Source organism: Girardinichthys multiradiatus, chromosome 6 (genome assembly GCF_021462225.1).
Source record: "Girardinichthys multiradiatus isolate DD_20200921_A chromosome 6, DD_fGirMul_XY1, whole genome shotgun sequence".
In the NCBI taxonomy this organism is placed as follows: Eukaryota; Metazoa; Chordata; class Actinopteri; order Cyprinodontiformes; family Goodeidae; genus Girardinichthys; species Girardinichthys multiradiatus.
The window spans coordinates 38,379,533-38,512,185 of record NC_061799.1 but is presented as its reverse complement, the minus strand read 5'-3'; the positions used below and the strand labels follow the sequence as shown (position 1 = coordinate 38,512,185).

Below are 132,653 nucleotides of genomic sequence, written 5' to 3'. Positions count from 1 at the left end.
TTCTGAATTGGAGTGAGGTTTTTTCACAACCTCCTTCCTTTGTATTTATTTCCAGTACAATAATCTGTCTCCTTCTATGATCAGAGCATTTATTTATAAGGGCAAAGTGAGGTGAAAGTGATCTTTTTTGCACTGGAGCGATCATGTTTTATTCTCAGTGACTGCAAACGAAATTAATCATGTTAAATCCAATAATCAAGACACTGGCTGATGCTCCTTTCAGAGTTCATTTACACTCAAATAAAAACATGATGATGATGTACGAAACAGCTCTTCTTTGTTTTTTGTTGAGTGTTGCTTTTTAAAAGGAGTGCTCCTGAGTTCTGGAGGTCCAGTATGTGGGCAACTGAACCAGTTTTCATGGACTAGAGCCCAGAACGGATCTGAGTCAATGCTCTGACTTCACATTAGAATGGAAAACCCAGTAAACTCACATGAAGTACTATAAACTTTTTACCTGGGTCTGAGAAAGTGTAGAAGAACCAAAACAGCATGAAATATATATTGACATATATCTATATCTATCTTGACATATATTGATAGATATATATACACTGCTCAAAAAAATAAAGGGAACACTTAAACAACACAATATAACTCCCAGTAAATCAAACTTCAGTGAAATCAAACTGTCCACTTAGGAAGCAACACTGATTGACCATCAATTTCACATGATGTTGTGTAAATGAAATAGAAAACAGGGGGAAATCTTTGGTGATTAGCAAGACACACTCAATAAAGGAGTGGTTCTGCAGGTGGGGACCACAGACCACTTCTCAGTACCTATGCTTTCTGGATGATGTTTTGGTCTCTTTTGAATGTTGGTGGTGCTTTCACACTCGTGGTAGCATGAGACGGACTCTACAACCCACACAAGTGGCTCAGGTAATGCAGCTCATCCAGGATGGCACATCAATGTGAGCTGTGGCAAGAAGGTTTGCTGTGTCTGTCAGCGTAGTGTCCAGAGCCTGGAGGCGCTACCAGGAGACAGGCCAGTACACCAGGAGACGTGGAGGAGGCCGTAGGAGGACAACAACCCAGGAGCAGGACCGCTACCTCCGCCTTTGTGCAAGGAGGAACAATACAGGTTCTCTTTATTTTTTTGAGCAGTGTATATCCAGTGTTTAAGCTCTTTCAGAGATCTGGTGGAGGCCATTGGTGTACAATGAACTCATTGTGACGTTCAGGAAACCAGTTTGAAATGATATGAGCTTTGTGACACGTTGCATTATCCTGCTAGAAGCAGCCAACAGAAGATGGGTACACCGTGGTCATGTCCAGCAACAACACTGAGGCTTTGGTGTTTAAATACCCAGGTGTCTCTTTGGGGCAAAACATAATTGTGCGTACTTGACTCCTCTGGTTATGTCTGTGCAAACCTCAGTTTTGGTCCGAAGTGTAAATAACATATCCTCTCACACACCATCGCTTGTTACAAGGCAGGAGGGATCCATTTGTTTACTCCAAATGTTGAGCTAACCATCTTAATGTTGAAGTTGAGATCCAGACTCATCAAACCAGGTATTTCTTTTAGCTGTTCTTGTATGTATTGTAACATAAGTTTGATTCAGAATGATTCTGATTCTGAAGTTTGTAGCTGGCAGGAGTGGCCTTCTGCTGCTGTAGCCCATCTGCTTCAAAGTTTCAGAGATGGTATTCTGCATCTTGAACCAATCTGCCCATTAAACTCCAACCTCTCAATGTCAATAAGGCGTTTTCATCCACACAATTGTCTCTCACTGGATGTGTTCTCTCCAGAACTTTCTCTATAAACCCCAAAGAGGTTTAGGTGAGAAAATCCCAGTACATCAGCAGATTCTGACCAACAACCAAACCACCTTTAAAGTCACTTAGATGCCCTGTTTTCTCCATTCTGATATTTTGGACTTCATCAAGTCATCTTGTCCCCATCCGAGTTTCTGTCATGTGATTGGTTAATTTGCCTAAGGAGTGATTCAAGAGATATAATAAAAAAAGTTTTGATAGTGTATTGGTATAGCCTACTCTACAGGTCCTTCTCAAAATATTAGCATATTGTGATAAAGTTCATTATTTTCCATAATGTCATGATGAAAATTGAACATTCATATATTTTAGATTCATTGTACACTAACTGAAATATTTCAGGTCTTTTATTGTCTTAATACGGATGATTGTGGCATACAGCTCATGAAAACCCAAAATTCCTATCTCACAAAATTAGCATATCATTAAAAGGGTCTCTAAACGAGCTAAGAACCTAATCATCTGAATCAACAAGTTAACTCTAAACACCTGCAAAAGATTCCTGAGGCCTTTAAAACTCCCAGCCTGGTTCATCACTCAAAACCCCAATCATGGGTAAGACTGCCGACCTGACTGCTGTCCAGAAGGCCACTATTGACACCCTCAAGCAAGAGGGTAAGACACAGAAAGAAATTTCTGAACGAATAGGCTGTTCCCAGAGTGCTGTATCAAGGCACCTCAGTGGGAAGTCTGTGGAAAGGAAAAAGTGTGGCAGAAAACGCTGCACAACGAGAAGAGGTGACCGGACCCTGAGGAAGATTGTGGAGAAGGGCCGATTCCAGACCTTGGGGGACCTGCGGAAGCAGTGGACTGAGTCTGGAGTAGAAACATCCAGAGCCACCGTGCACAGGCGTGTGCAGGAAATGGGCTACAGGTGCCGCATTCCCCAGGTCAAGCCACTTTTGAACCAGGAACAGCGGCAGAAGCGCCTGACCTGGGCTACAGAGAAGCAGCACTGGACTGTTGCTCAGTGGTCCAAAGTACTTTTTTCGGATGAAAGCAAATTCTGCATGTCATTCAGAAATAAAGGTGCCAGAGTCTGGAGGAAGACTGGGGAGAAGGAAATGCCAAAATGCCAGAAGTCCAGTGTCAAGTACCCACAGTCAGTGATGGTCTGGGGTGCCGTGTCAGCTGCTGGTGTTGATCCACTGTGTTTTATCAAGGGCAGGGTCAATGCAGCCAGCTATCAGGAGATTTTGGAGCACTTCATGCTTTCATCTGCTGAAAAGCTTTATGGAAATGAAGATTTCATTTTTCAGCACGACCTGGCACCTGCTCACAGTGCCAAAACCACTGGTAAATGGTTTACTGACCATGGTATCACTGTGCTCAATTGGCCTGCCAACTCTCCTGACCTGAACCCCATAGAGAATCTGTGGGATATTGTGAAGAGAACGTTGAGAGACTCAAGACCCAACACTCTGGATGAGCTAAAGGCCGCTATCGAAGCATCCTGGGCCTCCATAAGACCTCAGCAGTGCCACAGGCTGATTGCCTCCATGCCACGCCGCATTGAAGCAGTCATTTCTGCCAAAGGATTCCCGACCAAGTATTGAGTGCATAACTGTACATGATTATTTGAAGGTTGACGTTTTTTGTATTAAAAACACTTTTCTTTTATTGGTCGGATGAAATATGCTAATTTTGTGAGATAGGAATTTTGGGTTTTCATGAGCTGTATGCCACAATCATCCGTATTAAGACAATAAAAGACCTGAAATATTTCAGTTAGTGTGCAATGAATCTAAAATATATGAATGTTAAATTTTCATCATGACATTATGGAAAGTAATGAACTTTATCACAATATGCTAATATTTTGAGAAGGACCTGTACAGCCTCCACATTACCCTCATGTACTCCATAGTTGTTAGATGTCTTGTACACTATCCTGCTTTATTTAAGTTGGAAAAAACACACTGAAGGGTTTTGAAGATCACGTTTCTTACAGAAACCTGAGATTAATTTGTCTTCGTTGTCCTAATTTGGATAATTAAAGCTAATCTGAAAAGCAAAAGTCAGCCTTTTGAGACTCCTATAGTCAGATCTCCTTTTTTAAATCGATCACCATGAAATGTTTCAAAGCAGCTCATCTCCCCCCGACCCACATCACAGGACCGCGCCTCTTGAGTTTCGTGTGGATATATTTTTGCCTGGACACAAAGAGATGGAGGGATTAAGTACGAGGAGGAACCTTTCAGAAACCACAGCTCCCCAGAGATGAGCACAACCAGGCAGGCTAAGAGGCCAGAAAGTGGAATAGCTGAAGATAAAAAAAACCAGAAAGAAACTGATTCAAAAGCCTTCTGGCTTTTAAAGGAAAGGTGGCTTCATCACGCTTTCATTCTGTCACACATGACTCTGCTTTGGGGCCATTTTGTTGTAAATTTATTGACTTAATTTTTCATTCATGAAATTATCCTCTACCTCTGATGAGAGACGAGCCATATCTCCACTCAGCTCTTATTCTCTCCTCTGTATTGATAGCTTTCCCCCCGTGAGATACTCTGCTGACAATTCAGCTGATGTGGCACTCAGAAGTCGCCATAAAGCAGGGAGGAGAAAGGAAATCTCTCATGTAAATCATCTCGCTTGTTCCTAACTCGGATTATTACGGCCAACCCTGCAATGAGATTTCATTATACGGCAAGCAGTTACAGCAGGAGGTGCAATATTTTGTTCTAGCAGCGCTGATTAAGCCTTTTAGAGCACCACTTCACTGCTTAGGGGCACATTTATTCATTATTATACTAACAGCATGATGTGATTCTTTTAAAATATAGTAACAGTCATTTCAATGGAGCTTTTATCGTGCACAATTGAAGGAGCGTCTTTTATTCAGCACATTTGAATCCAAACTTCTGAAAAATTTTAGTATGAGCAGAAATTGTAGCTCTGTAAATGGACTATGTATATACAGGGGTTGGACAATGAAACTGAAACACCTGTCATTTTAGTGTGGGAGGTTTCATGGCTAAATTGGACCAGCCTGGTAGCCAGTCTTCATTGATTGCACATTGCACCAGTAAGAGCAGAGTGTGAAGGTTCAATTAGCAGGGTAAGAGCACAGTTTTGCTCAAAATATTGAAATGCACACAACATTATGGGTGACATACCAGAGTTCAAAAGAGGACAAATTGTTGGTGCACGTCTTGCTGGCGCATCTGTGACCAAGACAGCAAGTCTTTGTGATGTATCAAGACCCACGGTATCCAGGGTAATGTCAGCATACCACCAAGAAGGATGAACCACATCCAACAGGATTAACTGTGGACACAAGAGGAAGCTGTCTGAAAGGGATGTTTGGGTGCTAACCCGGATTGTATCCAAAAAACATAAAACCACGGCTGCCCAAATCACGGCAGAATTAAATGTGCACCTCAACTCTTCTTTTTCCACCAGAACTGTCCGTTGGGAGCTCCACAGGGTCAATATACAGGTCCTTCTCAAAATATTAGCACATTGTGATAAAGTTCATTATTTTCCATAATGTCATGATGAAAATTTAACATTCATATATTTTAGATTCATTGCACACTAACTGAAATATTTCAGGTCTTTTATTGTCTTAATACGGATGATTTTGGCATACAGCTCATGAAAACCCAAAATTCCTATCTCACAAAATTAGCATATTTCATCCGACCAATAAAAGAAAAGTGTTTTTAATACAAAAAACGTCAACCTTCAAATAATCATGTACAGTTATGCACTCAATACTTGGTCGGGAATCCTTTGGCAGAAATGACTGCTTCAGTGCGGCGTGGCATGGAGGCAATCAGCCTGTGGCACTGCTGAGGTCTTATGGAGGCCCAGGATGCTTCGATAGCGGCCTTTAGCTCATCCAGAGTGTTGGGTCTTGAGTCTCTCAACGTTCTCTTCACAATATCCCACAGATTCTCTATGGGGTTCAGGTCAGGAGAGTTGGCAGGCCAATTGAGCACAGTGATACCATGGTCAGTAAACCATTTACCAGTGGTTTTGGCACTGTGAGCAGGTGCCAGGTCGTGCTGAAAAATGAAATCTTCATCTCCTTAAAGCTTTTCAGCAGATGGAAGCATGAAGTGCTCCAAAATCTCCTGATAGCTAGCTGCATTGACCCTGCCCTTGATAAAACACAGTGGACCAAGACCAGCAGCTGACACGGCACCCCAGACCATCACTGACTGTGGGTACTTGACACTGGACTTCTGGCATTTTGGCATTTCCTTCTCCCCAGTCTTCCTCCAGACTCTGGCACCTTGATTTCCGAATGACATGCAGAATTTGCTTTAATCTGAAAAAAGTACTTTGAACCACTGAGCAACAGTCCAGTGCTGCTTCTCTGTAGCCCAGGTCTGGGGAATGCGGCACCTGTAGCCCATTTCCTGCACACGCCTGTGCACGGTGGCTCTGGATGTTTCTACTCCAGACTCAGTCCACTGCTTCCGCAGGTCCCCCAAGGTCTGGAATCGGCCCTTCTCCAAAATCTTCCTCAGGGTCCGGTCACCTCTTCTCGTTGTGCAGCGTTTTCTGCCACACTTTTTCCTTCCCACAGACGTCCCACTGAGGTGCCTTGATACAGCACTCTGGGAACAGCCTATTCGTTCAGAAATTTCTTTCTGTGTCTTACCCTCTTGCTTGAGGGTGTCAATAGTGGCCTTCTGGACAGCAGTCAGGTCGGCAGTCTTACCCATGATTGGGGTTTTGAGTGATGAACCAGGCTGGGAGTTTTAAAGGCCTCAGGAATCTTTTGCAGGTGTTTAGAGTTAACTCTTTGATTCAGATGATTAGGTTCATAGCTCGTTTAGAGACCCTTTTAATGATATGCTAATTTTGTGAGATAGGAATTTTGGGTTTTCATGAGCTGTATGCCAAAATCATCCATATTAAGACAATAAAAGACCTGAAATATTTCAGTTAGTGTGCAATGAATCTAAAATATATGAATGTTAAATTTTCATCATGACATTATGGAAAATAATGAACTTTATCACAATATGCTAATATTTTGAGAAGGACCAGTACACGGCCGGGCTGCTATGGCCAAACCTTTGGTCACTCATGCCAATGCCAATTGTCGGTTTCAATGGTGCAAGGAGCGCAAATCTTGGGCTGTGGACAATGTGAAACATGTATTGTTCTCTAATGAGTCCACCTTTACTGTTTTCCCCACATCCAGGAGAGTTACGGTGTGGAGAAGCCCCAAAGAAGTGTACCACCCAGATTGTTGCATGCCCAGAGTGAAGCATGGGGGTGGATCAGTGATGGTTTGGGCTGCCATATCATGGCATTCCCTTGGCCCAATACTTGTGCTAGATGGGTGCATCACTGCCAAGAACTACCGAACCATTCTTGAGGACCATGTGCATCCAATGGTTCAAACATTGTATCCTGAAGGCGGTGCTGTGTATCAGGATGACAATGCAACAATACACACAGCAAGACTGGTGAAAGATTGGTTTGATGAACATGAAAGTGAAGTTGAACATCTCCCATGGCCTGCACAGTCACCAGATCTAAATATTATTGAGCCATGTTGGGGTGTTTTGGAGGAGCAAGTCAGGAAACGTTTTCCTCCACCAGTATCATGTAGTGACCTGGCCACTATCCTGCAAGAAGAATGGCTTAAAATCCCTCTGACCACTGTGCAGGACTTCTATATGTCATTCCCAAGACGAATTGATGCTGTATTGGCCGCAAAAGGAGACCCTACACCATACTAATAAATTAATGTGGTCTAAAACCAGGTGTTTCAGTTTCATTGTCCAACCCCTGTATATACTCAACAATGTTTTTTATAGATTTTATAAGATCGAATCTAGAGGAAGACGGGTGTGAATAAAGCAGCAGCAATATTCAGGCCCTGGTTTTAACTGATAAGGATAAATGTTGCTATTGTATTAAATCCACACAGCAGAATAGCCTCTGGGTTTTTTACATAAGGCGATCCGAAGAAAGATCAAAAGGAATCTCCACAAAAAAATATGTTTTTATGTCTTTATCCACCAGAAAACTGCATCAGCTATAGTTAAAACTGCCAATGAATCAGATTATATCGAAGAAAACTGATATGCAGCGTGTCACCTTGCACCTGAAGCAAGTAGGAAACTCAAAATACACACCTGAGTTACTTAAAAAAATGTATAGGTGATTTATTTTAAAATGTTTGTAAATGATTTAATGCAGTACCCTGCACAGTTACTTTTGAAACCAGATTTTTACAGACACTCTAAAACGACAGAAAAAAACATCAATTTATCAGTTTGTGGCATTAATTCTGACAAAACCTTTCGTGTTTTAGGTTGGTCAGAGTCACCAAAGTTATTTCTATTTGCAAAAGGCCTGAAAAATGAGCAATAATTAAAAAAAAATTTTCATCTTCAGAGTTGCCTCAAGCTTCACACAAAACATTTTTAACAATCATATTTAGTCTTTTACCATTGTTTTATTATCTTTTGAGATGTCCCCATCTCATTTCTATCAGAAACAAACCTTGAATGTGGTTGAATGAAATTAAATTTAATTCTAAATCTCCCAGGGGGATGAGTATATTTCGGTTTAACTGTAGAGACCCAGTCAAAGAGTTAGAATATTGTTTAAAGTTAATTTATTTCAGTAACTCATTAAATGACACATATTTAGATCAACTGCACACGAACCGATGTTTTCAAGCCTTTCTTTCTGTTAATTATGAAGAACACATTTATGAACACATTTAAGATTAAAATATTACATCAGGCCAATGAAAAATGTTTTTAATACAGAGATGTAGATATGTTTTAAAATTGCTTAAAGGTTGTTGCTTTCAAAAAATCTTCTTAATCTGACAAACAGTCCTCACTGCAACACGTATTCTAATTTTTTTAATATGACTGCAAACTGCAAAAACCTCCTTAAAACAGATCACCCAGTGCCTTAATTTTAGCAAAGCGTCATTAGTGAAAAATTGTTTCTGTAAACGCTTAGTTACAACCTCTATGTTGTCCAAAACATGCAAAACTACAACATATTAAAGATTTTCCCTTCCCTGTTGCGGCTGCTGGGACAGCATTGCGTGGGGCCCTTGCCTTGCTGTAGTGGCGCGCTGTGTGGTGGGGGTGGGACGCGGCGGGGATGCTTGGAGCGGGGCTGTGTGTGGAGCTTGCGCTATGTGGGTGTTAGTTCGTTGGCCTTTTGGGGATGAAGCTCTCCTGTGGGAGTGTGCCCATGTGCTGAGGGGGGTGATTCGGTTCGATGGCATTTAGGTTCGGGGGCATGTGTTTGATATCTGTGTCCTGGTTGGGGGTAGCCCAGTGGGGAAATTCATGTCGGGTTCATTGGGGGTGGAGGGCTCATGGGGTTGGGATCTCATTGGGGGCTGGGACTATTTTATTCTGTGGTGGTTCTGGTTGGGGGGCTTGTTTGGACCACGTGGACCCCTCTTTTGTGCATGGCCGGGCCGGGGTCGCTCAGGTTCAGGCACGAGCCCGGACTAGCCCAGGCCAGGTTGAGGTGCTTGGGCGGTCTGTCTCCACCCCCCGGAGGGAAGGGGACCACCTCCTGTGTCCGGGGGCTGGTTGTCCCTATGGGGTATCGGGCACCTGGACCTGGGAGTATAGAGTATGTATGAGGAGTGTGAGTGAGTGTACGACGTCCACTGTTGTTTGTCTTTACGTTGGGTGCGTGGATGTGAGTGCTTTTATGTGTACGCATGAGGGTGGGAATGTGTGATTGTGATTGTGTGTGCCTGTTTTTTGTGTCAGGCTGAGTCCTGGGCTGCTCCTTCTCCTGGATCAGTTTAGGCCCCCATCGAATGTGGGGCCTATTCCCTCCCCGCCACACTACCTGCCGGTGGTTGGTATCTCTGCCCGTCGGTGAACTTGTGGTTCTTGTCATCCAGGGTTGGGTGCTTTGGTGTGTGCTAGCTCACTCCTGGTGGCTGCTTGCCGGGGCCTGGACCCCTGGGCTTGGTCGGGACTCTGCTTGGGGAGTGATATGTCCCGGGGTCTCGGGTCTCTGGGTCCATGTCTGGATCTGCTTGTGTGTAGACGGCTGCCGGCGGGGCCTTTTCCCAGTCGATGTCAGCAGCCTCCCAACCCCACTGTAAACAGTGTTGGCGAAGCACTGCTTCCCCCTCCTGAGGCGCCGGACGGTTTGCCAGAATTGCTTCAAGGCCAACCGGTAGTCCTTCCCCATGGCCTCACCAAACTCCTCCCAGCCCCGGGTGTTGCCTCTGCCACAACCTGGGCTGCAGCACGCTTGGCCTCATGGTACCCGTCAGCCGCCTCAGGAGTCCCACAAGCCAACCACAGCCAATAGGACTCCTTTTTCAGCTTGACAGCGTCCCTTATTGCCGGTGTCCACCACCGGGTTCGGGGATTGCCGCCGCGACAGGCACCGCAGACCTTATGGCCGCAGCTACGGGAAACAGCATCGACAATAGATGTGGAGAACATGGTCCACTCGGACTCTATGTCTCCAACATCCCCTGGAATCTGGTCAAAGCTCTCCTGGAGGTGGGAGTTGAATACATCCCTGGCCAAGGGCTCCTCCAGACGTTCCCAGACCCTCACTAGGCGCTTGGGCCTGCCAAGTCTGTCCGGCTTTCTCCTCTTCCAGCAGATCCAACTCACCACCAGGTGGTGATCAGTGGACAGCTCAGCCCCTCTCTTCACCCGAGTGTCAAAAACATGCGGCCAAAGGTCTGATGATACGAGAACAAAGTCGATCATTGACCTCCTGCCTAGGGTGTCCTGGTGCCAAGTGCACTGATGGACACCCTTATGTTTGAACATGGTGTTCATTATAGACAATCCGTGACTAGCACAGAAGTCCAATAACAAAACACCACTCGGATTCAGATCGGGGAGGCCATTCCTCCCAATCACGCCTCTCCAGGTGTCACTGTCGTTTCCCACGTGGGCGTTGAAGTCCCCCAGCAGAATAATGGAGTCCCCGGGAGGGGCACTATCGAGCACCCCCGACAGGGACGCCACGAAGGCCGGGTATTCCGCACTACCGCTCGGCCCGTAGGCCAAAACGACCAACAGACAGAAACCTGTCCCCAACCCAAAGGCACAGGGATGCAACACTATCATCCACTGGGGTAAACCCCAACACGAGACGGCTGAACTGGGGGCAACAAGCAAACCCACCCCAGCCCACCACCTCTCCCCGTGGGCCACTCCAGAATAGAAGAGAGTCCAGCCCCTCTCAAGGAGATGGGTTCCAGAGCCCATGCTGTGCATAGAGGCGAACCCAACTATTTCTTGTCAATATCTCTCGACCTCCCCACAAGATCAGGCTCCTTCCTTCCCAGCGAGGTGACATTCCACGTCCCTAGAGCCAGCCTAAGCATCTGGGGATCGGGCGGCCGAGGTCTCCACCTTCATCTGCCGCCCAATCCTCTTTGCACCGGTCCCTCACGGTTCCCCCTGCAGGTGGAGGGCCCACCGGGGGATGGTCTCGCGTCTCTTGTTCGGGCTTGGCCCAGCCAGGTCCCGTGAGGAGCAACCCGGCCACCAGGCGCTCTCCAACGATTCCTGACTCCAGGCCTGGCTCCAGGGTTGGACCCTGGCTCTGCCGTACCAGGCGACGTCACGTGCCTCGATTTAGTAGTCCTGATGAAGGTGTCTTGAACCGTTCTTTGTCTGACCCGTCACCTAGAGCCTGTTTGCCATGGGAGACCCTACCAGGGGCATTTAGGCCCCAGACAACATGGTGCATTTGAGTGCTCATTCGAGCACTCAAATGCCTCCCCCACGTTAAGGTGGCGGTTCAAGGAGGGGCAGTTTCTAATAAAGTTTATTTTTATAACTATCAAGCAGAGCTTTAAAGCATTAGCTGTAATGCTTCACTTGTGAAAGTAGACCTGTTGGGCTTTTTCTTGGCACTCAGACAACAATTCTGAGTGCTACTCTGGCAGACAGGACACGGTGAAAAAAAAATTTTCCTTGAAATATGACACGATGCTTTGTACACATTAAATAAAATGTCTCCCACCCATCGCACCATGTTTAGGTGTAAACATGAATCATGAATTTGCATGGAGGTGGGAGTGTGATGAAATGATGCTGCACAGGAGCAGAAGGGTTAGGGCAGGTGACTTGTGTCAATGTTAATCAGAATCAGAATCAGAAAAGCTTTATTGCCAAGTACGTTTTTGGACATACAAGGAATTTGTTTTGGCGTAGTCGGTGCAATACAATACAAATTAAACAGTATAAACATATCTACAATATAATATAAATATATCTGCGCAGTTTTAAGTGAGTGAGAGTAAATATAGAGCAGTATAAGATGCAAGAGCAATACAACAGTGCAGGTGATCATTGTGCAAGTATGGCAGTGCAAGTAAAGCAGGAGTCCATGCTAAGCGTTAATGTAACGCATAGAGTTACAGGTTACAGGTGTCCTGTCAGCAAAAAAGGGGGGGGTGTGGGGGAAAGGGAGAGTGTCAGGGTGGTTTCCGGGCTTTGTTAACCAGGCTGGTGGCAGATGGGAAAAAACTGTTCTTGTGGCGTGAGGTTTTGGTCCGGATGGACCGCAGCCTCCTGCCAGAGGGGAGAGTCTCAAAGAGTCTGTGACCGGGATGGGAGGGATCAGCCAGAATCTTCCCTGCCCGCTTCAGGGTCCTGGAGGTGTACAGTTCCTGGGGCATGTTAATAAATATACTAAACTGTTTGTTTAAAACTGGTTTCACCAAATTATAGTTTTTGGATGCAAAGGCCACTGAAATGTCCTTTTTTTTTAATGGTGGAATAAATGGAAAGTTAGTAAGTTTAATATCTTGCAGGAACTAAATGAAGTTAGACATTCCCAGTGCCAGAAAGACCAGGGGACTCCACACTTCTAGAGGACCGCCACAATAGCTTCTTAACACACCTGTCAAAACAATGGTGTTTTATCATTGTGACAGTTCTTGGTAGGAGCCGACAAGACCTGAATTTTTTGTTTTTCTCTAGAATCAGTTTATTAATTTTTATTGACAGTATGTGATATGACTTCATCAGAACAGAATATTTTCAGAAAAAAAAAATCTACAACAGAACATCATTGTGGCTACTTCAAAACTGGTTGTGAACCACTTCAGCACAAGTTACAGGTCATAAAGGTGTGAGCTGAAGACCTTCCCAACGGGGGCCTCCAAAAGGCATTCCTAATTCATTCTCACCACTCATTTGGGCCGCTTTTTTAGGTCTTTAAGTTCATTGTTCATCTCATTTGCTAAATTTCTCTTTTTACTTTCCTGCTGTGAGCAGGTTGCTGTGGTTTTTTATGCATAAACGGAAGTCTCTCGGCAATTTTCAACTATTCATGAGACACTCTCACAGAGCATCTCTTGCACACAGTCTGTGGATACTGCAGCAGTCCAAAAAAACAGTCACGCTAAAGCCCTGATCCCTCTTACTTACTACCCTCTAACAGGATTTGACCCTTAAGACTCACAGCATGACCCTCATCTGCTGCAATACCCTCATCCTGTTTAACATACACTCTCGCTATTGTCCTTTTGTCTCACACATCCACTTTTCAAACACACAGGAATATTTTGAGGCCACATATCAAAATAATTAAATCAAGAAACACGTGGACAGATTTAAGAACCTCAAACCATCACTGAACTCTATCCCATCCTCCCACACTCATGCATGCTGAATAATATAATGTAACCCCAGCTTCATTTTCTGCCTAACACCTAACCTTGATGGATCCAGTTAAATGTGAATCCCAAACAAGCGCTACTGGCGCTGCAGATGAAGAGGAAAGAGACGAGAAGATGACAAGGGATGGAGGAGGATAGGATGGTGAACAGAGGATGGAGGAGAGGTTGCAGTGTGTATGTGTGTGTTTATGCGTGTGTGTGGTTTAACTCACAGTGAACGGATGATGGGATTGCGCGGGTAAGAGAGACAGAGTTGAAGGGGAGAGGTATGGAGGATGCAGAGAGATGAAGGAGAAGAGATTGAGCAGGCAGCTAAGCGCCAGATTAAACTCTGGGGTCATCAGCTGTAAAACAAACAGTCCTTTTAGCAGGGATCAAATCTAGACTTAACCCTCCTCCCTCTCACTCTCTCTCACAAAGTCTCATCCTCCTCATCACCACACACAAACACACCGATCGGCACAGAGGAGATAATGCTGATTGCTCAAGTAGAAAAGAAAAGCAGGAGGAGAACAATTTCTGTGGAAATTAAGGCCCTGTTTTTGTGTTCTTTGTTCTAAATGGCCCCTCTGAGAATGGAAAGTCTTTTAATACAAAGACAGAACTCGTTCATTATATTTGTTTCCTCCCTTATGTGCAACTTCTCTAAGAGATGGAGTGGTTATATAGCAGAGAGAATAAAGAGTTTTCCTCATATGTTTCAGTGTTTATATTGCATCTTTACAGTAATATTCCTCTGACATTGCTGTTCATCTCAGCACCCAGCTGCTTAGTTTAAATTTCTCCGTGATTTAGGTCTGAATGCTGCCTGGGTGCCTCCATCAGACCCAAGGCTCAATTTCTAAACTGTCAGCTTTTATCCATGGCGCTTGGCCTCTTCCTTTGTTGTGTCTGCATATTTTCATGTGTGTCCTGATATACAGCCCCCTTAACATCCTTTGGAAACCCTGCTAAGGCATAGTCGGAGAATGTCGAACACAAGAAGATATGATTATTTCCATTTATTATGTATAGATATATATATATATATATATATATATATATATATATATATATATATATATATATATATATATATATATATATATATATATATATATATATATATATATATATATATACACAGTACAGACCAAATGTTTGGACACACCTCATTCAAAGAGTTGTCTTTATTTTCATGACTATGAATATTGTAGCTTCACACTGAAACAACTGAAAATATGTCTTATATTCTAGGTTCTTCAAAGTAGCCACCTTTTGCTTTGATTACTGCTCCGCACACTCTTGGCATTCTGTTGATGAGCTTCAAGAGGTAGTCACCTGAAATGGTTTTCACTTCACAGGTGTGCCCTGTCAGGTTTAATAAGTGGGATTTCAAGCCTTATAAATGGGGTTGGGACCATCAGTTGTGTTGTGCAGGAGGTGGATACAGTACACAGCTGATAGTCCTACTGAATAGACTGTTAGAATTTGTATTATGGCAAGAAAAAAGCAGCTAAGTAAAGAAAAACGAGTGGCCATCATTACTTTAAGAAATGAAGGTCAGTCAGTCCGAACAATTGGGAAAACTTTGAAAGTGTCCCCAAGTGCAGTCGCAAAAACCATCAAGTGCTACAAAGAAATTGGCTCACATGAGGACCGCCCCAGGAAAGGAAGACCAAGAGTCACCTCTGCTGCGGACGATAAGTTCATCCGAGTCACCAGCCTCAGAAATCGCAGGTTAACAGCAGCTCAGATTAGAGAACAGGTCAATGCCACACAGAGTTCTAGCAGCAGACACATCTCTAGAACAACCGTTAAGAGGAGATTGTGTGAATCAGGCCTTCATGGTAAAATAGCTGCTAGGAAACCAATGCTGAGGACAGGCAACAAGCAGAAGAGACTTGTTTGGGCTAAAGAACACAAGGAATGGACGTTAGACCAGTGGAAATCTGTACTTTGGTCTGATGAGTCCAAGTTTGAGATCTTTGGTTCCAACCATCGTGTCTTTGTGCGGCGCAGAAGAGGTGAATGGATGGACTCTACATGCCTGGTTCCCACCGTGAAGCATGGAGGAGGAGGTGTGATGGTGTGGGGGTGCTTTACTGATGACACTGTTGGGGATTTATTCAAAATTGAAGGCATACTGAACCAGCATGGCTACCACAGCATCTTGCAGCGGCATGCTATTCCATCCGGTTTGCGTTTAGTTGGACCAACATTTATTTTTATGAAAATAAAGACAACTCTTTGAATGAGAAGGTGTGTCCAAACATTTGGTCTGTACTATATATATAAATCCTCACTGGCAGCAAAGTGTACCGGAGTCGAATTCCTTGTTTGTGTGCAGAAACTTGGCAATAAAGCCATTTTGTTCTTATGTTCTCTGCTGCTTATTTTGCCTCTATTGCTATCAACCTTGGCGCCGGAGTGCTGCAAGGTAGTGCACTAGGCCCTCTGCTTTATTTTCTTTACCCTTGTGTGACCAAAACTAACTTAAATTACATTGTTAAATTTGCTGACAACACAGTAGTGCTAGGTCTCATCTTCTACAATGATGGAGGAGGTTGAGTATCTAGCTTTGTGGTGTGAGCTCCAACTGATCATGAAGTAAAACAAGAAGCTTTTAGTGGAAGAAGTCAGCAATTTAGATACTTCCCTTTTAACCTTAAGTGGGCATCAGTCGAGAGTGTCAGCAACTTTAAATACCTGGGTGTTCATATCTCCATGGATGTGGCATTGACCGAAAATATTGAGTCTGAAACGGCAAGAAAGAAACTGTACCACCCAAGACAGCTGAGGAAGGTTGCTGTCTCTCTTGAGGTCTTAAAGTCCTTCCACACTGGCAGTGTGGAAAGGTGCTAAACACGGATGCTGAACATATGCAAACGAAAACATTGCAAATACCATTGCTCTTGCACAGAGTCACTATCTCCTTTTCCGTATTAACTGTAGTTTATGGATGCTCTCTTTTTGCATTAATAAGAACATTACGCGCAGTTTAGCATGCTCCACTGTGTCGATAGCCCACTTTTTCCCTTGATGTGTAACGCTCACTGTTGATGACTCATGCTTGGTTCGCTCAACAAAACACCAAAGTCTGCAAGGCACATGAACTGAACCGGTTGAGTAACGAGAATTCCTGAACGCTAAGGGTGGTCTGTGCCACAAACACAGCTGCAGGTCATCACTTCTATCTCTCCATCTGCTAGTGTTTTTGGCAATAGGTCACCTAACAGTTGCCTAGCACCACACGCTGCCAGTTACATAGATATGTTTCTATGAATTTTGGAGACATTCCTAAAAGGTCCATTAGTTTTAAACCTTGAAACTAAAAGTTCCAAACAAAACTTTTTGCCTATGAACTCTCAATGTCTGAGTAAAATTAACAGCCACATTTTTGTGTTTGGTTTACAGCAGATGTGTTAAAGCGCATGGGTCAAGGAACAGTCTAGTTTACCTTTTCCTTCTCTCTTTTTGACCATTACATGAAAAAAAAAAAAAAACAAGTCTAATATCTGTGACTCATGTGAAATGAAAATATGAGACCTGGCTTGCATGAATAAAAAAAATAAATAAATCCTGCCCACACATAAAAAGGTTAGCAATTATCCCGGTAAATGTTATAGAAATATTAAAATGACAGTTTGTAGGTTTGAGTTGTTCACAGTCCAGTCTGAACAAAACCTCTGGTTGCTAAGAAACAGAAATATTGCATGCATTTCAGAATTTCTGTTTTGGTTCATTAGTGAGACATAGAGGTGTCAGAGAGGAGTGTCCCTGAATTTAATTGAACCCTTGTTAGATGCATTTCTATATATATATGTGCAAAATAAAATTCTTTAGAAAGTACACTCTGGCAGCAAAAGGGGTTAATACAAAACTCACCCAGAAATTGTCCTGATAATTCTATGATCATTTAACGTTTTTGCTGTTATTTTTTTATTTTCAGTCCAGATGTAACTATATATTGACATACACTATATTGCCAAAAGTATTTGTCTGTCTACTTTTACATGTACATGGACTTTGATGACAACAAAGTTCATGTACCTTAATCTATAAGGTCCAATTTGTTGATGGACCCACCATTGCCAGTAATAGCAACTTTAACTATTCTGTAAACATCTTCCACAAAGTTTAGGAGTGTGTTCATAGTTAGATGAGAAGTCAAGCTTCTCCACACCTGCAGCTATGGAAGTGATTGAATACCAGTGTTCATTGATTGGTAGTGTGACCCAATAGTTTTGGCAATATAATGCATATGTTTAGTACATCAAAGAAAATGTATTACCATTATCTTGGAGCTTATTATAATATAAGGTCGTTCATTATCTTGGAGGGCCTTATTTTAGTATCACAAGTAATGATAGTGTGAGCTGGGCGTCGATAGATGGTCATTGCATGTTCAGTAATGCAGGCGTGTTGTGGTAAAGAAAGAGCTGAAGCAAAAAGCAAAGCTTTCAATCTATGTTCAAACCTTCAGCTGTTTTCCTCAGCTATGGATCATGACTGAACGAATGAGATGCCGGAGACAATGGCTGAAGTTGGTAAATTGGGGCGACTGTGGCTCAATGGTAAGAGCCACAGTCACTCACAGTCGACCACAACTTTCCACAATTGTGCAGCTGGGTGAATGTTCCTCAAATGTAACAGTTCTTTAAGTGGTCAGTATTTATAGCTCTATAGAATTTCATTCTATTTACAGTTTAAATTGGTTTCCATCTTTAGAAATATTCTGAGGAGCTCCATCATCTGGTGGGAGGCTCAGAGTAAAGCCTCCCAAAGAGTAACAATTCCTTTGGATGACTTCTTCATCGAAAAGGCGTCAGCTCAAGTGGTTCAGACATCTGTTTAAAATGCCTCCTTGAGGTCTCCCTCTGTAGGGCACATCCCACTGGGAGGAGACCTCGAGGTCGATCCAAACTCACTTGGGAACTACATTGCTTCCTCTGGCCTGGGAACTCCTTAGAATCCCCTAGTATGAGCTGACAAGCGCCTTTTGGAAGAAGGATGTCTGTGTTTACTTCCTAAAACTGGTTATTCACTCTCCAAATTAGACTTCTAGATTAACTACCTGGTTCTCTTGAAGATCATGAGATTTTTGACAAATTTCAGTCAGGTTTTCTACAGAAACTGTAGTGTTACTCTAAGTCTCCAATGACATTATTATGCCAGAATAATAATATGAATACACAGTCTTGGTTTTGATAAAGCTTTAATCTATATTTGACACCCCTGATTAATAATTCCCAGTCCACAAAAGTTTATGTTTTGTTAGGGATGTTTGTGTCTTTTTTGAAGTGATTCTCATTTTCTCTGTGTAAATTACAGAACTGTGATGTGGGGTACCTCAGAGCTTAGGCTTCAGATCTATCTTGTTCCTCTTTTACAGTCTCCCTCTGCTTTCCATAATCAGAAAGTTCAGCAATGTATTGTATCATCTATATGCTGATGATATTCAGCTGTACTGTTTATTTATAGCATCAGAGCTACATGTAAAGTGTCAAAATAAGGTGAGATATTTCCATGTAATCCATGCAACATCTAGTAACTGCTCACAGTTAACTCCATAAAAATTACAATAAATACCCTTATGTGTAATCCATGCAATAATTAAAGTAAATACACAATTGAAGCAGTAGGGAGTGAAACAAGCATGTTCTCATATTCTAGAACTGAGCGACTGGAGAGGCCTGTGTGGAGCCACATATTATCTGCCACATATTATCTGTCTTATCTTTTGCAAAAATATAAACAAGTATATCCAAAGAAATGATGCATGATGATTTTACATTCTTTCACATGTATTAAATGAAATTAGTAACCTTTGATTAACAAGTTAAGAGATGTATGATTGAAATATGGTTAAGAACTGAAAATTAGAGTAAAAAAACATTAAGGTTTGACATTCTCAATCAGCTATATATGAAAGAGATAAAACGTTAATCATTTGTGAAGCATGAATAAAATAAATGAAGTGATGGTTTTGTAACTGTGTTTTAAAGTAAATGCTGAAAGCTGAAGAATGGAATGTATAATACTGTGTAAAGTTTAAAACTGAGCAGATTAGGGAAAGAACTGTAGGAAGAATGGGAGTGACGAGAGCCAGCTCCATGCTGACATCGAACCTTTTGAAGGCTAACTGTCAGGATCTGTGCCATGTCTGTCTGTTTGGTGCTGTTACTGTTCTTAGCCTCTAGATGGCGATGGAACCGGAGGAGAGGTGACAGGTGTTCTCTGTCTTCTTGATGATCTGCTGAGGAGTATTTAAGGAGGAGGCTGCCAGCAACTCACTGCCAGAGTGTTGCCCTTTGTGGTACAGCTAAAGCCACATTACCTTTTTTGGATTTGTTGCCTTGCAGGTTACTTGAACCTGACTTTGCCTTCAGCATCGAAACCTGCCTGGATTACCGTCTTCTGGAAAGAAACTATCCAGCTCCATGAACCAAGACTCAAGCCTCCTGTTACCTCATTGGATCCAACCAGCTGGCAGTCTCCTGATTCCTTCGTTCCGTGGATCTCCTTCTGTGAACCCTGTCCACCCTCCTTCTTCCATTGCACCAACTACAGAAACTCTTGGACCATCTATCATCCTGGCACACCAGTTTTCACAGTCTCCAGTCCCATGGGTAAACAACCTCCTGGTCTCTCCACCCCCCTCTGGCAGGTCTCTCCCAGTAAGACAGAATTATCATTTAAGAATATAGGTCCAGAGTTTCCCGTTCTGTTTATTTTACAGTTGGTATCCTGGTTCCAGTTTCCTGCACATTTCAACATACTGTAAATAAACTCCTTACCGTTAAACTCTGTCTCCTGAATTGCTTTCTGCATGTGAGTCAAATCTGTTCGAAACACTATGACACTAACGGGAGGAAGGGAGGATGTGACTACAGCCAACGGTGTGGCTATTATCGGCATCTCCAAGGCCAAGAAACAGCATCAGTAGGTCATGATGACCATGACTAAAGTATTGAGCAATAACCAAGAAGCTGAGCTGAATAGGTTGCGCAATAACTGAGAAGCCTAACAAGGGGCTGACTGGTGAAAGCATCAAGCACCATAAAAGCAATGCTGAAGGAGGGAACGGGGTTGTTTCCTCGCAGAAGACCAGCGAACAAGATCGGACGGAGAAAAGAAGCTTAGATGGAAAAGGAACAGAGACAGCCCAACTGATCGACTGCATTAAAAAGAGGATCAACCCGTGTGCCCAGAAAGGACTGTGCCTCAAGATTAAGAATCTGACTTCATCTAAAGCCTTTTTATCCAGACAACAGAAGTGAACTTGATCGGTGAACAGCTGATTGCTCTAAGTTTCAGGCTTCTGGAAGTCCTGAATCAACCTCATTTATGTCTTTGGGTTTCCTTCAACTCTTCAGCCTCTGGAAACTATTGTCTTCGGAGACATATAACAACAAAGATCCTGTTTAACCATCGAAGCCTGGAGTATCAGTGCCTGCCACTTAAAGGAAGAAAACTGAAGATTAAGTCGTATTCCCTTCAAGGAACCACTCGTTGTTACCAGAAGAAACTTCTCCATCAGGCGCATGGATGAGCCTCCGTCTTCAAATCCTCTCCAAACTCACTAGTTTCAGCATCAGGGAAAGAGAGGTTGAATTGATTGATTCATTTCTATTATTGAAATATTTTGTGTTGCTGAATTTAAGCTGTAACTGACCCCTGCAAAAGCATCACTAATTAAAGAAAGAATATAAAATTCTAGTTAAATCGTGGACATTCAATTATTTGAGTCACTGTATTTTTGGTTTTTCATTGGTGGTAAAAAGTCTTGTTGCCTGGTTCTAAGATATTTTAGGAGGTTTTTATAGGTTGCCTTAACCAAGTTTGTTAAAACAGCGCCCTTGGGACCCGTGCCGAGCTACTAAAATTAACCTAGCCCATATACCAAGAGCCAGTTGTAAAATTAGGGAATGAGCAGCCGTGAACAAAAGTGACTGTTGAAGTGTGAATGACTGCTGTGAGCTACTCAGTCGTCCAGACCTCCAGTTGAAGAAGGGCGAGACTTTTGTATGAAGGCTGTCAGAGGCTAAGCGAGTCATTTCCCGACACTAGCTTAAACAGAACTTTCAGTAAACCTGCTTAGTAAGATCTTTCAGGTTTAGGGAAGTCCGGACCCGTTGGATGGAGAGCTGGATTGAGCAATCCCCTTAGAAATAGGGAAGTAGGAGGGAGGGGTTAGCTCATCGGACAACGAAAAAAGGTACATCATTTCATGAAGTGAAACCCGTATGTTACATAGATGCATTACACATAGAGCAAAATATTTCAAGTCTGCTTGGAATTTTGATGATTATGGCCTACAGATAATGAAATCCCAAAATTCAATGTCTCAGAAAATGTAAATATTACAAATCAATACAAAAGTGAATTTTAAACAGAAATTTAAGTTTTCTGAAAAGTACGTTCATTCCAATGCACTCAATACTTGGTTGGGGCTCCTTTTGCATGAATTACTGCATCAATTCTACATATCGTAGAGGCGATCAGCCTGTGGTCCTGCTGAGTTTTAATGAAAGCCTGGGTTGCTTTAATTGCGGCCTCCAGGTCATCTGCATGATTGGGTCTGGTGTTTCTCATCTTCCTGACAACAGCCCATAGATTCTTTCTGGGGTTCAGGTCAGACCAGTTTGCTGACCTATCAAGCACAGTACCACCATGGTCATTGATCCAGCTTTTAGTACCTTTGGCCGTGTGGGCAAATGCCAAGTCCAGTCAGCATCTCCACAAAGCTTGTCCACAGAAGGACGCATGAAGTGCTCTAAAATTTCCTTGTAGATGGATGTGTTGAATGTGGACCTCAGAAAACACAGTGGACCAATACCAGCAGATGACATGGCATGCCGGATCATCAGTAACTGTGGAAAAATCACACTGGACGTCATACTACGTCAATTCTGTCCCTCTCCACTCTTCATCCAGACTCTGGGACATTGATTTCCAAATGAAATGCAAACTTTTCTTTTATCGGAAAAGAGGATTTTGCACCACTGAGCAACATTCCAGTTCTTTGTCTCCTTAGCCCAGGTAAGACGCCTCTGACGACTGGTACGGGATAGGATTCGTCTGTGCATAGTGGCTCTTGATGTGCTGACTCCAGCCTCAGTCCACTCCTTGTGAAGCAGTTATCCCCGTTGCTGCTAAACACCTTTTCCTGCCACACGTTTCCACTCAACGTTCTATGAATATGCTTGGATACAGCACTCTGAGAACAACCAGCAATGACCTTTTGTGGCTTACGCTCCTTGTAGAGGGTGTCGATGACTGTCTTCTGGACATCTGTCAAGTCACCAGTCTTCGCTATGGTTGTGTAGCCTGCTGACCCAGACTGGGAGACCATTTAGAGGTTCAGGATATTGCAGGCGTTTTGAGTTAATTAGCTGATTAGAGTGTGGGTTTTCAGTATTTAACTGTTTAACAATATTCAACACATTTAATTTTGGGTTGTCCTTATCTTTAAGCCACAGTCATTAAAATTACAAGAAATAAAGGCTTAAATATATCACTCTATGTGTAATGATTTTTTATATTATATGGGTTTCACTTTCTGAAATGACTGACAAATAATATTGAACTTTTTTGCTGTATTTAAATTTTTTGAGATTAACTGTAAAAAGGAGCTTTCAGAAGATTTCAGAATGCTGCTGATCTGCCTTCTAACCAACACATGCAAGAGAAATCACATCACACCAGTTTTAGTATCACTTCACTGGTTATCAGTTTGTTTGAGGTTTCATTTTAAAACCCTGGTCCTTACTTTGAGAGCTCTTCACAGTCAAGCCCCCTCTTAAATCTCTGACCTGCCTCACATCTCTGCCTGAACCCTGAGGAGATGAGGGGACCGAGCCTTTCAGGGTGGAACATGCTGCCTCTGTCTGTGCGCTGCTTCTGTTGACTCTTTTAAAAAGCAGCTTGACTCTTTCATTCAAACATGTTTTTAACTTGACGAGGGCTATTCATGGCTGTGTGTTATGGTGTTTGTATTATGTTTTATGTATTGTGTTTGTATGCATCTTGTGTTCTTCCTTGTTTAAAAGCACTTTGCCATTCTGTGTCTATGAAAAGTGCTATCTAAACAAATTTTACTTATTTACCCACTTACTTAAAAGATATTTATCATCTTGCTGCAAACACCGAATGACCTAAATTTCCTCAAGAAGTAATGTTTATCCAGTCCCCTTTTTCTCCCCTTTATTTAAAAGATATGACATTAGCAAAGGTTCTCCAACATATGTGAGAGCAGTTATTCTCGTAGGTTTGAGTGCATGTGTGTTATTTAAGTACCAGGCTTTTTGCATGTGACCCAGGGTCCCCTGGCAGCTAAAAGCACAACATTCAACTCAATTAGTGGGCATGCATAATTGATAGCTGTCTGGAAGAGTATTTGTATTTACACTGGAATTAAAAGCCTCCGGTGTCAGCTATCATATCTGAGAAGCTGTAAGTGTGAGTGTGTGTGCCTGTGTGTGTATGTATGTGTGCAGATCTGTCCTGGAGAAATAAATGTATAGAGATGCATGTGCATCATAAGAAGCCTCAGAGGATGGCAGATCTTTTCTGCTGCTGGGAACTAATTCACATCTAATCTGGCAGCAGCATGACACATTCTTTTAGATAATGGGTACAAGATGAGTTTGCAACCCTGCTCTTACTGCAGCTGCTTGAAACTTTGATTTAGACTCAGATTGGGTACAAATGTGTAGCATATCTGTAAAGATAACAGTATACTATATTTTAAATCAATGGATGGTGACCAATAAGGTCAATGGGCTAGTTTTTCTCAGAAGATAGATACGACTCATGAAGGAGCAGACAGACTAGAAGTTTGCAGTTGCAAGTGCCTTGTATTTATAGTGAGAAAAATTATATACATATTTACAACATCAATGAAAACATCCGAATGGCCATATAAAATGCGCAAAAGAAAAACAAAATTAATCAATCAATCCCACAGTTCCTTAATTGATAGACCCACACTCTTCAGTTCATCCACCCCAAGCTGGGGTTGGTTAGAGGTCCCACACAAGTTAATTATAAAGGGCTTGGTGTTGTGCAGGTCATGGACTTACATAAGTCAGGTCAGAATGGGGACAAATTGTTCGTTGGCTGCAAGGAGCCTCCTACCAGCCTGGCAGGAGAATCAGAAGTCTTCATGCACCAAAAGTGCAATCGTTCTTAGGCTCTAGGCCTGGATCTTCAGCTCGCCATCAAAACCTGGCCAATTCCTCAGTTTATATCTCACACAACCGGGTATTTTTCATCTCATCTCAGCTCACAGTAGTTGGCTCATACAGCTCTGCTCCTCCCAAGGCGTCCTAATCTTTCATACTTCCCCGCTCCAGCTAATATACCTAGCAGATAGGCTGCAGTGGTACATGTGACCCTGATACTCAACAGCGATTGACTGTGTAGTAGTCTTGCGAGAATTGCTGACATTATATTAAAACTATCGCAAGATTTGAGAGATAAAGGGCCTAAAGAGTGGAAAAATCGGAGAATGAGGAAATGGAAGTTAAAATTTACACCAGGGTTACAAATGCATTTTCTAAAAAATGTTAGAGAACATATAGAAGTAGTTTTATATTTTTGGATTTGAATTTGACAGCTTTAGATTTTAACCCACTTTTATGTCAAGCTACTTGGAAGCTGGGTAAATCTTAATCAACAAACATACATAAGATTGACATTAATCCCAACAATTCAAACTATACCTGGAAAAGTAATCATACCCTTTACATCTGTTCACATTTTGCACCATTATATCCACAAAGTTCAATGTATTATACTGGCATTTGTGTGACTGACCAACACAAAGTAGTGCACAATTTAGGGTTAATGTTGTTTGTTCACTAATGTTCTCTAACAAACCTCTGGGACCCTTACAGAACAATTTTATCTATCCTGAAGATAAATGACACACAGGTAAATTCAATTTACTAATAAGGGATCTTCTGAAGGCAGTAAGTTGTACTGGATTTTATTTAAGGGTATCAGGGTGAAGAAGGGCACACAATTTGTAAAATATGCAGAAACCCAGTTATCCTCTTCCTTCAACTTTTATATTATTTTATGATGGCCTTCAATCAAAGCATATCCATGTGTTAAAATAGGTAAGCCAAAGTCCAGACCTAAATCTAATTGAGAGTCTGTGACAAGATTTGAAAATGATGTTTGCAGATGCTCTCCATCCAACCCGACCGTGTTTGAGCTATTTGTGAAGAAGAATGGGCAAAGATTTAGAATTCCAAAATACTTTATATATCCGAAAGAGAAGTTTCTGCACATCAATCTCTAGATGTGCAAGACTTGTAGATGTGACAAAATGTGAAACAGTTCAGGGTGTGTAAAAAATTTAGCAAGGTGCTGGTAAATAAGCCACAGATGCAACAAAACAAGCAAACTGCCCTCCAGCTGTTAAAGAACTTTCACACAATTTAAGTTTGTCAAAAACTAAAACCTCAAGAATGTCTTTTTTAGCCTTCAATAAACCAAATTTTTTAATATAAATAATGGCAGTAAGAGAAAATGCATTATTCAGTTGGAATAATAATTACAAAATGCATTGCATAAAATAAATTTGAAAAAATTATTTTTGAAACATTTTTAATTTAGGAGACTGTTTACATGTACCCTTAATTAGACCAAACACAGAAAACTACTTGAAACAGAACATTATTCTGAGCAAAAAAGCATTTAGACACCGTGCACCACAACCTCCTGTGCAGCAGAGTACTGAGAAGCCTGATAACCTTGGTCAAAGTCACTGCCGTCGAGCGAAAAAGCAGCAGCAGAGGGGTGACAAATGGCTCCGACACTGAGTTCATCACCTATTTGATTTAGCAAAGAGAAAACCACCAGTCACCTTCGCTCAGAGCTGGGCTGCTGCCCTTGACTCTGTCCCACGATGTGGAGGAGGGAGAGTGCTTTTTCCTATTTCCTCCTGGTTTATTTCCCTCCTGCTCGTACTTCAGTTCTGCTTTGAACCTTTTGCACTCTTGCTTGTAATGATGGTCATCCACTCTTGTTATACTGCTGACCCCATTTCTCCTCTCTGAGAAATAACTGTTGCTTACAACAAATGCTGCCCAAAAGATTCGTTGACTTTTTGATTTTTATATTTAAAGACCAAAATTCTCAAAATCCAAAATGCAATACTTTTCTCTGATGTGTCGTTAGGTTTCCTGCTGTTCATTTAGTACTTTAAATGAGATGAACTAAACCTACATATTTAGTAAAAACTCTGTATTTAATGCTTTAAATAGGAGGATTCTTTGCTTTTGCATATAAAATGTATAAATTGTTAATATCCTGATTTATAGGGGTTTTAACTTCTCTGTGTTGCTCAAATTACTATTTAAGATTTGTTGGTGCATCTAGTTGTAATTACATTAAATTGCAGCTTCTAAGGATTTAGAATTTTTACTTCTTGTTTACTCAGAATACTTCCTGCAGGGTGAAATGGTTTTATAGCGTGTTTTTAATTGTATTTTACAATATATTTATTGTAATAAGATTTAACCCCTCTACTGATTTATTTCCTTCCTTGGTTACCATATTATATGACTGATTTACAAAATAACTATCTTGAAACACAGTCGTTCTTGTCAATATTTTAAAGAAAAAAAGTTATATCAAACCACTTTTCTGATGCCAAAAGAGCTTTTTGGATCGAAGCCCTCAAAAACAGGTGCACCGTATGAGAAGATTAAGTTGCAACTGAAACTGCATCTTCTTCAAGCCTGTCTGTAAATGGAAAACAGTTTGTTTTCTTGACAAATAAAAAAAAACATTTTTATCAGAAATGGAGTGGATGTTGGTCTGTATATAGAAAAGGGATCTAGAGTGCACTTTTGTTTCAAAGATCATCCGTGTAGGAAACACGGCTAAAAGTAAAACAGCTGAAGAAACAGATTTTTCCTCATCCAACCAAAGACATTCCGTCTGTTAGAAACACTTTTTGCCCAAGGCTTATAAAAGAGCTGCAATCTTGGATTTAAAGGATGGAACAACTCAAATCAGATGGAACAGGACACAACAATGTTATGCCACAGTAAAAAGCTTGAGCAGGGAGTCAACAGCCAGACCACTGAAATGATTGCATGTCATCTACCTGACTAATAGTGTTTCTGGATTTCAGCATTGAGGGTGAAATGTTCAAAAATACTTTTGCCATCATTGACACTTCTTATGTAGTGTTTGTCAGTACAAAAACTTTGCTAATGTCTGCAGGTTGTGTTAAATCAATAAGTTCTCTTGCCAAACAATCCTGCTGAATTATATTTCATGATAGTTATCTACAGCAAAGACTAGTTTGTTGACTCAACGGAAGAAAAGAGCACTTGACTGCAACTGCAGTCTGATTGTTTATCAGTATTTTACCTTTGCTTTCATCCACAGGATGTGTATTATTAGTCTGATGGGACTTAAACTACCTGATGTACAGATACTGAGTGCAGACCAATTAATTCAGTTTGTGCTGTGCAGCTGCATCCCTGTGGTGTAGTTAAAGCATGAACTGATTATGTAGAGACTAGTGAGACTTTTGCAATCCCTGCATGGTTTTAATATCGGTTATTCCAGTGATGCAGTTATTGTGAGAAATGGGAGTGCTAATCAGAGTAAAAAAGCTGGTCTGAATTGGAGCAGGAATTACAATATCAACCTAAATGCTGCCAGAATTTTAGAGTTTTGAATGATAGTTTTTGTAGTGAATTACAAGCAGATGGGGCTCACCACAAGGATCTTTTAAATTCCTTGGTGGGGTGTCAGTTTGTTAGGTCTGCTCTCAAACACAACATTTCTCCTAGTTTCTTCCTCCTCATTGGGTAAAGTCCCCATATAATTTTGCTGTTTTTGAAATCAACTTCAAACTGCAAGCATCCAGGTCACTTCTTTCATCTTGGTGACCATTGTGTTGTGCATTGATGCCTGACCGTTGGCATTCCAAACTAAATATCATCATTTGGCAACTTTCAGCGGCATTCACGGTTACTTTGTGCTTTATGCATTTTCTCCGATTTCTCAATTTCATGAATGAAAATAATAAAAAAAAAAAGTTCTGAGCTACAAGTCTGAAAGTTGTACAATTTATGATATATACCCCTTAAAAATCCACCCGCTTGCAGGGGTGTTTGTAATATATGGTAACCAGTGCAGATTGGATTTGTAGGACTTTATGAAGAGGGCCAGAGCTGCCTGAGAAACTATGATGATTGTTGCCATTTAATAGTTAACATTTTAACACAAAGAAGCATCACAGGGTGAACTTTTTATTTAATTGCATGTTTTTACAGTTTCTAGTTTTTTAATCTAGTTTCATAAGTTAATTTTAATAAATTGTAACCATTTTATTAAACTAGTTCTTTCTTGGTTCCCATTTTATTTGCTTTGCCTTGTTTACTAAAAAAAAGAACCTTGAAACAAGAACCTTGTAATCAGTTATAAACTTTTTGTTCTGTTTTTGACCCAGTCTTCATAATTCTGGGATGAGGGAGGCAAGAAAGAGAGCAATAGGAGACAAGGGGGTGCGGTGGGTGTAAGTGGCTGGGGGGTCAGATGAGACAGAGGGTTTAAGATCCAGTCCATCCATCCTTCAGTACTCCCCTGACTCGGAGTGGGCCAGAGGACAAAGTGATCATTGTTTCCCAGCTGACGAAGAGTTTTCCACTTCAGCCGAGGTAACGGGACATCTTGAATTCTTTTTTAACCTGTTCTATACAACAAAGATGATTGCACAGAAGAAATTAGGTAAATTAGATCTAGCATTTATTGGAAATACATTCTTTATTGGAATCATTTTACAATTTGCATTATTTTTTCTTATTTTTACCATAAGTATAATTTTAATCATCATTGAAGTGACTTTTGATGCAATTTGACACTCCTAACCTATAAATGAACTGAAATAATGCTTTAAATGTTGCTTGTTTGGGATCCTTTTTGAGCATAACGGTTTGTAATTTCCTCGGATTGTTTTGTTGGCAGACCATTTCAAAGCTGGCCCTAAACATTGGCCTAAAGGTGTGAAATTTCCCATGACCCCCGAGTGAGGGGAAAAAGGGAAATAAAGTAAGAGCTGAGGTGGAGAGATCGTTTTGTTGTTGCTCCAAGATAAGGGGATATTACAGCTTGTGGAAAGGAGCTTATAGCAGAGGACAGACATGATTCAGTGGGGAAGAAGTGAAGTGCTTCTTTCTGGTAGAGATGAGCTTTTAGCCTTCCAGGGAGAACGTCAGCTGCAAATCGCAGGGGCGGAAGGTCATTGTGGCTGTGAGAGGATGATGTGTGTGTTTACCAGGAGAAATTATACAAAACTAGCAAGAAGAACAGCATCTGCAGGGGGAAAATTATGCTTCTTCATCCTGATGAGTTAAATGTAATCTTATGCACCTCAGAAATATTATGCATGTAATGAATATGATGAACTCAGGCTTGCCAGTAACAGAATAAATATATGAGAATAAATGAAAATTCAGTGATAAAGACTGTGACGTTTTGCATCTGTTTGTCTGTCTTTGTGACAGATGCAGTGCAGCTGTAACTCCTCAGTCGGGCACCTTTCATCGCCCTACTGGAGCCGAGGTACGATTGTGCGTGTTTGTGTTGATTTTTATCTTGGTTATTTGCATTCTTGTGGGTTGACATTTGCGTGGGAGGACTTTTATATGAAAAAAAAGAAGTTATTATGAATCCTGTTTCTGCAGAGCCCATCTTCTTCTTGCATTTTAATGCGATAAAAAATAGATTACCGTTAGATTATAAAAAAAATATACATGATGGCTTTATGGACAAACTGCACCGGTGGGACGTTTAAGTACTCTGGTACTGTGAGCTCACATAAAACTCACAGCTGAAGTTATGAAAAACACAACATTTATGCAGTTATATTGAATGTGCAAAATCTTAAATCTCTGTTATAAGTTTTTATTTTTTTATCATTTGTCATTCATCTTTTTTGCACAGCAGAGTAAAGTTGCATATGTTTTTTTGGACGTTAATGCAAAACTTGTCCTGAAGCTTTTGAAAGCCTTTGTTTTATAATCCTTCCTTTAGCATAAATGCTGGAGATTAGAAATATATAAATACATTTAACTCATACAAGTTTGTAATGATAGTATTTAGAAAAATGCTGTGAGGATGTTTTGATCAAGATTTGTTTTGTCCTTTTTTTAGCATTTAAGCCTTTTGCCCATACTGTGTCTCATTCTAGTGCTTGTACCTCTTTTTAGAAGCACTAATTTCCACACTAAATATTGTATGAAGATTAAAAATTGCCAGACGTATCATTTCTGATACATTTTTAAGTATTTCTGAGACTTCTACAGCTGCCTTACCTACAGTATAGAATAAATACATTGCTAAGTACATTTTACAAGTGCAAATGCATTGGAACAAATGTGTTATTGCTTTTACAAAGGTAAAGTAAAAACAAATGTTTAGATCTGCCACATGTATGCAAGATTGATCTTTTTGTATCTGATAATTTTATGACTTCAAAACATAATGTATGATATCTCACAGGACAAAAAACTTAAAACTAAGCAATGTTTCAGTATTTTCTTGTGTGTTTTGATAAAAGGACCCAGGTGAACCATTTTATCTTCAAACGTCACCATTTTCGATTGAGGTTTTGGGAAGTTAAACCTATACTGGTGATCAATGTTTTTGAGTATTTCTGAGACTTCTACATCTTCAAATGTCAGTATCTGCTTAGTAATAAATATCAAGTTTAAATATGATATTTCATATATTTTAAACATTTACTACAAAAATGCCAAAGGCATAGAAAACATTTATAGTAACATTCCTAAAAGTTTAAAAAATAAAAAGATGCATATAAATAAGGATTCCATGCTTTTTCATATCCAACAGCACAGAATCATCAAATGCATAAAAAATGCATAAAAAATATGGTTTATTAAACCACTCTATAATGCAGATCAGTTTTCAAATAGCAGAATTTTCTGACTAACGGGCTTTAATGGGTTTACATTCATTAAAATGATGCCTGACCCATAAGTAGCTCTGCAGGAAACTCATGTTTCCTCTTCATGGTAATGTCTTCCTGAACTTGTGTTTTTTCTGATCAGGTGGTAAAAGAAATGCTTTTATTCTGTGTTTAAATTATTAATAAGTAATTAAATTGATTGTATCTAACTGGTTGTATAGCTATGTCACTAATGCTTTGGAAAACACACAAATTGCCGAAACTGCACGTGGATGCTGAGCTGCACTGAGTCAGTCCAAGGTTGTAAGAGACCCTATGCAGAATTGAATTCAGGAGCCATCCGGTAGTAAATTGTACCAGCCAAACCTGAAACACCAACATTTCCTTGTTGGCAGTGTGCATTTCTCAGCTTGTTTTGTAAACAGGTACTGAGGCAACAGTGACTTAAACTGACCATATCACAGAACATTATTTAATGCATACAAATCACTTAATAAAGTGCTTGATTAATTTTTTTTGACTTTCAGTTTTAAAAATAAATTTAGTTGTAATTCTGTAAAGTTCAGATAATAATGCTGAACACAGGGTAAAAACAATCAGACGGGACAGTCCTTCATTTTCTCCTTGTAATGCACCCATACATGGGGAGACCATGCAAGCCCCATGCAGAAAAACCCCAAGCTGGAATTTGAATACAGGACCCTCTTGCTGCAAGGCAACATCGCTAACCATTGCTCCGTTGTGTAGTCTGGTTTTAAAAATGTTGTGGAAAAAAAATCTGAAAAGTGTGGTGTGTATTTCTCTTCAACTACCTCAAGTTGATACTTTGAAGAACCGGCTTTTACTGCAATCACAGCTGCAAGCCCTTTGGGGTATGTCTCTACCAGCTTTATACATCTAGCAGCTGATTTTATTTGCCTGTTCTTCCCTTTCAAAACGACCTCAGTAAGATCACCACAGATTTTCGGTTAGATTAAAGTCTGGACTTTGACTGGACTCTTTCAATGCAAACATATCTTTTGATCTAAACCATTTCATTGTAGCTCTGGCTGTATATTTAGGGTTGTTCTCCTGTTGAAGAAAAACTTCAGATGTTGTTTTAATAACCCGATACTGATTGAAACCTCTCCAGAATTTTGCTGCCCACCTTTTTGCTATCCTCACTAATGTTCTCTACAAAACCTCTAAGGTCTTCACAGAACAGCTGTATTTATACTGTGATTAAATTGCACAAAGGTGGAAGCTATTCACTAATTAGGTGAATTCTGAATGCAGTTGGGTAAACAGGATTATATTTATGGGTATCAGAGTAAAAAGAGCTACAACATGCATGTGACTACAAACGTCACATGCAAGTCTCATTTTTAGGACCTTTATTTGTAAAACTTTTGTCAACCTTGTTTTCTTTTCCTTTCTGCACCGTTGGCAGCAAAGCACCCCAACAGCATGATGCCACCACCACCATGCTTGGCGGTTTGTAGAGTGCTCTTTGATCTGGAACCATCACTTTGGATCCTCCAAACATATGTAGACGTTAAATTTGAAGCAGCGTTTTTTTTTTTTCTTGGCCAGCACCCTTTCAGTCATTTTTGCTGGTTAACTGGCTTCACTGTGGACTGTGACACTGGTGTACCAGCAGTTTCCAGTTTGTGAAAGGCTTGAGCCTCGGTGGTTCCTTGGTTTTTACTAAACATCCAAACGCATCTCCTTTCATCTGAAGGTGAAAATTTAGAACAGTTGGTTAAATACTTGACACAGTTGGGTGTTCCGCCAGCACAATGACCCCAAACATACATTAAACTGGATTGGAGGGCATAAAGTGGAACAGCATAAAGCCTCTGCTATGGTGTCCACAAAAACCCGAAATTAGCCCTGCAACAGTCAAAGTGGTCAAAATGCTGTTTGTTAGTGGTACATAAATTCAGACTTGTGCAAAAAAAAAAAAAAAACATTTAATTGCATGTTGTACCATTAATTCAACTGTGGAATAGGAACGGTTTAAATAAATCCTTTAAAGTCCTAAATTAATATGACACCCATATCCAAAATCAGCATTTGTAAACATCTGACCAGAACTGTATTCACATTACTTAAATAACTAAAGCAAATAATAAACATGATTTCAAATTCTCAACGTCTGACAAGAGAAAAGGAAGACAGAACATAGGAGAGTCGTGACAGGACTGCAAGCGAGAACTGGATTGCCACAGATTTCCTAAGTTTGCCTGAAAATGTTAACTAAAGACAGATATAGAAGACTAAGTGTTGTGCAGAGACATTTCAAAAACAATAAACCATAGGAAAATAAAATATCATCACTAACGTTTTATGTATCTAGAAAAAAAAAACGAGTGTAAAAATCCCTTATAGACGTTTTTAGCTCTGAAGCTTCCTTTATAAAAATCACCTTTAATTAGTGACAAAGCATCGCTTTAATATGACAGATGCAGAAAACCTTTACATTACAGAATCTCCATTTCTTAAAATAAATGTAATAATTTGTTGGAATTAAAATGTCAGCATTGTTAAAATGTTGTACAGTGTTCAACAGAACAAAAGGAGATATGTCTCATTTTTATTTCTAACAAATCCGGTAAAATAAACTCCTAATGAGACTTGCAGTGTGTCACAAAAATCAAATTAAATTAAAAATGACAAACAAAGCAAATAATTATAAATATTTTCGGTTTATAGATACATATGAAAACTGTGTAGTTTGGGTGGTGTAGTTTACCCTTTGTTTGACCACTGATTTCATCTCCGTCACTATTTTTATACTGACTTTTGTGAAGGTATATTATGCAAAATGCCAGTGAGAGTAATAAAACTTCTAATCTCTGATCCTAATTTTTAATGCAATTATTTTACAGCTCAGTCACAGTAAAGAGCTTACAAAGTGCGTCCGGATTCAAATTCTTTTTTAATGAGACAGAAGCTTAATATTTGCAGGTAAAAACACCTGATTTGTTTAATCAACCTGAACCAAAGCAATATAGGTACAGCAGGTATTTGTAACTTGGTTTTTAATGAGGAGTTTAGCTCCTGAACTGAAACACCTTGAAGGAGATAAACGTAAAACGAGAAAAGCTCAGATTAGTTTGAATATGTTGGGTTTTTTTTTTTTTTTTGGTGAAGGGCCATGTAAAAAGAGCTCACAAGAAAGCAGACCTTTCTGAATACAAAAATGTATTATTTATTTATTGTACCGACCAACCTAACAAAAATCCCATAATCCATAAGTAGAAAAACAGAAGTGAGGAAAAATGTGTTGAACACAGATTTAGGGATGTGGGACGATGATAAATGGAGCTCATGGGTATTACCTCAGCTTTTTAATAAGAATCAGATAGGACATTTAAAAGAGAACAAACACTACTTATCGTTTTTCCTATCTGGATGGAAACTGGTTTATGCCAGATCAGTTTACACAGTGTTAGTATGAAACAGCTTTATATCCAGGTAAAGCTTCAATTTTTCATTAAAGCAATGGAAATGATGGATACCTAAGGTGTTAAAGGCCTTTATTATTAACCCTGTTGTCCCTGCTTTGATTCTGCTGGTTTTCAGGTTCAGTAAAACACTACCCAAGGTTTTCTAGGAAAGATCTCAGTATCTGTAAAACACATTTGAATGAAAAGGATTTCTTTTGATATGCCAGCTGTATATTAGAAGATCAGGTTGTTGCTTGTGTCTTTGCCATGACATGAACTGTGGTGTGAAATGAAGAAATCTGGATTGGCAGAGAAGAATGTGAAGGTGATGCAGTGAGACAGTGGTGAGGTGTGGGGTAGGAATGACAGGGGGCTTCAAACTGTAGAGGGGGATGGGGGGGTGGATCACAACACAGATTAGTTCTTAACTCCATCATATTTGGATTGTTTGAAAGATGAGGTTGGAAGCACTTTCCATGGTCTATCAAATATGCAGTTGAAAAAGGACCCTATTATGCTAACTATTTTCCAGACATCAATTTCTGTTCACACATGCAGACAGAACACACATATGAAACTCAATGATTTTAATTTTCAACACTACCTTCAGAAAAATGCAGCTACACTTACAGGTCCTTCTCAAAATATTAGCATATTGTGATAAAGTTCATTATTTTCCATAATGTAATGATGAAAATTTAACATTCATATATTTTAGATTCATTGCACACTAACTGAAATAATTCAGGTCTTTTATTGTCTTAATACGGATGATTTTGGCATACAGCTCATGAAAACCCAAAATTCCTATCTCACAAAATTAGCATATTTCATCCGACCAATAAAAGAAACGTGTTTTTAATACAAAAAACGTCAACCTTCAAATAATCATGTACAGTTATGCACTCAATACTTGGTCGGGAATCCTTTGGCAGAAATGACTGCTTCAATGCGGCGTGGCATGGAGGCAATCAGCCTGTGGCACTGCTGAGGTCTTATGGAGGCCCAGGATGCTTCAATAGCGGCCTTTAGCTCATCCAGAGTGTTGGGTCTTGAGTCTCTCAACGTTCTCTTCACAATATCCCACAGATTCTCTATGGGGTTCAGGTCAGGAGAGTTGGCAGGCCAATTGAGCACAGTGATACCATGGTCAGTAAACCATTTACCAGTAGTTTTGGCACTGTGAGCAGGTGCCAGGTCATGCTGAAAAATTAAATCTTCATCTCCATAAAGCTTTTCAGCAGATGGAAGCATGAAGTGCTCCAAAATCTCCTGATAGCTAGCTGCATCGACCCTGCCCTTGATAAAACACAGTGGACCAACACCAGCAGCTGATACGGCAACCAGACCATCACTGACTGTGGGTACTTGACACTGGACTTCTGGCATTTTGTCATTTCCTTCTCCCTAGTCTTCCTCCAGATTCTGGCACCTTGATTTCCGAATGACATGCAGAATTTGCTTTCATCCGAAAAAAGTACTTTGGACCACTGAGCAACAGTCCAGTGCTGCTTCTCTGTAGCCCAGGTCAGGCGCTTCTGCCGCTGTTTCTGGTTCAAAAGTGGCTTGACCTGGGGAATGCGGCACCTGTAGACCATTTCCTGCACACGCCTGTGCACGGTGGCTCTGGATGTTTCTACTCCAGACTCAGTCCACTGCTTCCGCAGGTCCCCCAAGGTGTGGAATCGGCCCTTCTCCACAATCTTCCTCAGGGTCCGGTCACCTCTTCTCGTTGTGCAGCGTTTTCTGCCACACTTTTTCCTTCCCACAGACTTCCCACTGAGGTGCCTTGATACAGCACTCTGGGAACAGCCTATTCGTTCAGAAATGTCTGTCTGTGTCTTACCCTCTTGCTTGAGGGTGTCAATAGTGGCCTTCTGGACAGCAGTCAGGTCGGCAGTCTTACCCATGATTGGGGTTTTGAGTGATGAACCAGGCTGGGAGTTTTAAAGGCCTCAGGAATCTTTTGCAGGTGTTTAGAGTTAACTCGTTGATTCAGATGATTAGGTTCATAGCTCGTTTAGAGACCCTTTTAATGATATGCTAATTTTGTGAGATAGGAATTTTGGGTTTTCATGAGCTGTATGCCAAAATCATCCGTATTAAGACAATAAAAGACCTGAAATATTTCAGTTAGTGTGCAATGAATCTAAAATATATGAATGTTAAATTTTCATCATTACATTATGGAAAATAATGAACTTTATCACAATATGCTAATATTTTGAGAAGGACCTGTATAAAACCATAATTGCTGAATCCCAAATAAATTTAAACATCTAATATTACTAATATCAATACATCTAATATCAATACTTCCTGAGGACCTTCAAACATTGGATTTATACAAGACGTAAAAAGTAGCTGTTCTAAGCAGAGTTGATTAGTAACAAAAATGAAGAGCTGTAACAAAGTTATTGAACATTGAAGGAATTTATTAAACGTGTTCTCTCAATATTAAAAAAAATTAGGAGTGAAAAGGGCAAGCGACAAGCTACTATGCATTTTCTATTATGCCTAGATATAAAAATTGTTCATCAGCAAGCAGGAACATCTTTTGTTTCACAATTAAGGCCCCAGAGCACTGTTGACGTTGCCTACCCAATGGCAAATGTGCAACTTGACAAAAACTGCCCCAAAGGCAGAACCATGTAAAAAGCTGAAAGTATGTCTGCAACATCAATAATTAAATTACTGAGGTCCACACGGTTAATTTGGTTATTATTTGAAAAGTACCTGTTAATAAAGAGTTCTAAATCAATTTTTGCTGCTGTCATTTCCTTGAACCTACAGCGTTTCAGATTATAAACTAATAAGAAGAAATATTAAGCATGGATTCTTATTCAGAATTGAATATTTTAAGTTTTTTGCAGAACATTTTGTGGTATAATAATGTTACATTAGAGGTGCTGATTACCGATCTCCATTTTTTGTAAAGATCTGACCTGCCGATACTGATTTATTTATCTTTAAGAACTGTTATATAAGAAGATATAAGAATAGCACTAAAGACATATTATTCCAAATTTTCTGTCATAATTGACAGCTAATTATTTAAATTAGGAGCAGAAACAATTTAACACTGACAAACAGGGTTTAATGAAGACTTTAAAGCAAAGGCAATATGATCACAGATTTTAAACCGTCTTTAGAAACGTACAGTGCCTTGGGAAAGTATTCGGCCCCCTTGAACTTTTCAACCTCTTGCCACATTTCAGGCTTCAAACGTAAAGAAATAAAATTCTAATTTTTTGTGACGAATCAACAACAAGTGGGACACAATCGTGAAGTGGAATGAAATTTATTGGATGTGTCAAACGTTTTTCACAAATAAAAAACTGAAAAGTGGGGCGTGCAATATTATTCGGCCCCCTTGCATTAATACTTTGTAGCGCCACCCTTTGCTGCAATTACAGCTGCAAGTCTCTTGGGGTTTGTCTCTATCAGTTTTTCACATCAAGAGACTGAAATTCTTGCCCATTCTTCCTTGCAAAACAGCTGGAACTCAGTGAGGTTGGATGGAGAGCGTTCGTGAACAGCAGTCTTCAGCTCTTTCTACAGATTCTCGATTGGATTCAGGTCTGGACTTTGACTTGGCCATTCCAACACCTGGATACGTTTATTTGTGAACCATTCCATTGTAGATTTGGCTTTATGTTTTGGATCAAAATCTCCATCCCAGTCTCAGGTCTCTTGGAGACTCCAACAGATTTTCTTCCAGAATGGTCCAGTATTTGGCCCCATCCATCTTCCCATCAATTTTGACCATCTTCCCTGTCCCTGCTGACGAAAAGCAGGCCCAAACCATGATGCTGCCACCACCATGTTTGACAGTGGGGATGGTGTGTTCAGGGTGATGAGCTGTGTTGCTTTTACACCAAACAGTTCGATTTTGGTTTCATCTGACCAGAGCACCTTCTTCCACATGTTTGGTGTGTCTCCCAGGTGGCTTGTGGCAAACTTTAAACGAGACTTTTTATGGATATCTTTGAGAAATGGCTTTCTTCTTGCCACTCTTCCATAAAGGCCAGATTTGTGCAGTGTATGACTGATTGTTGTCCTATGGACAGACTCTCCCACCTCAGCTGTAGATCTCTGCAGTTCATCCAGAGTTATCATGGGCCTCTTGGCTGCATCTCTGATCAGTCTTCTCCTTGTTTGAGATGAAAGTTTAGAGGGACGGCCGGGTCTTTGTAGATTTGCAGTGGTCTGATACTCCTTCCATTTCAATATGATTGCTTGCACAGTGCTCCTTGGGATGTTTAAAGCTTGGGAAATCTTTTTGTATCCAAATCTGGCTTTAAACTTCTCCACAACAGTATCTCGGACCTGCCTGGTGTGTTCCTTGGTCTTCATGATGCTCTCTGCGCTTTGAACAGAACCCTGAGACTATCACAGAGCAGGTGCATTTATACGGAGACTTGATTACACACAGGTGGATTCTATTTATCATCATCATTCATTTGGGACAACATTGGATCATTCAGAGATCCTCACTGAACTTGTGGAGTGAGTTTGCTGCGCTGAAAGTAAAGGGGCCGAATAATATTGCACGCCCCACTTTTCAGTTTTTTATTTGTTAAAAATGTTTGACACATCCAATAAATTTCATTCCACTTCAGGATTGTGTCCCACTTATTGTTGATTCTTCACAAAAATTATAATTTTATATCTTTATGTTTGAAACCTGAAATGTGGCAAAAGGTTGAAAGGTTCTAGGGGGCTGAGTACTTTTGCAAGGCACTGTATATTTGCAAGGTTGTCATTACTAAAATATCAGTCCACGTGTGTTTTCTCTAAAGGTTTTAGACCGGTCCAACATTGCCAAGTTGAAAATATTTAAGGGACATTGTTTATGTTTTTTTTAACAATTAAAAATGCAAAAATTATTTTACAATGACTCCTTTTTCATATTACATGCTGAACAATAACTTAAACATGTAGAAAGTAGAAAGTAGAAGTAGAAAACAAATTATTGTAGGTCTAAAAAAAGGTCTCAGACATTTTCTTAATTAAAGAAAGGTACACAGTTTCCTTACTTTTGGGTCAAATGTTTTTTATTTTGTTGGAATAGAAAATGTTTCTAGTCTAGTCCAGCAACATAAATGAGAACTTTCTTCGTAAACCTTTGCTGTATTTAGCCAAGTTTAATGAACAGCTCTGCACAAATCTTTTTTTTTTTTGAGTAAAATGTCTCTGGATATTTGTGGCCCTACTTACTATAATATTAAAATGAAAGCAAAAAAATAAATAAATAAAAAATGTGGCTAATAAAATCAAAATACTTTGTGATGTGCCTAACATTTTCCAGTTAAGGAGATATAAATTTGTAAATTAAAATCTCATCAAATTGTAAAAATGTGGTCCTCCATGTGCTGGAGGGCTATACTTGTCCTGTTCTTGAACTTCGGTGGGGGGTCACACAAAACCTTTGCAAAGGCCGCAAACTGGCCCTCGGGTCGCCCATTGGACAACCCAACACTGACCCTGTACTACCTTTAGGATACCAAGAAATTGTCAACATTAAAAATTCAGCATGTTCCATGACAGAGGTGAAAAGCTCCAAAGAACAGAACAGAGCACCTTTTCTGTACACCGTTCAGCCTTCATGTTATCAACAGCAAGTCTTGCTCTCACTCTCCCTTCATCTTTACATCTCCAGCTTAATTTTAAATACCTTAGTGATAAAAAATTGCTAACTCTAAGTCTTCTTCACTTACTAATGATATCTACACACTGAAGAGTGTCATTCAAGAGCTTACACATGGTGCATTCAGTAATCTTAAAAAGATCTGATTTTTGAGTTTCAACTCTGGTCACTAGCAGATTTCTCTTTCCACCTCTACTTAAATGTAACAATATGAGATAACAGACTAAAAATATATAGTTAACATAATTTGTTGTATGGTTGGAAATAACTTGTACAGTGTGCAAGTTTTGAACTCACCGACCGTTATCTATTTCTTTGTTTTATTAAAGCGGTCAGAACTTCTTGTGAAATTTTATAGTGGTCTTGATCAACAGTTCTTTAAGCTTTCTGGAATTTCAGAGTTTTTCTTTGCAGTTTTTTAACTGAGGTTCAGACCTGTCCTTGTAACTAAGCATGACAGCACATTGTGCAGTGAGCCTTTTTATGACTGAATGAATCACCGATCAGAGTTAAGTGGTAATCATAGAAAATCTGTGAAAAAGCAGAAATTCCAAAATCCATAAAAAAAAAACTCCGAAAAACCCAATGAAAAGTAACATTCATGACCTCTTTAAACATTGCAATAAAGTCTGGCTCGTTGGGAGCATAATATAGAGAACTGGCTGATCTAACTGCGTTTTTGATGGTTTTTATTGTTTCACATGTTTGGTCCCTCCCCTAGCAGTGCTGTTTCCTGACTGGGCCTACAAACCAGCCTGGTCTCCTGGCTCCAGACAGGTCCAGCTATGGCACTTCCTGTTGGAGCTGCTCGGCCGCGGCGAGGGCGGAGCCATCGGCTGGGGAGGGGAGTGGGGCGAGTTTATCATCAGGGACCCCGAGAGGCTGGCCAGGCTATGGGGGGAGAGGAAGGGCAAACCGCACATGAACTACGACAAGCTGAGCCGGGCGCTCAGGTGAAGTTCTTTATCACATATTACTCCTCAAAATTTGAAGATGTGCCATTCATCTCTAAGCTGCTCCTGCCTCAAGCTGCTGCTTTCATTAAAAAAAAAAAAAACAAACACATACAAAAATTCTTCTTGGAAATACAAGTTGTTCATATTGAAGTCTAGCATTTAAAATGCCCACAGATGCAACACATGGTGTCTGTGGGAAAACAAACATCTAAAAAGGACCTGGAGGAACTGGAGTGCACACATCAGCATTTCAATCTGACACTGAAAAACATTGTGCTTGCAGATACTACTACAACAAACGCATCCTGCACAAGACCAAAGGGAAAAGATTCACCTACAAGTTCAACTTCAGCAAACTCATCCTCGTCAACTATCCGGGATACCTGCCTCCGTCCAGCCACCAGGTCAAATGAAATCTATGTGGGCACATTTATTGGCAAGGCAACAAGTTCTATGAAATAAAAGCAAATTTAAATGCAACTTTTTAAGCTAATCAGAATGTCTAAGACATGTTTATTAGTAATCCATGTCTTCCTTGTTTCCCTGGGGTATAAATGTGACATGAAACAGAGACCCATTGTACTTAGCCACTCTTCAAAATGGAAAAGACAGGAGAACATGCCATGCAAACGTATGATGTATGAGGTTTAAAAAGGTGTATTGAGCTTCAAAAGTGAGGAAATGGCTCAGGAAATATTCTGGTGTAAAGTTTTAGTCGTGCAGGACGTTTTAGGCAAATGGACTTCATCTCTTGTTTCTTGCCAATGTCAAGGCAAAAACAGTCTCTAAAGCTTACTGTTGGAGAGCAAAGAGTGGCATCTAGGGGTTCCCAAATCTCAAAAGCAACCATTGCAGTTGCCAGGGAAAAGCCTACCACCGCAAACATAAATGTGCGCAGCAGTTAAACTCTACTGGGACCATTTGCTTAGGTCAAACGAAGATGACCCTTCCAGATGGATCTTGTGCAAACTGTTGATGAATAAGTGGAAAACTCCCTCATTCCCACTGTTAAGTTTGATGTTGGATTTGTGATGCTGTGGGCCAGTTAGAGTGCACTGTATTATGGACTCTTTGGATTAGGGGTTTGGGTTGGAGTATTAGCAGCAGGGGTACCAATATTTAGGGCACACATGATATTATGTAAAAATAGATTTTAAATCTGGGAATATTCAGGCTGATACTGAAGGTTGAGTTATTTCACTGAAATAAAAGATGAAGGCTTTTCACACATCTTTAACAGGAGTGCCAGTGAGTGTAGAGCAGGGAGAGCTGTAATTACCTGAAATCCTTCAAAGAAGAACATTTACCTTGACTTTATAGTTTTATATTATGAATTCCTAAAATTGTATTCAATTATTTGATATAATTTATTTGATATAATTTATTTGATATAATAACTGTCAGACTCACTCAGACAAGGTGTTGGATAAAGGTGGTAGACAGGTTAATTATTTTCTACATTCTGCAATAGTAGGGATTATTAAAGACTCATTTTGTCTTTTAAAGGTAAAAAGCGCTGCACAAGCATGTGAAAATATTTTCTTTTTAGTTAGAAAAATGAATTACAGTTTGGAATTAAATTTTTATGTCACATATCGTGGTTAAGATGACACAAGTTAAGAACACCTTCCTCCTATTGGGTTTAATCTTTCAGATGCTTTCGTCCACATCATTTCCAGTTTAAGAAGTTGGGATAAATAAAGTTGGTAAAGTTATATGATGACTGGAATGAAATTTAACAAAACTGACAAGTTCTGTTGGAAAATGTGCTTGTTTTGAGTGCTTTCAGTGAGTGACAGGTCTGGACTGCAAGAACTCCCAGACTCTTCACTCCATGGATGCAGTCGCAGACACAACTAGGATTGGATCTTGGAATAACGAAGGCTTTCCCTGACTGAGTCATCATATGGTTTGCAGTATATGTTGCTCCCAAACCTCCATACGTCATGCAGCATTAACTGTGACAGAACAGATGTGCACGTTCCAAGAGCCATGTGCACTAATGCTTCTCCATATGACCACAGATGCTGCTCTTGGAGCTGTGCTCTGATAACAAGTTCAGAGAGTGCTCCCTCTCCTCTTTAGTCTGCAAGACAGTGTGTCGAAATCATTCAAAAATAATTATCAGTCCAACCTCAGAACAGCTCTCTACATTAAGTAAAACAATCTTTGATGGGCTGCAGTGTTTCACTTTCTCGGGTGCAAAAATGTTCTCCAAATTCTCTGAATTTTTTAATATTTGACAATCAAATCCATCAGCTAATCAAATTGGTTGTGTGTTGCTGGCATCAAATTAGAAATGAGTCAACCTTTTCAGTTTCAGTTAGTCTTTTCCATCATTTTGCAGACTATTGATGTTTCATGCATTATCCCAAACATATTTTTTTCTGTTTGAAACATGTGAAAAAGATCCATATTTCCTTTACTTGACATTTCTAATGTTTTGGCTGAATGTTGTCAGACTGCATGGTGTTGATTGTGTCCGTTTCTTCCATCCCTCCATCATCCTCCGTCCATCTACCCAGCAGCTGGTCCACAGGGCCCCTCTACCCTTTCCGTTCCTCCCCGCTGAGAGTGGCCTTCCTCTCTGTGGAGGAGTAGGATCATTGATGGACAGAGGTAAAACATAGTGATTGAAAGTCCAGCTAATACTGTTAACTGGTGCAAAGATTTGATCATCATGCTGAAACATCTGGAACCAGCAACGGTTGGATTTCTATCTCTGGATTATTGTTTTTCTTAATGATCCTATGTTTTATGGTCAAATGCAATGAAAACAAAGCATTTGTTGGTCTAAGGGACAAAGTGGAAATGTATAATACAACACAGGTATTAAAAATGTTAATTAATTGCCAAAAATCACAGAAATTACTGGGGAATATATTGTAAATTATATTAAACGCTAACTTGGTTTAATATCAAATTATAACAAAAAACAGTATCAGCTGGACTTTAAATGTAGAAAAAACACCAACAAAAATCTTCCTCATCTTCACTTATTCGTGCATTCCATCTTTCACTCCTGAAGCTGCATTTAGCTCATATTAGAAGGAAACTGCCTTTAATGGTGTCCTGTTTCTGTATTTACATGCCTTTCAGGCTGAAACTAAGTGACCTTATGGGAAAACACAGTGCGGGTGAAAGGTTAACACTCACCATGGATGCCTTCAAAGATGCATTTGAACTATTCATCTTCCAGGATGTATTAAATATAAAACAAAAATCTGTGATGAATTTCAAAAACTAGAAATAGGTGGACAAGTTTATATTTACTTGGGATTTTCTCCAATCCACACTTGGTCAAACTGATAATACAGGCTCAAATATATACATACACCCCTAGGAATATTTAGTTTAATGCCCCTTATAGATTTTTATTTCAACCACATATTTTTCATGGCCACCAACAAGCTTCTGGCATCATTCTAACTTGATATCTGACCTCTGAGTTTTTGAAATTGGTTGATATCCATTCCAAAGTCGGTTCTGTGTGTGTCGCTGCATTTTATGTTATTTCTGTTTACTATGTATGATTTAAACCTAAGAGTTTTTATAAATGTTATTGAATTATTTTACGTTGTAAAATATACATATATCCAGTGTTTCCTCCCTAATCTAATCATGCAGTTGTGTTTCTACATTTCCTCATTCTCTATAAAGGATTGATTTCCCTCACTTCTAATTCCTAATTTTTGTATTACCAATCATTGCTTATTTTATCTGTCCATTTACTTGATTTAATTATTTTGATCATTTCATTGTGTTTTTCTCTAGTGGTTAAAGTAATTTGTGTTACACTTGTTTTAAAAGTGCTTTGTAAACATAGTTTGATTGATAAAGGTTGGTTATACTGTAACGCTCTGTTGGAACACCCAAGCACGACACGGTTTGCTTTCGCCACCGATTAACTGAGGTCAAACAATAATTGTAAATAATCCCAGACCACACAACAACCTCGCTCCAACCAGCGGCGTCTACAGTCCTTGCAGTCCAACAAAACACATCCTAACTTAAAAGAACCGTAAAAATGCAACAGTATTTATGTACACCTAACAATGTTCTATTACGGATCATTAAAATATATTTGGATAACCCAGTTCAGACCAAGTTTTAACCGTCCTTCTGTTGATTTGTGGTGAAGTTGAAGAATCTGGAGGTTGTTCGCCTTCTTTTTTATTTAACCTACTTTGTGGAATGTACCTATACCACTGTTAACTAAACAGCCCCACAATATGACGCTGCCACCACCACGCTTGACAGTTGGTACAGTCCTGTAATGTTTGAAACCCTCCGCTTGATTCCTCCAAACATACATTTTGTCATTGTCTCCAAAAATGTCAATCTTTGTCTCATCTGAACAGAAAACCTTTCTTCACAGGGCATTTGGCCTGTCTATGTGGGAAGTTGCGCAGTTTAGTTGAACTTAAAGGTATAGATTTTGAACAAGGGACCTCATTGTTGGTCAATGCCCTCTCAGTCAGTGGCAACCTGAACCTGGTGCCATCTCTGGACAGTGACACTGGTTTTCTAGCACTTTCGAATTTGGCTTTAGAGGGATTTTATGAACATCCAAACAAATTTCCCTTCATCTCAGATTAACAGTTTGGGTTGGATGGTTAAACATATATAGTATGTAGTTCCAACCGGATGATGAACCAAAAAGCTTTCAGTAATCAGCTTCTTAAATGCCAAACCTTAAAATATAGTGGCCAGGGATAGGAAAGGAAAGGGCAAGGAAACTAAAAAATGAAAGGAACTCTACTAATTATTATAAGAACATTGGTTATATATCCAGCCAGAATTATACCAGAAGGCTTGTTTTTTTATTTTTACAAAAAGCGTTTGACTGAGATGAAACTCTCTGATTAATATTTCGCCAAATATTTGTTGGGATGCGTGTTTACATTTGTGCATGATTAAAGAAACCACACAATAAATTCAAACCAATTTAAGATGTATAAGTATGATGATTCCACCGTGAATTTAGAATGGTTCGAATGTATATTTATTGGTCTAGCATTAATAGTGAGTGTATGTGAACTTTTCCTTGGCACTATAATGCTAAACTAAAGTCCAACCTTTTGCTATGAAAACTGCTTTTAGCAGAGTAGATCATTGTGAAAATAGACGTCAAAAGGCCAAAAAAAAATCATGAACGCTGATAAATCACGACCATTTATCTTGCTTTTGACAACGGCAACAATTGTTAATTATTTTTTTTTTTATAAGTCATCCATTTGATTAATCTTATGATAAAGCTTTGGAGAATTATGCCTCCTCTCTGAATAACTTTAAGGCCAGCTCAGTGCTTCATGGTTTGGAAAACAGTTTTGTTATTGTGACATTGACAGATTATAATTCTGTATCTGAGCGCCACTCGTCTCAGAGGAGACTCATGATTGATGCGACTCTTGATGTGCCTTCTCGACAGCTGTTCAGACTCTGCCTCACCCCTTCCTGCTCCCGGGCTTCCTCCCTAAACCGCAGCCGGTGCCTCAGGCCCTCCACGGCCCCTTCCCCTTCATCTCCGCTCCCGCTCACCCGGCGGTCGACAAGACAGAGCCCAGGGAGTCGGGTCTAAATGTAAACGGCTGGCCACACAGAAGCTTCGCAGACTGGGACGTGAATCCCCACATAGGCTGGAACCTGTTAGGAGGAGAGAAGCAGGAGGATGAGGACAGAGAGGGGAAAGATGCAGATTAAGGATGAGGAATACAAATGAAAGACTTTCTTTCAATGTAATTATTTTTTGTCTTTGTTTAGATTATTATTGTGATTTAGTGTAATACCTGTGATTTAACATGTATACAGTTTTTGAATTGTTTATTTATTTTTACTTTGTGATCCTTTTTAATAGAACTACTGATAAAGCTCCTTCGTTGATGTAGCAGAATTGCAACTAAACTTGTAAACAAGTTCCAACATAGTACTTGTGTTTTGGTGAATAAATCAATGCACTTACAGTGTGCATTATTTAACTGTTTGTCTTACCTTTTATCTCCCCCCTGCTTTGAGATTCATGAAAATGATATGAGTGGAGTGGCATAAATGATGCATTCCAACAGGGACTAAGGAATTTTCATCGAGGCGGATCCCACATGTCTGTCATCTCTGCAACATCAGCACCAGCTACCGTTTTTTGCAGTTACTACTCCAACAGAGCAGGGGCAGTAAAGCAGTTGAGATGAAACAGAACTTTCACTAGGCTCGTTCCTTAACAGTCAGCCGATGAATGACCCGGACAGAGATGATGACGAACGGTTAGGGAGGAGTTTTTCTCCCAAACCGAATGCAAAACGTTTTTCTGCTGGATCAGTTGTCACCTTGCATCTTGAACAGAAACCCAGAGCATTCTCGGTTTATTGTGTAAGTTGTGTCGGGGTGGCAAGTTGTTGGCAAATAATATAATGATATAGATAATATTAACTGCCAATCTTCCAATTTGTCTCCCAAATAGGGATTACCGGTTTTCAAGGGCCATGTTGGGAGTGAGTGACTGCCAGTTCAAATGATAAACAGATTAATAAATAAATAAGCTTGTTCTTTCCTCTTTTAGATTCACGCATCAAAAATACTTCACATATGGCTGCTTTGATGGGTGCGGGGCTCAGTTGTTGCTGTGCTTGTCGTACTCATACCACAAGCAGAGTCCAAAAAAATAAACGAAAAAGCCACTTGTGGCTTTTTCGAAGAAAACGTTTTCTGTTGCTTGTTTGTATGTCCAGCCAGTTTCAATCTGAAGAAAAATCTATTTCATCGTTTCTTTTAAGGACCCTAGGCTGCATTTGATCACCACTGGCTCGGCATGTAACCCTTTATCTTTTTACAAAGCACAAGGCTAATGGCAAACAAATCATATTTGTTTGAAAAAGAAAAAAAAAAGAAGCCAAACGGCATAAAAATCGAAAGAAAGAGCGTGCCCAGGGCGCCATTCATGAAAAAACAAACACTGATCGCCGCCCAACTGCGCCGTTCGTCTCACCGGCTGTAAAATGGTGCAAGCCCGATTTTCCTGGGTAAGAATTATAAGATGTCTCACTCTGATCAAATTTGTAGGTAATATAATCGTAATTTAGGGTCATTTTTTTGTACCCGCCAACCAATTTGCTAAATTTGATAGGTGTTTAAATGTATACGACAGAGCTTTTTAAAAAATAAATTATTTTTAAATATTCAGCTGTGTATTTTTCATTTTTCTTTATTTGCTTTTGTGTACAGTGTTTGAAAAAATATGTGATCTATTTAGCTGTCGTCATGATTAAGGAAACTATGAGCAAAACTATGAGCAACTTTATTTTGCTTTGTTTTATAATGATTTTGTCGGTTTTCCTGTTTGTTAGTATACAAACCGGAAACATTTATTATTAAGACAGCGTGACACCTCTGTTATTTTATGGAATCTTTGACGTAGATGCCATTTTGGCGCCGAATATTCAGTTAATATATCTCTCTAACGCGGGAGATTGTGTTTTCGGATGCGGATGTAGGAGCCTTACCATACTTTAATTACTAAGTTTTAATTCAGTATCAAGGAGAGGAAGAGGTTTAAAGACAACATGCAGCGGAGCATCGCGTAAGTAACGACTGCGTAAACGGATTAAAGTTTTAATTTAGCTAACTTGAAAGTATGTATGTGTCTCTAAAGCAACAAATATCCACATATGTTTTGTTTTCGCTGATAAAGAGTGTGTTAAACGCTTCTTAACAGTATTAAAAGGGCTGCATTTGTGTCATTTGCGATAGTTGTAAGCTAGCAGTAGCATACCTTAGTTATATCTCACTGTAGTTTAACTCTTAAAAGTTACATGAAAGGGAGGCACTCATCGAGAAAAGGCTCTTGGACGCTTATCTGCTCAAAATGATGTAATTTGTTAGTTAGTAATAATTGTGAAGAAGCTTTTTAATGCTTAGTCCTGCAATACGTCGTAAAACAAGCTAGCGAGGTTAATACACCCATTAGCAACAAAGTTCGATGTGTTTTATTGGGTTTTAATCCGATAGATTAACACAAAGTAGCCCATAATTGTCTAGTAAAAGGAAAATGCTACTGGGTCGCATTTTGTCTGAAAGGTTGGTGTCTTGAAGAACAGAGAAGTCCAGTTACTTTCTACTTAGGGATTTTGTCATGTCATGGATGAGCGAGAATCTACTCCAGCAAAATGCTACATGGCTATCAACATGTTTTACATCAAATCTGAAAAGCGTGACGTTCATTTGTATTCAATATTATATGTTGTAGAACTACCTGGTTGTCATTACAGGTGCAAGTATTTTAGGGTATTTCTCAACCGTTTAGACACTGAAATCCTCGCACATTCTTTGCAGATGGAGTGTCTGTGAAAAGTCATTGTCAAATCTTGCCACAGATTCTTAATTGGATTAATCTCTGGGTTTTGGCTGTACTATTCTGACAAGAATGTGCTTTGACCATTGAAGCTCTGGCTGTATATTAAAGATCATTGTCTTCTTGAAGGCCAACCTTCACCCCAGCCTCAAGTCTCTTACAGCCTCTAACATGATTGTCTTCTAGTTACCTACATTCATCTTCTAATCACCTTTGATCGCCTTCTCTGTCCATGCAGAAGGCAGGGATCCCCACACCTCATTTCACTGTGGGGTGATGTGCAGTGTTCATTTATATCATCCCATGTAGGGTTCATTATTTAGTTTTGATCTCATTTGACCATAGTGCCTTCTTTCACAGTGTCGCTGTGTCTCTTACATGGCTTGTGACAGACACACACACGCACAGTGGGGCATCTCGTGGCTTTCTTTCTGCCGCTCTTCCATATAGGGTACATGTTTGGAATGCTATACTAATAGCTGTCCGGCCAACCTGAGCTGTAGATCTCTGCAGCTCCTCCTGAGATCCCACGGGCGTCTTGGCTGTTTCTTTTATTATTCCTGTCCTAACTCAGCCTGTCAGTTTAGGTTGACGGCCATGCCTTGGTAGGTTTGCTGTTGCGCTTTTTATTTTCAAATGATGGATTGTGAACAGTGCCTCTTGGACCCTTATTTGCTATTTGGGTGACTCATTAAGGTTCTCTGTTGCACTGGATTTTATTTAGGAATGTCAGAGTAAAGGGGCTGAACAGAAACAACCGTCACACTTTTCAGATTTTTAGTTTGAAGAGTTTTACAGCCCTGCATCATTTTAATTTTACATCACAATTACAGACTCATTTTGGGTATTTGTATGAGTATGCAATGCACTGAATCTGTGTCAGCGACGTTGTCCTAAAACTTTGTCTGTTTTACCTACAGTAAGACATTACCTGCTTGTGCAATCATTTTAATAGTGCTCATAATTATATACTTATTGGATTTTACTGATGAAGTTGTTATTAATTGTTTGAGTGCTTAAATTACCTTCTCATTTTCCTCCGCTAGATCATTTTTTCAGCCCAAGAGCAAGGTTAAGGACACCCTGAAGAAAACTGCAGGTGAACCAGCGAACAAGTAAGTTGTCTATCCATTTTAAATCACACATATTGCATAAATAACAGATTACAAAACTCACGCTTCTGATGAGGCTAGTTTAGGAAAATCCATGGTGTGTTCACCTGAAGCGCAAAAGCAAAGCTGCAGTCAGTTTTTGTCTAAATATGCACATAATTAACTGTCTGCGGAACGTTTTAAGGAAATTTGAGTCCAATGTGTTGCTTTATTGAAGTAGTAATGACATTTTGAATTGAATCGCCCCTACAGAGGACTAATTGGAAATTTTCAAGCAGTTAATGTTTACTTTCAGGTGTATGATGGGAAAACTCCAGCTGACTTGAAAAACAGGAAACGTCTGCTCTTTATTCAGTCCTGTTTGAGTTTAAAAGTGCTGTGCTTCTGTATAGCAATAAAGGAACCGTACTCTAAATGTTCAGTTTGAAGCAGTCTACCTGTATACCCCCAAGTCATGACAAATGTCGGATATAGACTGCTTATATTTGGAACAGCTAATCAAAGTTTTAATATTTTCGCTCACTTTCTCTCACAGTTGAAAATTGTATGTAGATTGGGTAAAATAGAGTAAAATTATTAAAACAAAAACATTTTCTTGTAATTTTGAGGATTAAGGCTTGCAGATAATAAAAACCTAAAAATTGGTGTCTTAGAAAATTGCATTATTGTAAAACAGTTAATCGGCTAATTAACTCAAAATTTCCTACAAAGGTTTCCTGAGCCTCTAAGCATCTGACCCAGATAAGATGCTTCTGCCGTCTCTGCTTTAGGGGTGGCTGAACACTTGGTCCTTCCACTCAACTTTCCATGAACATGTTTGGATACAGCACTGTCTGAAGTGCCACCATCCTCTAACTACATTTTGTGGCTTATCATTCTTGTGGTTGGTATCAGTGGCTGTCTCCTGAGCAACGGTCTGGTCAGCGTTCTTCTCCATGATTTACCAGGCCATAAATGAACATTTCGGTATTAAAAATATTTATTGGTATTTTGTAATATTCTATGTGTCCAAAAAACTTGATTTTGGGTTTTTATTAGCTATAAGACATAATAGAATACATTTTACTCTGGGTGTAATGAATCTATACTTTAACTGACAGACTGGTCTATAGAGCATGTACATAAAAAAGTAAAAACAGCCATTTCCTATTTGTTTTCTCTCACACTTAAATCCATTGATCAAACTGAAATAGAACATCTAACCATGAACATCCCCCTAAACCATGTGGAAGATGTTTGCTGAATGGTTAAAGCTGCTGTTGCTGGCAGCAGTGGGTCCAACAACAAACTGGATCTTATAGATTAAGAATAGAAGGTCATCAAAGTTCATGTACATGAAAAAGTAGAAAAACAAATACTTGTAGTGTAAATTGGCTAACTGGGAGTACCATCCCAATGGGAATGAAACTGGACTAAACTGCATGAGTGTGTAAGCTCATTTTCTAGCACACATTGGCGTTAAAAGCTCATCAACATTTGCAGTTATGGTGGGATGACAGTTCTCTGTAGATGCATGATTTTATTAAATTTTTTTGAATCATTAATTATTAGTAGATGCTATGGGAAAAAAAGAGAACTTGTGCTGCTCATCCTCGAGCTGCCTCGATGATGGTGTTCATTATCTGTAGTGTGTAATCTTTAAAGTATGTCTTTAAACTCACTTTAATTGACTCGCCTTACGCAGTGATCCTCTCATCATTGCTGTGACCTCTCTTCGTTTATTACTCTGGCTCTGGTTTGATTGTTTTCTTTTTTTACAGCTTTTGCTGGTGACAATACCGTTTTCTTTTAGGTCCCTGCTTCAGCGCGTTGTCGTCATGCTGTTCCACGCCTCTTCGTGAATCGAGCGTATTGCTTTGTTTATGTCCGTTAACAGCCTGTCTGTGCCTGTTTCCAGGCCTGTCAAGAGCCCCCTGAAGGTGCAGAACGGCCTTCAGGAAGCCGATTCGCCTATTAAGAAGGTCGCCAAGCGCAGCCGTCAAATCGTGGACAGTGATGAAGACGAGGCGCCAATTGTAAAAGCACAAGGCGACAAAGGAGCTCCTGCTAAAACCAAGAAGGTAAAACACGTTTTACTCTATAATTAATCCACTGGGGCTGAATCTGCTGTAATGAAGAGCTCCCTTAGGCTTATCATTGGACTTGTTTATTTAGTGATGGGGCACATCACTGTTACACATCACTGTTACACATCACTGTTACACATCACTGTTACACATCACTGTTACACATCACTGTTACACATCACTGTTACACATCACTGTTACACATCACTGTTACACATCACTGTTACACATCACTGTTACACATCACTGTTACACATCACTGTTACACATCACTGTTACACATCACTGTTACACATCACTGTTACACATCACTGTTACACATCACTGTTACACATCACTGTTACACATCACTGTCAATAAGCCCCATATTGAAAAGACCTGATTATCAGCTTTGGTTCACATTCAACCACCTGTTATGTGATAAACACTCCTCTCAACCGCCCTGCTCGCTTTGTGGGGTGACGTGTCTGCAATTATTCATTATTTTCTCTCAGAGAGAAGAGATTGTGATGGATATGCGAGGTTATTCGGTGTGACCCACCTCTCTGCTTGTTTATGTGTGGCCAGGTGGTAATAATACATCCTCTCCTGTCCTGTTGGCAGCCGAGCATCTCCAGTAGAGATAATATCAGTCGGCACATGATAACTGCTTCTGTCTGCAATTTATCTATTGGTTGAATTTACTGATGTCTAATTGCTCCTCTGAACAATGTTAAAGGGTGTCCAAAATCAACTCAGAAGACAGTTTATAGACCAGTAACAGATTTATAACTATAAAAGGTGTAATAAAATGAGGCTTGAAGGAGATAAGGTGCTTGACGTAGCCGTTGCTATTATAGTGCTGTGAAAAAGCTTTTGATTGCTTACAGATTTCTTCTGTTTTTGTGATTTTGTTGTACTTAAATGTTTCATATGATCAAACCAGTTTTAATATCAGACATAGATATCCTGAGTAAATAGCAAATGAAGTTTTCCAACGATGATTTCTTTTTAAGGAGGCAGAAAAGCAATCCAAACTGCCCCGGCCCTATGTGGAAAAATGCTCCCTATATCTGAAACCCCCCCCCCCCCCCCCCCCCCCCCCCCCCCATCCTTGGAAATGGTTTTAATTCAGCCACATAGGTGGGTTTTTAAGCATGAATGCCTGTCTGTGGTCGTGCCACAGCATCGTAATTTGATTTAAATCCAGACTTTGAGTAGGCCACTCCAGAAATGTTATTGTTAGAGGTTGGCTTGCTGGAGTGCTTGCTGTATAACCCAAGTGCACTTGAACGTAGGGTCACAAAGAGGCTTTTTGTGTTAAAATAAACCTTGTAGGGCGGAAATCCTCCTCATTTTTAATAAACGTCTACAGATGGCCAAGGGCTACAGCTTCAACTGGTAATTTTACAGACTTGAATGGAATTTGACCAGCTGCTGATTTGTTGCACACAAGGAATTGGTTTCCACACATAAAACAGAATCGAGTGTGTTATCATTTCCTTGGTGTTTTTTAGACGTCCATGCAATGCATTTTCTTTCCTAACTGGTTGGAATGAGAAGAACAGATTTTTGTGTTTTCAGAGAAAAAGATTATGAGGGAAACTCGCACATCCCTTATACCCATTGACACTGCTGCTCATTATGGGAATCCGAAGGTGTTCCCATACTAGAAGGAATTACCAGTGCCTCCATCAAAGGCTTTAGCTCTCCAACGGTCTCCTCAGTGTAATGTGGCCAGAAAGCCTCTAAAGGGCGGTGTTCAGGTGTTATCCTAATCAGAGACTCAACCGCCTCCATTGGACTCCTTTTGATGCATAGAAGCAGCAGCTTTACTCCAGGGCAACAGAGCCACTCTATGTAGGTGCTTGATGGTCTGCCGTTTCTACAGATCAGGTTCTGACAGGTTCAGGGTGTTTAGATCCAGCTTACTGTCATATGTAAACAAGACACCCTGATACTTGAACAGAGTCACCCTCAACCTGTAGGGAGCAGTCCACACTTTAGTGGTTGAGATTCATGGCCTGCCAAAAAATTCTGGTTGTCTCACACTCTGTTGTAAACTATTCTAGTGCACACTGGAGATCTTTTCCTGAAGATGCCAATAGAACTACTACATCAGCAAAAACGAGAGCTGAGAGCCTGAGGTGCCCAACCCAGACACCTTCCTCTTATCAAATGCATCTTCAGATCCTGACCATGATAACCACAAGCAGGGTCTGAGCCGAGCGGCGCTCAGCCTGCCGTAAGAGCAAGCTCAACTTTCTGCTGAGATGAAGACTCTGGTTTTGGTTGCAGAAGGTCGCAGCAAACCCAGAAAAAAAATGCCTTACAGGACATGGTGGCAAGACGTCTCCAAATAAACACGGCACATGAGGACTGCACAACCAAACTCTCTTTACACTTTATTCCAAACAGTCTGAAAATCATTTCACATTAAAGCCTTTTTTCCCTTTAGCTCTACCATTGCAGCTTCCATTTCTCCTGGTTTGGATTCTAATTAGATTTGAATGTGGGATAAACAACCTTGTACCTACTGCCTCGATCCTGGTCACCTGCAGCAGGGTCTTCGTTTTCTCCCTGTTAGGCAGCAGCTAAATTGCCATTATGTCTAATTACCAGTTTGAAAGGTGTGTTTGTGGAAACAACAGTTTATGTGAAAATAACCCTGGTGTTCAGACATGAGTATGATTAGGAGAGGTTGAGAGGTAGTTTCCAACCTGCTAGCTAAAGGTTTTCCAGTGAGCTGTTTTCTTTTATTCATGAATGATTTTCTTACTGTTTAATCACAGAAATCTCTAAACTGAGAATTTAAATAAAATAACCCTCTGAAAAGATTTGTTTTATTGATGAATGTTCTGGCAATTGCTTGTGATGCTTAATTCATTAAGACTACAAGCAGCATAAATTTAGGCTGATTTAAAATGACCGAGGGCTAAGATCTGATCTGAGTAAATATGATCATTTGCACTCCAGCTGAATCTGATCTGTGCATCGGCTTGCATGAGACGCTTTGTCTCCTCTGGACATATATTTGATTTTCCTGTTAGAAAATGGGTCGTCTGCAGAGAAGCTTTTGTGTTCAATCTGCCCTCAGTCCGTGTATTCGTTCAGTAAATCAGTTTCATTTTCTAAAGTCAGAGATTATACAGTCACCTGTTTGTAGTTGCGCTCTGTCTGCACAGGAACAAATGACACATCTGTGGTACAGTGCAGATTATATTTGCATAGCACTCTTTGCAAACAAATGTGTATGGATCTAATAAATACACAATATATAGAGCTGTTTTCTGTTGATTTGCTGCCTCGTAGCGTCTGTTCACCTCTTTATGTTGCCAAAAACAGATTGCATTGCATCAAATTCATGTGGAAGTCTTGCGACTTTAGCTGCATGTGTGGGTTGTTGTGCTTGAAGCTGAATTCAGCCTAGAATGGCCATCATTCTACTACATTATACATTCTTTATAAGCTATTTAAATAACTTCAACCCAAACTGATTGGTGATTAGAATAAAAGCTGTTGTCAGTGTTGCCCATCCCTTGTAGTAACGATTGCTGATACTTCTGTTTGTTGTTCCAGACGGACGATGTGTTCAAGGCTGCTCCCACCCCATTGTCTCCCACGCCAGCCCCATCCACACCTGTAACCCCCGCAACTCCATCCACTCCAGCCTCTTCTGCTTCTCCAGGGACGCCCAGCACTCCCAGTTCCATCTCCCCATCTGGAATTGTGAAACGCAAAACTGGTCAGTATCCAATCTGAGGGAATTTTCTTAAATGCACCCATGCAAATTACAAACAAGTTCTTTTTTTTTTTTTTTTTTTCTGCAGTGTCTTAAAAAGCAATACATTTCATAAACAAATGCCTGCAATAATATGCAGTTAATTTTAAAGTTGTACTTTTGTCCACAAAATGCCATTATATATTTTTTTTCTAGGTTGTTTTTTTTTTTTTCTCAGAAACTTTACGGTTAGATTAATATTCTGCAACAAATCTTCAAGACCCACAAAAGCATATTATAGGGGTTTTCTATGTACTGTTGCCTGGAAAAGTCTGCTAAAAAGTCTCAAGTCTGGAAACCTATGTGTAAAAGCATTCTGAAAAACAGCAGTGGACAAACCTATATTCAGCCTGCTGAAGTTATCAAATCAGTTAAATAAAAGCGATCGGGTAGATATGTCAAGTGATTTTTATTTTTGTCTTATAATTTATATGGGTCTTGAATTTAAATCATAATGGTCCTTAAAATGTCTTTAAGCTTAATGAAACTTGCAGAAGCCTTTTTACAAACATGCGATCCGTGTAATAACATTCTTTTGATGAGTGTTCGTTGTAAAGTTGACTGTTGTAGATCCGTGCCTAAAGACTTGTCTATTCTTTTACCCCCGATCTGCCAATTTTTTATTTAATTTAATTTATTTTTTATATAATTTTATTTTTCTAACCACTGCAGCATATAAAATAAAAAAAAAAACATGCAGCATTTTGTTGAGGTAGAAGTTTGGAATCCATCAGATAATGAAAGAATCTTCTGGACATGTTGTCCTCATTTATGCATTAAACATACGTCCCCTACCTTTAGCTCATTTTGTTATTAAACTCACATTACATAAAAGTACACACCGTGAGTTGTTGAGCATATAGTTCAGAAGTGCTGGAAAATCCTAATTTTGATGCATTTAATAATTAGGGAAAAAAAATCAAATTTCTTTTATTATTATTTTCTTTTTCAGTAAAAACTGTCAGATTCTGATCAGTGTTCGGTTGATCAGTGCATCTCTACCTGCACACAGAGCTGCTGCACTTAGTCAGCTACCTTGTCTCCCTGTTTCCAGCTCTATTTCAATTTGCACCCAAGTTTGCTGCATCTGCTTGAGTAAATATGCTGCAGAAAAGGCCAGTTCTGTGCAACATTAAACTTCCTCTCAGGTTAGGAATCGCTGCTTTAGATGACCACTTTCCCCAGTAAATACCACGGTGCACTAATGTTCTGTTCAATCACTGTCAGCAGCCAGCCATACTCAGTAGCTCCTTCTCCTTTAATGGTAATTTGACTTGCAGTATAAGGAGTCAGAACACAAACACAGTCTTTATTGATCTTCTTAGACAATTTTGCGGCCATTGACAGCTGGAACACATATTAGTCTCTGTTAAATAACTCATGCTGTATGATATTGGGAATTTTATCAGGATAAGAGCAATAGGTCGAGAAACCTTTCAAATGCAGTTTAATCAGGATCAGTGTGTATCCAAATGACATATGGTGTCAATATACCATCATTTACATCATTTTGCTTGTGGGTTGATGGAAATATTTATACTTTTTGTGATAAAGTAGTGCCCATCAAAAGTAGTTATACCTTTTGAACTTTTGCACATTTAGCATTTACAGTCACTTGTGGCTTAATGTCATAAACAAACACATGAAACCCACTGCAACCAGCTGCCTTTAAGTCATTTAGTTAGTAAATGGTTGTCAGACGGATCCATCTGTGTGTAATCTAATGTCAGAATTAATCTAGCTGTTTTGTGCGGGACTCTGAGGCTTGCTAGAGAGCACTAGTGTTGTAAAATGGGAGTTTTTACTCTCTTTCCTCCCTGTGCACCACCGGGTCCGTTTCTCTCCAGTTCCGAGACCCAACCAGTAAAACCAGCAAAGTATTTACCTTGTGTAATAATGAGAAATGGCCAAGTATAAAATCAAGATTTAATGCCAAAATGACCAGTGTACAGAGTATACAATTAAACAGATACAGAGTGACATTCACCTTCGGTACCGGGCCCCCCTCAGCCCATCTTAGGGATGAACCGAGAGGAGCAAAGAATGGACTGGGAGTCCTGTTTTTATCTAGGCCTGTTCTTAACCCTCCTAAAGGGCGTCATCCTCTTGTATCAGTTTATCCTTGACTATGTGTTGTGTAAACTGTAGCAGTGAGCGGTGCAGCAGGTAAGCAACAAGGGCAGAGATATTTAATTAGGGCAGCAAAGAGATGATTGGAAAAGGCCACAGAATCATACATCCATAACACTAGTGAGACCAAGGAACACAGCAGGTCAGGTAGAAGGTTGTGGAGGGTGACCTTATAAAATAATATCCCAAACATTGAACATCTCACGGAGCAGCGTTCACTCCATCATCTAAACATGGAAGGAGTATGGCACAACTGCAACCAATACCAATACATGGCTGTCCATCTAAACTGGCAGGCTCTCCAAAGAGAGCATTATTCAGAGAACCAGGCTAAGCAGCCTGTGGTAACTTGTGAGGAGCTGCAGAGATCCACAGCTTAGGTTGTACACTCCCCAAATCAGACATTGATGGAAGAGTTGACAGAGAAATGAATATGAAATCCTGTTTACAGTGTGTCACAAGCCATGTAGGGGACTGGGCAATCGAGGCAGAATGTGCCCTTGTCAGATGATACAAATATAGAACAGTTTATTCTGGAATAAACAGTGGTACATAGCAAAAGGCTACAGTAAAACATGGTGGTGGTTGCATCATGCTATGGAATGCTTTTCTTAGATGAAGAAAAGGAAAATTGATCAAAGTTGATTAAAAGACGGATGGAGCTAAATACAGAACATTCCTGAAAGAAAACCTGTGAGGGACTGCAAAGTGCGTAAGCCTGGGGTGAAGGGTCACCTTCCAGCATGACTATGACCCTAAACATACAGGATGACCTATGATTGCATGAGTTGGCTCAAAGAATATTCAAGGGTGAGAATGGTCCAGTCAAAGTTCACTCTTTAGTCCACCTGAGAATCGGAGGCAAGACTTGATGTTCACAAATACTTTCTGACAGACAGAGACGTACTCCTGAGGACTCAAAGCTGTAATTGTAGTGAAAAATGGTTCTACTAAGTGTTTACTCAAGGGCTGAATTTAAATGAACACCACACTTTTTATTTCTAAAGAATTTAACAAACCATTTAGCATTTTCTTTTTCAAATTATGCTCTACTTTGTGTTGGTCTAAACAGTAATAAAACACACCGACCTTTATGGTTGTAAGGTGACGAGATGTGAAAAGGTTCAAGGACCTGAAAAGCTTTATAGACACTGTAATGGAACCCACATCACCCAACCCTAGACCAAACTTCAGCATGGCTGAAACATTTTGAACTTTGACACCAGCAGGGGGGGAGCTGCCTGACTTGATCGCTTGTTAGCAGGAGCCTAATGGGTGCAAGTAATAATGATTTCACATTGATGGGAAAAACAAGACATTAATCTCAAGCTGAGATCATTAAAAGTTTATTGAACAGAAACAGCTTAGCAGGCGCTGAACTGTTCTTGTTTCATGTATTTGTTGCCTCCCTGGACCGTCTCCCATTGACAACCTTTAGACTCGATGGTGTTTCACCGTCTCTCATTAATCCTATCTGCTGAATCACAAGTACGCCCCCTCCTCGAGCTTTTATCATTTATTTCTGCAAGTATTTGCATTATGATAATAACGTTATTACCGATGCGTTGTTCTTGCAATGTTCTCTTTCTGCTGACTGGACCGAACCAGCAGAGTGTTGCTGTCCTTTTATTACTGCTGATTTTTCACTGATTCAATTTGGTTCCCTTTTGAAGTTTTCATTTCTGAACAGCTCATGCATATGTGGAGTTTATTCTTTTATAGGTTGAGTTAGCGCATGCTAGCTTAAACATTTAACAACAGGAGAGGTGTGTTTGCATTGCCCAGTTTTTTGCAATAAATATAAATTGGAAAGTGCTTTAATTAGGATCTCTTTGCTTGCATTTCTTTTCTGCTTCACACCTGCAAGGTAAGCTTTTAGTTAGAAAATGTAAGCTGCTTGGAGTTAAACATTTTATAACACTTCAGCTTTGTTTTCATTAAGGAAAGCAACTTCTTTCACCAAAATAAAATCTGCTCATTCTCTTTTCATCGTCTTGTTCTCTCAGTGTTGGATGGCTGTGCAATTTGCTTTCAGCGTTTGGTGCTTTGCCCCTTGATAACAGGCGTGCCTGTCGCCATCACTGCCGGGGAAGCCATCGCATTAAAGCAACACACTAATTCGACCTGAAATTGCATTCTTAATGTCCCGGGTTAATGCTTTCATTATGATATCTGGAAGAAAAACAACAAGCAGTGGTACCTTTGCTAGAATCTTAACAAGAAGCAAAACAGAAGCAGATGTGGAACGAAAACCAAATTTGCCCCCAAGCACTGCTTTTGCATACAATTATAGAGGAAATTACATTGGAACTGCAAGCTGCTTGGATGCATAATATCTTTCTAGGTGGAATTAGTGTTTTCATTACCAAACGTACGTATCTGTGACACTCTCCCCCTTTTTTTTGTTGGCCTACATCTGCAGTCAGAGAGTAGAGTCATCCTGTTTTCCATCTCCACATTTCTCTCTGTTTAATCATGGCATAATTTCATCTGGGACCCCCTTCACTTCATTATTTTCTAATTTATATATTTTTTTTTGTCTCTCTCTTAATTTAATTCCACTCCTGATGTGTGCAGCGAGGAAGATGCTCCCCAAGAGGAAGCTGGATGAGAGCGAGAGCGGCAGCGAGAGTCGGAAAGGGGAGTCGGAGGTTGCGGAGGAGCAGGGTCAGCAAAACAAACGACCCCGTGTGGAAAGCGGTGTCAGCGGCGCAGGTATGCTTTATTCCTCTGCAGCCAGCCTGATAACAGGGGTCACATCCTGGGTAGGTCTGGAGGGCCCAGGTGAGCAAAGGGAAGTAGGGGCAAAAATAAGGCAACACATTGAGTAGTTTATTAAAAACCTGTGCACACAATCATTTCTCCATTTCTTTTATTGATACTGTTAAACTACAACCGCAACCTTCAGTGTGTTTTGGTGGCATTGTTGTGTGATGGACCAAGAAGAAGTAAAGCAGATTTCATTTAAATTGAAGAAAATTATATGTGGGTTTTCCATGCATTTGTATTCAGCCTCCTCACCCCCCTTTCTTCTTTGCAAAGCTAGTTTTGATTTTTGGTCACAAAGTTCAGTTTTGGTCTCATCTGACCAGAACAATTTCTTCCACCTTTTGGCTGTGTTCCATGCATAGCTTGCGGTAAACTGCTAATCAGACTTATGGGTGCTTTCCTTTTGCCACCCTTCAATAAAGGCCGGGTTTGTGAAGTGCACCACTAATAGTTGTCCTGTCCACTGACTCTCCCACCTGGGCTTTGAATTACTGCAGGTCCTCCTCAGCTTAATGCTGTCCTTGCCTTAGCTGTTCAGATGATCGATTGAGTTCTCAGTGCTCTTTCAAGCTTGGCATATAGTTGTGTAACCTAACGTCGCTTTCAGCCTAAAAATAATTGATTCGTTACTTATTTATTTTTCTTTTAGTGCAATAAGAGAGTAGAACCTGTAATTTAATGGTATGTGACGTATTTTTTTAATTAAACTTTTATTTATATAGCTAGTCTCACTGAGGCTTGTGAGAACATATGTCAAAACTCATACAGAACAACAATACAAGACTTTATAAAATACAGTGTCACAATGTTTAAAATACTTAATAATTAAGAAAAATAAAAAACTTAAGAACAAGTTTATAATGACAGTAAAAGCTACGACTACCCTGGAACTACTTCGAGTGTTCCTTTGTCTTCATGATGGTGTTTTTTCACCTATATTCTCTAAAAAACCTTTGAGGCCTTCACGGAACATCTGGGCAGGGTTAAAGGGGGTTAAATACAAATCCACGTCATTCTTTTGTTTTGTACGTTTATTGTGAAAAGCGTGTGTCCTTTTCCTTCCACTTCACTACTTTGTGTTGATCCGTTAAAGAAAAAAACACGGACGTTTTGTGTTTTAACGCAACAAAATGTGGATGAGTTCCAGGGCTGAGAAGACTTCTGCAAGGCACGGTGTCTTAAAATTCAAACACAAGGAAAACAAAACAAGTGTCACAATTCTTGCATGAGATGTGATACCATTGATGTTTCTTTTATCTAGCATTTACAAGCTTCTCCAGCCTTCCATGAGAAATTAATTGGATTGACTAAAAGACCAGGCGATCAAAAGGAAAAAATGCAGTTATGAGAATTCATCAGATGGTAATCATTAAAACCATTTTTTTCTGCTTGCATCTCGGAGATGCGTGTCGCTCGTATTTTGTACAGCAGTCTGGGCTGCTGGTGTGACAGAGAAAAACGTTTTGAAGTCACATTCATCTCCTTTTATATTTTTCTGTAAATTTCCTTTTGCTGAATGAATTGGAGAAAAAAAAAAAAGGAGGATTAATGACTTGCAAAGGATCCTTAGGTTGTTCCCTGACATACAATAATCCAGCCATGTCATTGTTTTATCTTTTAATTTGCTGGTGTTTATACCCTCTCACCAAGGCTTACAAAGGATAAGGGGAATTAAGAAGCTTCCTGAGGGCAATTTTTGTTGTTGTTGCTCCATTTATACCATGGATGGGAAGAGTGAGAAAGGATAACAACCAAGCAGTTGTTAGTAGATAATTCAAATCATGGTTAAATCTTTTTTTTTTTTTTTTTATAGACTTAAAGCCTAGAGAAGAATAAGACCACTTGTTTTGTTTTCGTTTTATTTTGGCAAAAATAAATTAAAGTGTCGTGCTTCAGAGTCTGCGCATTCCTTTGTGCTTTTGTTTCTAAAAGCTGAAATCCAAGGTCTTTTCTATGTATAAGAGCATTGTGTTTTTATCGTTGTTTTCCTCTTGGTGCCAGGGTTCGTGCTCTTAGAAGAGAGCTAAAATTATCATTAAAAAAGGGAGAAAAGACATCCACAAACTTACTTGATTTTTTTTCCCCATATTGTTCTCCAAATCCTTTTTGTTCCTTTTAACACACCGCGAATGGTCGTCCCACTGCAGCCCTTTATTTCTTCTGTGATTCACTTATTTTTGTTTTTAATGGACTCATCCTGCAGCTTCTGGCGTAATAATTACAATGCATCAGCTTTGTTGACGTGGCAAAATGTAAACGTTTATTCCAGATTCGGTCATAACTTGCTGAAATACGACTTTTTCAGCAGCAAGGCCTGATGTTTGAAAATCTGATCACCGGCATTTATTTCATTTACCCAGTAGTTTTTATTACTTAATGTTTTCTTTTAAATCAGAAGATTAACAGATCTAAAACAAATGTACTTGTTACGATGCCATATTTATGTTATGATAAATATTTTCAAAATTAGATGTGATTATAACCTGTACAAAATAAAAAAGAGATTCATAAAAACATAAACAACAAGCTGCTATAATCTGGTTGCACAAGTGTGTTTATTCCATTTAAATGAATACTTTGTTGAGGCAGCTTTTGGATTTAGTTCTTCTTGGGTGCACTCCTGTTGTAAATTATAGTGAACCTGACTAACTGACTTAAAGTGCTCAAATAGAAGGCAACTGGACTTCTTCTCTTGTTTCTTGAAGATGTTTCACCTCTCATCCAAAAGCCTGAAGATAGGCTCCTTTTAACTCGACACAGAACCCAACAGCAGACGTGATCTTTAACAAGTGCAGTATCAAAACAGAGCTGAAAATAAGTACACTGGACTGGTGAACATATCTGTAAAAACAGGTCATGATCTTGCTGTTAACATGTTTAATAACAGCAATTTATTGAAGTTATTAAAACATATCAACAATGTGTGCTGCTTTGTTTTCTTTATCTATATCTGTTAAATATTTATTTACATTCTTACAAAGATCAGTCTTGTAAAGCCAGGGGGAACATTTCCACTCTTGACAGCTAAGCCAGGGTCCAAACCTCTCAACCCGGTGATGTCGATTTTTGCTGCTTGTAAGGACCGGGGCCTGAAGCACTTCAGCTATTTTCTATAGTTTGATACAGAGTAGGAGAGTTATGGCCGCTATTCTCAAAGTGAATGCTGCTATCCTCATGACTCTGGGAGCGCCCCCAGATATCTCCTGTGGAAGCCTTTTTGTAATTCAGTTAGGAAAACAAGCAGTTCTGCTGCAGTGATTAACAGATTTTGGTAAATGTACCTTTAATCTCCCTGATAAATAGGAGAAGCTTCTTGGTGCTTCTCTTCTACCACTCATTAGAGATACGTTTTGTACAGCATCCACTGCACTACTGCTGCTTTTCACTTTGCCCCATTTGTTGTTCTGTGTTTTGACAATTCGTCGGTTCTGGATATAGACTGTCCAGTAGAAAGCATTTACCCCCTTACAAGGTTCTCATGGTTTTGCTTTTGGTCATATTTGGATGTTTATAGATCATCAAACTAATTTCTTTGTCAGACATGACCAAGCTTAATACAAAAGCAGTCTTAAAATTTTTGATATAATTGACTGAGGAGAAAAATGCTATCCAAACCTATCTGGCCCTATGCAAACAAAGTAAAAATCGCCCTTATGAATCATGACATAACTGTGATTAACTATGTTATTTGGAAAGCTGAGTTCAATTTCACCCAGGTCTGATTACTGCCAGACCTGAAATCATTTAACTAGGACCTGTCTGACAACATGAAGTGGGCAAACGGATATTGAAAAGGAATATATCATGCTTATTTGACTGGAACATTACCGTCAAAAATAAAATGAAGCCACGAATCTCTGTTATCCGACACCATGTTTCAAAATATGCCCCAGCAAATAGATACCAAAATTCAATTTGAAATGTAAAATTTGAAAATGAAAAAGCATTTCCAGAAATGCCTTTTCATTTTAAGAATGTGGCTGCATTATTTGACCCATAAATGAAATTAGTAATCAATCATCCTATTTGCATTTTCTTCTTCATGACTGCTCATTTTATGCCATAATCAAAAAGAAAACAAAGCAGACATTGCTTTTTCGTTTTCGTGGTCTGCCCGCAAAGTACTGCCCAGAACTCGAAAACGAAAAAGCATTCCGAGCTGCGGGCGCAGCAGAGTGACGTCAGCAGCCGCTCTTCCTCAGCTCCCTGCTGACCGAGCTACCCATCTTGTTCGGTAGGGGGCGCCGTGCACGTCTGCATTGCATTACATTGCAAACGTGCCGAGAAATTGAATGAATTGCAGCAGGGCCGAGCTCAATTTGTGGCAGTGGCAGGCAGAACTGGTAGTTCTGGTGGCAGACTGTGGCACCCTCGTGGCAGACTTATGGCCTGGGACATCCAGCGTGTTTTTAAGCATTTATTTATAATTTTCTGTGAGTGATGATTCAGAATAGCCGCTCGTGCTCTATAATAAACCGGCTGTTTGTGCAATAAATCTTCGTCATCCTTTCAACGCGTCACACATACACATAGTGCTATTTATTTTCCATGTCAAGTAAATACAATCACCTTATGTTATGGTTCTAAAGCTGTTTATTAAATAATAATCAATAATGAAATCATTATTTAAAGGTAACAGGCTATAACAATAATGACAACCCATTTGCCGATAATCAGCATCAGCTTCCACAAAAACAGCGGCAACCACATTGGCAAGCGTTTACGGCCGGTGTGGCACATTCTGGCATCCTTGCGGAATCCCCTGCCACCCTGCGGCAGACTGTGGCAGCTTCGGTGGCAGCTTCGGTGGCAGGCTGTGGCGGAACTACCAGTTTTGCCACCAGAACTACCAGTTCTGCCTGCCACTGCCACAAATTGAGCTCGGCCCTGCTGCAATTCAATCAATTTCTCGGCACGTTTGCAATGTAATGCACTGCAGACGTGCACGGCGCCCCCTACCGAACAAGATGGGTAGCTCGGTCAGCAGGGAGCTGAGGAAGAGCGGCTGCTGACGTCACTCTGCTGCGCCCGCAGCTCGGAATGCTTTTTCGTTTTCGAGTTCTGGGCAGTACTTTGCGGGCAGACCACGAAAACGAAAAAGCAATGTCTGCTTTGTTTTCTTTTTGATTATGGCATAAAATGTGCAGTCATGAAGAAGAAAATGCAAATAGGATGATTGATTACTAATTTTATTCATGGGTCAAATAATGCAGCCACATTCTTAAAATGAAAAAGCATTTCTGGAAATGCTTTTTCATTTGAAATATGGTAACAATTTGCTTCCATAGTACCCCGCCTCTCGCCCGTAGACTGCTGGAGATGGGCACCAGCTCCCCCGTAACCAACTATGGAATAGGCGGTATAGAAGATGAATGAATGAATGAATGAATGAATGACTGCAACGTTGTTACATACAGTCAGCGTGATCGTAGTCACTCCTGCATCCAAGGATTCTTTGAAGTAGAAGCCTTACTCGCCCTCCATTTTCAAGGCCTTCAGCTGACATGCAATCTGGTCCCTCCATTAGCCGCTGTCTGCAGCCGGAATGAGACTGAGCGGAGTGGGGAACGTGCCCTTAGGTGAGAGATTCCAGCTCTGACTCCTTCTCTTCCTGGGCTATGTTAGAAGTAGGTTTATGTGATTTATTTTGATGGTTCCAGAATTGTTCATACCGACCTTTGATTATGTACAGTTCAGAGTCCATGTTTATCCATATTGTAACCCTTGGCTGGGCTCCCAACAAGATCAAGCGCACCTGAGTAAGGCAGCAAGACGGTGATCCGAAGCACACCCACAAGTCCTTATTTGAATTTCTCAAATGACAAAATGAAGCGACATAAAAGACTCATTGGCAGTTGTTGGAAGGGTGGCTTTATCAGTTTTCAGGTTTAGGTGCCAATTACTGTTTGACATGTTGTGGAAGGTTGGTTTGGATAGCTCTTTTTTTCTACTCTTGAATTAAATCCTCATTTGAAAAGTGCTTTTTTGTATTTACTCACATTATCTTTGTTTAATGATATAAAACATTTAAATGAACTAAAAAGCAAAAACTGAAAAAAATCTGTAAGAGGGGGACATACTTTTTGACAGCATTATGCTTTCTGATTTATCTTGCTACTCTGTTGTGTTTTCACCTTTTCAGACAATCTTTTTGAACGTGTTCTGATAAATTCCTGATAGGAGTGTTAAATTCAGTCGTCTTTGGCTTTAATTTAATGTGTAGCTGAGAAAATTAAAGATTTATGTCTGTCTTCTCAACCAGCCAGTACCATGACCCCATCTGTCTGCTGGGAGTCTGTGCTACAAGTTTGTCAATAGTAATTTCCCCTCCTACCTGAGTGTCTCGGGTGAAGAGGAAAGCTCAGAAATATCACCTGCAGCGTTTATTGAAGAAGAAAGTAGCTTCAAACATGGCCTCACAAAAAAATAAATAATGAAAAGAAATGGTTGCCCTCAGTTAAACCTGCTGGCATTTATCTCTTCAATGACTTCACTCCCTTTCTGTCTTCCCTTGTGTAGGGAACACCGATGAACCCATGGAGGAGGGAGCAAAGGAAGAAAAGGTTGAAAAGGCAGCGGCTGAGGCTAACAGCCCAGACGAGGAGGTGGAGAACAAGAAGAAAGAAAAAGGAGAGAAGGCCAAGAAGAAGGAGGAGCAGGTAGAAGAAAAGATCTCTGATGAGACAGAAAAGAAAGCTGAGGGGGCGGGAAAGAAAAATAAAGCAAAGGAGAAGACAGATGATGAGAAAGGGCCTGCCATCGCCAAAGAGGAGGTGGTTGAAAAGGACACGAAAGACACAGGGAGCCCAAAAAGTCAAATGAATGAAAAAAAGCAGAAAGAGGCAAAGGAGCAGAAAGATAAGGAGCCAGCCAAGAAACCCCCAATCAGCAGTTTCTTTGGTGAGAAGGAATTTGCATTGCTCTGTACTTGCATTAAAAACGTCTCTTAAAAATGTGCTGCGCTTTTCAGTGCAAGAAGACAGCAAATTTCATCCCATTGTCAAACCCTTGCTCCACACTCACCTTTTCTGTTTTTTTTTTTTTTTTTTGCCTTTGTTAGCTCCCAGGAAAGCTGGAGTTAAGACAGATAAACCAGAGAAGAATGAAGGAGAGAAAAAGATGAGTGCAGAGAGAAAGAACTCTGAGGAGGAACAGAAAGACACCAAAGGGTGAGACAAATTGTGACTGGAAGCTGTCTTTGGGTTTGCTGTAGTATCTACAAAGAAGCTGTTCGGTGTAGATCATTTCTACACAATAGGTGGAGTGTCAATGGACTGGACTTCGTTTCCATTAGGTCCTTAAGATTTACAGCTCAGCTACAATCAGGATAATTTGAAGGTCCAATATAACCCATCCGAGTTGTTGTTGTATGGGTAACCCCTTGGTGAACTTTTACTTCTGATCCTTATCCTGCTGAAGGAGACCTAAAGCTGTACTTGGTCATTAATACAGGTCAGGAAAAGGTATGTGTGAATTATCATCTACAGTAATTCCAGCAGAATGTTGCACAGTGCATCAAGCTTCCCTTCTAGGTTGCATTGTTCTTGTACTAAATCCAGGTGCCCTTTCTAATACAAGCGGATCCTACACCTGGAAAAGTGTGGGTTTAAGGATTTTCCAGGTCTGGCTGAGTATGGAAACAGACTGACAGCCCCCTGTATAAATGTAATCTCCTTTAGTCCAGGGGTCTGCAACCTGTGGCTCCATGGCTGAAAGTGGCTGTTTTGACCTTTTCATAACTGTGGCTAAAAATGATAAAGAATCAAATGTTTTTAAACCTAGATATAAAAACAAGTGCAGGTTTTTGCAGTTGTTTTTCATTGAATACTTTCAATATATTTCGACAACAGAATGGCACTAAAAGTATCTTAGATCTGGTCACTTTGGCAACAGCTCCAAGAGGGAACCACGGACATCCCGCCCACCTTTTGTAAAGGTTTTATGTTTTTCTTTATTTTAAAACCTTAAAGTAAAAATAAAATGGGGGTTCTTTAAAAATGACAGCAAATTTCCTTTAGAAAATATTCATAAAAAATGATAAGTTGTCTTTTTTCAAAAGGTCATGTAACATTTGTGGCTCTAAATGAGTTTTATTTTGCTGGATTGGGTCCAACAAGGGCTCTTTGGATTGTGAAGGTTGTAGAATTGTTCTTTAGACTCTCTGGTTATTGATTGCTGTCCGTCCGTCCATCCGTTCATACCGTTGTGTGTTATCCATCATACATCCAGCAATCTGATTGTCCCGCATCTTCCTTCTATCTGTTGTCCATCCAGTTGTCCACCATCACCTGTCCATCAGTCATCCATTTTGATTGTTTACCCTCCATTTACATATTATACATCCATTACTTGTCTTTTTTATCATCTGTCATTCATCTGGATTGTCCATCATTATCTGACATGGTTCTGACCTTCTGTTCATCCATCTAATTACCACCCTGGCCTCTGTAGAAATATACATGCAGTAAACACAAAGTGAACCTTTGTATTGCTTAAATATATAAAAAGTAGATTGAGGTCTCTGGAAAGGTGAGTTCATAAAGGAACAAAATTTTCATGAGAAATATGCAGGAAGCTTGGTCTTCTCTTTGCTCCTTTTTTTCCAGGTCTGATATCCATGTCCCCTTGGAGACACTTGCCAAAGTAGTGACTGTTTATGAAGAAGACCCCAACCTTTCTGAAGGCACACAAGCACCAAACAGAATCTGATGCAGTGTTTGTCCTGATAGCTTTTAGTCTGTTCTCAGTCATTTAAGCTGCAGTCGTTCTTCTCTTAGATCAGAACACAGCGGACAGCCTTACCCTCTCATTGTCTCTGTCTGTTGGTGGTTTTCTTTTTCTGAGCTTGTTTGGGTAGATAGTGATCTTTGCAGTACGAAAACATCACACAGTAGCTGCTTTTTCAGCTTGCATACGACCTTTTCCCCACGTCAAAGTTACTGAGAGCTCGTCTTCTTCTCTGCACATAACCGTCAAGGACAGAATGTTCTTTCAGCTCAACATGTCCTATACTTAAAGCCGCCTTTGGTTTTAATTGTGTAACAAACTGATATAACCTCGTTTGTCTCTTTTCTGACACTTGACTCTTCCACATACTGTGTTGCTCAGCTGAGCTCTAACACTGAGCCCTTAATAAAGGATGTTCATATATGTAAGTAGATGCAATTAACAGCAGCATTTACTACTGAGACTATTAGCAGTTTTGATTGCCTGGATGCATAATTGTTGTATGTAGCTTCACATATTTTGTGTTAAAGCTATAACCTCGTTTCATTTGGATCTTGTTGCAAAGTGTAAATTTATGCATAGGTATTGACTAAAATAGGGGCTAATTTTGTGTAATTGTCCATTCACATAACAGCGAAAAAAACCAAAACAAACAGATCCAGTTTAATGAGTTCCACTCTGAATATGCTGGGATGCATCTTCTAAAGTACAGAGAAGGAGAGGTGCATTTTCTTACTGGTGAGCAGCTTTATGTGGCTGATTACTGTGATAAATATCTAAGAGCATAGGAAAAATACATAAAATATGGGGCAAGTCTGCATTAAAAAAACAAAATTAGATTCTATGTATCTTCCACGAAAAGACAAAGATAACTTGACATTTACTTGGACCAATGAAGGTTTTTTAAAGTGTCTAAACTCTACAGTTTAAAAGGCTTTTCCTGCTTTAACATTCAAGTGGCAGTCATGCCCGGTCCGCCTGTAATCTACCTGTGTTTAAGAGATTCAGGACAATCTAAAAGGCTGATTAATGTCAGCCTTGCAGTCTTGCATACAGTTAATTAAGATCAGCCAGTTCATAATAATTTGGAGATTAAAAACCGACTTCACGTGTGAAGTGTAAAATGCGGCAGCAGAGTAGTTGCAGAAGAGACTCATGAAAGACTTAATTACTTGCAGATTTGATTACTTGTACAGTTAATGATCATTATCATTAACCTGACAACACTGAAACTCAACTAAGAGCCAGATTTCTGCATGTTTTAATATAATTACTGTCTGATTCAGGAGTCCATTATTAAAAATGTAGCAATGATTTAATATCCCTGATTATCAGCAGCCAATAAAGTCTGTATCTTTTCTGAAGTGTTGTCAAGCTATCAGTTTAATCAGCAAGTCGTTCTCAGAATCAGAGCCAGCTTTATTTGCCAAGTTTGTGCACACAAACAACGAATTTGGCTTCAGCTCCACTTTGCTCTCGATGAGGACATTTTGTTTTTACAGAAATATAAAAGGGAAAAAAAATATTTTTGTACATGTGTATATATGCAGTGGTTTTATAAAAAGAAAAGACATGGTTGAATTGTGCAAATATACATGGTATAAGTGTTTTTTTAGAGAGACAGCCTAGGGAAAGAAACGTTACTGTCACAGCATAGTTCAAACCTAAGACATGGGTAACATTTAGTGTTTTACTCTAATTAGTAGCATAAAATACAATTAGTATAAGGATTTGTCATAGAAAACCTTGGGCATTAAGACCATAAAGTCCGCATTTTTAAAATGGGAAATGTGACGGAACACCGTCCTAGTTATGTAACGCCTCAAGACAAGTTCATGACCTTTTGATTTGGGCCACTAGTTTATTAGAAACTGATAGCGAGGTGTTTCTAGTTTATAGTGAAAGAAATCCAGTTTTCTCATATTATCTACCTCCTGTATTCATGTAGTTAAAAGTGTGCAGCTAAAAGTGATTCTGATCAGAAGTTTGACTAATTTCAATGTTTTAGACTCAACTGAAATTACTTTATAGTAATAAAAAAGATTTCTATTCAGTTTGTCAGCAAGCTAAAAATTACAGCTTTTCTTTAATGCACCATCAGCTTAATAATACATCATTTCACTGATAGCAACAGTTTCCCCAGAAGTAAAACAAAGCAAACTGGACCCTGTGTAAAGCCTAGAGTATATGGAGTGATTTGGGACTGGGGAATATAACATGAGTCTGCAGTATTATCTGCCTCGACAGAGTAATAAGTTCCCTCAGGCAGTGGTGTCCAAAGTCAGTCCCTAAGGGCTGATGTTCACCTGAATCAAATGAATGGTTCATTAACAGGCCTCTGCAGAGCAAGGTGACATAAAGGAAGTAATTCAGCCATATCAATCGGCTGTGTTGGTGCAGGAAAACATCCAAAACCTGCAGGGTTCTGGTCCTTGAGGACTGGAGCTGGACGCGCCTTGCTTACGGTTTGTGTCTGTAGTTCGCCACATATTATGCAATGCAGTTTATTTTATGTATGTGGTGTAAATGTACAACTAAATAAATTATACGGAACACTTGTTAGCAAACTAAACACAATTCTGACCTTTTTAATGGTTCCTTTATTACTTGAATCGTTTCTACTTCTACAAAATTTTTTCATTTGGACCTAATTTGGATTTTCAGGTACTTTCTATGTGGGCCGGGGGCCTAATGAAGGGTACTTTAAAGCTTCTGTGATGTTTTGGCCCTATGACAGTCTAAAAACACAGTATGCCCTATGTTTATAGATCTCAAAGTTCTGTATCTGTCCAATTTCAGACATTTGCAGATCAACTGCCAGTAAAACAGATTTTCTTTTTCTTAAATTAAGGGAAAAAAATCAATTTAGAAGTAAATCAATGTTAGTGTTTAGGAGTCTATGTGGCACTGCTCTTAATGATGACATCTATTTCCTCACCTTCGGGGAAACTCTGGATTTGATGTAATTACCTGTACCATCAGCCACGTTTAATTACTGCAAAGCAAGTAATTAAACAACAAACAAGAAGTTAAGGATGTGTATAAATTCTTCCTTGCATCATGCAGATGCCTGCATGATGCAACTAAAGTTGGCTGCAACAGTATTATTGCCCCTCATGCGTTGCACCCGCCCTGAGAAAAACATGGAAAAACGAATCTATGTATTGGCCAAAAGGAAAAGAAGGCTTTGGATGTCTTTTCATCCAGAAGGTGCTGGAATGCTTTTTTTATTTTAACCTTTTCATGAAAGTAAACCAGAATCATCAGCAACAGCTTATAATGGCTTTGTCAGTTTGAGGTCATGGTATCTATTCCAGCCACAAATTATTTTTAATTTTGGAAGGGAGCAAACACAATTTTCATCTCCATAACTATTTATGTTTCATTGCTGCGCTGTTTGCAACAGTGAAGAATGATGGGCACTGCATGCAAAATAAATTTCACAGCTGTAGTTCCCATTTCATCATGAATTCAAGCTATAAAGTGTTTGAAATTAACTTTCGAGGACAGCTCCAAGAGTATGTTTTGCAAGAATTAAGGTTTTAAAATTTGTACATATGCTTTTCTCTGACTTGAATAATTGCAACAGTAATATTCTAAAATTGTTTGATAATATCCTTCAAAACCCTTTTCATCTTAAAGTTATCAGATCTTGCTTGACTAGTGTCCTTAAATGGCTCTTTTGAAAGTTTCTTTTGGTTATAGAGTCAGAAATGTTTTGACCTGTAGTACCAAAGTGCTGCTTTGGTACTACAGGTCATAGTATTCCTTTTTGACTGCTTGAATAGTATGTAGATATCAAATACACCGCTCTGCAGTGGTTTACGTCTTTTATTTGACAAGAGTTTCTTGGTTTACATGGCTGAATAATTATTTGCTCCAACACCAATTACATGTGGCGTTCCACTAGGCTCCATATAAGGGTTCCTGCCATTTTCCATATGTTGCGTTTGGGTTGCATGTTTAGTGTTTAGGAGAGATGATTTGTTTGCTGTTGATGCTGAGCTGTAATTTACCTAGAAAAATAACAAGAAGCGACTCTTCCCAGTGATTCAAATTTCCTCAATTCTAATGAAAACAAAATGTTATTTAGTTTGGCAGGTTAGAGGAATCCCACCGTCCCAAATAAGAAATAATCAAATAACAGAAACCTTTAAGGTGCATCTAAAGGCCTACTTTTGTTGTTTGGCTTTCAGCTCAGGTCAAGCTTGACGTCTTAGTTTATTTCATTTATGTTTGAAATGTTTTTTATTCACTGCACTTTCTTAAATAATTGTACTGCTTTGTTTTCATGTATTCAGGCTGTTTCTTAATTGCTTGTTTTTTTTTTTTTAAATATTGATTTATTACTGTTGGTTTATGACGGTTGGTTCTGCAGAGCAATGATTAAATTGCTGTCCAGAATAACATCTGCTTGTTTAAGTTCTCTATAAATAAAGTTGGCATTTAGTTATGATTTTAGTTGGACATAAATCTAATTGCTCTTTCTATCTTCTTTTCTTTTTCAGGGAATCAACCTCAGGACAGACAGACTACAATCCATCCAGACCAAACTACCACCCAGTGAACCACGCCTGCTGGAAACGAGGCCAAAAGTGAGTGAAGCATAGTTTTTCCTCATGTTGTCAGGTTGTTAATTGGACTTTTCAGTTTTAACGGGTAATTATACAAATCATGCTCATAGCTACTGCTGCCTGTGAAACAACCCTGAAAAAATAGATTATGCTCAAAACCATTTGTTCCAGATTGTGAGATCTTATCCAATAATTATTAAATACAAAAGAAGATTAGAAGAGGCGAAGCATATTGGAAGTTGGTCCACATTATTTGAAGTTGCAAACAAAATCCATCTGATAATCCAAAAAAAAACCCAGTGTGCTTATTCTGTTTATTTAACAACTCAGCTCATTCATTCACCATACTGACTGTTCCCACAGTCCCAAGGAAGGACACTGTTTTCCCAACATTTGTTGTCCTTGCTCCCGTTTCTGTGCAGTTTGATAACCTCGTATCAGAGCTTATCCTCCTGATGCACTAATTGCCAGTTGTTCCCAACATCCGAGTCAGCTAAATGCCGTGCATATAAAAGCAACTGTCAGCACTGAGGGTTTGCCTGCTAACTGCAACCATATCTCTCTCCAGAGTGCCGTACTTGGCAGTGGCTCGCACCTTTGAGAAAATAGAAGAAGACTCTGGCAGGTAAGAGCTCCATGTGGATGTGGAAAACGGCGGGTGCCATTTGGGGAAAATGATTTACAACTCTTGTTTGGCAGCCTGTTGGGAATTTCTGAAATAACAAAATGGGAAGAGAGAAATTCAGACTATCGAATTTTATTTTCTCTTGGAGCAAACAGAGTGAAGAGATACTGAAATTAATCTGCAGCTATTTACAAACTTTTTGTAATGACTTGTATTTCAGGTGGGAAGCAAAGCAATAATTCCAATTCTTCTTCTGACGAAGAAATTCAGCAATTCAGATCAGATGTTCACATTTACTCATCATGGGCATGAATCTCACTTATCTTGAGCCTTTGGAATGATTGGTTTGAGCTGTTCTTGTTTCATGGGGGAGTAGTTATACATCATAAAACCTCAATCATAAAGTAAAAAAAAAGGACAGAATTAAAGTTATACTCACAGAATGAAACAAATACAAACACATCCAGTAATATTTGGTTAAATGTCACTTAACAAGCACACAAGCTGTCTCTAGCTATCAACCAGCCTTCTGGCAAGGTTATGGCTGGATTCACTGACCTGGTATCCAGACTGGCCTTTAAGCATTGCCTCCTTCATTGTTCCATTCACCTTGTGAAATTAACTAGTAGCCCTGGCAGTGAAACAGCCCCACACCACGATAATGCCACCACCATGTTTGACATTACAGCCTCGCCTTGACTCCATGAAATTAACTTCTCCATCACCTTCAACTGGTTCAGAACCCCGCTGCCTGCTCCATCTCCAGTACCGCCTCTATATAGCATGTCACCCCTGTCCCTTAACGGTTCGACTCGCTTCTGGTCCAACCCCTTGATTCACCTTATCTCACCGATTTTCTTGAAATTGTGTGTTTGAGCAAGTATTTTTTTCACCCTGTGTGGATTTAAAAAATCTACAATAGATTCGAACACACAGATATCAATGAAGTTGTATGTTGGGTAATTCCATCGTGGAAGATGAACAGTTCAAATAAATTATTAAGAAGCCCCAAATTAATGACATTCATGCACAATGATGAGTGGTTGTAAAGTCCTTCAACAGTCTCAAAAGAAAGTTTGAAACCCAAGACTTATTGCTTTTCAGTTAAACACACCTTGATTGACTTTCCTATTTTTCCTTAAAGAATATTGAATATCAAATGCCCCTCGCTGTGATTTACTGTCTACAACTGACGTATACTGTTTCACAAATGAACTCCTAATCTGTCTGGCCAGGTCTCATTAAGGATTAAAACTTCCCAGACACATCTCATTTCCTTCCTCTCAGTATTTACAGGATGAGCTTGAAATTCATTTAAGTCGTCCTCCTTGTCTATTCCTTTTGTCGTCATGTAGGCTGAGAAACATTGAGACGCTGTCAAACCTGCTTCGCTCGGTGCTTCTGCTCTCTCCAGGTAAATGCTACTTTATCTCTGCCATAATGGCAACAATGACGCTGCTACGCAGGCGGCTGGCAGCCAGCCAGTCCATCAAGGGGAGGGTGTTGAAGCCAGGTTGCACATGAAAGCGCTGGGGATGTTAGTCGGTGTGTGAGTGAGTATGTACCTGTGGGAGTCCTGGAAAGTTTATGCTGATATGTTGCTGCTTGTTAGAGTGGGTTTTTCTGAAGGTGGTTCAGTATGTCTGTGACTGCTTTGTGGATGTCTGAGCTGTTGGTGTGTGTTGATGTTTGTGTAGTTGAGTCTGAATGTATGTTTTGCTTGAGTTTGGGATTGTTCTCTGCTGTCTGGGCTTGACGCACACATCTCTGTGTTGCTCCTTTTTCTAGATGACCTGCTGTGCTGTGTGTACCTGTGTTTGAACCAGCTTGGCCCTGCCTACCTCGGGATGGAGCTCGGTGTCGGGGAGACTGTGCTGATGAAAGCTGTCGCTCAAGCAACTGGTAACAAACGCGTCAGCGAAGACTCGCGCTTTCGCTGCCTCAACTCTGCACTCATCAGCTGCTTACCGTCTCGCTCTTGTTACTAGGGCGACATTTGGACAAAATTAAAGCGGAGGCACAGGAGAAAGGAGATTTGGGCCTCGTGGCTGAGAGTTCCCGTAGCAACCAGCGCACCATGTTCCAGCCGGCCAGTCTGACAGCAGGAGGCGTGTTTAAGAAATTGAAGGAAATTGCCAGTATGAGTGGGAACTCGGTGAGCCACAGAATAACATTTTCATTAGAAGAGAACGAGCATGGTGAATATATTGTCTGCCTCTTTGGATTAGGCCCAAGAAAAGAAAAGGAAAAATATGTTGATGCAATTATGCATTGAACAAGAAATTACAGTGCCTTGCAAAATTTATTTATACTATTTAATCCATCATCTAGAATTGGAAACAGTCACGAGTGCAAACATAGCAAGACCACCTAGACATGTGAGGCGAGCATTGATCATCGATGCTGCCAAGAGGTTCGTAGTATATCTCTGGAGGAGAATCTGCTGCCACAAAATCTCTTTAGCGAAGGGTGGCTAGAAGAAGTCCTACTCATGTTTAAACATTGCCACAGGCAACGAAGGAGACACACCAAACATGTGGAAGAAGGCGCTCTGGTCATAAGAAAACAAAATGGAACTTTCTGGCCTACATGCAAAACACCATGTGAGTCAGAAAACTCACACTGCACTGAACTCATAACATGGTGGCGGCAGCAGCATGCTGTGGGGAGGCTTTTCTTTAGCTGGAAAATTGAAGCTAGTAAGAGCTTATTGTGAATTGGGTGGAGCTAAATAGACCACAGTCCTGGAAGAAAACCTGTTGGAAACTTGTTGGAGACTTGAGACTGAGGCAGAGGTTCGCTTTCCGGCAGGACAACCACCTGGAGTTGTTTACCTCCTCAGCTGCCATGCAATCATTTGGATCAAGTGTTCTGGAGCAGAGGTGCATCTAAAACGTGAAGAACAGTGGGCCCTGAGGACCAGAAAAACACTGGTTTAAATCAAAGCATATTGTGTTACAATGGCTCAAAGTCGAGAGCTAAATCAAATTGATTTAGCTCTCGACTTTGTGACAATACTGAAAAATTGCTTTTCAGTGATGCTCTCCATCCAATCTGACATGAGCCTCGGTATTTTCCAAAGAATGGACAAAAAATGCAGTCTCTAGATGAAAAGTTTGAGATTTTAGTTTATATCTTGAAAACCATGCAGAATTTTCCTTTCAATTTGCAATTGTTCATCATTTGTGTAAGTCTAGCACATACAATCGTAAAATACATGAAAGCTGGTGACAAAAACTGACAAAAATCCATGCGGTATAAATAGTTTTGCAAGGCACTTCATTTTTTTTTTTTTTTGCCTCTTGGTATAAAGCCAACGAAAGGAAAAGTTAAGATGTTAGTGTAATTGTGCATTGAGCTAGAAATGACTAGCTTGTCTACTTCAGAAGGAAGAGGTTAACTTTACAGCCGCTGAGTAAGTTGTCACTTGGCTGGAATCTCTCCTGTGCAATTAGTTCTTTCTTCCTGCTTTAAACATGCAGTTTGTACTCGCAGGTAATCTCACTCTTTTTTTTTTTTTTTATATATATATTTTTTTTGTATTCTATCTCCTCTCGCTCTTCTTCTGTGAATCTCAATTTCCTCCCGCCTGCTTCAGGCCATGAATAAGAAAATCGACATCATCAAAGGCCTCTTTGTGGCGTGCCGCTTTTCCGAAGCCCGCTACATAGTCAGGTAAAATAAGACTCTCCCACATTCACACGTTCAGCTGCTTGTGTGACCATCTGCATGTTTCCAAACCCAGATATCTCACTGGCCTCCCTGTGTGTGCCGTGTTTGACTGTGTAGCGCTTATCGTGTAGAGCAGGTGGAAACAAGTAAAAAGGCATCTGTGAAGCCTGTTGTTGTTTTGGTTTTAATGGGCAGGTCCCTGGCTGGGAAGCTGAGGATTGGTCTTGCTGAGCAGAGTGTCCTCTCCGCCCTGAGCCAGGCTGTCTGCTTGACCCCACCTGGACAAGGTAACCATCTCCTGTTAGCTCTAATCTTTCCTGCTGTTTATGGCATTTAAAAAAAAACAACAGTTTTCAGTGTTGGGACTTGAACTGTTTGAAAGGTTTTTTATGCCTTGTCAAACATTAAATTGAATGTGAGTGAAAGAGCTGACATTCACCTTCTAATTTCTTTTATTCAACTCAACCACTGAGATGCAGGTTTACTTTGTATGTTGTAGAAGGATGACTTTATGATTTTGTGGTCGGCATTCAGTTCAGGTCAGCTTATAAATGTGCTTAGTACTAATTCATGGGTCATCTCAAACATAAGTTTGGTAAAAGGAAAACCTCTCTGTTTTTAAAAATAAACAGCTGGAAGAGGAAAGGATTTAATGTTTTTGTCCATCCATCCTTCCGGCGACTGTGGCTCAGGTGGCAGGAGGCTGTCCTGTAACCGGTGGGTTGCCGGTTTGAAACCTCCCTCTGACCGTCTCACTTCACCTGCTTTGCCTGCTTATGGAGAGGGCCTGGTGGCGCCGATTGTATGGCAGCCTTGCTTCTGTCAGTCTGCCCCAGGGCAGCTGTGGCTATAATGTAGTCTACTTCCGCTTCAGTGTTTTAACGTGTGTATGAATGGGTGGATGACTGAGTGTAGTGTAAAGTGCTTTGGAGTCATTGGATTACATAAAGCGCTATACATATTTACCGTTTTTCCATCCATCCATACATCTCTTCGTATATCTATTGATCCCTTCCTCATCCACCCGTCAGTCTGTCCATCGGCCCCCAGCCCTTCTATCGTCGGACTGTTTGTCATCTGCCCGTTTGTCTCTTGTCGTCCATCCGTCTGTACCTGATTCTTCCGTCTATCCATTAATCAATAGATGTTTGGGAACATTTAGGTACTTCGTGATCTGATTTGATAACGACTCAGAAGGCTACGATCTGATTAGAAATACAATAAATTAACGATTTCTTTTGAGTTCAGGCCAGATATTACCATTAATAAAATCAAGTTTCAAAGTTTGTTAATTGAATCAGAATCTGTCTGTTCCTCGTTCCCCTATTTGTCCATCACTGTCCATCCGTCAGTTTCCATCATCTGACCGTTTGACGTTGTTTGTTCGTCTATTACTAGTCCACCAGTCTCACCCCCGTTTGTCCATCCCTCCAGCTATCTCTTGTGTGCCCATTTGCTTGTCTTTTTTTGTCCATCCGTCCTCATGATTGTCATCCACCCGTCTATTCTTATTCCAGCTGCCCATCAGATGTCCACCCGTTCATCAATCCCTCTGTCCCCTGTCCGCCCATGTCTCCATTGTAGTCATCCCTGATCCACTTGTCCATTTGTCCCATGTCCAGCAGTCTGTCCATCTTTCTATCTATCCATCCGTCCGTCTGTCAATCGTCCGTCCCTTTATCCACACATCCATCGTTTGTCCATCATACGTTTATCCGTCCATCTGTCTTTTGTCCACTAATGTTTTTTCATCCTGTCTGTCTCTTCCACCTATTTGTCTATTGTCATCCACCCACCATTATATCCCTTATTCACTCATTTGTCCATCATCCGACTGTTGTCCGTCTTTCTGTCCTTCAATCTGTTTCAGCGTGTTTTTCTACAACTTTAAAAGTTTTAAACTGGACCCATGGTTCTTACAGTGGTTCTGGTTTAGTCACCAGATGTCTTTTAATTTGTGCAAGGAGAATGACGATTTGGATAATCTAGTCCTGATTTGCCAATCTAGGTGCTGATTGAAGATAGTACAAAAGGCTGTGAAATGGCCCTCTACCACCATGCCAGATCAGAAGCCAATTTAAGCCTTGTGTTGTTTCATAATTTGTGGAACATACAGATAAGACCTGACTGTTGAACAAGCCTTTTCAGTGAGCACTCGAATGCCCAGAATTGCATCAATCAGAGCCAATTCGCTTTGTCTGATTGGATGTTTGGTAAAGGATCTGGTGTGACCGTGGCTCGGTTGTAGGGTGGAAAATCGATCCACAACCCTGCAGTGTGGGTTCACTAACGCCACTGTCTCTGATATGCTCCTCGACGTATGCGAGAAAAAAACGTTGCTGCACATTTAGTGTGCACATATAGAACAGAATGTGTTTTTATTAGTGTGGACAGGTGAGTGAGAAAGAACCTCAACACTCTGTGCAACCTAGAAGAGTTAGAAAAGTTGCTGAATATGGACCATTTACACTCCTCTATAGAACGAGAGGAAAAAATGGAGAGCATTTTTTGCTATCTGTCTCTCATGTTTTAAAATTGTAGCAGGAAGTTAAAAAAGTTTGTGCAAAGTAAATCTTGACTGCTTTGCAAAAGTCCTTTTTACCTTGAATTTGATCATTTTGATCTTAGAGCCAATTCCATCCAACTTGATTGTATTTCATTGGGGTTTTGTGTGGTAGACCAACACAGTAGTACATGACTATGAAGTGAAAAGAAAAGGATACATGGATCGTTTTTTAATCAAAAAATAAATATCTTAAAGGTGTGGCATTTTGTGCTTTTTGTATTCAGCTGGATTTTAAAATCTTGTCACAGATTCTCTATTGGATTTAGGTCTGAACTTTGACTAGGCCATTCCAGGACATGTACGTGAAACCTCCACTCGAGTCTTTTGCAGCCTCTAACAGTTGTTCCTCCAGGATTCCCCTGTATTCAGCTCCATCCATCTTCTCATCATTTCTGAACAGCTTCCCTGATGTGATATGCATTGTTAGTTTTTACACCACACATTACGTTTTGCTTTTTGGCCAAAAAGTTCAGTTTTGGTCTCATCTGACCAAAGCACCTTGTACATTTTTGCTGTCTCCTACATGTCTTGTATAGTCTTCGGACTTATGGCTTTCTTTTTAATAAGAGCCCTCTAATTGCCAGTCTTCTTTACTGGCCATGTCTGCTGAATGTACAACTAACAACATTCCTGACTACAGGTTTTTCCACCTGAGCTGTAGATCTCTGCTGCTCCTTCAGAGTTACCATGGGCCTCTTGGCTGCTTCTGAAGTTGTGCCTTTTTCGGATGGAAATTTAGTTTTATGACCTGCTGTACACTTCTCTGCAGTGGTCTCCCTGACCTGTCGTCTGTGTTGCTTGGTCTTTGTGATGCTGTTTAAGCACTAATGTTCTCTAACAACCCTCTGAAGCCTACACAGAACATCTGGATTTGTGCTGAGATTAAATTACACACAGGATAAATACTACTCTATACCAGGGCTATCCAGTTCCAATCCACGAAAACCACTGTCCTGCAACCTGCAACACTGCTGAATCAAATGGGTGAATGACTTCCTCAACATATGATTAAGTTCTGCAGATGGCTGGTAAGGAATCATTACTTTGAATCAGGTGTGATGGAACAGCGATACGTTTAAAAGTTAGAGGACAGTAGCTCAAATTCGGAGACCCCTGGTTTATACTAATTAGGTGACTTCAAAGGACAGTTGGTTGCAGTGGACTTTATATAAGGGATTCAGATTATAGGTTCTGTTCTGTTCTTATTTATATTTGGATTAATTACAAACAGGTTGATGTTTTTTAATAATTAGGTGACCTGGAGGCAATGGGTCAGACTCTATTTCATTTAGGGGTGTCAGTAAAAGCAGGGTTTGAATAATGGCACATTACGTTTTTCAGGTATTTATTTGTTAAAAAAAGAAAAACATAGAAAATGATGCACTGCTTTGTGTTGGTCTAGCTAAAGGGTTTTCAACCTGTGGCTCTGAAACCACATGTAGAAATCCCAATAAAATAGAAGTTTGTGCTTTTCATGTTAAAGAATATCAAAAGGTTAAAGGGGTATTTGTACCTGTGCTAGGCGTTATACCTGTACCTGGGACAATGTGACCAATGTTGGATCTTTTCAGCTTTATTTTATGCTCACCCTTTATTAAAATGACCGACACTCGCCTCAGGCCCTGTTCACACAACATTTTCTGGTGAAAACAGAAAGGTTTTGTTGCGTTTCTGCTGTTCGGTTACACAACAACGGTGCACTTTTTCTCTAACAATGGATTCCAGAGTGTAATAGTTGGAAAATGTCCTGTCCGTTGTTGTGTTGATGGGGAAAAATGGAATCTTCCTGTATGCTGACCCCCTGGCTCCTGTGCAGTATGACTGAATTCAGTAGAAACGACAATTTCAAAACGACGATTCTCCAACAAAGTGCTTATTTTCTACCCCGTTTTGTAAGCAGGAAATGCTTGCGCATGCTGTTAAGTTTCAAAGAACACACTGCCTAATAGTGGCTTGGTGGGGGAATTACACCGATTTCATGTTTCAACTGGTGTCGTGTACACAGAGATTGTAATAAAATGTCATGTAGATGTGTTAACAGAAACCAGAAAAAAAAATCCAGTTTTCACTGGATATTTCACATGTAAACAGAGCCTCTGTCTGCATTTGGACGTTTCCTGCCTAAACTCTAAACTACAATACAAGCCTGTCCCCCCCCCCCTCCCAACACTTCTGGTTAGGCTGACATTTTACCTACCTAACTTATTTGGACCCAAAGTTGCTAATTGTATGCAAAGCAATTAACAAGCATTATTAGGCAACTCTTGAGGAGCGAACCAAAACGTCATAGAGGTGACATTAAAAGAGGGGAGGACTGAGTACAGCAAATGTCTTATTTAGAATTTACTTTAAAAATCAGTGATAAAATATTCATTGCACTAATTAGCAGAGTCAGAGTCAAACCAACATCTTTTACGTGATAAAGCCAGTGTACAACCATACGCCTCACGGATGTACGAGGGGAAAACGACGACAACCCGTGGTATTCAGTTTCACTCGCGGAGCATATTTTTTTCACCGGTATGTTGTCGAATTCATCACTTTTAAGAGGACATTTTGACAGCGCATCTTTCAGCGCTCGCTTCCAGCGTCTGTTCCGGCTCACTGTCACCAACACCTGAGACTCCAAATTAGACGGATTCCATCGTGACTTATTAAAATGTGTTGTTTAATAACAACGACTGAAGGTATGCGTTAGAGTCAATTAGACCCGGAGCTCGGCGGGGAGACTTGCATTGATCTTTGCTCCGCTCTTGAAATATTTTTCTTTCTTTACTTTGCTGTTCTTTAATAAGGCAGGTCAGCCAAGAGCATGATTCATTTTGTTTAGTCTTTATTTGGCTGCAGTGGATCATTACAATCAATCTTAATGTTTAAACAGAATTATTATTAATGGAACATAATGGAACCAAATAAATAATTAGGATGGTAATTTACTTTTGCCTTTTCAGACACACTCAGACTAAATTTACATCTGTGGCTTATGAAGAATTCATCATAGAACATGGATCGGGTGCAGATGTACCCATCTTTTTTTCGTTTCTTGGGCTTCAACAAGTCTCTGAACTGTCAGCCAGTAAATTGTAGGTCATACAAATTTTCAAACACTTTCCCAGATCTTTTTGAAAGAGATTTCTTCCCCTCTATCTTTATAGGTTTCCCTCCTGCTGTGGTTGATGCAGGGAAGGGCATGAGTGCTGAGAGCAGGCGGGCCTGGATCGAAGAGAAGAGCCTCATTCTGAAACAGACTTACTGGTAACTGAGTCCTAAACTCGACTCCCTGGATTCACTTTGCAGTCTCTGTTTAGTGCCACTGTAATGCATATCACATTAGATTTTTTAGTAATTGATATTTTTTGTCATTTTTCTTTTAACCAAAACCTCTCTGTGCAGCGAGATGCCAAATTACGACGTCATCATCCCCGTTTTGCTAAAAGAAGGCATCGACGAGCTGCCCAAACACTGCAAGCTTACTCCAGGTAACCAGCCAATCAAGAGGCAGGAAGTTTATACCCTCTAAAATACTAAATGGTGTGTTTATTGATTGTTTTCATGGAGGCGAGTTAGTTATTTTATCTTAGTTTAGTGTTTTAATCTTTTTCTGATAAATATCTAAGAATTGGCTCCTAATTATGCTGCTGTTGGATCGTGTGTGATAAGCAGCTTTGGCATCATGGTGGGAAATTTATACCAGCTGCCATCTGTGTGGTGCTAAATTGGGAGATCAAACTGGCAGATTTTTGGTCAGTTTCTAACTCTGTTGGCAGGTAAATGATTTACTCACAGTGTTCCAGGTTGGAAAAGTTTGGACATGTTAGGAATTTGAGTTAAATGTTTCCAGGTCAGGATGAGGTATAGACAAAGGAAATCATTATGGAAAACATTGTATTTCCTGATTTTATTATTTTCCCTTTAGTCTAAATGTTGTATCCATCCATCCATCTTCACATGCGCCCAACCCAGCCAGCCATCTATTCTTTTGTCTGTCCCTACATCCAGCCATCTGTCCAGCCAGCAATCCATCCATTCTTTTGTCCGTCCGTTTGTCCATCCATCTAGCCGTCCACCCATCTGTTTGTCCATTTATAAATCTTGGTATTTCTGCTCGTGCCTTCGTCCTGCCATTTAGTGGTTTTGGTGTTTTTTTTTCAACCCCTGACCATGATATAAATGTCTGTGGTAATGTCTTTTTTGGAAATGTGCATCTGAAAGCGTAAGGATTTGGATTTGTGTAGAAAATCTGCAGACAGTTACTTTATCATGAAATGGTAGATCATTAAAGAAACATTTTTGATCTGTAGTGCCCAATTTCCCTAATTTCTGTTGCTAAAAGATTTTGTTTTTGTTAAATCGTTTTACTCGTCATTCTTTTGAACCTTTTATTAACAGCTCAAAGGGTTGTGAGTCACAGCGCTTTGATCATTTAAAACCGGACCCGTATACAGTAAGAGTAAAAACAACTTATTCAAGTGTGATTTTCGTCACACAGAGAGTTGTCGGAGTGATGACGGTGTTTCATGTGAGAATGTGTCATGGCGATTTCACAGATCCTGAGGTTTGAAAACTTCCTCACTTCTCCTAACGCCTGTTTGCACCAGCCCTGCTGTGCCAGGCAGAAAAACATGTCCTTATAATGAAGTCTTTGACTGTTTTATCATTTGAAAAAAAAAAAAGCATTGCGCTCTACTTGTTTGAGTGTGAATTTCTGTTCCCCTGATGTTTTTGCTCTTTACTTCTTGCAAGTTGTCACACCAACCCTCTTCTTTGCAGGAGTACCGCTAAGGCCCATGTTGGCTCACCCCACCAAGGGTGTCGGCGAGGTGATGAAGAAGTTCGATGAAGCTGCATTCACGTGCGAGTACAAATATGACGGAGAGCGTGCACAAGTATGTGTTTGTTGGCGTAGTGACAGAGACAGCTTGTTTTTCTTCTGCTTGGCACCCAACATATGCCTGCTTCATTTGTATGCATCTACCTTTCGCCTGTGTGCTTTTTTTTTTTTTTTTGGTTTGATATGAGGTATTACTGCCATGCACTCACCTAGCTGTGTTTATGTGTAAATGCCCGGGCCTATTCCTTAAAGATAAACACTAGTTCTGCTTTTACACTTGGCCTGCGGGGAGAGTGAGCTAACGCTGCCGCTGATGGTCAGAGAAGGGTGGCGGGGAGAAAGGTGAGATTAAAGGCTAAAGCAGAGCTGGCAAGACAAATCTCAGGGAGAGAAAAACTGTAAAGAAACGACAGAAGATGGCAGAGGGCATGAGAAATTTTTTGGGAGACATAAAAAGACACAGCAAGACAGAGATTGTTGTGCAAACCCCTTCGGCTGTATTGTTAATTTTGGGCAGTCATGCCAGTAATGCTCTTTGAACTGAGTAGATTGGGAGGAAGAGAAATGAGCACAGAGAAAAACACAAAGACAGGATGAAAACGGCGAACCCCATGACGTCTCTCCGCAGTAGACTTTACCTGAAAGAGACAGCAGGGGGACTCATAGTATAGTACTAAGCTAAACACTCCCAATGAGTGTGTCTGTGTGTGCGCGTGTGTGTCTGTGTGTGCGCGTGTGTTTGTCTGATTGGTTTGTGTCTTACCAAAAGAATGTCAGTGTCTGCCTATGAGACAGCTGATGAATAACAATTATTCTGCATGTTTTTCCTTCTTTTTTATGAGGATCTGGTATATACAGCTCAGTATCACAAAAAAGAAAGTGCTCACTATTTAGGTCAAATGAATTAAGTGCACCTTTTTAAAATGGTACAAATAATGTATCAAATAATAAATAGTGAATATCTACACTGGTCAGAATTGTTAGAAAATATGCCCAACTCTGAGATACCATATATACCTGCTCATAGACCCCACAGCAATGCGTAATAGCATTACTTAATCTAATGCAACACTATGCAGACGTTCAGTTTTAACCGATGAAGATTCACTTCAGGCTAGATGCTGAATGGTGTGACTCTCTCATCCACTCTAAGCTTCTCTTTTATTTATTTCAGCGAATAGTTAATTCACTCGTAGTCTGTGTATATGGCAATGAACTGTCATCTTCACATCATTAAATACAGGTGGGGGGAAAATATAAGTAAAGCCAGACAGTAATGTACCCCATTCTGACGCAGCTGAGCACTGTACATTTTCCACCCTTCATCCTAATAGACACACACTATACCAAACACCAAAAGCTTTGTGAGTCTTTGGCTAGCCTAAATTCGTAAGAAACAGCGACCTCTTCTGGAGGTCATGTGGTAGACCTCCTCTCCTACTATAAGTATTTCAGCCAGTAAATAATAATAGGTTTTAACAAAGGCATGACATCACTAAATGACAATGGCAGGAGTTAATGAAATGCGAAGCAATATCAAATGCATTCAAAAAATGGTGTAGATGCAATGTGATGACGAAACATATACTTTGTGTTGATGTAAATGAATGCATTACATACTGAGGAGGGCTTGGGCTTAACTTAAATCTGTAAAAATACCAGCAATAATAGTTTTTCAGACAGGAAAACATAATTTACCTTCAACAAGGTGATTCTGAAATGTCTGTTAGCTAAAAGTGCAGTAGACTGTTATTTAAAGAAGGATAACCGTGTTTCCGTTCGTGTTTGCGTAGCTCCATTTCTCTTTTTAACCCACATGCGCCTCTTAGCGGCCATGCTGCTGTGTTTACATCGTTTGAGGTCTCTGCACATGCCCAGTGTTTTTGTTCACTGTTTTTGATGTGTGTCTTTGGCAGTGTCACAGCACCACCAATGGGCTGGGCATACATATTACAGCGCATTCAGCAGTGCTGTGTGGACACACATTTTTTCTACATTGTTTTTGAAAAGATACCGTTTTTGTACCCATGTGGACTTGGCCTAAATCTCACGAAAATGCTGAGTAACATAATCACATGCGGCTGATGTGTCAAATTAGCCATTTTAAGTGCGAATAAATGTGGGGGTGTCTTGATATATTCCTCACCTGAAATTTCATTTCATTTCTGAAATTTATACATTTTTCATTACTTTTTTTGTTTAGTTATGTTACTGTAATATTTCAGTATTCTAAAGGTGATATTAAATATCCATGTGTCCAAATTTTAGAAAAACAGACTTTCATCTCATTTTCAGACAAATCTTTTCACATGACTGCATACTAATCTTCTGCCACATTAAACTCTTTACATTGGTTTAACATCTAATCATCCTCTAATAACAAATTTATAATAATCTAATAACGTTTCCAAATTATAATTTGCTTATGCTTTGGAGTTGTTGCACTTTGATATTTTCCAGTTGTAGCACATATACAGTTAAGCATCTGACTAATAAAAGAATCTGAATTTCAAAATAGGAACCCTGAGACACAGCTGCTGTTTCTTTCAGTGATAGACAATGAGGTTCTTACTGATTACATATTTGCTCGTTTCAAGTTGTCAAAGACTACAAGTGATAATTGGCTAAGAACCAACTTGCTGTCTCAATCCACAGTCTGACTCCAAACTGATTGTTTTGTAGACATTCCAACAAAAAGCCTAATTGTCCTGCAGCACTTTGAAGTGGTAACTCCATGTGCACGTTTGTCCCTCGGGTTGCTTTCAAACAGTCGCTGTAAGCCACCGCTCTTCCCTCTCTTTGGTGTGCATGTTCTTCACACTTTGATTTGTCAAACCTGATATTAAAATCCCAGTGTTCACTTATAGTATTGATTTCTTCAAGTCTTACACTTTCTGCTATTTTTTCTGTCTATTAAGTGTTTTTCTCCCCTGATAGATTCACATTCTGGAGAGCGGGGAAGTTCGAATTTTCAGCCGCAACCAGGAAGACAACACCAGCAAATACCCAGATATCATCTCACGCGTCCCCAAGGTGAACCACTTGAGCACAGCCCTCGCAGCTCAGAGAAAGAGCTGCCACAATTGTCAAATAAGGGCTTTTATTGCTGAACACATTCATCTTGTTCACTCTGCCTTTTATTTTTGCTGGTTTTTGTCAACCTTTTCTCTCATCTGTCTCACTCTGCTGTGCCCACCTGCCACAAATTGAAACCTCCCATCCATGTTCAGTTAGTCTTTTACCTTGCTGCAGTTATTAAATTCTGCTACCAGCCATAAAGATCGCTTTAATGCACAGAAAAGAGAAATTTCACACCAAGTGGTGAAGTGAAGTGTTTTATCTTTGTAATAGACGTAGAAGCTGCTATTGTTTAACTCTAAATTGCAGCTATGTGTTGGCTGGCCAAATTGTTGAGGAACTGCTTGTGTTGAGAAAGAGATCACAACCACCTGAGGCTTTGGCGGTTTGCCTGGGGTTATCTGAGCGCGCTCTCTGCCTGCTGAGTGTGTTTTTCTGCAGCAGCAAGGAGCTGTAGCAAAGTCGCACACAAATCTAAATCAGTCTGCTCTTTCCTTTTATTCACTGGTTTCCAGTAATCTGTAAACAAACATCATTTACATCAAAATAAAGAAAAGTATGGAAAGATATTAGATTTTCAAACTTTATTTGTTCATGTAAAATGTGTAGGGACCATGAATCAGGCTTTTCCAGGCCGGTACTCATCGTTCTTTCTTAGATTTATATCACATAGAAAAGAATTTATGAATGAGAAGAGGTGTGAAGAAGCTCTTTGAGATGCTAAAATCAAATTTGGTTACAGTTGCACGTTTTGCTTGCAACACTTTCCCGCTTTTGGACTTTAATTGTTTCAACCTCAATCTACACTTTGCACTGTAAGACCAAATCAATATTAAACTGTTGATTTATAAAATCAAAAATAAACAGAAGTGAAATGTGCATTTACATACAACACAAAAACACAAAATAGACCATATTAGTTTTGTCACAAGGCCCAGTAAGAGAAACTCGTGCTCATACTGTACTCTAGTTACTTCAAGATGAATAGATTCATTTCACTCTGTGTTTGACCCAAATTTAAACCAAATACAACATGATAGAGCAGCTTTTAATTAAAGCAATAAGGCAGCAGTTATTCCTGCTGCTGCTGCTCAGAAAATGACATAAAAATCATTATTTCAAATTACAGCAATAATAATTGTATGTTTAACATGTTCCGATTTTTTTTTTAAATTGACTAAAGCAAAATATTGAAATATTATGTACTATATTTAGCATGTTTAAGTGCTTATTGCACAGAATATCGAGCTTTTATCCCATTCTGTTCTTTATAGAGTAGTGGGGAGTATACCAAGCAGGTTTTAGCTGGTAAATCAGTTCTAAGCATTGTAAAAGCCTTCTTTCAGCCAGCTGCTTATCTGTGTGCAGCAACATATATGAATTGCAATGCAGCATTACTATCAGCTGGGGAAAATTGGTCACTCTGGTGCTTTTTGTGACATCTTATTAAAAAGGACTTTTAACTGTAGGGACGACGCGTCTAAAAGCCTCTGTGCTTTTGAAACCATAACTTTTTAAACTTTAGTAAATACCTGAAATGCCAGTAAGACGTCTGTGCTACAAGAACAGGACAAACCAGGGACATTCAGTCAAGATGGGGAGCAGACTGTGCATACTGTTTGGTCTCTAAATAACCAAACAGGTAATGGTAACCTAGACCTTCAGTCTTTTTAATAAGACCCTGCAGATGTGCTTTTTGTTCAAGCTTACCTGTGAAGCTCGTTACCAAATCTTTGCTCTGGTGTTCATTTTTACTTCGTTTCTCATTTTCATACAAATGAAGCTTTACTTGTTTATTTCCTGACAACACTAGTAGGAGCTCTGGGAAGTTATTTGTGCTACAAACTGTTCTTTTACTGTCTCACATTAAACAGTTTCTGCTGGGTGGACAGTCCGCTGTACCAGGTGGTTGAAGTTGCTGATGATTAGATGTATTCCCAGCTTAAAGCCGTCAGAAATACTTTGCTCTCACTTGTCATTTTCTTCCTTGCTCTTCGGGCCAGACATTCTGACTCATCATAAGCGGGAAATGGTTAGATGGAAATACACCGACAAGATGAGAAAGTCTACCCTGTTATACAGTTACAAACTCCTGATCTAGTTTACTCTATATTAAATACAGTCATTGTTAAATTTTGTTGGGGGTTTTCTGCGTTGATTTCAGAGAACACCAGCTGTGAAAAAAAGTTTATAAAGCTATAACATTTAACCAGCATGTTTTGTACAATCTCTAATTGCCTGAAAAATAAATAGGTCTTTTAAATTACTCTGTGTGTAGTGCCAGGATCAGTTTTAACAATTAAAGCGTGATGTTGGAGAATTTAACTGAACTCTTGACAAAAGATAAACTTTTTATCCTCAGCCTGGTGTCCAGAAAGCCTGTGCATTCATGACCTGAATGCTCTTATTACACCCAATTCTTCTCATCCTTCATAACATCTGCCTTCTAACACATCCTTCAGAATTACTTTTATCTTTTTTTTTCTCCAAGGCAACGTGACTTATTTGCTCTGATGCTAACCTTGTTGCTCTCTCTGTCTCCTTGTCTCTTTCTTCCATCTTTTCGTCTAATCATTCCCTCCTTTTGTTCCATTCTTCTTTAGGATACTTATTCTTTCTTTTGGTTTTTTTTTTCCCGGCTTTGTACTCTTACCCATTAATGTGTCTTTTCCTCTTATCCTCCTATGTTTTTTAGACTTTGATGCCACCTGTCTGTAAGTTGCTCTTTTTGCTTCCCCTAACTTCTTAAATATTCACCTTTACCCTTTTTGTTAGTCGGCCATTTCGCCCTACTCTCCTCTAAATGTTTTCTTGTTTTTTTTTTTTTTATGTCAATTCTCCAAACGTTTTTCCACCGCTGGAACCTTTTCCAGGGGGTAGTTTTCATGGACCATTATTTTGCTCCACTCTGTTTCCACTGCATCTGCTAAAATGGATCATCTTGGTGGAATTGTACCTCAGAAAACAGCTACACTGGGGAAGTAGTTCCTCTGACATTACCCTGAACCTTCTGGGTGAATATGAGAAGATTCTTTACGTTAGGTATCATCCCAGTCTACTTGTGCATTCTTCTAGTACCTTGGAAGGATTTACCCCAGTGAACACATCTGCAAAGACAAGCAGTAGCTGATGCTTTGAGAAAGATGCAAATCAGACCAATAATCGGATCACACAGAGTTATTAATGCAAATGGACCAGAGCATAAAATTAAACACAAAAAACAACTCAATGACAATAGTAGAGTTAATGGCACACATGGGCTGAGCACCAACACAACTGGGTAAAGTTCAGTTAAACTTTACCCAGGTACTATTAAAGTATAGTATAATGTACGCTCAGTCATCTCCGATAATGACAAAGTTCCTCATCCGACCCATTTGTCCTCTCCTTGATAAACTGACAGCCAGTTCTGCTCAGTGTTTAGCAGCTACATAGCAGAGACAAAGTTGTAGCCAACAAATTCGTTTTTCTTTTACCTTTTTTAGTAATATTAACTGATCTGCAGTTTCCACAGGGAAAGCATTTTTTCTGCAAAGTGAGAGGAAATTGAAGGTTCATGGTTATTAATTTCTGGGGGAAAATGTTCAGGGTGATATATCTGAAGACTCCTTTATTGTCTGCATTTTGCAGTACTTTAGAACCTTATTTTGTTATACATTTTGGCCTTTCTTATAATGCTCTTGTAATTGTATCTCTCATTTTCCAGTATTACCTCTGCCTAAATAATGCCTAGGGAAAAAAAGGATGTAAATTCGGAAGCATTGAGGCTTTTTTGTTTTGTTTTTGGATTGTGTGGAAAAGATGTATCATTTAAATAATGGGTTCATTTAGCCTTGAAATTATTTTCTTGTTTGTGCAGATTATGACTCTTAATTTATTGCATTTCATTTTCCTTGCTGGGTAAATAACCCGTCAGTTTGTTGAAAGAAGCTTTCTCCTCAGAAATTGATCACTGATCATTAATGTGGCAGATCATCAGTTTAAGAAATTGCCTAAATTAAAATTGCATCTCTTTTCTGGACATTGTGTTGTCAGATCAGAATGTCTGTGTTAGCGAAGACAAAAACTGAACAACGCTATTATGAAACTTCTCGCCAGCATTACAGAGATGGTTTGATTAGATTCTCCTGCACCTTGCTGCATTATTTTGCATATTAATAAGGGGTAACCAATTTTCTTGTAGCTCCCACAGAGCTTTAAATTATGGATTAATATCAATACATAAATATTAATGCTGATCCATTAATTGGTGATTAATGCACAACTTAGCCTAATGACCTTATGGGCTTAACATGAGTTTATTATGAGACTGTTTTCAAACAACCTGTTAAAGTCTAATGCGTCTTCTGCTCTTAACTCTGATAACCTGTCTTGGATTTCATCTGCTGATTAACTCCCAGTCTCCTGCAGGCTGGAAAATTTTAACAACTAAAGAATCCCCAGAATTTCTTCAACCTCTCATCTTGGTCCTAGAAATTAGCAGCATGGGTCAGTTTAATCTGCCCATCAGTCAGATGGTTTATCCCAGGCTTAAACCTGATCAGTGATGTCCCGCTCAAGGCAGGGGAGGAGATGTCAGCTGCAAAGACATCTTAGTTGAAGCAGGCAGGATTATCAACAAGCAGCAAAATAATTTATCGTGAATCTTTTGGCTTTTGTTGCAGCGTTTCTCTAATGATGCCCTGTTGTATAGTAGTACTTAATGCACAAAATTAATTTTCATTAATATTTGTGTCTGAGGAGGGCTTCCCGGATTTCAGTGTTGATTTCAGAAGATGAGATGCTCTTTGGATCGGATGGGCAGGAACTAGAGTTACTGTTATTCAAATTAATTGTCATGTTGTATTGTGGTTGCGTGTAGTTTTTAATAGACATTACAGGGTAAAGTGATTTCATCTATGCATATAAAATAGCTGGGTTTATTAACGCCATGTTTCTTCTGAAGTCCTTTTTAAATTAGCAGGTCTATTCTTTTCAGGTCTGAGCATGGGACGAAGCAGGCTGCAGATTCCTCCAGCTAAGAATTAGATCCGACTGTGTGCTTGTAGGGCAGACAGAGGAAAATACGGTGATCACAGATTTCTACGTAGTCCGAAAATTATAGAATATGATTTATGCATTTTCCAAATCTGGATAAGTATGGAAAGAGAAAACAGGCATTGTTTATCCAGCCATCTATCCATCTGCTTGTCTGCAATTCAATTCAATTTATTTATATTGCATCAATTCCCCACTGTCATCTCAAGGCACTTCATGTCTGAAATTCAAGACAAACGCATCCAAAATACTCATACTCGTCGTCTTCTGCTTATCCGGGACTGGGTCACGGGGGCAGCAGTCTCAGCAGGGATGCCCAGACCTCCCTCGCCCCAGACACTTCCTCCAGCTCTTCTTCAGGAAGGCCAAGGCGTTCCCAGGCAAGCAGAGAGACAAAGTCCCTCCAGCATGTCCTGGGCCTCCTCCCGGCAGGATGTGCCTGAAACGTTTCCTAAGGTAGACGTCCAGGAGTATCCAGAACATATGCCCAAGCCACCTTAGCTGACTATTCTTGCTGTGGAGGAGCAGTGACTCTACTCCAAGCCCTTCCCGGATGAGAGAACTCCTCCTCCTATCAGTAAGGGAGAGCCCAGGAAGCTCGTTTCAGCCGTTTGTTTCTGACTGTGGTGATACATGCAGATGGATTGGTGGGGAGTCATTGCCTCAAGTATCTGGAGTCCTGTTCACGGGCAAGGGGAGGATGGATCGACAGATGGACGGGAGCAGCCGCCGCTGCTATGTAGACCCTGCACCAGTTTGTTGTGGTGAAGAGAGAGCTGGGCCAAAAACCGAGGCTCTCGATTTACTGGTTGGTCTTCGTTCCTACCCTCACCTATGGTCATGACCTTCGGGTCATGACCCAAAGAGTGCGATCCTGTATACAAGCGATAGATCCAGTTTATTTACAAAAATAGTCATTTTAATCCAGTCATACAGACAGATTTAAATTGAAACGACAGTGGACAGTTGATTGCGCTGATTGAGTCTTTCACTTTGCAATAATCCGTCATACTGAGCATGCATATGGGGACAGTGGAAAGGAAAATCCCATCCAGCACAATCCGGCTCAGTCTGAATGGCCATTTGTGGCAACCGTCTAAGGGGTTATAGTAGACAGACCAGACAAGCAAAAAAACAAAACTGTGGTTGCAACTTGATGATGCTGGTATTGTCCTCATTGTTCTCCTGTTTAAACAAGTCTCTTACACTGTCGTTTGGGTTGGAAGCTGAGAAGTCTGGGAACTCCATTATTTGTTCATCCGTCCCTTGTACAGCCTCAGGGTTTAAATTCAAAACCTGCAAAAATCAGACCTTGATAGAAATATCTGCTGCGCACTCTTAGCAAACCTTTGTTTTGATACTTCAGAATCTGGCCGAGAAAGGACCTACAGCTCTGGTAGTTTGAGTCTGGAGCGGCATGAAATTTGGACATAAAAATATGTCAGAACCCTCTTCTTTTCACAAAAGGAGATATCGGTCTCCTACATCTGCTCTGCTTCACTTGTTCATGGTGTATCCCACCCCCTCAGGCGCACCAGCTCTCTTATTGTCACAGACTGCCTTATGCTAACATTTTCCACACTTTCTTTTTGGGGGAAATCTTCCTTCTCCTCAGCCTCTGCTCTGATGGTTGATCTACATTAAATGCAGCAATGTGCTACTATTTCTGATAAATTTCCTCTGTTTGTCATTACAAACCTCTTAAATAGTTATTTTTTTTTTTGTCTGGGTCTAAGATGAACAGGTAAATCCGAGCGTGTACGCTCATAGGTAATGATGTGAGTGAGATCTGACATCAGCGGAGCAGAGTTGCTTCTTGAGATGCACTTTCACACACAGCAGTCTCCTTCTTGATCTGATGGTGATGACTTGAGAGAAAATATCATTAACAGAAATCACATTATGATTACATTAGAAGAGATTTCAGAACTGCAAGTCCAACGTAGCCAGAGTTTCAGCTTCTCAGCTTCACTGGTTAAAAGGTTTGGAAGGTGATACTATACTTCGAAGTTCAGATTTCAAGAGTTTTCAAAGCATTTTAGGCTTATCAGAAACACTATAATACAGCCCAACCATAATAGTTTCTGAAGAAGCCTGATTAGAATTTAATTGCATTGATTCACATTAAAGAGTTTTCTTGATTTGTTGAATTCATGTACAAGACTTTCAGTTTTCTGATAGCTGATGTTGTACAGGCTTGTCAGATTTTTTTTTTTTCCATTGTAAATTTGTTTTTCTAACTGAATATTACATTTTTTGTACTGTATCTTTTTAACTCCTTTTATTTTCCTCCAGGTAAAGAAGGACTCTGTAGTGTCCTGTGTTCTGGACACTGAGGCGGTTGCCTGGGATCGAGAGAAGAAGCAGATCCAACCCTTCCAAGTCCTCACCACTCGTAAGAGAAAGGTAAGAATGGAGAGGGACATAAAAAAGGGGATGGAAAGACAATTAAAATGTCGTAAAAAGGAAAGAGTTGGAGATAATCATGGAAGAGGGAAGGGTGCGAAAAGGTTAAGAAGAGAAAACAAGACAAAGACCTGAAGGTTGAAAAGAGCGAGATAATAGAGTGAAATGATCCGACTGACTGAGGGGAGATGGACGGGGAAAGAGCTGAGAAAACTGGTAGGAGACTGATGGGTCAGAGACAGAAGAGTGAAATGGGTCGAGAAGGGATGCTGAGATTGGAAATGTCAGCAAGGTGTTTATTCAGTCCTGATCAGCATAACGGCCTCTTTCCATTACACCAATCACATTAGGTGGAAACTGCTCCTTTCACCTTCTCTTTTCCTGTGCAAAATGGCACCCTGCTAAATTTGGGAAGGAAAAATAATAGCCAGATAAGACAACACGATGATGAAAGTGGCTCAAATCATTATGTAGATTATTTTCTTTTTTGCTTGATACTTTTTACTGTTATTATGATATCATAATTATAGGTAATGATAGTATGATGCACAGACTGATTGTACGCCACAGCCTCTGGTGTTTTACTACCACAAGCTTGTGCCAAAATGAAACATTTGAGATGAGAACATGAGACCCGATATGCTCTGATTAAACATAGTTAATGAACAGAGAGTGAAATTAATGAAAGAGATGAGGGGGAAAGAAATCTTTCAGATTTAAAGGGAACATTAAAAAAAGAAAAATGTTTTCTCCTTTGGAAAATAAATCTCAATCTCTGAAGTCATTGTGGAGTAAAATGCTCAGAAAAATACTTAGTCGATGGTTTCAGGCCACCTAACTCTGAGAGAATAAATTTGAATTGCAGAGGAATTACTGATCTTAATCTTATCCCCTTTTTATCCTAATAGGTGGCATTTGTTGTACCTCTGAAAGAGGAGTTTTTTTTTTGTAAATTTAGTAAAATGCTATTAAAAATGACATACTCAGATTAATGAAAAGTGCAACACAGTAGGGCGATGTGTAATTGTGCATGAGAAAAACAACACGCTATTCACAAAATTGGAAAAACTGTCCAGAATAACAGCAGGGATGTAAACACCTAATGGGTTTGTTGGGAGCAGTGGTGGTTATAAAGTCTAAAAGCTGCTGGGAGGAAGGATCTGTGATAACGCTCCTTGGTGCACCTAGGATGCAGCAGTCGTTCACTGAAGGAGCTCTCCAGTTAGAAGTGCTCTTCATTCCTATTAACAAAGGCACACCTTTTTTAAAGACAAAATGTTTTATTCTCTGGTCAGAATTTCAGTTCACATACTCATCAAACCCACGAAGGACTGACAAGCATAGTGATCGTATTGGACAGTTTCAGCTTTTGTATAAAAATAGTAGCTTAGTTTGTAAGTTTCTTGCTTTTGTTGCAGCTTTTGAAGCTTCAGAACAGGATCTTGCTTGATTTCTTGAACATTTAACTTTATAGTGAACGTACAGGTCCAAAAGTGTAAAAGCACCATTCTAGTGGCATCTATTGATCTAACAATTCACACATTTCAAATGAGCTAAATTCAACAATCAGAGAATGAATGAACAAATATCTGAAGCTGGCGGTTCCGCAGAACTCGATACCACTTCATTGTACAGATGTTGAGGAATTTTACTGCAGGACCATGATAGAAACGCCTGTAGTAATTTAGGGTCTGGTGTAGAAACCGGTGGGACTGAACATGATTGAAGCAAACAAGATGAGGTGCAAGAGAGACGAGAGCAGGAGATGAAGCAGGAGAGACGAGCAAAGTTAGTGAAGGAGTCGAAAATAAGACGAGCACGCTGAGGAGGTGTTATGCTTTTAAGAGGTAGAGAGGCGATGGGAATGCTGGGTGGGTAACTTTTAAGATGAACCGAGGACAAATCAAAGAGCTCTTTGTAACAAGTCTCAAAGTTGGCAAATAAAAATACTAAAAGAAGTCTGCTGTTTCTCTACAGGATGTGGAAGCCTCTGAGATCAAAGTCCAAGTTTGCGTGTATGCCTTTGACCTCCTCTATCTCAACGGAGAGGTAAGGCCAAGTGATACAAATATTACCCAGAGATCCCTGTTGTTCCTGTTGTCGTTCCAAAAACTGCCGTTCATGTGAGTGTGTATTGTTTGCAAGCATGCATGCTCGTAGCCCCGCCGAGATGCCAGCATCATCCATGAATACCAATGACAGCGCCACTGGAGGCTGTAACTGGATAATGATTGTAACACTCATTGTAATTCCGGCTGAGTGTGTCTTGATTGTGTCTGTCTGAGACTCTCAGCGTCTGAGAAGGAGTCTGTGCCTTTTTCAGACCATGTGTGTGTTGCAGGTGGTGACTGTGACTGAGTGAGTGTGTGTTTGTGTCCTATTTATGCAGAATTTTTAAGTGAATTTCTTAAATCTGTTGAAGGCAATTCTAATTAGTGAGTGCTCCCATCATCCACTACAATGCGAGTTCTCCCAAGTGGATGGAAGCCAAATTGCATCATTAAAGGAGCTCCAATAACTCTTAAATCTTGCCATTTCAAGGCTATTTTCCTCCTAATTTGTGATTTATGTAAATGTTATCCATTAATATTTCTTTATGTCCAGGCTTTGGTTCATTGTTTTGTTTTTGTCCTAATTGTTTTATTTATTACCAACTGTTGATGTCATTTAGCATCCCGGATTATCATATATGGACAGGGTGACTGAGTTGGACTCTTAGTTTTTTTTTTAACTCTGATTGAATAAGTATTGTTTTACATTTCATAAAGGATTATATTATATATTTGAATGTGTACTTAATCATAAAAGTATGTTCAGGTATGTCATATCCAGCCTGGAAAGGCGTGGAATTTATTTCAAGTACTTTCCAGGCCTAAATAAGTATAGAAAATAAAAAATATTCTGGAAATATTTAGCATATATTAGTAAATATTTAGTACTCAGAAGGAACAATGTATCAGCTACTGTTTAAAAAAGCATTATATGGTCCTTCTTGGTGCAGAATGACCATAAGGTCATGTCCTAAACCTTGTCATCCATCCATCTAGAAGGAACTGTGGTCACTGTAAACTAATTCGGAACCACTCTGCTTCTTTTACACTGTGCACACTTTTCTTCTCAATGTTTGTGAGATAATCTGATTTACATTCTTTGCTTGTTAGGACGCAGGGACCTGGATAACTATTCTTGCTTGTGTATCAGGTGGCATTAAATAAAGCAAAATAGACTTTTATTCTGAATGATTTACAACTGGGCTAATAGTTGTTTTTCCACCTGATAGGTTACCAACAAGCCTTTAAGTACAAACAAATTTAAATGCATGCATTATGAATAAACATGCACATTATTTCATTAGTTTTGCATGCAACAAATGTGTTACTCTTGTTCCCAAATTCAGCTGTGGTTAAATTTAGGCATAATTTAAAAACATTAAAGGTCCTCACATAGCTTGAAAACCACCTCTGAAAATAATTTTAAATGATAATCTGATTCTGTGGCTGCATAATAAAGAATGGGGACAGGTTTATGTGTTTTGCACAGTACTTTAACTTTATACTTCCCAGTTGTAGTTTTCTAATAATACTCAGAAGTCATTGTTTAAAGTGCAGATAACAGACAGGAATCTTGCTCCAATAATATCATACTGTAAATTTAAAGGTGAGGAGAAAAGTTTCTGCAGCCAATAAAAAGAAAAGCTGCCAAAAAATGCTGCCTGTCTGAAAGGAAAACCCTCAGCTGAGACCGGAGCAGCCACCTGGTAGCTGCCAGTTGAGGACACACGGTCATCTGTCATACATGGATGTATGACCTTTTTGCAGGTTTAACCTCGTTAGGGGCGGAAACGTTTACATTTCTCACCTGAACATCCACTGATAGTTACTTGCGAACCGTCAAGAACATTAAACACGATTTTATGGTTGAATGGAGACAGCTTTGATATAACATGAAGACTAAGTGCCATCCATCTGCATGACACATGTACCCAGTCTAATTTCGTTCAAGGCTGTGCTTTGATGCATGCAACCGTGTCATTATTTGCCTTGTTTTTATTTTGATAGCATAAACTCTACAGAAAACCTGCACATGCTATGACCATATATGTAAATACTAACTTGGTGCCTACTCCATGTGTGTTAAAACAGTTTTGAACAAACTTACTGCATATGAATATTTTAACTAGGTGGCAGAGTTTGAAAATGAAATGAAAGAAGGAAATAAATAATTTAATAATTTGTAAAGATCCTGTTTCTCAAGGGATAACAAAAAAGCGGGATTTTAAATTCACATTTTAGTTCTTTACCCCACAGACTAGTTGAATTGCCAACATCTATATTAATGTACTCACAAAATAACATTTCCATGTTTACAATTTCCTACAAACGTATTGCTGCCCTAGTAAAGATGCACCAAAAGCTTTCAATTAAATTCAGGTTTTATTGCAGTAGCATAATTTCCTGCTGGAACTTCTACAGTCACTGTTGAGATGATAGCTGCCACCCTTCGTGTTAATACATCGGGCGAAAGGATGGCATTTTTACTTATACCTTTTCACAATGTTGAAGCACACAGATGGATGTTTGACCATTTCTCTTTGCACAGTCTCCCAAGATTGCCCAGGCTCCTCTCTTATTCAATTCAGTTTTATTTATATAGCGCCAATTCACAACACATGTTGTCTCAAGGCACTTCACAACAGTCAGGTTCATACATTCCAATTAATCCTAATCATTGAACAGTGCAGTCAAAGTTAGTTATTTATTCAAATTGGATAAAAAGTTTTTCTGTCTAAGGAAACCCAGCAGATTGCATCCAGTCAGTGACTTGCAGCATTCCCTCCTCCTGGATGAGCATGTAGAGACAGTGGACAGTCACTGGCGTTGACTTTGCAGCAATCCCTCATACTGAGCATGCATGTAGCGACAGTGGAGAGGAAAAACTCCCTTTTAACAGGAATAAACCTCCAGCAGAACCAGGCTCAGTGTGAGCGGCCATCTGCCACGACCGACTGGGGGTTTGAGAGAACAGAGCAGAGACACAAAGAGAACAAAGAAGCACTGAACCAGGAGTACTTTCTATGGGAAGGAAAAGTAAATGTTAATGGATGTAGCTCTTTTAGTCGTTTCACCTAGAAAGAAAGAACAGATAAACTCTGAACCAGTTTTCAAGGTTAGAGTCTGAAAAAGAGCACATAGAGTTAGTTACAGTAAAAGCTCAGTCAATTGCCATGTCTAGGAGAGAGAAAGGGTTAAACACTGAAAGACAGGGCCATGTGGATCATTGGTAGAGGGTGAGCATTAAGTTGTTGCCAGCAGAAGCTCGGATGATTCCCCTCTCCAGAAAGGTGTCACAGGTAGACACAGAACCAGGCCAGGTGTAGCTTCTAGGAAGAGAATAGAGAGAACAATGTTAAAAGCTGAAATAACAGCAAATAATGCAGAATTGGAGAGTAGTGTGAGAATGTAGCGAAGAGGGTGAAAGCGGTCGTTATGTCCTCCAGCAGCCTAAGCCTATAGCAGCATAACTACAGAGATAGTTTCAGTTCAGATTATTTAGTTAAACGGCGCTTATTTACAACAATGTCGTCCCAAGAAACCCCACAAAGAGTCCCACTGATGGTCATTGTTATACTAAAAACCACAATGATTGGGATACCTCTCTCTGTCAGACTGATTATAACCATTGAAAAAGAGAAGGGGTCATACAGGTAGCAGAAATGGAGGGTGTGTTTGCACCTCAACCATAACTGAGCCGATTTAGGCTAAAACTGACTCCCCCTTACTCCAACCAACAGGGAGGGAGGAAAATGGAGGTACAAAATAAGGAAGAGAGCTCAGGATAAACTAAGCCACTCTAACTATAAGCTTTATCAAAAAGGAAAGTTTTAAGCCTAGCCTTAAAAGTAGACAGGGTGTCTGCCTCACGGACTAAAACTGGGAGCTGGTTCCACAGGAGAGGAGCCTGATAACTAAAGGATCTGCCTCCCATTCTACTTCTAGAGACTCTAGGAACCACCAGTAAACCTGCAGTCTGAGAACGAAGTGCTCTGTTAGGAACATATGGACCAATCAGATCTCTGATGTATGATGGAGCTAGATCATTAAGGGCTTTATATGTGAGGAGGAGAATTTTAAATTCAAGTGTTTCAGTTTCATTGTCCAACCCCTGTAGATGTCATCTAATAGTTGTTGGTCACCATAATATTCCACTCCTTGCTACACCTTTCTGTGTGTTTTGGAGATTTTTGGAATGGTTTTAAGATAAATGTGAACCTCCAACTAGCTGTGTTTGTGACATTTCCACTTGATTTAAACTTAATTAATTATCGTTCTTCCAAATTTATACCCCAGGGATTATTATTGAAAGTTGCAAGACACTCTGATCCACCTAAAGAATAAATTAAAAACAATGCTTAAGATCAATTTGTAAGCATAATTATCGGTGCTGTCAAGACGTTGAATTTGTTTCCCTGCTGATTAAATCGACTCACCTTAATCTTCTTTCTGTACCAGGACTGCCAACAATTATACAGGGCATTCCACTCATAAAAGGCTTAAACCCAAAAACCCATGATCAAACATGTTTAAGTTTAGTCTGATTTATGTTTTGGGCTATCTGGACAACATGAAGAAGGCAGATGTGCTGGTGTCATTTGTAATAAAAACCTACATCTGTTTACTTCTTGTGTCTTGCCCTCTGTCATCACACTTTCTACCCCATCCAAGTTCTGACAGATTTGTCATATTTAAGAGTATTTGTCACCATTTAGTTAATTTTTCATAAACCCAAAATGGAAAAGATGCTCAAAAAACGAGTATTTAGCAAAAGAAATCCAAGAAAGTGTCGTGCATATTAGTATGCTTTCATGGGTGCGTGGGTGTTTTTATGTGTGCCCAAAGCTGGTGCACCCAAGACTGTATTCTGAGAAAGTTCTTGTGTATATTTGCGTGGGCAGATAGTTGATGGTATTTCATCCTTGTCATTGCAAGCCTTCGAGCTATCAGGAGAAAACGGTTGTAGCGATGCCGTTTTGCCACTTTCTAATGATGTTTGTGTTTCTGTCTCTGTGCTCAGTCCCTGGTTCGACAGCCGCTGTGCCGGCGTCAGGAGCTGCTGAAAGAGAGCTTCACAGAGGTGGAGGGAGAGTTTCTGTTCGCCCGTTCCATCAACTCGCACGACACTGATGCCATCGCAGAGTTCCTGGAGCAGTCTGTCCGAGGTCCGTGAGATGGAGACGAACATTTTCTTCACATTTTCTTTCCACATGTCTCTTTGTGTCATCTTCCTGTGCAAAAGTTGTACTTGTTTTCCAGTTTGCTTTCCTTCAGCTTCCTGAATCTCTTTGTGTGTGGGTGCTTTGAGTAAGAGTTCATTTTATCTGTCTTTCTCAGCTGCCTCAACGTGTAAACTGCGTGTGTGAATGTATCTATAGAAAAGTCTGAACTTGTGAGCTGTATAATTGATTTATTTTGTGTGTTGTGTCTGACTGTTATGGATAAAAGGACGTGTTTCCCTTGTGCATATGAGTTATGTGCCTGTCCTTGTCCGCGGTCTCATTGTTTCCCAAAACCCCTTTGTTTCCCTCTGAGACTTACCAACACAAAGGCATTCCGTATATCCAACAGATAATCTCTTAATTTCCTTTCTGCACGTCCAGAGTCGTGTTTTGGTGCATTAATGTGTTTGTTTTTGCAGACTCCTGCGAGGGCCTGATGGTGAAGACTCTGGAGAAGGATGCAACGTATGAGATTGCCAAGCGCTCCCACAATTGGCTCAAGGTGTGTGTATATGTGATGGCCACAGTTACCAGGAAATAATCCATATTTATTGTACAAGTTGAATGAGCAATACTGCTTCTCTTATAAAGTAATCATATTGCTAGAAAATTCTCCACCCGGCTATTGATCTAGATGGTGCTACATAAATAGTTGTACAAACCTTAAACATGGGGGCAGCATCCATTATATCTAAAAACAGGGGTGCCTAACTACAGTCCTCGAGGGCTACCGTCCTGCAACCTTGAGATGCATCCGTTCCTCATCACACCTGAGTGAAACGGCTGAATTCCCTCATCAGCATTCAGTCATTCAGCTCTGCAGAGGCCTGGTAATGAGCCCGTCATTTGGTTCAGGTGTGTTGGAGAAAGGATGCAGCTAAAAGCTGCAGGATAGTAGCTCTAGAGCAGGGGTTCCCATACTTTTCAGCTTGTGACCCCCAAAATAACAGTGCCTGACTGGCAACCAGTTATAAATACATAGAATTTTCACACTCTGGTTATTTATAAAATATAGAGTGAAATAATTATTTGTATTTTTAAAGGAATTTATTTTTTTAAATGACATTTGATTATTTACTTTGATCAAATATTATTTAGTTATTTAATGGGACATCATACTTATTTATTTCATGATAAATCTATATGAGAGACTGCAAACAATTCATCCAAACATTGTAGTGTTTCACTATTTCATCAAAATGCATTGGAAAAAAATCACTAGGTGACATTTTTAAAGCCTCATGAATACAACTATTCTTCACCACTGTGACAGATGGGTTGAAATGGGAAAAGCATTCGTACAGTTTTCAAAGTCAACCCCATTTTACTGACAAATTATTCATTAATGCTGTATTTTTTGCAGATTGGACAAATCCTAACTGGGATAAATGCTGTAATTAAAATTTAATTGCTGGTTTTATTTAAGTTTTTTCTTTCACCGGGCAGCCCAGAATACTCAGAAAGCACACCCACATGACTTGCTGTCAATCTGTAAACAATGATTTTTTTCTTTAACTGAGTTTTGGTTGAAACCGTCGATTTCTTTTCCTGCACGTCACATTAGGAAAATACATGTAATCCTTACCTTTAGGGTTATGTCTAATTTTAAACCAATTTTTGGCTAAAATAAATAAATAAATCTCCTAATTCTGAGTTTTTTTTTCTTACCCTATCTTCCCAGTTGAAGAAGGATTACCTGGACGGGGTGGGTGACACGGTGGACCTCTGCGTGATTGGTGCCTACCTCGGAAAAGGAAAAAGAACAGGAACGTACGGTGGCTTTCTGCTGGCCTGCTACGATGAAGACAATGAAGAGTTTCAATCAGTCTGCAAGGTTAGACTGTGTTGATTATGCTTCATCAAAAGTGCTTATTGTATACAGGGTTTGTACGGGTGCTTGAAATCATTGAAAATGCTTGTATTTACCAAGGTGTTTTCAAGGTTGGGAGTCCTTGAAAATGCTTGACATTCTAATTGCACAGTTCTGTAATTAAGAGCACTTTAACAGTTTGATTTAAAACCTTAATTTGACATTTTTGTTAAAGGCATAAAATAGAGAGCGATCATTTTGCCTCTAATGAAGTCTCAGAAAGCCACGCTACCGTTCAGAGAGGGGTTGCTCCTTTTCGTAATAGCGGTGTGTGAGCAGTAGACATCAAATGATTTAAAGACCAGCCGCTGGACCGGCGGCGTCCTCTGGCTAGCTATGAAGCAGATGCACTTTGAGCACGTAACTGTGGCTTGGTAGTCACGCACGTCTCCGGTGAGCGGGAGAAAACAGTGTGCCTGGTGGGAACTGTTTTTAATGACTGCTGGCTCTGACGGGCCAGATACAAAACATGGTTGAGACGAGGACCAATTCCTCCAGTAGCGTTCTGCAACATATGTAAGAAGGACCTTCAGCTCTTCTCGATGGGAGAGTCTGCATGCTCGAGCATTAAACCATAGTAGTGGGAGGGAATGTTAAATTTAACCTAGCTTGTAAACAATTGCAAATTGTTAGTTTGAAGGATGGATCGAGCTAGGGTTTTATGTCGTCTACAGGACTTTAAAATGTGCAAGAGCAAAACATTTTATTGAAAATGCCACTAAAGGTAGTTAGCTAATGGTTTAATTGCGCAAAAAGTAGCTGTGACTCGGCATTGTTCCATCATGCGTGCTGTCTCTGACGTCTTTCTGCCTATATGTCCTTTTCATATTAATACGATAATCAGTTTCACAGTATTTTAGATTGTTGATAGTCCACCTTCGCGTAGGGAACGCTGTGTGTGCCGTGGTTCTAAAGCTCAAGGAAGAAAAGGCACACAGAGATACAGACTGCTCTGAAGTTTGGTGATTTAAAAGTTTTCAAATTTACCTTGAAAAGGCTTGAAAAGTGCTTGAATTTTCCTGTGGGAAAAGTGTAATAACCCTGTGTATAGCTTATAGGGTTTTACTGCTACTTTTTACCTTCTCAAGCATAAACTACAGAAACATTTCTTGGGTTAAACACAATTTCTCATGAATCATATCACACATGCACTGAAAACAAGGCTTTTATGAATTGAGTTTTCTTATAGAAAAAACAACACATATCAATTTGTTTAGATGGCCTTGTATGGTGTCACATTCCTGCCGAAAATCAGAGGAGCGTATTAAGCAATCACAAAAGTGCATCTTTTAATCGAGAGAGCGCATAGCGTGCGTGCACCTTTATTCGAGAGCCTTTGAACGCAGCACGGCGAGCAGTAAAACACACACCCTGCACCCATCTGTTCGTTCTCGCAGAAAAATTACGCTCTCTCGCTCTGTTTAGTGGGCGTATTTGTCTGTTGGGGGCAGAAACTGGTCTGATTGGCCGGATATTCACCTCATATCCGGTCGCAGCCAGCACAGGACATTGCCTTATAGGAGAAGAAGAAAAGCAGGGAACGTGACGTGGATTCAAAGCGTTGAAGAAAACGAGGAATAAATAAGAAGGTAAGGAAAGGAAAAGTTGGTTGCTGTTTGCAACAGTTTTTTTTTTTTTTTTTTTACCAATGAACAGATGAGTGCTGGGTGTGTGTTTTACTGCTCGCCGTGCTGCGTTCAAAGGTTCTCGAATAAAGGTGCACGCCCGCGATGAGAGCTATGTGCTCTCTCGATTAAAAGATGCTGTTGTGATTGCTTAATACGCTCCTCTGATTTTTGGCAGGAATGTGACACCACAGCCTTCCATTCTTGGTGTTGGGCAGCACAAAGAAGGCTCGTTTCACACAAAAACAAAATATTTCTGATGTGTGTCAACATTTCAGGAGACGTCATGAAGCTCTCACCCTCACATGCGTAGGAAGTGGGATGATTGGATTAAAAATTGTATTTGTAGTTCGAGCAACTTTTGGACCCAACTTAGTTTAGATACATACTTGTATGTATTATTTGTGTGTGCATGTGCAATGTAGAATTTAGATCAATTCTTTAAGGATCTCTCTGTGTGTCACTTCATCATGGAGGATTTCTGGAGTGTGCGTTTATCTTCTGGCTACTTTTCTGAGAGTGTGTTCTTTTAAGAGTCGGTTTTCCTCTCAAGTCTTTGGAAGAAAATCTTTGTGCCTTGAGAATAAGTGCCTCTCAAAATAAACGATAAGCTTGTTGTGAAGCTTGCACGACCTCTTTAGTGTTTTACGTATGAAGAGCTTAAACAAGTTTTGCAGTTTGTTCTCTGCTCTGTCCTCTAAAATCCCTCCGTCTCCATTTTCTTTGGATCTTTTATGTCTTTATCCCTAAAAAAGAGATTTAGTAAGCTGTAAGCGCGCACATACAAGACCAATAACTGCATTTACACCACAGCATTCTGCTTTCGGCTGAGGTGCCCCAGTAAACCGAACACAGGCGATACAATGTCAAAATATAAAAACCCAGTTTCAGTGCTTGGAATTGTCCAACTAATGTTTCAAGTCCTAAATAAGAAACCTAATCCTTTAAATGTCCACATATTTGAAGACTTTCTGAGAGGATTATTGCGTTCCAAACTCCTAATGCCAGTTGAGCCGAGCTGATTAATTAGTCATAACTTGATGTGTTCAGTCACTTTGTTGTTTTTGTTTTGTTTTTTTGATTTTTTTACATGTAATTATTTAGCAAAGATTTTAGCCCTGTTAGGATTTAACTTTTAATTTGAGTGTCCTTTGTTTCTCTCTGTTAGATGTGATTAACTTAAAAGTCGTATTTTATGCTTGCTTTTCTTAAAATATTCGGTGCAGAACTTCTCCATGCACAGTAATGTCCCACAAGAGTTTTGGAGAAATTACACATGCTGTCCTCAAATATTTCAATATTTTGTATTTAGGAAACAAACGCACGGTCTCATCACTTGATAAATATATACTTCATTATTATTCTTTTCATTAGCAAATCTTTCAGATATGTAAGACAGCTGTTGCTCAGAGTAATCCTTTTGAAGATTTGATTGGATTTTAATTCCAATTTTTCGTTTTACCTGCTGCTGTTGAAAGATTAGCAACAAGAGTAGCAGCCTGTAGTTTGCACCGCTATGAAAATCAGAAAAAGTTTGCTTTTAACCTAAAATAAAAGGCAAGCATCTTTTTACAACATCAGCCTTAGATTACTGCCGTGCAGAGCTCTAGTTTCTGATCGCTTCAGTTAGTTAATTTCTTTGGTAAGATTTGCCATCTAAAGTCAGTGCAATATTTAAAATTGAGCTGTTTTTACTCTTAAATGGCCTTCATTCAAATGTTCAAGGATTGCTATAGAAAACTTGATGTCCTCAATCGTTCCCACTCATGTTCCTAATAATAACTCCAGGTGAGCACATAGTAAATAAGCCTCTTAAACAGAAATGCTCCCTTTTTGGCTGCCTCTGAGCCAGCCATGTTCCCCAAAAATCCGTGGGATAAAAATGTGTGTTTGACCTCTTCTTCACACCAGTTTTTTGTCCAAACAATAACAGAGCAACTCAGTGTAGTGGTGTTCTTTCTGGATTATAAATCCCGCAGCAAGCTGGTTGCCCAGACAGTAATTCATCACTGCATCACACTCTAGAGCTGCAAAGCCATCTCTTAGCCTTGCATATGTTGACCAATATGAGACTGACTCTATTTCACTGGGCGGTTCAGAGGAGTATCAGCGGCAGGTTGACTCCAATACACACCAGGCTGTCTCAGTCCTTAAAGGGCTTGCTTTTAAGTCCTTCCTTTTCACCCTTAAATCATTCAGTTGTGGTCTATATAAAGTGGAACTGCAATGCTTTGGTCTGAACTCCTTGTTGTTGTGGCTCCACAGGCTTCCCTTTTACCCATGTTCTGAGGTGCCTCTGAGAGCAACTCGTTTTGGTGCCGTCTCTTTAAATTCTGTTGAGGCGCTTCACATCCCGCCCACCTACAGGTCAATGAGGGTTCCACTCAACCCTGTTCTTCCATTTTTGTATTTTGATAACAGAAATACAAGACAAAAATGGCAAAAATTATGCACAACTGTTTATGTAATAATACTATTCAAAACAAGCAGTACGGTTCTGTTCTCAAGGAGCTAGCAGCAGCACACAGCACTAACATAAGCAGAAGACACGACGCTACTCCTATCAGAACAATGACCAGGACCTCAAATCAGCACTATAACTTCATGCCTAAAATAAGGTTTGTTGTCATTTTAGCGTTATTAGCAGCTTATCGCTTTGCTGTGTCCATCGTTTCCATAGACTGAAGGAACTGACACCTTAATAAGATGAAGTCTTTTGGCAAATCTCTCTTGATCCTGGTCCTAGAAGTGTTTCACGTAGACAAATAGGAATTTCCCCACTGATGTGGGTAGATTTCCATGAAAGATGTAATATAACCAGGCACTGCGAAGAGGTTCTGATGCTGGGGCTGCTGTAATGAATTATGTGGGTTAATACAGCCAACAACCGAACATTTAGACTTAACCATTGCACCTTCAGCATACTTGAGCTTGGGCTACAAAATCGCAGCGATCTAAAAACTTGGCGTATACAGGAAATTGATCAGCCGGACGTCCATGTCCTTATTTAGCTGTTCGGCAGCAAATACTGTGACGTAAGAGTTGGAAAAATGTGATAGATGATAGAGAAAACTGAACGGATTGAAAAATATGACCCAAACAGATTATAAAAATATCTCCTCAACACCTGGAGAGACTAAATTGAATTTTTCTGCCCTCCTACAGACTCCATGTACACTACAAAATGTATATAAGAGCTAAAAGGGGATTTTGGCTGATATGTCGTCTTTAAGTGTGGCTTTTTTGTGTTTTGTAAATCACATGTAAAAAGTTGCTGGATTTTGGTTTCATTCTTTAATATTCTACTCATTGCACGTGGATTAATTATACATTTAAACACTTGTGGGGTTAATATGATCATAAAAAAGTTTCATCTGTTTTTTCAATTCTTTAATTAAAACCTGACCATTATTGGTTTGCATTAGGTGTTGATTCCTTTGGGTAAACGCTACAAGATTTCTTAAAGACGTGACTTAAAAATAAAGTATGTTATCGTACGTTAATATATTCTGCCTCCCTTTTTTAAATCAGTGTTTCCACTGAAAACAATCAGGTACAGAAAATTAACTCCTGTATACTATCTACATAAAAACTGTTATGTTTGCAAACCATTTTATAATTCTTTCTTTCCCTTATTGACAGATCAGGATGTAAGGCAGAGTATTGTCTGCTGTTCAGTAATTTTCATCTGTAATTATATTTGTAAAAGGACAGAGAAATGGCTGTATGCTATCTGAATATCTCATGGAAGACTTGTATTAATTAAAATCAAGGAGGACACATTCTGTAGGACAGAAACTGGACGATACACAGCTGAAACTGTGTAAATGTTATTTATCTTCTTTGTGTTGCATGCAAGCAGCACAGCAGTTGTTGTGGGTTTATGCCCTGTGACTGCAGCATCCAGTGCTCCTGTGTGTGCAGCATTTCATCATCCTCTTACTCCCTCAACGCTGGGCGTGAAACAGAGGCAGAACAATAGAAATGAGAGTCAGGATGATGCGTTAGTGTTTGACTCGCTTTTTCTTCTCCCGCCTGCAGATCATATTTATACACATGTCCTACTGAAATGTCCTTGCTGCCAAAGGATCCAGAGCCAATGTTCTTAGTTTAAAACTGAAATGGAAATCTGCACAAAATTTGACTTTGTTTAGATCCAGTTAGTTTTGTAAAGACACCTTTGTTGAGGGGAGACGTCATGTAGTCGACAACTAAATCTTAGGTACGAACCTAGAATAACGAATGCATTAACTGTAAGATGAGGAGGCATTCCCCACCCATCTCCGTTTCATATCTTTGCACCACCCAGAACTTTACAGTAAAAATTTATCTGTATGTAGGTTTTCAAAAGCGTTAAAGCTCAACTCCTTTGAATTCAGTAAACATATCATTCTCTATACTCAAATTGGAACAGTTTTCCGCAACCAGGATTGACGTTACATTCTTTAACACCTTGTAGGCCTTGGTAATGTTATCTCACAGTCAAACACCACTATTGATTGAATTAAGCTGCTGGAGGAATTTGATTATCAGTCCACCAAACAAACAAGTCATTATAATTAGCTCGGTGAAAAAGGTGTTGGGTTCCCACTCCTAACAAACTGTACCACAGCTGGCTTGCTAGGAAAACAGATAAATAATGCATAATGGTCCCACAGCTGAATTAAACACCTCCAAACCTTGAATGCTGCCTCGCTCTCGTACATTTTAACATCTCACGGTCACTTGCAGAATATATCTGCCGGTGACTAAATGCTACATTTTCATGATATGCCCAATTCTTTCCCTTTTCCCTCAGCGTGTGTCATCCTGTTAGGTGTTTTCTGGTGTCTTGGGGAGTTCAAATCCTTTGAGATGCGACATGACACTTTAGGCGAATCAGGCAGACAAGATGCTCGAGTTGTGGGGGGATTTGCTCTCCTTTCTGTGTTCTGCATCCTGCTGCCAAATGTCTGCTGTCGCCCCACGAGGGAATAGATGTATATCTGAGTGTGTGTCTCTCTTATCTTTTCTCATCTCTTTGCAGATCGGAACAGGCTTTAAGGATGAAGATCTGGAGCAACATTACAAGTTTTTAAAGGTGAAGTAGAGCTGCATGAGTGATAAAGTGAATAGCTTGATAAAAAAACGAAATTTCAGGACTGGTTTCCTTTTATTTTCTCAATGCTGTGTTGCTTTACAATCAAAACCATCCTCTTTTGCACAGCTGCTGGTGCTTGGAGAGAATTCAGTTTGAGTTTGGATAAATTTGGTTCGGGTCAAATGTGGTCGAATGATTTCCAGTCATTTCAGTACCATCGAGTTCATTAGTCAGAATTGAATTGGGTCACATGCAGTCCAATTCAATCAAGATTATGATAGAGTTGAATTAATTGGTGAAACATTATCATTCTACGAAAGCCTGGACGATACAATTAAGTCGTTGATTTTGTAGCAGCCCTTCATCCTGAGCATGTGAACAGGCACCACTTCTTTAACAGAAAGAAAGGAACAGAAGGTCCAGCAGAACCAGGGTCAGTATGAACAGCCATATTTGATGACCGGGGTTGAAGTTTAGAGGACAGGGAGGAGACACTGAAATCATAGAAAACCTCTGGGCCAGCAGTACTTTTTATTGAAAAGACGCACAAAGTTTACTCAGAGTAAAAGGCAGAAAGATCTGTCAAGGGTTCCGTCCAGGAAAGAGACGACTAAACAAAGAAGAGCTGAGCCAGGTGTACTTTTTATGCTATAAAAACAGTTGACGTGGTTATTGACAGATTGTACACAATGACTACAATAGCGCAGTCATTGCTTCATAGAGGAAAGGGGCACAGCTAAACAACAAAGTACATTTGGACAATGGCTCCAGTAGTTTCATTAGAGGCTCTACCGAGAAGGTGGGCGCAGCTAAACACCGAAGCACTGAGCCAGGGGTACTGTTTATGAGAAAACAAAACAGAATACTCATCATTAATGGCTTCAACAACTCTTTCATTGGCTTTGTCCTCGAAAGAGGCAAAGCTCAATTCCATTCAGTTTATTTATATAGCGCCAATTCACAACACATGTCCTCTCAAGGCACTTCACAACAGTCAGGTACATACATTCCAATTAATCCTAACAATTGAACAGTGCAGTCGGATTCAGTTATTTATTCAAATTGGATAAAATGTTTTTCTATCTAAGGAAACCCAGCAGATTGCATCCAGTCAGTGACTTGCAGCATTCCCTCCTCCTGGATGAGCATGTAGAGACAGTGGACAGTCACTGGCGTTGACTTTGCAGCAATCCCTCATACTGAGCATGCATGTAGCGACAGTGGAGAGGAAAAACTCCCTTTTAACAGGAATAAACCTCCAGCAGAACCAGGCTCAGTGTGAGCGGCCATCTGCCACGACCGACTGGGTGTTTGAGAGAACAGAGTAGAGACACAAAGAGAACAAAGAAGCACTGATCCAGGAGTACTTTCTATGGGAAGGAAGAGTAAATGTTAATGGATGTAGCTCCTTTAGTAGCTAAACACAGAAATAAATTTAGTTGGTTTACAAATTTGAAAATCTGTAAATTGCTGCTGTTTCACTTTAAAAAAAATAAAAGCAGCGTTGAGAGGAACTGCGCAGGCGTTTTCTGACTTCGGGTGTTAAATTACTTTTTCAATTTACATTAGCGGAGGTTTGTTCCAGAGCAGCGGAGCAGCAGCATTTCAAGCAGTTGTCAACTGCTCTAAAAAAATGATAGCTGTTGAAAAGCCTCACTTCATTTGCTAATTTTAGAGTGGCTGTCGCAGGAGCAGCAGAGAATGAAGCCATTTGTTCAACTCAAAATAAATTTCTAACTATTTACCTATTTTCCCCATCGTCAAATTAATCATTTACAGACCAAGTAAGTATCAATTGTATAAACTGCTGCCCTGTGCAGAAGCACTTCACAGAAGTAATGAGACTGTGGTGTAAACTTTTTTTTCCTCAAACCAATAAAGCCTGTACTGTAGAGGTGTGTAATGAAAGTGATTGATGGTGAATTAAAGCGAGCCAGCAGTGTGGCCAGGCTGTTCTTGTTGCAGCTACGCTGCAGGCCAATAGGACTCTCGTCAGGGAGACAATTGGCTTGTTTACACTGCTGAGAGTGGTGAGGTGCTGTGTATGAGGACTACACTGAACCCTCTTCACTACTCAGATGCTGATTTTTGATACACGTTGGAAGCATTTTAGCCAATAAAAATGGAATAAAAGCAAAGCAGGTTGCTCTGGATTAGGCCCGGTTTCACAGGTTAGACAGCTTAAATTAAATTTCTTAAATATTTATCAAATACTATCCTTTTCAGACTTATTTGAAGTCTTGCTTTACAGTTTTTAAACAAATCTCAGCAATGAGTGACCTCTGTTAGTTTTCCTGTTATTTATTTAGGTTAACCCTTTAAATCTGTAGTTTGTTTTAACTAAAACTGCCTAAAACTGTTTTAGATGTTAAAAGAAGAAATGCTGCTTATTGTTTTCTCTTTTCTTCAAGATGAAATAAACCCATGATAGTCATGCTATTCATATATTTGTATTAATAGGTTACAAAAATTACAGATATACAGGGGTTGGACAATGAAACTGAAACACCTGGTTTTAGACCACAATAATTTATTAGTATGCTGTAGGGCCTCCTTTTGCGGCCAATACAGCGTCAATTCGTCTTGGGAATGACATATACAAGTCCTGCACAGTGGTCAGAGGGATTTTAAACCATTCTTCTTGCAGGATAGTGGCCAGGTCACTACGTGATACTGGTGGAGGAAAACGTTTCCTGACTCGCTCCTCCAAAACACCCCAAAGTGGCTCAATAATATTTAGATCTGGTGACTGTGCAGGCCATGGGAGATGTTCAACTTCACTTTCATGTTCATCAAACCAATCTTTCACCAGTCTTGCTGTGTGTATTGATGCATTGTCATCCTGATACACTACACCGCCTTCAGGATACAATGTTTGAACCATTGGATGCACATGGTCCTCAAGAATGGTTCGGTAGTCCTTGGCAGTGACGCGCCCATCTAGCACAAGTATTGGGCCAAGGGAATGCTATGATATGGCAGCCCAAACCATCACTGATCCACCCCCATGCTTCACTCTGGGCATGCAACAGTCTGGGTGGTACGCTTCTTTGGGACTTCTCCACACCGTAACTCTCCCGGATGTGGGGAAACCAGTAAAGGTGGACTCATCAGAGAACAATACATGTTTCACATTGTCCACAACCCAAGATTTGCGCTCCTTGCACCATTGAAACCGACGTTTGGCATTGGCATGAGTGACCAAAGGTTTGGCTATAGCAGCCCGGCCGTGTATATTGACCCTGTGGAGCTCCCGACGGACAGTTCTGGTGGAAACAGGAGAGTTGAGGTGCACATTTAATTCTGCCGTGATTTGGGCAGCTGTGGTTTTATGTTTTTTGGATACAATCCAGGTTAGCACCCGAACATCCCTTTCAGACAGCTTCCTCTTGCGTCCGCAGAATGAGAGGTGTTTCAGTTTCATTGTCCAACCCCTGTACATACAGCGTTGATTATAGACACAGTAATTAGCTTTTTACTGGCCGGTATACATCTCGAGTTTTCTTTGCTCATTTGCATTAATAAGAGCGCTGCTCTGGTGTGTCGTGGCAAAAAAGGAATTAAAAAAAATCTTGATTAACCAGTCTGTCTACATTTAAAAAAAGAACCTCGTAGCTGACTGCGGAAATGAGTAACTGATCTCTAAGATACCGTGAAGATGATCCAAATGGATCTTTGAGCAGAGCCACTGCTGATCTGCATCAAAAGGAGTCAGCTGAGGCTGTTCGAATATTGATCAGTATGCCGCCTCAGTGTCTCCCTTTTTTGTAGGGTTTGCAGGTACGTTACACTGGGAGGAGAACCATCAGCAGACCCAGAACTTGTCGGAGGGTACTTGGTTTCCCTTCTAGATCCATTACCGCCTTAAACCTGATCTTAGTTAAGAAGAAAACAATATAATTTATGGGAACCTTGTCTTAATTCAGCATTTAAATGCAATAAAATTGAAAGAGGCATTAGTTTTAAAACCAACAGAAAATGGCAAGATTACAAAATAATCTGAATTCAAGCAGATGTCCCAAACATTTACCTAATTTCCACTGAACTCAGAACAAAGTGCTTCAGACAAAGTGCTGTTAGATGGTGTGTTTACAGACTGCAAAAAGTGGAGTATTCAGGTTTTATTTTTATGTTGAATGTAGAAAAAGATTTAGTTTTTTTTTTTTTTTTCTAGATTTAATTTATCAACAACCAGCCGATTAAAAAATAAAATCCTGTTTACCTCTAGATTTTTGTCCAACCATTTGGAACATATCAGAAACTATAAAAAACAGATACACATAGAAAACAGTTCATTATGGTAGAAAATATGCATTTAACAAAACGAAAGTTATTTGTATACTGCCAGTGGGGTTGGACATAGTTTGTTCATCATCCTAACAGATTGTGAGAGAACCTGGTTACCATCCTGCAGGATCTGCAGCAGATGCTTGTGTGCCTTCTAGGGGCGGGCATGCTGTGAGAAGTGTTGTGATTATTAATCTGAGAATATTATTTAATATTAATATTTTATCAAATAATATTTCGGTCTGTTAAGGGTTGTCCTGTGAATACCAGCCCAGTAAGGCAATGGTATTAGGACAAAATCAAAAGGGTGAGCAAAGCTCTGACATTATTGAACAGCATAAACTCTGCACATATATGGAATGAATTCACACAATTTCTTAAAATACAATAATTTATTAACAAAAATAAGTCAACTCAAAGTCAAACATATTTCAATCAACAAACTCTTTACTATGCTAAAACAATCCAACTAAACTACCAAGCAGAATTAAAGAATAAGGAAGATTAATGGGCTATGTACAATATAAACAAGTTGATTAAAGATGATTGGAAATTATGACCAAAAGAATGATGCAACATTACCATGAAATGTTTATGTTTGAGAACCAAAGATTATCTTGAAGAATCTGGAAGTGAAGTTAAGTTAGTCTTGGAACCAACTTAGACAATAATTGGTGTACCTTTAAACAACCATTCACAATGCAAGATCAGATAAAATATTATTTTAATAAAATTGTGTTTTAAATAATGATCTGCTGAATAAAACCAACCTTCTGGATGATCATTTCTCAACGATGTCTAATTAGCTGCCTTTATTTATTAAAATAATATTTGAAGAAATATTAAGGGAATATTTTGGAAAGAGACAAATCTTTCTGGAGAAATGGGGCTTAATGGTGTTTACTTAGTTATCAAATTTAGTAAAATGATGTTAGGGACACATTATTTACTGGATTGAAAACTAACAACCTTCCTGTTAAATATTCTGTAGCAGCAAGCACGTGTTCTTACCGGTTAGCGATGAGCTAACAAAACAAGCTGATAGCTTGGCACCAGAAACAACACATACCTTTAAAATACCTCGGTTAATATAAGGGTTAAAATGCATAAGCGCAGACGGCGCGTTATGATCAATCTTCTGTGTTTAAAATTACCCTTGAAGTAAAGTTTGACTTAACTTTAAAAACACAGAACACAAACTGAGCACGTGTGCTGCAGATAGCCTGCTAACACCAAGATAGCTGAGTTTCACACAAACAAAACCAAACTTCATTAAAAAAAATTGAAAATGTTTAGATCATTTCAATCTAAATCTTTCTATTATTTTTCTGCCCAAACCTAACCTCTGAACCATGCTGAGGAAACGTTGTCCAAGGGGCGAAGTTTGAAGAAACGTCCAGTCAACAAGCGGTTAGCTTTCAGCTAACCTGACCTCCGGAGCTGTGGCTTGAAAGACGGCTCGTTCTGGCTGCTGACCACACGGGTTAACACGATGATGCGGTCTCTGCTGTCTTCCTTCCAGACTGGGAGACCGCGTCTTTGCAGGGGTTTCTCTCGAACACCGTTTGCTTCTGCAGGGCTCAGAGAGAAAGTCAAGCAATGCTTGTATCTTAATTACCCCATTCATGAATGAATACTGGATACACAAACAGCAATTTATTCGTACTTAACTTAGTGCATATGATCGCGTGATCTTATGACACTCTTGGATCCAGTTTGAAGAGTTTGTCTTTTTGCCAGCAAAAAGACCTCCGCGCGCTTAACCTGCTCCTGTCCCGATGGTCAACCGGCATGGAGAGAAAGACTTGTGAGAAGGTTGGGGGGTTTTATGCGGGTAGTGGCATCATGGGAAGTCCTCTGTTACCCCCCCTTCCCCCTTCTGAAGTTGTGCTGAAAGTCTGTTAAATGCAATTTATTTTGAAAGTTCCAGAAAAGTATGTACCGGAGTTTAATGTTGAAATCCATGGCTGTGGGTCCCAACAGAAGGATGGTGACAGGTCCTTATGGTGCGTTCAGACCTAACGCGATTTGAGCATCAGTGGCGTCTGGTTTTCATGCAAAGTCTCTGGGCGACGTGCGTCTCGGGGCATCAAGAGGTCCTGCGGCGCGATGCGTCGTGCATTCAGCACTATGCGTTTTGAGAGTTCAAGCATCTGATGTGCATTTCGCGTGTCCAAAGTGGCAGACGATAGTTGGGAAATCTGAACTTTTGCAGGTTGACGCAGTGGGTCGACCAATCAGAGAAGCTCAGCTTTGTAACATCGTGACTTATTTTATCATGGGACGGAAGGACCATTTTACTATTTACTAGTCATTAACCAGCCTGAAGGCTGAAAAAAAACAAATCAGCTTTCGGAATTACACGCAGGCGGAGCATTGTATTTAATAACATCCTAAACCAGCTCATCACACAAAATCAGCTGGTCAGACGCACAAACATTGCCCACAAAACACACAAAGAAAAATAACACCTTGACCATGAAACGGCTTGTTTGCTTATGACATTTATTGACGGTCCTTAACCGCGAACCAGCGTCTGCAGGATGAGGGAGCAGGCAGAGAGCAGCTGCCCAAAATCAGGCTGTTTGCGTCAGATCGAACGGGAAGAAGTCCCGCTGCCTCCGCGGGGCACGAATATCCAATCTAAAACTAACTTTACTGCGGTCAAAAGTCTGCAGTTATGCGGTTTAAAGTGCGTGTCCTTATTATTGCCATGGCTGAGACAAAAACTTCCTCATAAAATTGGAACTTCTTCAGGCAAATTCTGGAGCTTTTTTACACACATCTAGAGCGTCTGACTTCAAAGTGCACAAGCGTCCAACTTGAGGCGTTGGATGCCTTTTTGACGCTCAAATCGCACTCCTTCTGAACGCACCATTAAAGGTGGCTGTGGCTCTCAAAATGTAGCGCTGGTTTAAAAATCCACCTCGGGAAGGGGAGATGGGGCATTGGTTATTTTTGCTGGCTCCTGTTTAGCTGCTGATGTTCGCCTTGCAGTTTCCAAACAGGATGTGAGGCAAGAGGTTGAAATATTTTCAGTGGTTCGGCTGTAAGTCATGAGCCTCTCTGGAGAGGCTGCAGCTCCTGCTGAGCTTTCACACCAATCAGCAATGTATTAGTGCTGCATTAGTGCTGATAAAGACATCAGAGAAGTCTTTGTCATTGTTTATCTGAGTTAAAACCTTTGAAAAGTGGTTATTACTTAATTCTTTCACATTTTCTATTAGGAATAGGCAGTTAGAGACATATTAAATATATAAAATACCAACAATAGTCAATTTTAGCTGTCATCTTTCTCTAAGTAGATTTCGAATGTTTAATAGACCAAACATTAAATGACTAAATAAACCTATAATTTAGTAAATGAATTATTTTACCCTCTTAGAATGGACTAAAATCAGCACCACTACTTGCATGTAGTAGAAATAGCTGCCCTATGTTAATATGTCAACTTTGTAGTTTTAATGTACAGCTTAATTATTATATTCCTGGAGGCATGAGCAGTGACACTATTTATACACCCCCCAACACACACACATACACTCTAATAGAGTACTTGACCTATTTAATGAGCTTTTTATTTAATATGAAGTGAATGTCTGCACTAAACTGACTCGAAGCATCAACAGACCGTCTAAGAGGTATATATAGCAAAACCACTTGGATTAAACAGAAGGTTTCATGAAAAACAATTGTTTTGATTGCATGTTTTAATTTTAAATGCACACATAGACTATCAAACACTGTTACAGTTAAAAGTCAAGGCAAAGACAGCTGGTTGTTAGCTGTTGCGTTGTTTTGTTTATTCTGGAAGATAAATATTTAAAATACTTCGCTTTTATGTCTGAACGGGTTGTATTCAAATCAAGGAGAACTTTCTAACATGCTCAACCAGCGTGGTCAACCATTAAAGATTGCTCAATCAGTAAGGTGTGTGTGTTCTGGTCTGTAAAGTCACCGAGACAGGCGGGGTAACCCCCAAGCAACAATGGCTTTCTCACGTTTATCATACTTCCACTTATTTCGGTGCACAGATTTTTGCACATAAAACGGTGGAAATCACCTAATGAGAATCAGCTCTGATATACCAAACATGTTATTTATTTAAAGACACACAAATTAGTTTCTTCTTATGATGGCAATAAACATGTACATAAATTAATCAACACAAGTAGAGATGCACAGATGGGAGAGTTCTGGTTCCTAATTTCCAGTTGAACATTTGTTTCCATAATGAGACGTTTACAGTGAAAAGTGTTTCTTTTGTTTCTAACAGAACCAAGTTATTGATGCTTTCCTTCTTGTTACTTGTGTTCCTTAATGTTTTGGTTTAAACAATTTGTACAAATAAAATCTAGAAAATATCAGTAAAACGAATTATATTTCCCTTTTCGTTGCACACTCCAGAGAGCACCCAATTTACACTGAAATTGCAGCTTCATCCAATCACAGCTCTTATGTCTTCTCCAACCTCCACACCAAAAACATGCATAAAGTAGCCTTTTTTGGGTTCACACAGCAATTTTCACCTACTTTCAGACAAAATATTTCATTATGAATGAATTCTTAGAAAGTCTTTGGTTTTGCGCTTGAAACAGTGATCTATGGTCCTTTAGTACAGCAAATTCCACCTCTTCTATGAGTCAGAATATTGTAATAGTGTTAATGCCAATACTTGCTTTCCATTTATTGTTGGAGTCATTTCTCTGTGCTGCAGCAAGAATTTGTACCATTCAGTATTAAGTCTTGATCCAGACAATGTTAACACGGTTACTTTCAAGATTTTTGTCTTAAGGTCATTCATGTTATAGATTTTTTTAAGTGCCTGTCACACATAGAGCAGCACAATATATTGAATTGCAATCATCACCAAATACTTTGTGAAATATTGTAGTTTTAGCTGTTTGGATGCAGTAGTTTGTAGACTCAGTATGCCCACACCTGATATACAGTTTAATGCAGGTATTTAAACACACTGGATACTAACACAACATTCCCCCCCCCCCCCCTCACTGTCTGCCATTAAACCAGACTGAGTTTTTCCTGAAAGAAGTGTCCTTTTTCACAGTGAAGCAGGGTTCTATACAGGAATGGACTGAAAGGCCACTTGGCGAGGAGGAACCCGTTACTCCAGAAGCAACACAAAAAATGTACAAATGCACTCGGAGACCTTTATTTTCAGAGACATATTGAGTGGATTGCTGAAACTACAATTACAGTGTTTGGCCATAATCACCGTTGCTGCATTTGGGGGAAAAGAGGGAATCTTGTGAGCCTGAGAAGAGTGTTCATCTGTGAAGGACAGTTAAGACAGCATCATGCTATGGGAATGTTGTGCTGCAGGAGGGACTGGTGCACTTCACAAAACAGATGGCACCATGAGGAAAGTCCATTATGTAAAAATATTATGGAATCACCTCGAGGCATCAGCCAGGAAGTTGAAGCTTGGGCACAAATGGGTCGTCCAAATGGACAATGATCCTCATCGTACGGCTAAATGAGTTACAAGGTGGCTTAAGGACAAGAAATTCAATGTTTTAGAGTGGCCATCACAAAGCCACGATCTCAGTCTTGGTTTGTGGGCAGCGTTGAAAAGGTTTGTGTGAGCTAGGCGGTCTAAAATCCTGAGTTCTCTCTTGAGGAATGGGCCAAAATTCCAGCAAAATATTATAAGAAGCTTGTCGAAGGATACCCCAAACCATCTGACCCAAGTCAGATGGTTTAAAGGTCAATTTTACCAAGTAGGTATCTATTATAAGCAAATGAATTTGTAGAAAGTTTAAAAAAATCATTCATTTAATTATTGTGTAAATAATTTTGATAATCCTAACTAAAGCAGAGAATGTTTAATGTGATTTCATGTTAAACAATGAATGGGAAAAATGTTATGTTTTATTTTTATATGGAGTATACAAATATCTGGTTTTCAACTATATATCTTAATGACCAAGATGCAACAGCTCAGGAAGAGAGTTGGGGGACATTGTGATGATGGACATTGTGATGATGAGAAAGAATTGTTGCAATGTAATGTTTTCCTAATATCATGCAACACTAGTGACTAAACTGAAAATCAGCCAGTTCCAGTCAACAAAGGAAAAAAGTAAGTGCATCCTTAAATGCTGCATAACCTATTTAAGAAATCTCTGCAGCATTTAGTCCTTTCTGGTCACTGTCAATGTGCACAACTTTACATAAAGCACCACTTTCTCAAAGCACTGTATTACCAGACCTTGGGTGCCTACAGTATAAATGGTGTGCTGGGAAACAGCAGCACTATTTTAATGTGACCCAGTTATGTGGTGTCTGCTACAGCCTAGTTAACATTGCACTCATATTTTCAGGATTATAGGCACAGAAATGGTTGTTTTAATCTAAAACGTCATCACCCCACTGCTCTTGCAACACAGTTTGGAAGCCTGAGCTCTCAGTTTGTAGTATCTCATTGGATTTTAGACGGGAGCCGACTTTATAGGTGAGAAACCCCTCTGTGTAGCTGTACCATGTCTGTGATATAATGTAATTTAAGAATCACACCTTTAATTTTACCCTCCAAGCCACCAGGTATATTACCTTAATTTAGCGCTGAGATTCTGTTTTACTTCTAGGAAAGTGATTTTTAGAATCCGTCATCAGGTTTTCTTAGGGGATTTTTAAAATTGTCATCTCTAAATGTATGTTAAAATATTTATTTTTAGTTTTGGATAAGTATGGACAAAGAAAAAAACCAAAGACAAATATCTGAATCCCTCCCTTCCTTCCTGCCTCCTTCCCTCTGCAGAAAAAAATCATCCTGGAAAGTCTAGAAATTTGACTCAGAAGAATGGAGTTTAACATTTAAAATTTGGATATTTTCTAGGAGCACATCCTGCCGAAACCACGTCCCTACTACCGCGTAGACCAATCAGCTGAGCCTGACGTGTGGCTGGACGCCGTGCAGGTGTGGGAGGTGAAGTGCGCCGACCTCTCGCTGTCCCCCGTCTACAAGGCTGCCATGGGAATGGTCAGTTCAGCCCACGTTAATCCGCTTCCTTGTGTGTTTTACTGCAGATCAATTCTGCCAGTTCTGGTCTGCTGCCTGGAATAAAGCGTCATAATTAATGTGTCTTACTTGAGTTAATGAAACTGCTGTAAAAGAAGCCAGATTTAACAGAACAGATAGTTGTTAATAAGCTCAGTCTCACTGTACACATTAGTTTGCTTCAATATACAGCTCTAAAAATTTCCTTTAATAAATTGTATTTTAAAGTACTTAAATGTTTTCACACCAGTGTCAAACTTTTTTTTTGTTATAGTAAAAGTTGCTCTTTAGATGAAGTAGAAGTGGAAAAAAGGGATTTTAAAAGTTTCTAATCCATCAAAAATGTTGATTAGTCATTTTTATTCAAAATTTTATCTGTTTTTCAAGCAGATTTGGATATTATGAAAATATTTATTTCATACTTCAGTATAGACATGGTAATAAACGGCCTAGAAAGGCATAAATTAAAGCAGGACAAATGGTTAGTTTTTGCAGCTTGAATTAAACTGAACTAATGGGCTCATAATTACCATAAAATCTTGACATTGAAAAGAGAATAATACAATTAAAAACTAGTGCTCACATGTACCAGCAGCTTCTTGCAGTAAAAAAAAACAAAATCTGTGTCTTCAGGTGGATGCAGAGAAGGGCATTTCTCTGCGGTTCCCTCGTTTCCTTCGGATCAGAGACGACAAGAAGCCTGAGGACGCCACTACCGGAGCTCAGGTACATTAGATTAACCATAAAACCAGCCACGCATTTAAGCTCAAAGCCTCAAGTACACAACCAAACACAATATGTTGATGCAGAAGGTGAAACACATTGACCTTCTCCAAACAAAAATTGACTAACCCAGTAAAAAAAAGAAGAAAAAAAAACGTTTTATTTGAAACTTTTACTGCTTGTGACATTACATTTTTATGATAAATCTAATTACATTTATGGAAAGGAAGCATTAATGAAATATTTTAAACGGTAAATTCATGCCACTGAAATGAACTGACTTTGAGATATATGCTCATAAATTTCACTAAAAAGGCTTTTCCGGACTACTCCTTTGCGCTCTTTTATGATGTAGAAGGGGAACCCCGGCTCGTAAACTGACTACTGGTACAATGGCTGACAACACAGACAGCTGCAAAGATTCTGAGGTTTCTTTAGATATATTTCAGTCACTATCACAGAGAGATGCAGCAGAGTCTAGAGCTTTCATCAGATGGCAGAGCAGAAGTGCTGTAATTTCACCAGAGTCTATTTTTGCCGGAGCACGGCCCATATGCATGAATCATACCCCACCACCAGGAAAAAGAACGAGCACAACATCTGGATTTTCAAAATAATTCACTAAAGATGGATTAATAAATGCACACATATTTATATATACACGTGTATACACTAGCAGGTGTTTACATTAGATCAATTAGATCAGTTACTGGATTAACTAAGGTATTAGAAACTGAGCAATTAAACAACAAATATAGCTTCGATGAACTCACCCATTGTAAAACAAAACACATGAAAATATCTGGATGCATAAATAAAACGAAAAATGAAGCAGTTTACTGGTTTAACTTCCACAGAATAAGTGGTTTTGGACTTGCTACGGCATTTATCACAGGGTTTTATTGCGTGGTCTGCGTTTGGTTCTTGGAGCCCCTCCGGGTTTCGGACCAGACCGGAGCATAGCAGATACAGAGTAAATCCAGCACTGAGTGAAACGAACAGAGACGAAGCTGAGCAGCTGCAGACTCAAGGGATGATTGAAGATCTGAAGCCTTTTTTTTTTTTTTTACTTTATATTAGATCTTTTGAGAAATATTTATTTAAATATATTGTATGCATGTGCAATTTATCTTATATTAATAAAACAATAATTTTGGATTTTTAATTATTAACAATAACTGCCAATATCTAAATGTACTTTTGCAACAAGGAAGTGTTCTTACCTGCTGAGCCTTGATCCGTTTAGCAACAGCATCAACAACCTTTTATTTGCCGATCTTTTGCTCTGAACAGCGTGGCTATAGCAGCTGCTTTCAACATTCTCCTTCGTCTGTAAAATATCCTGACCTCTGACATCATTTCTCTTGCGAATTCAGAGGTTTCTTGTTTGAAGCAGTTTACCCAGAAGTCCTCCAATCACATCTGTCCTCGTCAGTTTTCCAGCTCTGATCCTCTTTACTTCAGGAAAGTAGTGCAGACTAACAGCTGCTGTCATAGTATTGCTGCACCACCAGTTTCACCATATTAACGCTGTTTTTACCGCACCTTGGCTTCTACCTGAGGCTTACACATTGAATGAATGGAGACTTCCCCTTAGGCATCATTTCTGGGCAACTTTGAACTTGCAAAATTCAACAACAAAACATGCTTATTTTCTGTCACAATTGTCTTTTATTATCTCTTTAATCCTAATATGATGTCAATTACTGGCCAGTTCCTTTTAATATACAGATTTGTTCTTTCAGTTTCTCCATTTGTGGGAAAAGCGTGTCACAGGCTCTCTAAAGTGTCACAGAAACATGGTGCATCATCGCCATGGTCCCTTCACAAAAGCAGTCCTGTAAAATTTTAAGGGTGAACAGCATCGCAAGGACAAAGTGTTATTTTTCATACTGGCAGGAGTCTGTGAAGGAGACTCCTGCAGCAGTTTGAACAGTGTTTTTCACCAGTGACTGAACAGTGCAGCTCAGGGTAGTAGATTCAGACCAATGTACAATACCTTGAAATAAAATTGTATTCTTCGAGTCTTTTTCACGTTTTGGTGCATTACACTCAAGGCATTCAAACTCAAACGCAAAGGAAAACCCGACAAAGCTACAAAAGACCTGGGATGGAGGTTCACCTTCCAGTAGGACAAGGATCATAAGCCTTTAGCCAGAGCTTAACTGGAATGGATTAGATTGCAGCATATTCACATGTCAGAATGGCCCAGTCAAAGTCCAAACCTCAATCCCTTTGAGAATATGTGGCAAAACTTGAAAATCGCTGTAAACAGACACTCTCCACTCAATCTGACTTTGCTGGAGCTGCATGCAAAGAATAACTGGCAAAGATTGCAGTGTCTAGATGTGCCAAGCTGGTAGAGACATGGTGATTCAGTGAGGCTTATTACAAATGTCTGCCACACTATTCAGATCTCGATTTGAAAAGAAAAATCGAGAGGCCTGTTCACTTTCCACTTTACAGTTATTCACTACTTTGTGCTGATCTATTAAATGGCATATATTATATTAATAATTATTATTCTAGTAATAATATATAAAATCAAATGAAAGAAATATATATTGTTTGAAATCTGACAAAATATGAAAAAGCAGAAGTGGTAAGAATCCCTTTGCAAGGCAAACTGCCCCAGTATCATCCCAGTATCACCCTAATATGATGTGTTACTGGGGTAGCAGGGATTGTGTCAAAACTGCTTTGTTCTCATTGAATGGTCCATGCTTAATCTGGAAAATTTAGGAATTGAAATATTTACTAGATAATTCTGTTAAAGAAAAAGAATAAAAACATCCTTTTTCCTGATGTTTTTTTCTTATTTACTTTCTAAGAGAGCAATAGTCACTGACTCTATATTTAATAATAAAAATGGATTTCCGTGTCAGCAGGCCTCTTATTTCTGAGTTTAAGAATATTCTTATTTAATCGCTGAAGCCTTTGGCATATTTTATAAGCTTGACTTTATTTTTTACTTGTTTAAGTTCCTTTTCTTGAATTGTTTGTCAAAGTTTACAACATTTGTGGACCTTGGTTTATTTTTTTTAAAAGTGCTTTATAAATAAAGGTGGTATGGTATATTTCTTGCACATTAACCTTTCAGCCCTTGCATACTTATAAATACACAGTAAATGTTTATGTGGCGTCACAGAAGGGTGACGAAGAAAAAATATGAAAAATAAAGTCCAATAGGATGTGATGTTTTAAAATGGAAACCGTAGGAACTGTGTAGGACAGAACAGACCAAGAACCTTGAGCAGAATTAAGCTAATGCTTGTTTTAAGTAAGGGGTCTACACCTTTTATTACTTTGTTTAGCGCTGATCCTGCTTGCCGATAACAGGTTTCTTGTTTTCTTTGAGGCCGACCTGTAACACATATAAACATTTGTTTATATTTAGCAATGAGATTACTGTTGTTTAACAATTACATACGAAAACAAAACACATCACCATAAATTTAAAACATTTGCTGAAGGTTAGTTAAGTTCAATACATCTCACATAAACCGAAGGGATTACTAGAACATCCCTATTTATTTATCACAGTGTATCGATCAAACCTTTATCTAATTTTTATTAAGCGCCTAGCAATTTTTACTTTTCATTTAATAAGCAAGTAAAACATTAGATATTTCAATGTTTTCGGTGCCTCTCTGTTTTCTTATGAAATGATGAAGAACATTTAAAAGCTCTGCTGTCCAGATGAGCCTCCTAAACCGCAAATGGCCACACAGTGCAGCACTCAATGCCTCTTGTTTAGAAACACCATGCAAAGTAATTTTATGTTGCGAGACGTTTGTAGAAACGTATTCCTTGAGTCACTATGATGCTGACAAACTCAGAAGCAGGTCCGTTGGTTCTCTGGGAGCAGTGAAACTAGCACAGCTTTACAGGGAAACATGCTATCTGACGCAGTGTCAGACTATTTTGATGCTGTCTGATTTTTATCTTGTTTGAGGAAAAAAAAAATCCATATGAATTAAAAGTTTATATACAGCCCTGACCAAAGTTGTCCTTGAGGTACAAACTGAGACGGAAGATCCAATACCTCCTTGACAGATCCGGGCCCCGTCTGAACCATTTTACATTCCAGACTTTCTCTGACTTGAATTCCAAGTGCGGAGATGTGTTCATTACTTTTGGGAATCAAGGTGGAACATCGACAGCATTTAAATGTACAGCTGCATCTGAATAAATCAGAACGTCATTGAAAGTGACAGTAATTCAGTTCAAAAAGTGCAAATCATATCTTCAGATTTATTAAAGATTAATTTAACGCAGTAATATATTTCAAGCCTTTTTTAATGATAACGAAAAATTCAGTTTCTTTGAAATTTAGAATAAAATCATCATATGAAACTGTGTTCATGGTACACTGGGTGCACCAAATCGTTTTCCATGAAAGACTGCAGAATTGGGTGTGGCACGGAGGCAATCAGCCTGTGGTTCTGCTTAGGTGTTATATAAGCCCAGGTAGCTTCATTAGCGGCCTTCAACCCGTCTGCATTGCCGGCTCTGGTGTTTCTCATCTTTCTCTTGACTCCGTAGATTCTCCTGTGGCGTTTAAATCAGGCTAGTCAAGCCCAGTGATACCACGGTCACCAAAGCAGGCTTTGGTATCTTTGGCAGTGTGGGCAGGTGAGAAGTCCTGCTGGAAAATGAAAACAGCCTCTCCATAAAGCTTTTCAGCAGAGGGATGCAGGAAGTGCTTTACAATCCCCTGGTTAGACAGAAAAAAGATGACATGACCCCAAATCATCACTGACTGGAGGCGTCCCACTGGACCTCAAGCTGCTTTGATTCTGTGTATCTCCACTCTTCCTTCAGACTGTGAGACCTTGAACTCCTAAAGAAACGCAAAATCTACTCTAACCTGAAAATGCCCGCTGAGCAGCAGACCAGACTTTATCGCTCTGTGGTCCTGGTAAGACGTAGTCCATTTCAGGATTCACATTTGTGTGGTGACTCCTAAAGCCTCACAATTATAATTTGCAGTTATCCCATCTGCTTGTTAAACATACCACACTTTTCCTTCCACTAAACCAGGGGTCCCCTGAACCCCTGGTTCTGGACCCAGAGCTCGTTTGGTCTGGAGCGCAAAGCAGTTCCTCATTTTACTATGTAGATATAGACATTTTATTTCTGCTGGCTGCCGCATCTGACTTTTGAACAGGTGCGACGGGCAGTTATGTGGGTCCGCGACATTCTGGTCCACACTCCAAACCTGCTGTTGGCGGTAATGCACCATGTCGTTTTATGCCAACCACCAGAAAACAACAAAGAAGAAGCTCTCTATTTAGGCGGCTCCGCTCTACTCTGTCTCTCTCTACTCATGTTGTGTTTCCACTGACCCAGTGATGGATGAAGCTATGGTGGCTGAAGCTCCGTTTCCAGCCGTCAGTGTAATGCGCCGTGGCGCTAGTGACGTTACTGTTAATAGCTGTTAAGTTACAAGCTTGGGAGCTGACGCTTGCTGACGGTACAATGACTTGGTGCACAGATGAGTGAGTAAAAGAAGATGGTTTTGTCAAAAATACATTAAGTGGACTATGAATAATGCACAATGGACAGAAGCATACACTTTCCTTTTAACTACTATCGGGTGTAAGGTCAGTCTGTCTTATGTTCTGAATCAGTTGGACTTATAAAGAGTGGAAATCTAAAGAGACATTATGAAACAAAACATAAGAACCTTAACCAGTGCTGTCCAGCTGGGCCTGTCGGTAGAACAAGGAGAATAAATGAACTGAGGGGACTGCATGATCGAGCTACACGGCTGATAACACATCTATTACAGCGCAACACATAAAAAAGCCTTTCACTGACTGAGAAATGATCAAAGAGTGCATGGAAGCTGTGGGAGAAACACTTTGAGATGGAAAAGAAGGACAACAACTCAAGGTAACAGTAAAAGCAAATTGCCATGCCTGCCACAAGGAGAGCAGAATTGTTAGACCAAGAATCCAGAATTTTTGATTTTCATTGGCTGAGCCATGATCATCAAAATTAACAATAAATAAACACCTAAAATGTATTGCTCAGACTGTAATGAATCTATCAGTTTTACTTTTTGAATGAAATTGACATGAATGAAACAACATTTCAGCTATATTTTAATTTATTGTCATGCACCATTTCCATCCAGTGATAATGCAGATGATTAAAATGGAGGAAATTAGGAGAAGCTGAACCTGAGGTAGAGCATGTTGGACTCAGGTGGTGAATCAAAATTCACCTTAATCCCGTGTTTGAGAAATAATGTGATGTTTCATTGTTTTCCTCGTCTTTGTGCCACCCTGCCGCATGCACATTATTCACTGTCCCGCCTTCTTCCCCCCTTTCTTGCCCTAAACCCTGATAAATGAACACAACCTCCATCTCCTAGTCAGCAGCTCCGAGTCACCTACTTCAAAGCCCGGGAAATGAATAATCAAACTGGTATTTTTAGCTTTTCCTCTTCATGTTACTGACCTGACTTCATGATCTTCTCCTCCCTACCTCCTGCTTTCTGTCTTCCTCTCCCTCTATCAATCTGAACGTTGCTCCTCCTCCTCTATCCCTGCAGATCGCTGATTTGTATAAGAAGCAGCAGCAGATTCAGAATCAAGGGGAGAAAGCTGACCCGGAGGACTACTACTGAGTCTCTGCAGTCATCAGCAAGGAATAATAAATGATAAAAATCTCAGTGTAATTGTAAATATCTTCTCCTTCTTGTATTGTTGAATGAAAATAAAGGTGTCTGCCAGTTTTAAGCTTTCTGTAATTTGTTATTGATTTATTGAGGCTGCGTGTTCACTCATTACAGTTTCCCTTTTGAGGGCGAAAATTGCATAAACATCTCAGCGCACGCTTTGCACATAAATCCCCAAACCATCATTGATTGAGCAGTTACTGCTTCTAATAGATTTGTATCTGAAATTCACATCACTAAAACATGCAGGTGGCATACCAATACTTGTCCCCGGCCCAGCTTCTTCTCTAGCACCCCAGTCAGCAGCAGCAAACGGCGCGTTTGGATTGTGCCTTCGATAAGAGGACGGGCCAAGGAGATTGCCGACTGCCCTGGAGCGCTATTAGGAGCAGGAATAGATGCAGAGCTGACAGTTGCTCAAACAGCGGGACAAAAGAGAAGCCCCCACATCGTGCATGGGATGATGGAAATCTAACAACTGTCCAGCCAGAATCAATCAGATGTGAGGAAGAGAAAGGAGGTGGGCCAGTTTGAGACCCAAGGACATGTGATTATGATGTAGATAAGAGTTTTCAGCAGGAAGATTTCAACTGAAAAGAAATGGGTGTGTTTGTGACGAGCTGAACTACTTCATGATAGGTTTGTTTTGATTTTTATTGAGAGGACCCTCAGAATGGCATTTGCCATGTGTAGGAGATTTTCTAGTCAGGGAGTTTTGTTTAGCCCACAGGTACTCACGAAGCAAGGACAGCAGCTGCAGATGAGATGTTGGACTGAAAATAAACTGCCGACTGCAAGGAAAGTTACAGCAGCTGTTCTCAGTGCAGCATTTCCGACAGAAATGGTGCAATATTACAAATATCAGTGTCATTAGAAAATGTGACGAAACAAAAACCGGAGTAAAGTTGCGGCCAATAGTGAGACGAGTGAAAAATAAATGACAATTTTTAAAATTCAGCTTATTTATATTGCACCATTTTACAGCAATTGTCAGCTC

At 39.8% G+C, this 132,653-nt stretch overlaps 2 protein-coding genes across 2 annotated transcripts; both read left to right on the top strand.

Annotated features, from left to right (window-relative positions):
- Window positions 1–28,975: 28,975 nt before the first annotated feature.
- On the top strand, window positions 28,976–47,374 carry LOC124869627 (ETS domain-containing transcription factor ERF-like). The gene is made up of 6 exons (XM_047367585.1): window positions 28,976–29,085; window positions 29,932–29,989; window positions 41,158–41,389; window positions 41,676–41,796; window positions 43,921–44,011; window positions 46,824–47,374. The coding sequence occupies exons 2-6, from the start codon at window positions 29,932–29,934 to the stop codon at window positions 47,093–47,095; spliced, it is 774 nt and encodes a 257-aa protein (XP_047223541.1). The 5' UTR covers window positions 28,976–29,085; the 3' UTR covers window positions 47,096–47,374.
- A 1,417-nt stretch (window positions 47,375–48,791) lies between these two features.
- Window positions 48,792–131,717, top strand: lig1 (ligase I, DNA, ATP-dependent). Its single transcript, XM_047368607.1, has 27 exons — window positions 48,792–48,965; window positions 50,783–50,851; window positions 52,746–52,908; window positions 56,473–56,638; window positions 61,382–61,519; window positions 68,093–68,473; window positions 68,634–68,742; window positions 74,809–74,895; window positions 75,443–75,499; window positions 76,855–76,913; window positions 77,288–77,401; window positions 77,488–77,654; window positions 79,098–79,174; window positions 79,367–79,458; window positions 84,893–84,992; window positions 85,131–85,216; window positions 86,508–86,623; window positions 89,506–89,601; window positions 96,979–97,089; window positions 99,067–99,138; window positions 104,161–104,305; window positions 104,782–104,864; window positions 106,044–106,196; window positions 112,884–112,937; window positions 124,084–124,227; window positions 124,879–124,971; window positions 131,531–131,717. Exons 1-27 carry the CDS (start codon window positions 48,949–48,951, stop codon window positions 131,603–131,605), a joined length of 3,024 nt encoding a protein of 1,007 aa, XP_047224563.1. The 5' UTR covers window positions 48,792–48,948; the 3' UTR covers window positions 131,606–131,717.
- Window positions 131,718–132,653: the final 936 nt, after the last annotated feature.

Excerpts from the sequence above, each read along its gene's own strand:
- LOC124869627 (XM_047367585.1), top strand. The coding sequence starts at position 29,932 with ATGCAGTGCAGCTGTAACTCCTCAGTCGGGCACCTTTCATCGCCCTAC. Across the intron at positions 41,390-41,675 it reads AAGCTGAGCCGGGCGCTCAG|ATACTACTACAACAAACGCA; the intron begins GTGAAGTTCTTT and ends TTGTGCTTGCAG. Across the intron at positions 41,797-43,920 it reads TGCCTCCGTCCAGCCACCAG|CTGGTCCACAGGGCCCCTCT; the intron begins GTCAAATGAAAT and ends TCTACCCAGCAG.
- lig1 (XM_047368607.1), top strand. Across the intron at positions 68,743-74,808 it reads GAACAGAAAGACACCAAAGG|GGAATCAACCTCAGGACAGA; the intron begins GTGAGACAAATT and ends TTTCTTTTTCAG. Across the intron at positions 79,459-84,892 it reads CTTGACCCCACCTGGACAAG|GTTTCCCTCCTGCTGTGGTT; the intron begins GTAACCATCTCC and ends CTATCTTTATAG.